Below are 111,233 nucleotides of genomic sequence, written 5' to 3'. Positions count from 1 at the left end.
GTGTAATAAGTCTTTGTAGTAGCTGTGGATGACTCTGGGTGTTAGCCTAAGGATGCTTTTGTTGAGGACAGGCTGGTCCATCTAATTAGTCTTTGTTTTAGTCTGATGTTTCTTACCCAGGAATTTTATTTTACATTTTTTAACTGAATTATTCCTTACTTTGAAAACACTGGGTTGTGTTTTTACGCTAAAGTTCCCATTGATGGGATAACAAGCCTGTCAAATGGGTTCTTAATTGTTTTTGAAACGGAGGAGTGAGTCACTCTGGGAAATCTGGCGTCTGTTGACATTCTGGCAGCCCTCTTTGTGTTGTGCGCGTAAGCGAGTGAGACTGCGCAATCAAATTATAACGTTCTTATTTTATTGCGCTTTTTAAAAAATTAACCGGCGTTGCCAGAAGTGCGCGTTCCGACCGCTCATTCCCACACGCGCTGACAAAAAGGGGAGACGGTTGGGCGGGGTCAAAAAAAAAAAAAAAACCTCCAGCGCGTGCGCGCGCGCGCAGCCACACTGCGCGGCGTTCGACTTGGAGCTGTTATTCTACCCAATTTACAGTTTTTCACCATGTGAAAAAATCACCGAAGTCATTGCCTCGGGGAGATGTGTGTTACACAGCATGCGGAACAGATGGCGACGCGCAGACCGCGATGGGAAAAGGTGCTGTGCCCAGTGCATCCAACCGGGACTCAGCAAAACACAGAACCGAGAGTGGGAACCTGGGAGGTAGGAAACAGGCCCGGAGTAATCCAGGTTTGCGGCTCGCGAACAGGGTGGCCTGCATACAATGTTCATTCACCCTACACAACAACAAAAAACTAAACAAAAAAACAACAACCGATGTGGTAACCCTCTAAAAAAGCACAAGAACTACAAATTGTGACAGGACAGGACAAGGGCTGGAGAGAAACAACAGCTCAGAAACAAAGACTCCCTGAGGCAGAATTACAATAGTACCCAGACACAAGCTGAAACTGTAGACAAAGAGAAAACCTCCACATTGTGTGAGCACAATCAGAATATTATCTGTGATTCTCTGCGTTAGTGGAGGCCTTGTTTGAGCAATGCAAAATTAGTTCATAATGTGAAAGTGCCACAGTAAATAGTCTTTGATTTGCTCTCCTGTTGGATAGCCTCCAGTTGTTGTGTTTTTAAATCTGATTTACCCCCAAACCCCCAAAAACCTTAAACACTAGTCACTCAGAAGCAGACAGTGCCTTTAAACAACAGCAGCCTGTGTCAGGTCCATGTTTACTTTAAGTTCAATGCCTGGCTTAGCTAACATGAAGAATGCAGGTGTTTATTATTTGGGTGGGGGCTCCCCAGAACTGAAATTGTTTTTTTGTTTTTTTTAAACTACAAGCCAAAGAAGAAAAAAAAATCTTGTAGCCTTTTTATTAACAAACTACATAAAGGCCTTTCATTCATTCTTTGTCCCTACTAGCTGACACAATATCTCTAGTATTCGTTTGTTACACAGAATGTTGTTCATTTTCTTTGTTTCCAGTACTTACTCTAGTTTATATATTTGCTGAATAGAGGAGCAAAGCATTAAAACGTTAGTCTACAGTATTTCTTATCTTATATTATTTATTTATAAATCACAGATAGCATCGGTGTGTAATGCAACAGCAATCCAACAAATTAGCAACTTTTATCAAGCACCCTAGACACTCTTAAATGTGTCCATATGTCACTCAGTCATTCTCAGTTGATGTGCAAGGAAAACGCGAGTGTTTTGAAATATAGTTTCAGAACTCTTCAGACAAAACCGAAGACTGGCAGGATGAACTCGCTGCTGGTTTTAAATGTAACATATGATGCTCTACTTTTTCATTTTGCATTTCTTGCAGTACATAAGTTAAACATTGATTGAACGTAATAGCCTGTTCCCAGCTTGCCGTTCTGTCTATTTCATAATTTGTAATATCATTTCTTCATTCCTAATGTCCTTCTGGTGAATATGCTTGCCAGTATGGAGATTTGTGTTTCGCACAGTATGAAGTAGTAGTGATTAGCACATTTCAAATTATTTCACAGTTACTTCATTCACTGTGAAATACACTCTCAGTTTTTATGTGGAAAGGATGATTAATAAAGTCCACGTATTCTCGCATACGAAACGTTATTGATAGCAATCAAAATTCACTGCGAGCATGCCGATTACCCATAGGGAATTAGTGTGCTCGCATTGAAGCGAACTGTGCTTTGAATTTTTATTGAGTTGAAATTACCAGTGGTCGAAGTAGCGATATGTAGAGCTTCACGCGTTTTTTTCGAGGAGCTGAACTGCGTGTGGATCCAGATCAGTAATTATGAAACTTGTTAAAGGGCTCGAAATTTTGATGGGCGTCTCTTACGTACCAAGAGCAATTAAGGAGTGAAATCAATCAGCGGACTGTTCTCGACTGTGTTTTTTTTTGGCTGGCCCCTCAGTGTGAGCGGGCGCTTGTGCTAACAGGGCCCTGCGTCCAGGCCCTGGCGATGCTCGGAGCGCTTCGGGGACAGCGGCGACTCTGTGTCGGGGGGGGGGGGGGGGGGGGGGGGGACAATGTGGGGCCCTGTGACGGGGCGGGGTGATGTAATGGCCGAGGAGCGCTCAGCCCGTAGCCGAATGCGACGGCGGCCTCCTCGCCAAATCCCGCCTGGAGGTACGAGCGCATCATGGGGGGGGGGTTCTTTAATGGAACCGGTCTCGTCCGCCCCGTTCTACAAGCGTCTCCCCCGTTCTCGCCTCAGGTCATGATGACAGAGTGCCCCCCCCCCCCCCCACCCCCCCCTCCCTCGGGTCTCTTCGATGAGCGCGTGTCGGAGAGATGCCAGAAGCGGCGTAGACTGGCCGGCCCAAGGGGTCTGAGCCTGAAAGCCGTTGTCACAGCTCAGACTCATGCTGCTCTGGGCTTCACAAAGGGACGATACGAGCCACGTCCCCGGTCGAGCGCGGCAACACCGCGGCAACACCGCGGCAACACCGCGACAACACCGCGACAACACCGCGACAACACCGCGACAACGCCGCCAAAAAACTTAAACCCGTCCGTGGCTCGGCCATCCGTTTCTCTGTAATCTATTTACAGAGTCTGTGCCAACTTCTGTAAAAAGGTTCAGCTATTCACATTTATTTGACAGAGACGATATACGGTTGTGAATCGCAACACGGATAACAGTGCATCCAGTATGTTGCATTAGAGTTCGTTCAAAGGCTAATTTTCATCTTTTCCCCTTGAGCAATCCCCTTACGCACATACAAAGTGAGCTACATACGGCAATGCTGTAATTAGCGCCTCACGTTGGCTTAATGAGAACTGCCTATGTTTATCACACAGAAAATGTAAAACAGAAATAATCATGCCGTCTGACTTCTAAACTCAGGATGTGCTATGGCGCTGTCCATAACATCGATGCCATGATGTTCTGATTTACTGAGCTATAGAAAGGTCACTTGCGATATGGATGGTGACTGTATTCCGTGAAAATTTACTGAAGAACTTATTGAACCTGCATAATCCGTATGTAGCTCCTAAATAAGAAAGTTAACACAAAGTTTACACACTTGATACTAGACAATCGTTCTGGAAGGTGCTAGAAGGCCTCATGCACAGATGTGATTAAAGCAGCACGTTATGAGAACACAATCAGACAGTAAGATCTGCTCAACCCTGAAGGGCACTTTCCTAGCAGTTGTGCTTTTTAGTTCAAAGCTGAAGATAAAACAGATTTGAGAAGATTTTGACTTCATCCTGTAATGAGTTTTATGGAGAGTAGTTTTAACTCCATCTTTGAAAGAAGGACATATTTGCAGATTTCAATGATTAGGTCTTTAAGACAAAGACTATTGTAGGTATTCAAGACTTAAACCATTAAATTGAATGAAAAAGTAATTTAAAAACTGACGACTCTTGGCAGGGATTTATAACCATGCCCAGCATGAAATTAAGAGTTATTTGAACAATTGAGATAGAAATATGATAAATGTGCCAACACTGCTGTAGCCTTTGAGACAGTATAGTAATAGATATGCTAGAAGTCCATGTTTTCATTAATGAAGAAAAATTGACCTTGTTTCAGTTTGTGTTGTTCACTGAATTTGTCCCAACGTAAAAGACTTTGATTAAAATTAACAAGCTTTAGTAATTTCAACATTATTAAGGCTGCAGTTCACGGTGGTTCACCCCACGCAGAATTGTTTGATTCCTGTGAAAATTCTTTTGTAATTTTAGCATGAATAACTTTTTGGAGTTCACAGTGGTTCACCCTGTACAAAGTAGTTTGATTTCGGTTAAAACTCCTTCATAATTTCAACACGAATAACTTTCGGGTTCAGAGTGGTTCACCGCACGCAAAATAGGTGGATTTCCGGTGCAGTTCTCTAATAATTTCAGCACGAATGATTTTTGGAGCTCACAATGGATGAGTTAGTTGGGTTCACGGAGTTCGATTATCTCCGCTTTGAGAGTGTAGTCTCTTCCCGCAGAGTTTGATCTCGGAGCGAGAGTCGGTTGTGCTCTCCTACCTGCGGTGCAGGTGTCAGCGTTTGAGATGAGGTGACCTTGCTTGGATGACCATACTGTCGCCCGCGCAGCAAGCAGACGGAAAGGTGCAAATGCTAAACCAGGAAAATTGGCCCGTCAGAGTGACAGGAAGTCATTCCTCGACAGACTGGCAGCTGCCTGCCTTCGTTTCCTGTTCTGCCTCAGAAGACATGAGGAAATGTTACCGTCTAATGTATGCATTACCCTGTGACTCATCTCCTATTATTCTGTAAATGGCATATTTAAATTTTTTTACCATGTACAGCGTTGAGCAAGACTGACACGGAGTAATGGCAAAGTTCCACTTTCACCTTCCTGTGCCGAGTATAAAAATACAGGGCTTCGGGGGGGGAAATAATCCTTCAAACAAGACAATCTTTGTTACATTACAATTTCGGATTTGAATGGGTCTGCCAGTGCTTCACGAACATCAATTTTACATCTTCTCTATAATTAGAAGGGGAAGAATGAAACGCTGAGAGATTTGTAGAAGACAGACGTGTCCCACCTCCCACCCCCCTTGTGTGTTGTTTTTTTTAATGGTGGTCTTTGTCTTCAAATAGACGATTCTGCTTGTCAGTACCCAGAACGGAACACTGTGCGAGAAAGCTTCTCCAGAAGAGAGGGTTCATGCATATTTCACCACCCCTAAAATCTAAGAGCCCCTCGAATTCTGGATATTTCCATATCCACACTTCCATCCCCAAGTAAATTCTGACTGAACAAACCCCCAACACCACACATGAGCACGCACACACACACACACACACACACCACACACTTGCGCCCACTCACACACACACACACACACACACACCACACACTTGCGTGCACTCACACACACACACACACACACACCACACACTTGCGCCCACACACACACACACACACACACACACACACACGCACACACACACACGCGCACACACACTCCTATAGCAAAGCATGTCAAACCCTGCAGCGCTCATATCATTACACACCAGCTAATCCTGTTTCACAAATCCGTGTGCCTTCCTCTGAGAAAATCTCATGTCCCCTGCACATATCTCCATCTGTTTACTGCCGAAAGAACCTTCGAAATAAAGCTTTTCTGCCTTTCAGCTCATCTGCGGTAATTGACGTGAAGCGCGATGATTACTTCTCGTGGGTGTTTTTTTTTTTTTAATGAATTGTAACTGATTGAAAATGATTTGTGTTAATTTTAAAGTTGTTTGTGCTGAATTTTATCTCTAGTTAAAAAAACTGAAAATGTATGTTTCCCATGTTACGTTTTGTTTTACGTGGGACCACATTGTAGCTCATCTCATTCCTTCAAAGCTAGTAACTGCAGGGGTTACTAAAATGCACAAAAACATGGATGACAAAAAGCGTCAGAACCACAAAGCCAACCGTACAGTATGTGTAAAGTGTGTGCATATGTGTGTGGGTGTGTGCGTGTGCATGTGTGCGCGTGTGAACGTGTGTGTGAATGTGTGAGTGCATGTGTGTGTGTGTGTGCGCACATGTCCCTGCGCATGCACGTGTGTGTGTGCATGTGTGATGTAAGGACCAGATTAAAGAGGTATGCCATTGCTCCCAGGCTGGGTGGTGTGTGTGAGCATGCGCGTGCGCATGTGCTAATGGGATTGGTAGCGCTGGTTAGGTTAGCCGCGCTGTTAGCGAGCACCCGTGTGCTAATGGGATTGGTGGCGCTGGTTAGGTTAGCCGCGCTGTTAGCGCGATAGCACCCGTGTGCTAATGGGATTGGTGGCGCTGGTTTGGGTTAGCCGCACTGTTAGTGCGAGAGCATGCCCGCGTACGCGTCTGCCGCTTTTTTCCCGCGTGGCCTCCCGTGCTGGTGCCTTCTCTTTCATCTCCGCCCCCTCCTCCTTGGCCTGGGCGAAACCCCACGATTAAATTAGCCTGCTGTCCCTCTGATAGCCCGCTGCACTCTCTGCTTCTGTTCCTTTTTTTTCAGGGGCACCGCAATTTACAATATCAAAGCCTGGAAAAGTACGAGCATTTCAGGCAGAGCCTGAGTTCACGAGTGGAACAGATGGTAAAACAAATGTTTATCCTTTTTTAGGCTTGATAAATTACGCTCGCATGCTGAAAGCCTGTTTGGAAGTGTTTTTGTGAATTAAATAAACATGAAATACATTTTTTTCCCCCCGCAACTGTTAAAAGGAAAAAGATCAGAAAGTACCCTCCTCTTACCAGCATCATTGTTGAGCATTGTCTTATATGGCTAAACATTGTATTACCCTATACTATACTATACTATACTATGCATCTATACTACAGCAGTCATGTTTTGAGCTTAGAGGGCCAAACCAGAATCTCAGCAATAGAATAATAATAATAATAACAATAATAATAATAATAATAATAATAATATAATAACAATCCTTCCTGCAGTACAGTAAAAGGTGCTTCAAAAAATACACGGAGAACCAAATAGCAGACAAGGTGAAGGAGAAGCAGAAGAAAGATAAAAAAGAATAAAAAACTGTCATTAAAAAAAAGCAAATAAAAAAGATACACGACAGGGGTTACAGCGTAGTAAACGCGAGTCAATAAAAGTGAGTTTTTAAAAGGGGTCACTAAAGTGGCTGTCCTGAAGCCCGTGGGAAGGCCGTTCTGGAGTTTAGGGGGCTTTGATTGAGACGGCGCGGTCTCCTTCGATTTTCAACGTGGCCTGCGAGCAGCCAGCCTAGCTTTATCTGATGACCTGAGCAGGGCGATCGGGGGGGGGGAATGAGCTCATGGATTTGGTGCAAAGCCCATGCCAGTTTGGTGCCAAGCCCATGCCTCACTTTCAAAGTAATTAAAGGGGTCTTAAAATCAATTCTGAACTCAACTGGCTACCAGTGCAGAGATTGGAGATAATATGGGCAATATGCTGTTTTCAAATCCTTATTTGTCATAGTTGGCAGGTAGCCGTGACCCGTGAGCTAAAATAAAGTTTCCAGATAAGCGTGTAAGTGTATATTTCCCCAACAGAATGTATGTTACAGTGCTTAGTGTATACCATTACAGCATGACCTTACTGAGCTTATTATGCGCTTGATAACATGGCTTCAGATTAATACTGTATAATGCTGTGGAATAGAATGGGGTTGGGATTCTGACTTTATTTGTGTATCTCACCGTAACAGAAACATTATACTGTGTAAATCACAATGTGAATCACACTAATACAGCAGACCTACTTGTTTTTTTTCTCTTCAAAATTACTGACCTTTTAGTGGGCCAAACACACACACACACACAACCCACACAGACACACACACACACACGCATAAACACACAGACACACCGCACAAACACACAGATACACACACACACCGACACACAGACACACGCACACACACGCACGCACAGTGTATTGTTTTTCAGGGCCCAGTTCATCACTCTCATGCGAGCGAGGAGTCAGACAGGAGTCGTGCGTTTATGTTTTATTAATGCCTTTTATTGAAGTCGTTTTCATTTATTTATCTGGGTTTGGGGGCATCTCCTGCTCTACCATCTGCGGGAGACGTCCTCCAGGGAACGCCGGCCCAGTCTGGGTCAGTCTTCTCCCTCACACGGCCCACGTTGGGCCAGGGAGCTGGGGGCCCGGTCTGGGTCAGTCTGCTCCCTCACACGGCCCACGTTGGGCCATGGAGCTGGGGGCCCGGTCTGGGTCCTGGTTCAGCACATATCCGCAGAAACTAGCATATTTACACGGCATCAGTTCTTACAGTCGCATATACTTACATGGGATATAGTACATGCTCTGGCAATTCAGGTTTAGTACCTTGAACAGTTGTGTAATATTATGCTACAATGCTACTATTTATTAGCCTTACTGTTCCTGTCTGAAAAAGGGAAACTATGACCACAGTAAGGGCATTACTGTGCTTGTTGGATTAGGGTTAAGCTTCTTTTTTTCCTCCATGCTACTGCTGAATCCAGCTTTTTTTGAGGGGAGGCGATATCTCTCCAGAGATATCTGGGATTAAGGCTTTGATTTTATACGCCAGGACAAACGGATGAATCCGAGGCCTGTTCCCTGAGAAATGAATCCGAGTGGTGTGTTATGCGCGTGGAGAAAGGGTCTCTCGTTCGGGGTGAGCCCAGCACTTTGCCGGCTGAAGTGAGATTTGGCGTTTTTCCCCCCCCCCCGCGCGCGGTGAGAGTCGGGGTCTGGAGCTGGCGCGGCTCACGCTATACAGGGGGGTTTGTGGGGGGTGGGGGGCGGGCACTGGGAGATCGTGAGCGTTGTCAGCATAATGAATGGAAGCGGGTAGCAGGCATGCAAATGGAGCCTGGCTGGGGAACAGCTGGGGAAATGGGGGAGGGCCCCTGGGGGGGGGGGGGGGGGGGGGGGGTCCGCGGCTCCCTGTTCTATAATGGATGAAGGATCTCGGCCCACAGCTACAGTGCCAGGCTGCGTCAGCGAAAACCCGCTCGCTCGCTCATTCGCTCGCCACGCCGACAGACATCACGCACGGGGCGTCAGAAGCGCCCGTTGGAAAAGGCCAGTCGCTGCGGGGAAAATCCAGCCCCAGTCAGTGAAAGCCCTCGTTTTGATCACCTGGATCTGCTAACTAGCACAGTTAGCCTCAGCCAGGAGGTACAGTAGAGCTAATCAGAGAAATCAGCTGGGCTGAGGTTATGGGTGGAAGAGACACATGATAGGACTTACACTTTCTCCCCCTCCCCCCCCCCACACCTCCAACCGCCCCCGGCCCCCCTGACTTTTCACCTTTGACCTCTCGCTTGGCCTTCAGCTATTCCGCGTTCTGCGTTTGTTTGGATTCGTCACAGCATTGCGTGTTGCTGCCCCCCTCCTCCACCCCCCCTTCTCCACCCCCCCAGCAATCCCCCCCCACCCCCACTAATATCAGCACCTGCGCAGACGTGGGACTCCACATCACGTTGGCTTAATTCCGATATCAATCAGGAGAGACGCGGCCCGTGTCGGGACATACCCCGCGTTACCGGGACGAGGGACATAAATATGGGATTAAATAGTCTGCCGGGGGCAGGGGGGGGGGGTCTCGCTGTATGCGAGCGTAACCGCTAGCGACAGTCCAATTACAGCCGGAGACCTGTGATCACATGACCGTGGAGGTTGGAGGCAGACGGAAATTAAAAGGCTGAGAGGCTGTGTGAAGATTGCATCATTCAGCCCCAGTGGGCATCTGTCTGCACTTGAATTATGCTTTTCTGGGCTCTTTAGATGGGGGTACTTTTTTTTTTTTTTGTTTTTCACAGTCTGTCACCCTGCCTAAAAGGGACTGTTATCAGCCAAGGAACTTTTGGCTTCTGAACAACATGAAAGGAAAACCCATTAATGAAGGAAAACCTTTTTTTTTTTTTTTTCCTCTTCAATTTATTGTGCAAATGAACTGTCTGACGAAGCCATTTGCGGGTCCCAAACGCGTCCTCGTCCCGGCGGGGGGTCCTGGGGGGGGTCGATATCGGCCGATGTGCGACTGCTGCCTGGCCAAATGATATGCACTGACCTTTGACCCCCCGTGCCAAATGGGATATAAAAATACATTTGTCACGGCGATCGCGTGGAGCCACGTTGAGTGACAGCCGGGGGTGCCGTCCCACGCCCGGTGCCCGAAACACTGGTCCGGTGATCGCTAAAGAGTATCTCTCTCTCTCTTTTTTTTTTTTTTTTTTTTTTTTTTCTTTCTTCGCCCCAATCACGTGCCCCTCAGAACCGTTTAAAATGCAGTGCGGTTAACTGGGGGTAGCCATGGGGGTTTCCTGCCCCAGATTATGAATAAAGAACAGCGGTGCAGTGTTTCACATCGCTTGGTTCAGATCGGTCCGGAAGATTACACGTTATTTGGAATGTAATTTTTGAAAGGTGATCAGTCACCTGACCATCCAGCCTGAAACATGAGAGAGGGGGAGAGAGAGAGAAAGAGAGAGAGAGGGAGAATGAGCGAGAGAGAAAGAGCGAGAGAGAGAGGGGGAGAAAGAGTGAGAGACCATCTGTAATTGTGGTGAAGAAGCTGTAATTTCATACTGATATGATGTGACCATGGGGGGGGGGAGGGGAGGAGGAAGGGCAGAAAAAAGAAATGGTGTCTTTCATTCTATTTTCCAGATGCTTGAAGGGTCCTTTCCTTGCTTCCGGCTCTGTGTTTCACATAAACACGGCTCAGAATCTCATTCGGAGGCAGATATTCATTCAGCTCCTGCTTGAAGAATGGCCTACTTTCTCCCGCATGCGGGCAATTAAAAAAGCTCCCGCATTATCTCTATGTGCGGTACGCCTTTTTCTCACAGTCGCTAAATATATCGTTTCAGAGTTCCAGAGTGCCTGCGATTCAGTCTGAATTCAATTCCTTGTCTTTTTCAGTGGAAAGGCTCGGTGCTTACACGGAGCGTTCATATATGTACGTGTCTCATTAAAATGAATTGTTTGATGTTAGTCTTGCTTAAAGCGATGGAAGCCCCAGCTTAATGTTTTCATACCTTTCAGCAATAACCCCAATTCCCATCCATCTCTCTCTCTCTCACTTTACGCATTATTCATGGGTATTGCATTTAGTCATATCTTTCTGTAGCATAATTATCGCAATGATGTGTAACCTTGTAACAGGTAACTTGGAAATCATTTATCAGTTTGGGTTTAAGAAAAAAAAAAGAAATCATTTGATCTCCTCTATTAATTTTCGGCCGCGGTGACAGAAAATCAATCTAACTGCCCTCCGCCGCGGCACCTCTGCTATATAATCATGCCGCCGGACGGCTGGGTGTGACCTTCAGCATCGCGGGGAATTGTCATTTTCCAGAAGGGAGGCCTCGCGCCTCCGACGAGCTCGCTGCAGCTGGGCCCTCTTTATTGGGGGAGAAGACGAGGTGGGGAGGGGGGATGGGCCTGGGAGGGAGGGAGGGAGGGAGGGAGTGGGGGGTGTCGAAATCACAGCCTTGACCGTGTCTGGGCCGGGGGAAAGCCTTGGCAAGCAGAGGCCCCTGTCAGAGATGGTTTAACCAGCACCTCCACTGTGTCTAAAGGCAATCCAGCAGTGTGGAGACCAGATGGCTTGGCTCGGCTCGTCCAATTAGTACGTGTCACGTACTGTATGATTGCCTCAGAGCGATCGAGTCAGGCCAGGGTGAGTGTAAGTGATATATCTGCGCAAGCGTGTGACAAGGAAGGGAAGAAATCGCTTCCCTTTCTGGAGGGTGGAGGGGGAGGAGGATGGGTCTGGAGGGTGGTGGGGGAGGTTGGGTCTGGAGGGTGGTGGTGGAGGTTGGGTCTGGAGAGTGGTGGTGGAGGTTGGGTCTGGAGAGTGGTGGGGGAGGTTGGATCTGGAGGGTGGTGGTAGTGGAGGTTGGGTCTGGAGGGTGGTGGTGGTGGAGGTTGGGTCTGGAGGGTGGTGGTAGTGGAGGTTGGGTCTGGAGGGTGGTGGTGGGGGAGGTTGGATCTGGAGGGTGGTGGTAGGGGAGGTTGGATCTGGAGGGTGGTGGTGGGGGAGGTTGGATCTGGAGGGTGGTGGTGGAGGTTGGGTCTGGAGGGTGGTGGTGGGGGAGGTTGGATCTGGAGGGTGGTGGTGGAGGTTGGGTCTGGAGGGTGGTGAACAAGCATTAGGATTTCAGTCCCCTGATTTATTACTCGTGATCGACCTTGTGAATTGGCTACAGTTTTACGCTGAAATTCAGCACGCACACTCTACAGTAGCCTTGGCTTAACCTCAGAACCTTGAAGTGCGTAGTTTATTGTGCTGTTCATGAGATCAGTGAAAGGCAGGGCTGTATAATCACGGCATCGGGTCGGTCGCCTGAGCAACGATAAAGAAAAGCTATTAGAGAACAGCTTGAAGAAATCCATAATAAGATCGAGAGGCATGTTTCGTAAAGCAAAGCATACGGACGTGTGAGAGAGTTTGTGTCATGTCCGCAGAGCAGAGCACTGAGCGTGTGGGTCTGCCGCGTGAGGGAAGCCGTGTCGGAGGGCCTGCTTGGCGCAGGTTCGAAGGCAGTTGAGGCTTTTCCCACGAGGGTAGCTGGGAAGTGAATTGCAGTATCGAGTAATGTGAGCGACTGTTTGGATGGACCGGGGCGCGAGCTGACTGTTCAAATCTCGACCTCGGGAGCGAGCGGCGCCCCCGTCGAGAGACGGCGACACGCGACCTCGAACCCCGCGCTGCTGTGCTGGGACTGGTACGCGACCCGCGCGCCACGGAGCAGTACAGGGGGCAGGCCACCGGGGGCGCCGTCACAAGCTCTTCACCAAAAACGCACAGACGTGCCAGAGTGTTGGAGGGCGGGTGGCGGGGGGGGGGGGGGGGGGGGGGGGGGGGTGAAGGGGGGGCGACACGCAACGGCCTAATGCCTGTCACGAGAGAAACCAGGCAGAACAAAATGGATACCGTGCTACGCGACTGCAGACAGCAGATGCCACCGCCGAGGGTAGCGGTTCAGAGGCTACATTCGCAAAATTGGACCTCCTGCCTCTTTTAAAAAAATTCTACATTAAAAATGTATTGTCTCGCCCCCTCCTCTCGAAAGAAGATGATTAAATCCTTATTTGGCTGTACATGCTTACTGATGTGTTTGCTAGGTGATTGAATTGGCTTTACCGGATTAGACGCGGACACATTCGTTTGCACTGTGTAATCATACCAGTCCCCCTCCTGTGCCACTGGCTACTTTTAACAACTGAGCCACATCCGCACAGCCCACAAAGTAAAACCGAGACGAATGCCTTTAATATTAGTGAAATATTTCAGTCATTTGTTATTAGACTGATTCACTTGGCTTTGTTGAATTAAACACAAGCACCTTTCCTCTTCACCGTGTAATCATGTCGCTGAACCCTTGCAACCCCGCAATCACGGGCCACTTTTAACATCCGAGCTGCATCGTCACAGCCCCAAAGGAAATGCCCTGTTTGTAAAAGTATTTTTTTGTTTAAATACAGAGCAATACATTTGTTAGCAATCTCATTGCCTTGGTTCTGTTGGATTAACCCTTTAAGATGTAAGGTTCTTAACTGCACATTCTAATTCTGATGTCACAATCACTGCTGGTAACTGAAAGCAGTGGAGTTCTAGGACACCGATTTAGGATTTTGAAAAAAACATTTTTATAAAACCCACACTTCAAAGGGTTAAATGCAAACGCCTTCACGATTGCCATGTAATTTTGCCAGTCCACCTCTCCTCCACGTCATAAACCAGAAGAAGCTGAGACAAATGCCTCATTTGCAGATTTAAATTATTTTTCGAAATTTGTTGGAAAGCTGGTGGCTTTGGTTCTGTTGGATTAAATGCGAGCACCTCCGTCATTATCATGTAATTATTCCTGCCCACCTGCACCACGGGTGGCTTTGAAAGTCCCAGCCACAGCATCGCAGCCCAGAAGGCTCATTTAAGATAAAGACCTTATTTGTGAATTGTGATATGCACAGAGAGACTAAGCCATTGTTCCTCATTGCATTTGAGAAAAACAGCAAACCCCCCTAAATCATAAAAAAAAACCCAACAAAAACTGTGACAGTATCCTTTTGACAGATGCAAGTAAAAACAAGTTATCATTCTCGGTACAATGCTACCATTCTAATATCTGCCTGCATTTTAAGGTTATTTCATGTCTCCTTTTGTGTATACTCATGTGTCAATCACAGCCGTGGGACTAGAGCAGAACGCTCCCCTGTCTCTCCGTTGCTTTTTCTGGGCCTGGGCGCTCCCCTTTGGGTCTTACACGCAGCTGTGGGGGGAGTCTCTCATGGCAACCCTCAGTTGCGGGTTGCCATGAGGGGAATCGGTGCGGAAGCGTGTGTCAGTCTTGTTGGGTCCGTGTGCATCCATAAGCAATGGCTTTAGCTGACGGGGGGCCGGGGGGGTGGAGCTTTCGTAGGTCTCCTCCACTTTCCTCACACCTCCCTGGGGGCCCCTTTTCACCAACCCCCCGATTCCCCTCCCTTGGCTCCTTCCTCCTCTTAATCCCCTTCGCTGTCAAGGTCAGCCCACAATCACCTCGATTCAGTGGGGGTTGTGGGGGGGGGGGGGGGGGGGGGTCTGCGGTGGGTTTAGCCGTTTCACACAGCCACTCACAGCCCCTCCCTTTTCATCTGCGGCCCCTACCGACAGGCGAGGCCGTAACCGTGGCGACGAGCACGCTCTGGGGGTCGGCTCTCCTTAATTTCCTGGGCCCGGGGTCGCGGCTGCACCTCGGCGGGGGCGGTGGGCTTTTCGCGACGCCGTTTAAGGAGCCCGGGTGTAAAATCGGTGGGAGGAGTCCGGCACCGGAGGGCTGAAGTAAATGAGATCAAATTATATCTGTGTGTGAGTAAAGTGCACTGTGCACATAAAAGCTAATCTGAGCCCATGCATGTTTTATGAGGTACATACACGAAAGCTTCGTCTATATAAATATTTAAATGCGCGTACTGTAGCAGTCGCACCGCCGCCGCGTTAGGGCTCGGGGTGCAAGCAGCCAGCGCTTTGGGGGCGAGCTTCCGCCCCGTGAGCTTCACTCTTTGGGTTGGCTGGAGGTCGTGACCCCCCTTCCAGGGCTGCGGTCTGAGGACAGGCACGAGGAAGTGGAGCGTGACCATGGCAACAGGCTGCCTGGGCCACCGGTAAATCTGAACCAGACCCTGAGCGGCAAGACTGCGAGGTTAACCGGCTGGCTTCCGCGGACGTGGCCTTGACTCGAAGCGGTGCGCGCGCGACCGGAGAAGTCTCCCCGCCCAGCTCGCACAGAGGGGTTTTTTTGTTCTTTTTCTTTTCGACAGGGGCGACCGTGAGGGAGAGGGAACGAGAGGAAACGAGGTCGGCGCGTGGCGCGTGGCGCGTTCCCGTCGGGTCGAGTTTAGCCTCAACCGCGGGAATTCCCATAATTCAGCGTGATGCATCGCTCTCGATGGACCCGTCTGGCGTGGCCTATCCCACAGTCCAATGAGATCGGGCTTGACCCCCTTCCCCGAAACAGAGCAGGCAGGTCTAAAGAAACAGTTTTTAAACCAAAGCCAGGGTGCTGCCACTTCTGTCACAACCAATGACAAAATGGAGCTCCAGATTTCCTGCCCTGGGAAGACGCTGTGTGTAGAAGCAATGGGGACAATCTCTATTGCACTATAGCACGTACTGTAATCATTTCATATTTATATTTTCTCTACTTAGAATAGCGAAGGCAACATAGATATTTTTATCCTCTTAATAATATAAACTCGGATCCTCTCAGAGTATTTTACTTGTCGCGGTAAATCCTTCTGCTGGTCTCCGATGAATTAATGCATATGGTAACTCCCAAGATGCATCTGTTCAGTTTGTCATACGGTGGCTCATCCCTTGCATATCTTAATTAGATCTTAATCTCGCCAGTTTCTAGCGGATTGCCCCGAATCTTCCTGTATGAGCGGATTTTCTTCAGAACTAGAAATGTCGAGAGCTTCAGGAGTCATTGAATTTCCTTCTTCACACACAATGAACTGGGACCGGCAGCTGTTATTGGGCAGTGCATCTTGTCAGGTAGCACGTTGCCAATACGCTGTTAATTCATCACTGGCCACTTAGGTACACCCCGCAGATTTAGCTTTTGCTAATAGCCTGAATGGCTTCAGCAGGAGAAAGATGCAACTTCACTGATTACAGTTAAAGATTATGAGTTATAAAATACATCAAAGGAAATGAATATGTTCAAATCATACAGCGCACCACCCAGGATGTTCACTGCCTGTCCGATTATGAAGTATAAATTGAAAAATTGATAACTCGATCCTTGTAATATTGAAAAATGCAATCTATATTTAAACAGCCTACGCCAATGGTTCCCAGGTTGTCAGTGTGTGTCACATGGTGTATGGCTGATCCATTTAAGCACTGGATGTGGGGTTGGACCTCTTCATTGTTTTTTTTTTGGCACATTGAGCACGCTGAGGAAGGCTTTGGCCCAATCGGGCCCTCGTACATAGATTTAATAAAACAAATAGTTTATTGTATTCTCGTCAGTGCTGTCCATTTTCCCGTTTTCATTTATAAAATAAATCAAAAATGACTATTCGGGAAAACTAATTATTTAATTATATAATTTAAATTTCTTAAAGTACTTTAAAAATAGGATTAAAAATGAAAGGAGAGAAATACATGTGCAGCTACACAACACAGTCAGTAAACAAATGAGTGAATCACATATTTAATATATCACAGAGCATGGGTGCCTATGTTGGGAATACCAGCATATTAAACTGATGTATCAAATGATTACATTGACTCTAAATCAAAGTCACAAATTACCATAATGTAACTGGCAAAGATCATTCCCATATTGTCTCCATTTATATTTCCGTGAACATACTTAATAACATAATTTGGTGCAATCCATAGAAATGTATTTGCATTGCTATTTGGGGGGGGCGGAAATGCTAAATAATGCATTAAATAAATACAATGCATGGCTTTGTTTTTTTTTTTAAATTCGTCATCTCTCTTTATGCATATTGATTTATACAAGTCAGCCCATACCACACGATCTGGGGCCCGTTCAGATCTGACAAATGGTGGGTGTTGTGAATTCACTGCAGTGTTCCCATTGAACCACAGCCTGTGATTCAGATTAGTAGACGTTCAACAAAGAAATGCTCCTGATCTGTTCATATGACTGTTTCCGGGAGTTATACCATTGTATTAGTAGCATTGATAATGTGGACCTGACTGTGGGATAAAAGGCCAAATATATATCGGCATATATCAAATATATATCAGCACATACATGTCTGGAGACAGAAACCTTAATTCACCAGGAATATCAGTGAGTATCAATGAGTTTGAAGACCCCCTGCTATTAGTAACAATGGTAATGTGGACCTGAATGTGGGATAAAAGGCCAAATATATATCAGCATATATCAAATATATAAGCACGAACGTGTCTGGAGGCAGAAAAGCTTGCACTAAGGAAATGATGAAGCTGTTCCTGAATGCACATGGTTGGGTGGCACTTTCTGTTGTTGCAGTCTTTAGCGCACATTATTGTTTTGATATATTCCCCCCCCCCCCCCCCCCCAGGCAGGCAGATGGGAATCGATGTTCTCGGTTTAGGTCCAGTTTAATTTCCTGACTGCAGCAGACATAGGGGATGCGTCCAGCCTAGCTCAGAGCCGAGAGACGGTGTCCAGCCCGCAGCAGGAGAGCAAATATAACCGCAAATCAATCAGGCGGACAATCCGGAGGTCACAGACCAGCGAGGACTGCAAACCCCACAGCAGCACGTGTAAATTTGAATTCAGAAAAAGATCTTTTTCTTTCTTTCTTTTCTTTTCTTTTCTTTTCTTTTGCGGGTTGTAAAGTCTAGAGAGAGAGGGAAGGGGAGAGGGGAGTCACACTGTGTCTGAGGATGTGAGTCATTTAAAGATATCAGCAGTCAGAATGCATTACTGTGTGAAGAGCCAAGCATTAATTGACCGGACTGGCTGTGGCCAGAGATTTCTGGCAGATTTCAGATGTGCGGTGAGGGTTGCCAAGGGGAGGTCAGAGGCTTTTTCGTGCGAGATACGATCGCGGGCGAGGGAACGGTGGCGACGGTGTCATGTGACCCACTGACACGGCTTTCTGCCCCGGGGCTGTTTTTGTCTGGAATTGAAGTGTTTTTCTTCTCCCTCCCGAATTTTGAAGGGAAAGCATGAAATCCACGCTAACAGGTGGCAGTATGATAACTGACAGGGGCCCGCTTCTACGTGAATAATGAGAGTGAGAAATGACATCATCGTTCGGGGGCGGAGCTAAACGGTCTTGCATAAAGGGCACCCACTATTTCTCGACGCTGGAGGGAATAGCCAAATACAAACCCCATTTAGAGCAGTTGTTGGTTTAGTGCTTCTAATTGGTAAATGTGGCACTGGGGTGATTTGTGTATGGTGGGGGGGCTTGGGGGAGGAGGGGGGGGGATCTGTTGAAGCTTTTCTTCCCCTCCTGTCCGGTATATTTGCATTGCGTCTACCACAGACAGCCAGCTGTCTCCGAGCTAATGTGGAATGGCTTCATTTTAGCAGGCCGTGCCGTGCATTTTTAAAAAACCTCTTTTTTTGTGTGTATTGTGTCTTCTGCCGGTACCTCCCGGTGACCCTATACTTCTCTCACGCAGTGAATGGTCTGTCAGTCAGGCCTCTCAATTGAGCTGGTGATTATATGCAGGGGCCCCACCATCCATTGCGTTCGATGGCTGCATTCACATTCACAATTGCAGTCATCCTCCACTTGTCGTCTAAATGGATGGTAGACTTCCTGCCTCTCGCCCAGTGCATGCTGGGATAGGCTCCAGCACCCCCTGCAACCCTGCCCAGGATAAGTGGGTATAGATAGTGGATGGATGATTGGATTTATGGTAGACAGGTAAGTCTTCTAGAAAAGGAGGGAAACCGGGTAACTTCATGTTAAACTTACACGTCCCAAATTTGCTACATTTATTATTTTTGAAAGGCCCCTTTGTATATTTACATCTATAAATTACAGGTCTTTTAAACTCCGTCTTTGGGATCCCCTCTATATGCTATATCCATCTGTAATGGAAACCACTGATTTGTAACAAGTGATTAATTGTTCTTAATTAGACAATTTTTTATATCTATTGAGGGATTTGCCCCCATAAGGCCATATTTTTTCAGAGAAAAAGCTGTGTACGCTGTGAAGGATGAAGGAACCATTTTCACGTCCCAGAACTTTTACCAGATCAACTAAATGCTACTTTTTTTCAGTAATATGCTGCATGCCAAGCAATTCCTTTAGAACGAGGTTCATCTCTTTTAATTGATTAAATTATAGACTGCCAGGTGAAATCAGTTGGGTCATAAATTTTGAAAGTGCTGCACCAGGTTCGGGGATAATTTCCACGGCTCTCCTAATTGCCGAAACTGCAGACACCTGGTCACCGAGGGCGACCCGTTCGCGGAGTTCAAAGGGAGCAAATGGCAAGGCGCCAAACCTGCTTTGTGTTAAAAAGTAAGTTTAGGGGAAGAAAATGTGGAAGAAGTTAAACGTGTGCTTTGAACAGCCTTAATTCGCCAGGAGTATCAGTTGGATATCAACGAGTTTGAAAACTGCCCCGCTATTAGCAACAAAGGTAATGTGGGCCTGATTGTACCGTGGTGCCATTATTGAATCCCGGTTTAATGTGGACAGTGGTTTTTTATCAGGCTTTCATCAAGGAAGATGAAAGGAAAAAGTGTTGGCATTAGATTACACGTGTTTGACAAAGACAACATTCAGAGAGGAACAAAAAGCAGGAACTAATCACAAGAAGCTAGCACCTTTCTACCCCAGTGGTCTAATCTTATATTCTCGTGACTCATCTCCATATCAACAGATGCGTTGAATGGCACCACAGTGCATATCTGCAAAAAAACGGCTCCAGACAGATCACTATCAGCTGTTTTTTAGTCATGGTAAACTATAGGCCTTTATGCTAACAATTTATACAAAGATCGTAGATCAACGGGACGTTTGTTTTTGTGTATACCTGCACATTCTTAACAGCTGTGAGATAGCCCTATCTGTCTCAACCGCATTCTTAGCTGCAAAAAGAGAGATAGGCCTATCTGTGTCTCAACCACAGGGGACATCAGCTTGCCTTCAGGTGTAGTGAAAGGCCTAGACGAGCCTGTTCTCATTTCTGCTTAGTGTTATGCAGTGTTTGTGAATGGAGGCCTCTTTCACAGTTCGTAGGTGACACGCCTAATCACGTGACTTTGATTGGACCAATGGAAGGACGAGGACGACGACGACAACAAAACGAAGTGGCGGCAATGCTTAGTTTTTGTTTTTATTACATTTTTTTCATTTATTAAAGAGAATTTCTTTACAACATACATTTAGCTGTGAATCAAATGTTAAAGAAGTGAAGGGCAAAAAACCTGGTGACATCACAATATTTTACAAGCTTACAAATTAGAAACGATTTTGAGAGTTTGACTCGGTTGCATCTAGCAGTGTATAGCAAGGGTGAAAGACAAAGGCACACCAAAAACAGCCCACGGTCAACAGACACCATCCAAACTGTGGGCATAGATGCCATCTGCACTACTGAAAAGAAAGGAACAGGAACGAAGGTCCCTTCACAAGGTATATTCTGATGCATGACACAGTCAATGCACTCAAAACCCTACAAGCGTCTATGTACAATTCGGTTAAAGAAACACGATTACTCCTTTACGGAAACCGATGGGGGGGGGGGGCAGGGGGGGTAAAATCCTACGTGTTAATTTCACATTGGCTGCACGACCACAGGTAATGGCTCGCTTCTCTCGTTTGTTATAGGAAACCCGTCGAAGGGTTCGATGCTCGCCTCTCTCTGCAGAAAGACAACTGGGCGAGCGATCTGCCCATCTGGGAGCGATGGTGATACACATCACGTGAAATATCATGTAAAAATCCACAAATAAACAAAAAATAGTCCGATAAAACCCTCCCGTATAGCACATCGATATAGAGAGTTAATAGATTAATCATACTAATCTGTTTCAATTGCTGAAACTTGGTTTTTATAAAAGGGGGTTAAAATATATTTGCCTAATTTTATTCGAGGAGGTTTTTGTTACCGCAGGAACCAGCCTGCTTCTTTTTTTTTTTTTAACTGCCTAGAAATCGAGTTTTATCATTTACACTAGAAAGCCGGTGTCTTATCGATATACCATTGGTGTGGCCGAAAAAATGTGTGGTTTGTTATTGCAGTGCATCTGTTGAACACAAGGAGGCCTTTGCAGAAACGTACATTAATCACTCTACCAAACAGCAAAAAGATGAGAGCCAAAAAGAATATCGGGACCTGATGGATTAAAAAACAAACACCCACAACATTGTCGACACTGCCAGCACAACGGAAAGGGATTTCTTCAAGCGCATCGTTGGCACAATCCGAAAAAAAAAAGGAACCACAAAAAAAGAACGAGGGGGTTATCACCGTCCAACCCCCTTCCCCTTTTCCGAATATTCCTAGGGACCAGAGTTACAACAAGAACACCTACATTCTTTGCCTCGACAAGGGGAAATATCTCTTCGTAAAATCTACCAGGAAACATAATTAACAGCTAAAGAAACCACTACTTTGGGTGTAAGGCACACATTTACATGTGGAAGATAAACAGGCTATTAACAGATGAATTCCCATGAAAGGCCCACGTGAGAAGACTAGAGTTGATACCTCCTTTCTTTATCTGGCAAAAGACGATACTTTCCAAAAAACCTGGCAGAAAACTTACCCTTTCACACGTTTTCTTGTTTTTGTGTGTGATTTTTCTATTCATTTTTTTTTGTTCCCCCTTTGCATTTTTTTACATGCAAAAAACAGTGACCCTCGACTGGCCCGCAGTGGACCTGCAGCTCTCTGGCGCGGGCGGGGCGGAGAGAGGTCGATGGAGAGGCGACGATGAGGTCGAGGGAGTTCCGTGCGTCGGTCGGTCCGCTTCTGTCGTGGGACGGTCGACTCCTGGAACGTCCCGGCTCTGCTCACGAGCCACCTGGCACAGGTAAATAAATATCCCACCCCACCCCACCCCCCGCACAACCAGAGGTCACGCTTGTCCCAAGCTTTAAAAGCCGAGGTCCTACACAGTCAACGGACCAATTTGACAAAAAAACTAAAACAAAACAAAAAAAACTTTTACTGGCTCCAGTTTTATGACTTTAAATAAATTCACACTCGATTAATTCATATTAAATGTTTCCTTTTTCTGAGCCTAAAAAAAAGTCTTGTCTCTCTCTTTTTTCTTTTTTCCAAAAAGCACTTATTAAATAATAAATACAATGAGCTATTAGTATTAACAGTCACATGTTATCCAGTAACCAGTACAGTAGCTGATTTATTTATTTTTTCGGGTCGAGGCCTCAGCCGAAAAAGAGCTTGATTGCGGTGGCTGGCAGCCGTAACACTGAGAGGCATTTTCACAGTCGTCTACACAAAGTCAGCCCCAGCCAGCGCTGCAGTCCGAGAGCAATGTGCCCAAGTGCGAGTTCGGTCCTCCACCCGGCCTCCCACTTTCAATCCGAGACTCCCGCTTTCACCGCTCAAATGTGCTTTTGGCAGCCTGTTTTTAAAAAAAAAAAAGAAAAGAAAAAAAAACTAAAAATAAAACATCCATCGAGTCACTGTGCCGCTCCTCAAGTACAACACAGACGTCGCTCCAGAATGCTACAGAATGACTTCGCTTTTTTTTTTTTTGTTGTTGACGAAATATCGGCGAAAGTCATTTTGTCATTTCGTTTCGATAGCAAATATTCCACTTCTTTTTTTTTTTGTTTTTGTTTTGTTCCAGGAACCACGATTCAACAGCCTGAGAGCTTCACGACAACCGTTTCGTATAGATATATATATATATTTTTTTAAAAACATCTTTTTTAAAGTGTGTTGTATTTGCTGTACACTGACGAGGAACGAAGTGGGCGCGGCATGGGCGGTGGCGGTTGTTTCGGTTACCGGTTGCCGGGGCGATTATGTGCACGAGTCGTTGGACTTGATGTTTGTGGAGAGGGAGACTAAGGAGGGCTTGGGCGGGACGTCGGGTTTTAGGTGCTTGCCCCCGCCGCGGGGCAGGGAGCCGTAGGAGCTGACGCTGGGCTGGCGGGACAGGGACGCCCCCGGCGAGGGGCCCGCCATGTGCATGGAGTCCACCCTCTGCGGGGCGGGGGGCGGCTTCTCCACGCGGGCGAAGCTGTGGTTGCGGGACAGGTGCGAGGAGTTGGACGAGTTGGTGTTGTGCTTCTTGAGGGCGGAGCCCTTGGCCTGGGCGCTGAGCGGGTAGCCCCGCTTGTACTCGTGCCCGTACATGGAGGAGTGCACCTCCAGCCGCTTGCCCATCTGGGGCACGGGGGCGGGCGCGGACAGCGAGGCCTCGCGCTGGGGCACGCGGGGGGGCGCGCCGTCCTTCTCCCCCAGGCCCAGGCCCAGGCCCAGGCCCAGGCCGTGGCACGGGCTCTTCAGGGCCTTGTACTCCAGCGTGGCGGCCTGGTCGTCCAGGCCCAGGGGCCCCAGGTCGGCGCGGTGCGGCTGCTCCACGTACTCGTGCTGGTAGGCCTGCTGGTGCTGGTGCTGGTGCTGGTGCTGGTGCTGCGGCAGCACCACCACGCTGGGGATGTGGCCCGGCGAGGCGCGCGGCGGCAGGTCGGTGGGGATGACGGCCGAGCCCATGGGCGGCAGGTCCTTGGTGCAGGCGTTGATCAGGTTCTGGTTGCGCTCCCACTCGCGGCTCCCCCTGCTGGGCTTGCGGCGCGGCTGCATGGGCGTGGACTCGGGCGTGGGCAGCGCCGCCAGGTCCAGGTGGTGCTGGTGGTCGGCCCGGAGCGCCGCCTTGCCGTTGCCGTTGGCGGAGGCCGCGCGGCCGCCGTGCATCAGCGGGGTGAGGATGGCGTCCGGCCGCCCGCCGTCCTTCGCCTGCGTCTCGAACAGCCCCGTCAGCTTGGTCACGCTGTTCATGGAGCCGCGCCGCGAGGCTGCCGCCGCCGCCGCCGCCGCGTCCTTGTCCTTGCGGGAGCCCGGCAGCTCCAGGGCGCGGCGCCGGTGGTCGCACGCGCAGTACACCACGATGCCGGAGAAGACGGCGCCCATGGCGAAGGCCAGGATGACCGCGATGGCCAGCAGCGTCACGGGGACCAGCTGCTCGCGGCCCTTCTGGTAGCTCTCACGGATCACCCCTGCAAGACAGGTCGGCAATATCGTCAATATCGCCTTTAGCGTCAATATCGCCTTTATCATCAATATCGCCTTTATCGTCAATATCGCCTTTATCGTCAATATCGCCTTTATCGGCAATATCGCCTTTATCATCAATATCGCCTTTATCATCAATATCGCCTTTATCATCAATATCGCCTTTATCGTCAATATCGCCTTTATCGTCAATATCGCCTTTATCATCAATATCGCCTTTATCATCAATATCGCCTTTATCGTCAATATCGCCTTTATCGTCAATATCGCCTTTATCATCAATATCGCCTTTATCATCAATATCGCCTTTATCGTCAATATCGCCTTTATCGGCTACAAAAGCCACACTGATTTATCAGCAACATAAAGCCGCACAGAGAGAAACCTTTTTCTAGTGTAAATAACTTCATGCATCTTTGGCGTAACCACGGATTTAAAATAATAAAGTAATAACCAAACCTTTGTATTACAAAAAAATCATTGCATATGCTGTAACACTGGTAAGAGCTGTCAAAAGATTGACATAAGAAAAAGGATACTGCCTATGCACGAAAACAAACTAAATGCTTCATCTTTACACACACATATATATATATATATATATATATATATATACATATAAGGTTTGTGTTGGATATGTTTTATGTAGTTCAAATTCTAAAAGTGTAAAAAAACTGAACTGTATCTGCATTCATATGCACGCACAATTATTTCTCCAGAGATTCTCTACAATGCTGTACAGAGCCACATATACTTCCAAAAGCGTACAGAAGCCAGAATGCATGGACCGTTGCATGTTTTGTAGTCACTGAAGCAGACACGTGCTGCACTTTGTGTCTCTGCGAACGGGACGGGTACGAACTCGGAAACACGGTGACGATTTCGCGAGGAGAGCAGGAAGTCGAACCGAACAACGACACCAAAAAAAAAAGAAGAAAAAAGAAAGAATGTGAATGAAGATGTCAACCTAAAGCGAAAAGGAAGCTCTGCTGTACGGATGCCTTGTGTTTTCTTTTTGCACGAAAGTGGGTCTTACTCCGGTGGGATTCAGTGCTGTCAGCGCCAGAAATAGAAGCACCTGGTACACGGTTTAGCATCACGTAGCCGGAGGGCGGCTGTTCACACGGAGTCGTGTTCACAATGTACACTTTCGTACGTACGCGAGCAGATGCTGAGGGGCTGCTTCTGTGCGAAATGAAAAAAACCCCGGGAAATCTGTTTTGCCGAAGCATAAGGAGTCGAATATCTGCCCTTTAAACGAAAGCCGTAAAGAGCAACGGAATCGGGCCTAGTCCCAAAATTCACAGTGGCGTACGGCGAAGAACAAATGCCAGGGCGAATGCTGGTAGCCAGCATTTTCTTTTTTGTTTTTTTTTTGAGTGTGTGCCGTTCTCTCGCTAATTTGCACACGGGGGTTGACATCAGAGCAGCCCACTTGTACGCAGTCCAATCACAAACAAGGCCTGACCAACACATGTTCTCACAAGCCCGGCCAATCAGGCGATGGCGATGGCAAAGTGACAAGGAATGCCTTAAAAAATCAGCAGTTGGTGGTTTTATCCCAACCAGCGAACTGGATATCGTCGTATTCTATATCGCTGTGAAAAAGGCACGGGCGTGATTTTAACGCACGGCGACGCGGACGAATCGGATCGGGGCCCGTTCCGCGTGTGAAGGAGATGGAAATGGAGCCCCGAGCCGTGTCAGGCTGACGTTAACGGCGCTGGATAATGACGCTGAAGCGCTCCGTCATGCTTCGCCTGGGCTCGCCCGCGCGGGTACGAGCGCAGTGAAGCACACTCGGGCGGGCGCTCGCCCGGGGGGGGGGGGGGCACACGCGTGGAGCGAGCGCGCATACGGGGGAGAACAGCCTTACCGTGGTTCCGCGTTCTGCGTGTCCCAACTCAAACCCTTCCCCGGGAGCCGCTGCTAAAACACCGACTGGCTTTTTCTCAAGCCGTTACTGGATGTGCTGTACCTTCGCTGCACATTCGCGAGGTAAACTACTGGCTAATCTTCAAACGGCCTCAAAGCCCGTTTAACAATGCACAGCGTAGACTGCGGCCAGTACGGCTGCAGACACAACAAACACACACACACACACCCTTCCTCTGCCTGACCGTAAACAGCGCTGATCCAGATCTGAGGTTCGGCTTTAATGTGCTTCCAAAAAAAAATCCATCCGGCGGCTGAACGACCGTTGCGTCTGTGGAAATTAATGGTGAAAAAAAATAAAATAAAAAATAAAAAACCAAAAACAAAAGGTGATATGTATAAAAAAAAGTGCAGCTTGGTTTGCAAAGGCAGCAAAAAAAACCTCGATATGCACAGACTGCATCTGGGCTTACATCATTTGTGTTTATTTTGGGCCGTCTCTGGGCTTCCAGAGAACCCGACCCACGGGAGCAGAACCAGGCGTTCAGCCCAGTGGTGTCACCGTGGGGACGGTGTCGGGGGGGGGCACGCAGATGAGCAGGATGAGTCCTTTAATGGAATCAAGCACAGGGAGGACTGCGACATGTCGTTGGGACGTCAGTCCATTATCCCCCCCCACGCCCCCCCCCTGCGCTGCCCCCCCCCCGCCCCCCCGCTCCCCCGCTCCAGCCAGCTCCGGCTTACCCGAACGGTGGCCTTTAACGTGCGCAGCTTACCGCCATCTCCTCTGCCTTTTAGCGGGAAGGTTTCAGAGAGAGAGAGAGAGGGAGAGAGAGGGAGAGAGAGAGAGAGAGATAGAGAGAGAGGGAGAGAGAAAGAGAGAGAGAGAGAGAGAGATAGAGAGAGAGAGAGAGGGAGAGAGAGGGAGAGAGAGGGAGAGAGGGAGTAATGAAGCGCCGTCAGACGTTAGCCTGAGCAGTATTAACTGACCGTGCGTGCGTGCGTGCGTGCGTGCGTGTGAGCGTGCGTGCGTGCGTGCGTGTGAGCGTGTGTGTGCGTGCGTGTGTGCGTGTGTGTGTGTGTGTGAGCGTGTGTGTGTGTGCGTGCATGCGCTGTTTCTGAATCTCAGATGACTGAACGACCTGCCCGCGGACGGGACATCTGCTTCTCGTCTGCTCGCGGGAAGAAGATCTGAGGACGGACACTTTTTTCCCCTCCTCCTCCTCCTCCTCCTCCTCCTCCTTCTCTCGCTCCCCCTCCCGCTCCCTCCTCCTTCTGATTTCTGCTCTTTTACTCGAGCAGAACTTTCCGCAGCCATTCGATATCTTAGCACGTCTTCTGCGAGCGGCCTTCCCTAATTCAGACGGCCTGTCTTCTGCGAGCGGCCTTCCCTAATTCAGACGGCCTGTCTCCTCTCGCCACAAACGCTTTCAGCTCATACTGCGCTAATGCGGTCCGGCGCTGGAGCTGCTCGTGATTTAGGGGCGGCCTCCATTCCGTGCTTTGATTTAAGCTTTCGAAGAAAAAAAAAAAGGGGGTGGGAGTGCAGCTCCGAGCCTGAGTTACCCACAAATCTCTCAAAGCCGGACTGCACATGCAGTGACAACACGCTGGCGCTGAGAGAGCAGAAAACCCACCGTTTAAACTGAACGTTTTAAACGGGAGGTTCGGGCTCGTGCTTTTGGCTTTTCTTCGTCTGCAGAGGCACGCATCTATAACGGTCCTGGCCGACCGTGTCCCAGGGCTAAGGGTGGAAAAGACAGCAGGAAAAATAAACCGTCCTGACATGGAATCTGGAGAAATTAATGGGCGGCGGGTTTGCGGTCGAGGGGGTACGGTTTCGCGTTTCGGCGACGGACTCCCGAAAGAGAGTTTTTTAAAACGTGTCACGCCGGCCTGAGCCGGGAGGCCCCAGCCAACCCGGGGAAACGACAAGGCTGCCGTGGCAACCGGCGACCGCAATAATCCCTGACAGAGGACCGAGGGCGGGGGGGGCAGCACCGGGGGGGTGGGGGGAGGGGACTCTCAACCGCCAAAGCCCTCTGACACGCCGAGAGGGATGGGGGGGGGGGGAGGGGGGGGGGGCGACACGGATACGCCCTCAGAGGCCCAGGCAGACCTTTGAAGACCGCCATCTCCCCCTCCGCGGTCGACTGTTTCCCGTCTTGACTTCAAACGGGGTCGGGGTTGGGGGGGGGGGGGGGGGGGTGGGGGGCAGTACAGGAGGACTCAGACTTCAGACAGAGACAAAAGCCCGCACTTAACGGGCCATCCGCGGTTCACCTTCCCTTCATGTGCAGAACTGGAGCTCCGCTTTTAAGGGTCTGTACGGAGGGCCCCTGCCATTCGCCCCTCCCGTGCACCCTGGCCGACCCCAGATATGGGAGATACGCTTCTCTTTTTTTTGATGATGATAATGACTTACCTTCTTGATGAGTCGCCTTGCCGGGCCATTACGATGTTTCTCTCCGCGTTCAACAGATAAAAATCCGTCGCAACGTTCGGTTTTAAGTGGGTTTTAAAAAAAAACTTTTACGATGTTACTGTAAGAAAGTCATCCCACAAACCTGGCGTACAGAAATAACTATTTCAACAGACGAGCGCATAACCTTGAAAAAAAAGCTTCGAAGCAAAGATGCGCATGTTGCGCATTGCACTGCATTGCAAGCGTTCCGCTGGCGCTCTTATCTACAGCAACAATCAGCGGAGGAGAAGGAAGCTAAAATAAAGAAGCTGTGTTAATTTCTCAGTCTCCCTACATGAGGGATCACACATAATTCTAATCATACTGGCTTAATCTGTAAATCACACCATATTTAATTACCTCTGCCTACTCAGATGTTCAAACAGTACAATATTTTTCTAGCCGATTCAATGTATGCTCCCATTTTTCTTCCGGTTGTTAGCTAAATGTCTTCCATTCATGAAGTGAAGTAAAGGTTTCCACGGCATACGTATTAGCTTATTAGTCTTATCTGCCGAAAATTATGGAAATTGCACATTATGCATTCAAGCCCGCATGCATGTATCATTTTAAGTCGGGGTTTATATCACAAGAGCAGTCGCATCAATATTTATAATATCAGTGAAGTCGTACTCTTTTAGCTCTGTGCTGGAGGAGCAGCTGTCCGTGTTTTTAATAAGGGCGTGCCCGACGGTGTCTGCTGGGCTACAAAGAGGGAAGGTACTGAGGCCTCTCGTACATTCATTAATCATCCTGAACCTGTTTTTTGTTTGTTTTACATGATTAATGCCACCAATTAGTCCTTTAAACTTGACCGCACCTGTGACAACAATTCACATCGGCTACTTTTACTTTGGCCAGAATTTACGCTGCAGTACGACTGCGTATAAATTTGAAACCGGAGGCCAACGGAACGTCAGCAAGAGCATTTATTCGACATAAAAACACAACATCGCCGATGATTAACTTGTGCGCGTACGACAACTGTAGCTTTAGCTGCTTTAATTTATTGCGTTATAAAAACTGCGACCGCTCAGCGCTGTTGACTTTGCACTATTGTCTGTTGATTTAGCAAGTCTCAGGACCTTATCAGCACTTCTGTTCCGAAAAACGCCCGGAGACAAATGCAGCATTTCCGCAGTCTGAGAACTCTGTAAAAACGAATGAATGAAAATGCTAAAGATGTGTTTTTTTCCCCCCCTCCAACAAACCGTGCCTCTCTCCAGTCACTGTGCTGTTTTTCTTGCATTCAAACCCAACTGCCACCACAGCACTGCGTCTCATTGGCTGGGCTTCTCCCCATCATGTGATGTCTTGTGACATCACGGCATACATGCACCCGAATGCATAATGTTGTAACATCAGGACGTGCAGTAATTATAGGCTGTGCATTCTAGTTCTACACTGAGGTCCCTCCAAACAGACCCCAGTGAGACAAATGGTTTTTTCGTTGGAAATAAATCAACGAAAAAAGCCACAAGAGCCGTGATATTTTAATTCCAAGTTTCAGTGTTTAACAGTCCTACCCTACAGTACCAACTTTTGACACATTTTGCTAAAAATATAATATGAAATAAACACACAGGAACTCTCTTGAGAAACCCAGAACACAAGCTCCCATTTTATGGAACATAAGATGCATTCCCCACCGCTGAACGAGTCACACTCTCACCCTTTCGAGAAAAAAAGACCGTTGTGAGTGTTGTCACACAGAACACTTCTTACACGTTATAAATTGACCAAGGTTAACCAACACAGGCCATTCTGTCTGTGGTGACATCAAAGCGAAAATTACATTTAGACGCGGCTTTCTAGGGCCGTAACCTCCGACTGAAACCGCTGGTTTCATTTGAAGGCATTATTGTCTGAGGTGGTGAGAAGGGAAACGATAAAATCTAGTGATCAGATAGAAACGTGTTCAGCGATGTGTCGCTCTGGTTTGATGGGAAAAAAAATCTGACGGGAACACACTGACATGACTGATTGGTATAAACGAGGGGCGTGAGACCTCTACTGTGAATATTGGGGTTCTACTGTGAGTCGCTTTGGCTAACTTTGGCCATTTATAAGTTCAAAGCCCCGTTCACATGAAATACTGCAAAGTGACCTCTGTAGATCTTTAATAAGGAGGGTCATTGTTCCATTACAGTGGCAACCCAAAAAAGAATCATTGTTCCCTCCGCTTGGTTGAGATGTACAGCATTTCATGCACCAGACGCCAACAACTTTGATGTAAACATTTGCTGAGATGTTCATCAAACATCTTGAAAGTTCTTTCTAAACTCCGCAGCGAGTTTGCTTTCAAAGTGACGACAGTTTGATGTATGCGTTTATAGAAGTTTTCTTCCCGTCGTATATTTTTCTGGTGGCTTTCAAACGTTTTTTTTTTTTCCGGGAGGACAGGCTCGGAAGTAAATGCCGAGATGCTTCATAAAAACTTACCTTGCATATAACGGCACACTGAAGTCTGCAGAAAAATTGTGCTGAACGCACTCGGATGCGAAAAAGCGATGAAGTGATGTTTAAGATTTTTAAAGAGTCAGTATTTCCTAATCTTCTCAGAAAACCCACTGGAGCTTCAAAATGAAAAATGTCACCCATATGGCGAGATTAGAAGCCAGCACACCAATGCTATGCGCAAGCTGCCATTTACAATCTTAGCAAGTTTGCAGAATAGTTATAAAACTGTAAGATTGCCCTGAAAACTACTCGGTAAAATGATACCACTATGTCAGGCCAAAATAATTTAAATCGATATTTTATGTCTAACATAAATCATCAGCAGCTTGTCAAGACTAATGCAAAGCACATGGTGAGTTTTAATACTGAAATTTAAATATTTCTTGATTTTACAGGAAATATGATGCGGCCTGTTCATGAATTTGTCCTCAGTGCAGATATCTACGGCATATTCTAAACATGCTGACGTACGTCAGAATACTGTCCTTTCATTTCCCGAAACAGCAGAGCGACCGTGTACCCATAGCAGCATTGCACAGTTATGTTTTGAGGTTATTGAGAAATGCATTCAATTCATGTATTAACAAGGGCTTATCACTTATCATGAATAATTCAAAAGGCATTTAAACCTAATAGCTTATGGATTTCTTAGGCAGGTGTAATTGAAACATGCACAGACTTGCAGCAGTTGGTGAGGTGAAAAATAAAGGCGGTAAAGCGCTTACTTTAGACGGATAATGACCCTGGATAATGGTGAATATTAGGATAATGAACTATTAACAATGAAGGAAAAGCTGGTAACACTTTACAGCAAGGTTACATGAATTGGCATTAGCTAATGTCGTTGCTAACTACTAACTACTGAAAAGTTAATCTGTACAGCTTTGTCAATGTATTTGTACATCATGAATTCATGTTAACAACTATATTAGTTAATGCCAATTCATGTGACCTTATTGTAAAGTGTTACCGAAAAATCTTACCAGCCTCTTTGTTGAAGACCGTCCACCTGCCGCTGATTTCCTGTTTACTTGCGTTAAGTAGTAACCTTGCCATTGTGCTTTTTAAGTTAAATGGCACTGATTTAAACTGACATGTTTTTTCAACAGAAAACAAGGTTTTTTTCCCCCAGTATAACCTACATTACTTCATGTGAGTGCCACCAAGGCTGAGCTACCTTATTAGATGCAATCGAGCGAAAAAAGTACCAGCTGCTAACGTGTCCTTGTAAAAACTATGTTTTAAAAAAACAACAGGTTCATGACATTTCCTGAATTGAGATAAGTGCTCTGATGCCACTGTTTGGTCCAAATGAAGGGAACATTCTTGATCATCTGTTATCTTCGCCAGCTGTGCTTAAGAAGGAGTCCCTAGTTGTTTGTTGCTCATTTTAAATAGGTGTATACATTTTAGGAATTAGCCTTTGGAGTGTACTCAGACCAGGAAAATGTTGTTTACAGATATCCGCTCTCTTAAAGTTCCCTAATGTTAATTGTAATCCAGTGAACAGCTCTGGAATAGATCATAAATCATCAACGTTGATAATAATGTGTACATTAAGATTGTTGCTCATCACTTGAATTCTTCTGTACCTAACTGCAGATTAGAATTTTGCGTAAACTATCTCCTGTTCATTGCATTTTTAACTGTTCTCTGCTGCCTCTACTACTTTAAGTTAGGATTCATAAGATGAAATATATTCAGCCAGAGGACTTTGTGTACAAGTTTGTGTGAAGTTAAGAAGAAAACGGTGCAGGCAGAAACTTAAACAAGGGACGTTACTTTGAACGGTGTAACAAACCCGTCTTATGTAGCGTGCTTACTAAGCGGAGTTCAGTGAACCCTCAGAAAAAGAAAGTCAAGGAATGCAATTATGGATACTTTCCAAGAAGATGTTTCATTGTCTTCTACTCTGGCTTTGCAGATGGGGAACATGGCAAAATTAAAATTGCAGAATCAATTTGATTAAATGTGCAATGGAACAAACGGTCTAATATAGTAAAAAGTCCACACTGCCCCAAAATCATTTTTTAATCCTTGGGAAATCAAGAAATCCATTAAAAAAACTATGGTAAGAACGGGTAGTAATAAAGAACTTGCACTAATGAATATGATATAAATATTATAATAATGAAATTATTATGCACTACATATTGGCCCTAGTATACTATATCTTAAATAATCAAGTCTTTTGAATCTTTCCTTTAAAATACCATCTTAGCTAACACGGGTAACCCATGATGCTAAAGTGCGTTCTCAAGCGGCTAACCCACGACGCTGAAGTGCGTTCTCAAGCTCATACTCTTCTGATCCTCCCGTACGCCTTTCGCCCTAAATCACACAGAGTAAAAATACGTGCGGGGGCGGCAGCTTTCGGCATGGCAACCACCGTGTGACCCCCCCCCCCCCCTGCACGGAGTAACCCCTTCGCCCCGAAACACGCACGCATCACAGGGCTAAATGGAGGAGGGGGGGGGGGGGGGGTGAGTAACGGAGACCGCCAGTGGTTAACGTCAGCCATGCTGCGATTAAATCAGCGAACGCCAGGGCTCAGAACAACTGTCTGACAGGAGGAGAGGGGAGAGAGGGAGAGAGAGAGGGAAGAGAGAGAGAGGGAGAAAGAGAGGGAGAGAGAGAGGGAGAGGGAAGAGAGAGAGGGAGAGAGAAAGAGAGGGAGAGAGAGAGGAGAGGGAAGAGAGAGAGGAGAGGGAAGAGAGAGAGGGTGAATGGGGGAGAGAAAGAGGGACAGAGAGTAGAGAGGGAGAGAAAGGAAAGAGGGAGAGAGCAAGAGAAGAGAGGGTAAACAAGAGAGAGTGACTGAGAGAGAGCATGAGAGAGGAGAGAGGGTGAATGAGCAAGAGAGAGAGGAGACAGGATGAACGAGAGAGAGGAGAGAGGGTGAGAGAAAGAGAGAGAGGTGGGGGAGGATCTGCTGTTGCTTTTTGTAATGAACCCATAAATTAGAGAGACACACAGAGATGGCTACAGGTCGGCGGGGGGAGAGAGAGGGGTGGGAGGGGGGTGGGCAGGACTTCATTCCCCGGGAATGGGGGGGGGGGGGGGGGGAAGATATGACTTCGATTTGTTCGGATGACCCATAAATATGGTTAGTAATACGTCTGCGCTGGTGTAAGGTACAGCCTTGGAACGTTCCTTCCTGACAGATGAAGGACCCTGTGGAAGGGGAGCTACGCACAATGGCAGCAGATGGCGGGGGGGGGGGGGGGGCGGAGGAGGGGGGGGGAGGTGGTGGAGGGTATCACAGATAGATGTGCCCAGACACAACAGCGCTAAAATGTACTGCGAAAACATCGCTGTGACGCTAAGCGGGCAGGGGGGGGGAGGGAGAATACTTCGGTAATAAATATGCCCAGTAAGTATTCATCACTTCAGGCTTCTGCCGCTTCCAAGAACATCTACAGTAAAGGGCTAAATGAACTCACAGGGGGATATGGGCTTCTGTATTATTTTTGGGGCCGGTCCGATGCCCGTCATCGTTAGCAGACAGACCTGTCAGAGCTCAGAAGCGATCTGAAGTGCTTCCTTTGAACTCATATGAGGAGTTCTTAATTAATCATGACATTTAAGAATAGATAATCATTGATTAATGGTATTGATATTTTCAAATTTGGTATTCCTTCCCACAACGTTGTGTAGAGTAAATCGAAAGGAATAGTTTACATTAAATGTTAAAATATACTCGACTGACATGTTTATACTTGTGATCGTATGCAAATGCGTCCGGCACACTAGACCTAATATACACATCATATAAATTTACATACTTTAACGTAACGCATTTCATTCAGTAAATGTTCATTTTCTTAATGATTGCGCAGGATAAATAGGTCAACAATGCTCCATTAATTCAGAGCTTCGTTAATTTTAAAAGTCGAATTAAGTGAGCCGGAAGCGATGCTTGTTTGATGTTTGTGGATGTTTACATCTGAAGTCACGGCGCTGCGGTGTGTAAATTGATGTTTTCCCGAGCACATCTGGCACCCTGGGGGTTTCGATGAAAGGGCACATGCAGGTGCGAAAAGACCAGCCACGGAGAGGACAGCCAATGGGAGGAGCCGGAAACACAACAGGAAGGAGCGAACAGCCAATGGGAGCAGCCGGAAACAAAACAGGAAGTAGAGGACAGCCAATGGGAAGATGGACACGAGCGCTGACATCGCCAAGACAGTGAGGTTCATTGCCAAAGCAGGAATGCACAGTATTACCAAAAAGGGAGCTTAAAATGACAGCAGATCAAATAAGTAATTAAATAAAAGAAGCCAAGAACAGGAAATCAGCGTCACACAAAAAAAAACCCCATCAGTGTGTAAGAACGAAAGCCATGCAACACGCTCACAGGAACAGCGCAAAGAAAACGACCTCCGCAGACACCACTGATCTCAAACCCACGGCAACGACGGAAATCAAAACTGGGAGAAGCAGGACGGGTGCCTTTGGAAGAACACAACCAAAAAAAACAACAACAACAACCAAGAAGCAGCTATGTTTAGATGTAAAGCTTTCCCGCCCCCCCCCCCCCACCCCCACCCTCTCGCCCATCGCTGAACACGGCAGCCCGGGGGCGATGGCGGGGAAGGGGTTGGGGGGGGGGGGGGGGGGTGGACGGCAATGCCACGGTAACGAGCGTGCAAGTTCGGCTCTGCCGCCATTGTGCCTGTCCCGCCTACGTGTGTCCCGCTTCCAGCTTCCGCACACCTCCGGGGGCCTGTCGTTCCCAATCGCCCTGGCGCTCGCTTCACCGCCCTTTCGGCCTGCGTTGCTCTAAGAGACGAGCCGACGCGGCCCGGGGAGACGTCGCATTAGCCCTCCCTCCCCCCCCCCCATCCCCCCACCCCCCCACGAACAATTATGAATCTTTTTTAGTACTGACCATTAATATCCATCCATCATAATACCTGTTTATTAAGTTTCGCTGATGAGCTCTGCAGCGGACACATTAGATTAAGTCTAATGGAATTTATGAGGGATACCCAATCCGCTATCGATCCACCAATCGAATCGCTGCATCTCTGGCTTGTGGGCGTGGCCTCTCTTGGCCTTTTTCTTTTTTTTTTTAACCCGCCGCGCCTCGAATCGTCCTTGAGGCGGGGAGACGCGTCCAATGTCACGCCCCCCCCCCCCCCCCCCAGGACAGACGGGGGTGAAGACGGCGCCGGGGAAAATAAATACATCGCAATCCCCCACCCCCCCCCCGGTCTGGACTGTAATAGTCTGGATATTACACCCCTCTGCCCCTGCCCCCGCCCCCCCAGGGGGGGATGTAATGGCCCCTTTGTTTCATAAATCTCCCCGGAGGTGGGGGCAGCTTGTTCTCCCGACGGTTACGGCGGTGCGCTGGTCAGCTGGAAGGGGACACGCGGTAGATCTGGGGGGCCCCTGCCACAGGGAGGATGGCTCCACTATTCCAAGGCTTACCGTTGGCGTCCTGCTGGGTGTGGGGCGGCACCGCCACGTACGGGTCCCTCTTATCGGACGGCAGCGGCGGGTCCTTCTGCTCCACCATGCGGCCGTGGCCCAGGGGCCCCCGCTCGGGAGGGGGGGGGGCGCTGGTGTGTGAGGGGAAGGTGGCGCGGCCTGTCGGACACAACACACGTCACTGACGAGCGGGTGCGGGAGTGGGGGGGGGGGGGGGAGGAGCGAAGGGGGGCGGGGCTTACGGATGAGTGGTCAAGGCGGGGCCTACGGATGAGCGGTAGAGAGAGGAGAGGAGAGGGGCGGGGATGAGAGGTAGAGAGAGGAGGGGGGGAGGGGCCTAAGGATGAGAGGTAGAGAGGGGAGAGGAGAGGGGCGGCGCTTACGGATGAGAGGTCAGGAGGGGAGAGCAGAGGGGCGGGGCCTACGGATGAGAGGTCGGGAGGGGAGAGGAGGAGGAGGGTAGAGTAGGCGAGCGGTGAAGAAACCATTTTCACGACCCCGGAGTCTCTCATTATCACACAGCCTCCGCGGCGGTTCGTGACCTCGAAGGAACCGTCCGTGTGGGTCGACGTCCCTCTGAGGGGACCGGTCCAGGCTTGCCTTTCTCACCGAGGTCGAGAGGAAAACCAGAAAAACACTACCTTCTGCTCCGCGGTGTCAACCATCGTCCTGTCCTGTCCCTCCGTTCCCTCCGATAATTTCATCACATCCGAAATCAAATCAAAGTCAGCTGCATTATGGGTCGGTTATTATTAAAATATCCATACCCTGATGCTAACGAAAGGGAGCGCGGATCCCATCACAATCCAGGAGGAAGTCGCCTCGCGTTCGCCCCGATGTTTAAGTTAATTGCAAAATCGTGCCGAGAGGTTTCTTTTTATAGTTCATCGTGCGACCTGCTGCTCGGATACACTTGCACGTTTTTTTTTTTTCCCTCTTTTCGATTTCAGCAGCCATTAATGTCACGGTGTTGTGAAACTGGTTTCTGAGTTACCGGCAGCGCAGAGCACTCCTCGCCGCAGGTCGAACGAACGCCCGTGACATCACGCTGGCTGTCTCCGGCTCGACTAATTACATTCCACTGTGAAGGTTAATTATTAGCCATTAATTGCCTCGGGGTCTTTGTTCAAAATTACCTGTGTAACCGAAGACGCTCATTAACAAAATTTCTCCTATATGACCAAGAGCCTGAACACTTAATTAAATAAAATCAGTAAATGAAACCCCACGTAAATGGCATGCACTATACAAATATCCTGTATTGGCTTTTATCTATAGAGCTCCAGCCATGAAACTGATGGGTCTTTTTTTTTTTTTTTGTGTGCAATATTTAGCGAGTTCTATAAAGGCACATCTACACATGACCTGGTATAGTCGTGTAAGCTATTGCCAATGGTATGTAAACAATCATGGTGTTGGAGCTATAACAGGTCTACGGTTGAAGCAGTTTGATGGATTTTGTATTCCTTCAGGGGGCAAATGAAGCCGACCAGTTCTCCAGGGAGGTCTGTCACAATTTCGGCGGAATTCGAGCATCGCCGGGGTTCTTTGTGGGACACCACGCGGTGGCGGCGGCCGCAATTAATTTCGCTTCGTTTTTTTTTTTTTTGAGCAGCACGGTCTCAGCGACAAGCCGATCGGCAGCGCCCTGTCACGTGGGTCGGGGAGGGCAGGGAGGTTCCGGGGTCGGGGTTGGGGACGGGGGCGTAGGCGGGGGGGCGGGGGGGGACGGGACGCCGCGCCCCGACGTCGCCGACGGCCCACCGACGCACAGCAGCCCCCGCAGCCGGCGAGCGGCGAATCATTAACATGATTTATTTAGCGCCGCGCCTGGGGCCGGGCGAGCAGAGTGACAGCGCTCTCTTGTGATTCGCTCTCGCCGGGTCCGCGGGAAACGCGGCGTCGGGCGGATACAGGAAGGGGCCTCTGCGGAGCAGCGGAGGAACCCGGAGAGCCGGCTCGCTCGCTCACGCACACGCCCGTGCCCGCGTTTCCCCCTGTTCATCAGAACACAGAGCGCAAACAAACGGCACGCTCATCGCCTTCCACTCTCGTTTCGTTTCTGTTGTTCGTTTCTTTGTTCTGCCGTATACCGTTCGCACGCGGTCCCTAAGTACCCGTGCTAACGCAGGACGGGTGAGATGCTAAGCCAGACGCCAGGCGCTGTGCGCGCGCGCGGTGGAGTAAAGGGCAAAACACACCCGAAGGTTTAATTGAAAGCTCCTGTTTTAAGGCCTCTGGAGTGTTAATAAAGAATGAACGCCCTACTGCATTATGCATTTTTTTCTCCTGACGTTCACAGACACGTTTGGGCCAGGCTTAAATATTTTACACGCCGGATTTTCGGGTCAAGCCCCTGTGCCCTCCATCTGTAAACAGCTTTTCCCATTTTTATGAATCTGACTACTTTCTGATATATTCGGAATGCTTACTGGACTAGGAAATACGTAAAATTCCATCTCGGGCACGGGGGTGCATATCTCAAGCAGTAATCTTAATTCAAACGACCAGTTCAAGCTCTTGCTCTTTTCTGTCAAGTGAAAATTGTCTGAAGGCCCAGTGTAATTGACGGTATGGCTGACGTAAGCCCAAATCAAGCCAGTGCACCCTTCTCTGAAATATATACATTTATAATACATATGCATGTGCATACATTTTAGTCAGAAGGAGTAAATATTCATATATATATACAGTAGCATAATTATTCCCAGCACTGTGAAGACGTATCTGAATTTCTCTGGGTCTGAACACACGAGCACTGCTTCCGTCATCACAACCTTTCCATACAAGCAAAAATCTTTTTTCTTGTTTTTTGTTTTGTTTTTCCCCAGATTGTGTTCTGGATAGCAACAAGCAGTTACGAGCATCGACTCATTTGGGAAAAATGTGTTTTTTTTTTTTGTTTTTTTTTTTTTTAAATAAAAAATGTTGTCACGCCAACGGCTGAACGTGGGTTATGAAACAGCCGTTGGGTGACGCGGTGATCACAGAGGTGGTGTGTGAGGTCACAGAGGTGGTGTGTGAGGTCACGGGGGCGGCTCGCATTCCGCACAGTTTCACACTAATCAGGAATGTTTATCGTTCTCTCCTCCCCCTCGGAAGGGAAAGGACACCGGATCACCAGCACAAGTCACAAATGAGAACGAACACTTTTGATGAGTGTGAAAGGAGCCAGCGTTTTTTTTGTTTTTTTTTCCCCAACAGGGGCCTTTTTTTGTGAGGCTCTTTGTGTGACGTAATGCGGTTTTTATGTATTGTTTCTTGTTTCTAGGCTGCCGGGGAAAGCGAGCTTTTATTTATTTTTTTGTTGTTTTGGCTTCCCCCGTGATATCCTCGTCTTTCTCTATATGGGGCCCTATCCTAGCTGGGAGCTCTATCCTATTAACGACCAGAGCCATCTAATTAGGAAATCAAAGGTCAGGACAAATCAATGCTGTAGCTCTACAGGCTGAGGAGAATAGCAAACAGCACAAAGACCAAATAGGAGGCGGTGTTTGGTTTGGGTGGTGGTCGTGGTGGGGGGTGGGGGATGGGGGGATGGGGCAGCTGCGGGTAAATGGGGGCATTATGGTTAAGATTGCTGTAGGTAGGTTAGGGTTCTACGGGCTACAGTGGTTAAGATAATATTGGGGGGTAAACAGAAGGTCTGATGCAGTGAGGACTGACCGTGGTGTGAGTTTCGAGACCTTTCGTGCTTGTGCGGATAGGACAGAACGTCTAAAAAGGAAAATAATTTTACTTCAGGATTTGCTTCCGCTGAGAGAATGAACAGCCAAGCTGGATGCAAAGAATAATTTAAAAATAGGAGAGGAAAAGACGAGTAAAAGTTACATTCAGCCTTCTGTGCTACTCACCATTTAGCGCCACGAAGGAATCTGGAAATGAGACAAAACAAGGCAAAAACACTCAAATATTTCTCACAGACACGACTTAGAAATAATTCTGTACTACACCATAGAGTGAACTACTGGCAACACATGGCAGAATATTTCTACATTCAGCATGCAGGCATTGAAACACTGAAATGTGCTTTACATTCAACAAGTGCTACTAACTGACATTACGTGCAAATCAAATGCGCATTGCCTAAATGTACTACTCAACTAGCTTAATTTTTTTATCTGGTGGCAAAATGAGCGGCTAGCGGGAATTTAAACGAACGCCTCTGGAGGCCTTTTATCCTCAGAGAGAGCCAGCCGCTCGGGCGTGGCGGGTTTCTTGTTTTTTCTCATAGCTTCCGCTATTTTTAGACCCCGCCCCTCGCTGGCCGCGAGACGAGAGGAGTTTGGGGAAGGAGCGCGGCTCCCGTGCCGGGGAGCGGAGGCACTCTGAGCGCCGATAAGCGGAGGGAAGAAGCCGGCTTACTTTGGCAGTCGCCCAGTCCATCTGTGTTGCCGTGCTCCACGTCCTGCTCGAACGCCCATCTGCACAAGCCAACAGAGACATCGCGGTGAGCGAGCCGAACCGCCGGCAGGCCCGGCAACACCCACCGCCTGACCAGGAGGAGCAGGCAACACCCACCGCCTGACCAGGAGGAGCAGGCAACACCCACCGCCTGACCAGGGGGAGCAGCCCGCCTTCTGATCCGACGGGACAAAATCTGTCTGTTGTGCAGTGTGGTGTGTGTGTGTGTGTGTGTGTGCGTACGTGTGCAGTGTGGTGTGTGTGTGAGTGTGTGTGTGTGCGTACGTGTGCAGTGTGGTGTGTGTGTGTGTGTGTGTGTGTGTGTGTGTGTGTGTGTGTGTGTGTGTGTGAGTGTGTGTGTGTGTGTGTGTGTGCGTACGTACGTGCATGTGCAGTGTGGTGTGTGTGTGTGTGAGTGTGTGTGTGTGCGTGTGTGTGTGAGTGTGTGTGCTTGTGTGTGTTGGCGGATAATGTCAACAGGGTGAGACAAAGCACAGTGGCTCTGGTTTGACAGAGGCGAGCTCGGGTTTGATCTTGCAGGACCACAAACTGTGCTGTGAAACAGGCCTGCCGAGCTTCAGAGAGATCAGCCTGCATGTCCTCCACCCAGCAGGACGTTTCACATTCAGGAACTGGCTTTAAATCAGTGTTAAATTAGAAAAAAGATCTCTTTCCTAAGACTTCGCTAAGACGTCTGAACAAATTTGCCAGAAATATGGATCCGGTAGTTCCGTTTCCCACAATCCTTTGGGACATGGACAGTCCGCCGCAGGAGCAGGAAGACAGAAAGGCTGCCTGCACCTCATGCAGGTTTAATCAGAGACACTTCAGAGCGCGGTGGAAGCGGGGCTCAGCCACTGGACCCCAGTAAAAAGCGCTGCGGGGGAGGGGGGGGGTCAGTAAAAAGCACGGTGGGGTTTGCGGTGACTTGCTGAAAAGTCGACCCCCTCCGCTACAGCCCCTCCCCCCACTACAGCCCCTCCCCTACACTACAGCCCCTCCCCCCACTAGAGCCAGCCCCTCCCCCACTAAAGCCCCTCCCCTCCACTACAGCCCCTCCCCCCTTCCACTACAGCCAGCCCCTCCCCTCCACTACAGCCCCTCCCCCCACTACAGCCAGCCCCTCCCCTACACTACAGCCCCTCCCCCCACTACAGCCCCATCCCCTCTATAGCCCTCCCCTCCACTACAGCCCCTCCCCCTCTACAGCCCTCCCCTCCACTACAGCCCCTCCCCCTCTACAGCCCCCCCTCCACTACAGCCCCTCCCCCCACTACAGCCCCTTCCCCTCTATAGCCCCTCCCCTACACTACAGCACCTCCCCCACCACAGCCCCTCCCCCTCCAGATGGGAGAGCAGAGTTGGAGCGGAGGACGGATGAAGCATGGCGGCCCATCTCCGAGGCCTGTTTGTATCAGTGCGCTTTATTAAATGCTGCCGTGTGCTCCTGGGGGGGCGAAAAGCTTTCAATCGCTCGCTCGCCGCAAAAAAAAAAAAACCCCAGCAGATCATAGCGGTTTAATCCCCCCTCAGTCACTTAAAAAACGCCGCGCAGCGAACGTGAGGCCGTGTAACCTCTTAATGCCTCCTGTCTGCTCGGATGCCAGAGTGGAAACCGAATCAGAGCAGCCCGAGCTTGGCTTAGGAAGTAATGACAGGCTGGGAAAGTGGCACGCAGGACCACTCATTCCGCCGGAATGAAGTTCGGCCGACATCAAAAAGCCCGTCCCCTTACTACGATTTCATCTGCGCCGGGGTTATTTTCCCCCTCTTTCTTCCTTTCTTTCTTACTTTCCTCTTTTTTTTTTGCCGTGAGTTCAGAAAGCTGAAAGCCGGGTCTCTTTCTTTGTTTTCCAGCGGCAGTTAAAATACAGCAGGGGATTATGGGATTATGGTCATTCTCCTCCTGAGGTAAATAGCACTTTTCTGGTATCGGGCCTTCCTGTAACCTTTCCTGCTTGCGGGGAAATAACTAGCGTGGCGCATCAGTTAGCCGCGATGGCGGCCCTTAAAGCTCGGGGAGACGCGGCCGCTCGGCGTGCGCCGGCGGTTAATTTTGGCAGTTAATTTCGGCGGTAATGAAAGGGCGTACTTTGTGTCCGGGCCGACCTCCCGGCACGCGCCCTCCGCCACCCAGCCGCAGTAGGGGTCCCGCGACGCGATGCAGGACCTGGAACGGGGAGGGAGGGGGGAGAGAGGGAGAGAGCAAGAGGGAGGGAGGGGGACAGAGAGTGGGGGTGAGGGAGAGAGACAGAGGGGGAGGGAGAGACATGGAGGGAGGGAGGGAGGGAGAGAGAGATGGGAGAGAGGGAGAGAGAGGGGGAGAGAGGGAGGGAGAGAGAGAAGGGGAGAGAGAGAGCGAGAGATGGAAGAGTGGGAGAGAGAGGGGGAGAGAGAGCGACAGTGAAACCGGCTGGAATGGACTTCCTTTTATACCCCCGTGGCCACACCTCCGGAACAGTCCAATTACAAGTCAAACGCAGCTCAGCCGCACAACAGAAGCAATCTGCTGCTCAGCCAGTTAGCAGGTGTGTGCGATAAAAACACTTGAGGATTTCTAATAAGTAATAAAAAGCTAAGAGGCCCGGTGTGTGTATGAATATTACCAAAAAGAATAATAGTGATAATATTTCCGAAACGGCAAATTACGGTAGCGTGAAAACCCTTTTAGAGGTAGCAACGTGAGGTAAATATACCTCAAGAAAGTAGCATTCTCGTAGCAATAAACAAGATCCTGCAGTGGCTCCTATTGCCTTTCAGGAAGGTTTCACTGCACAGGAAAATGAACATAATCTGTGCTTTCTGCATGTGTTTTAGTAATTTGCTTTGTGTGCCAGAGAATGAAAACACACTGTCAGGCTCAGTACTGTCGAGTACGTCTGCTCCTAATGCGTTGATGAACTACTTTCATTTCACCGTTGACTCAGTAATAGCATAGATTTTACATGTGAAGACAGATCAATCAATCATCCTTATCCCTATTTATATAGCACATTTCATACCCCTTAGTGCAACAAAAAGTGCTTCACGATAAATTAAAAGAACAGAGAAATGAAAGAGAGAGAGAGGCATTAAATAGTATTAAAAGAAATACACAAGTTTAAGAAGACAGATATGTACTTTAATACATATCAAAAACCAAAGGGTTTATTAAAACGTTGAAATGTATTTTGAAGACTTCAAAGGAAAATGCACATCTGAATATGTGTGTGTAAATGCAACAATTGGACAGTGAACAAGAATAAGTTTAAAACCCAACCAGACCTTGTCTCTAAAGGATATTAATGTTTTACTTTGAGATGTACGGCTTGATTAAGACTGCGTGTTTGTCCATCACGTGGATCTCTGATGGATTGGTAATGAAACAGCATTAAGGCAGACACTTGCACTGAGAGCGGTCTCAAATGACAATAAGGAAGGATCAAAAGACACCTTCTGTCCTGTACACAAACAGGAAGTTGCATTTAATGCAAATGCGAATGCATTCTCGTTAAGACAAACTGAAAATGTACCGTAAGCAGTCTGCACTGCAAGAAGGGAAAAGCGGAAGCCGTACAGCTCGGTGCCTGAAGCTCGTTTTTTCCCCCGTTACCTCGGCGACCTTTGACCCGAAGAGCACGCGCGTGCGTGCGTTGCGGTTCGGGGGTTAAACAGGAAGTGGTGGTGGGACGGGGGGGGGGACGTACTTTTTGCAGCGGCCGTGGCGTTCGCAGCGGGACAGCGGCACGCGGACCACGCAGGAGGAGAAGGCCACGAACAGGGCGCGGCCCGGGCTGTCGAGCTGCATGCTGACGATGCGCTTGTCCTCCACGCCGTCGATGCTGCACCTGGGGGGGGGTGGGGGAGGGAGGGGGGGCACAGTCAGACATGGTGAGCCGACAGGACCACCGTGCGCTTTCGATCCCGTGTCAGCAACCCCCCACCCCCCCCCCCCAGGGAAGGCCGGGTGACCCTAGCCAGAGGGCGCGGAGCTGTACTAATCACCCCCCCAGCCCCCCTCCCCCCCGACCCCACCTGGGTTTACCCCCCCTCCCCCCGCCCCCTGCTCCCTCCTGCATAAGAGAGCAGCTGGATTACAGCACGCAGCCCATCCACACTGTGTAATGTGCGGCAGGCATCTCTTCCCTGATCCACTCCCAGAAAAGTCACTTAGGCTAACCGCTAAGCCATGTGGCCCACAGCCAGAGAATGTGCTGCCCGTGCCATGGAAGGACGGGGGGGACGGGGGGGACGGGGGGGGAGTTTGGGGTTGGCTCGTCCTTCATCCCCCAGCAACATGTCACACAACACTCCGTGCCGGACGGCCACATTCATCTCCCTCCAAAAAAAAAAAAAAAAAACCCCTCACACTGACTCACGCGGCTTTCATCTAAATATCAAAGTTTGCAGTTTGTCCTCCCTTTTTCCTCCCCCTTTTCATTTGTGTGCGTAATGTTTCCAGGCGGCCCGTTAAGTGTGCGCGCGGGCCTCTTCCAGTTGGCCCGAAAGACTAACACAGATCCCCTCTGTTTGCTTTAATCACCCGGGACATCTGTGAGTCGCCGGCGCTGCGGTCCGAGCCCGGCTCAGGGGTTCCAGGGCCCGGGCCTTTAATTTGCTAACCGCTAACCGCGGCTCTGCGCGGCGCACTGATGAAAATCCCCCCGTAAATGACAGAGCAGCCCATCTGCTGGGGTGTTTTCGGGGGGTGGGGGGGTGAATCGGCGGGGGGGTGTGTGTGGGGTTTTTTTGGGGGGGGGGGGGGGTGAAGCGGCAGGGGGGTGTGGGTGGGGGGGTTTTTGGGGGGGGGGGGGGGGGGAGCGGCGGAGGGGTGTGGGGGGGGGGTGAAGCGGCGGGGGGGTTTTTGGGGGGGGGGGGGTGGTGGTGAAGCGGCGGGGGGGTGTGGGTGGGTGAGGGGGTTTTTGGGGAGGGCTTTACGCGGGACGCACTTCTCCGGGTTGAAGACGCTGAGCTCCTCCAGGAAGAGGCTGTCGTTGAGGAAGCCGCCGCTCATGCGGGCCAGGAACTTGAGGATGATGCCCTTCTCCGACCCGAGGAAGACCACGGTGTGGTTCCGGTGCGGCCCGGCGGCGGTGTCCACGGCGATGCGCGTCAGGCGGTATCTGGGCGAGATGGCGGGAATCAAAGCGGCTGTGATCAGTACCGCCGGCAATATCACACGCAGCGGGACGCCACCGCCACCGTCAGGCCCGCCTCCTGACTGGACCACGCGCTCGCTGTGATCTCAAGAGCTCTCTTTCTCTTTATCTCTCTTTCTCTCCCTATCTCTCTCTCTCTCTCTGTCTCTTGCTCGCTCTCACTCGCTCTCACTCTCTCTCTCTGTCTCCTTCTCTCTCCCTCTCTCTCTCTCTCTCACTCTCTCTCGCTTTCTCTCTCTCCTTCTCCCTTTCTCTCTGTCCCTGTCTCTCTCTCACTTTCTCTCTCGCTTTCTCTCACTTTCTCTCCCCCCCTCTCAAAAGAAATACTGAGCGATAATCAAATAGATGGAATTCAAATTAAATTTGCACAAACAATTGAGTGCTAATTAATGACACAGAAGACCAAACACATCTCACATAAAGAACAAACAGTGAACAGTACTGCACACACACACACACACACACAATACAGTAAACAATCAGTCAAATAATGTATGTTACAATAATAGATTATGCATATTAAATATGGCATACAATACAATATAAACAGCAGGCTCTACTGTCACAATACTGTACATAACTTTAGTATGTATCTTCTCTGCTTGCGAACATACCTCCTCAGTCCACGGATGATGTTGGAAATAACTTTCACGTTTCATGATAAGCAAGTCATTCCTGGTATGTATGTGCGTGTCTGTATTGCATGCTAGGCATGTCTAGATATGTCCTCTACTTAATTTTATTTAATTTTAGAATTATTTTACGAAAGGCCGATAACCTCGAGTACCCCCCCCCCCCCCCGGCTGGAACGCGTTCTCATGCCGCTTTGAGAACAGGCTCCATTGTTCCCGTCTGTAACAAACGGTACAATTCGCGCTTCTCGCTCTGGGGTACTGGCTGAGATACAGTCCTGCTACACACTGGGCTTCCAGCTGACTTCTTGCATCAGAATAACAGGGCATAATGTAGCTATGAAACAAGACACTCCAAAGCCTATTCTTTCCCTTCCCTCCCTCCCTCTGGGCCTCGCAAGAGTGAATTACTTCTTATAATATTACCATTGGACTTCACGCGGGATCGGAGACAATAATGCCGTTGGAGCCCTAAAAGACATACCTACATTGAAAAGATAAAATAAACATCCCTTTCCTATTGAGGAAATAAACGGGAATTAAGAGGCAATCCGCGAAACCGAACAGACGCTTATCGATCGCGCGTTAAAAAGCCGCCAACCAGCCTCCAATAGCGCTGCGGGAACTGTGGCGGAGAGCAGTGAGAACTCGAGAGATACCGCCGCTTTCTCTGGAGCTGGAGTGGCGTTTGAAAGGGACCGGCCTTTTTGTCGACACCGCATATTAATCAGCCATTCAGGGGCCTCCCCCCCCCCACCCCCCCCCACCCCCCCCCCGCAGAAGGTCTCTTCTGTTCTGCATCATAATCGCAGTGTCAAATCTTGGCTTGGCTCAATGTGGTTGTGGACTGAACCATCTGTAGAGATCTGGGGGGGATTTTTTCAGGAGGACCCCTGTTGTACTCCAGAGATTTTGGGAGGAGGGGGATCTCTTCCAGGAGGACCTGTGTTGTACTCCAGAGATTTGGGAGAGGAGGGATCTTTTCCAGGAGGACCTGTGGTGTACTCCAGGGATTTTGGGGGGGGGGGATTAGTCCAGGAGGACCTGTGGTGTACTCCAGAGATTTGGGAGAGGGGGGATCTTTTCCAGGAGGACCTGTGGTGTACTCCAGAGATTTGGGAGAGGGGGGATCTTTTCCAGGAGGACCTGTGGTGTACTCCAGAGATTTGGGAGAGGGGGGATCTTTTCCAGGAGGACCTGTGGTGTACTCACCGCACCATGGTCTTGAGGAACCACGGCCGGTTGGTGATGGAGGGCACGGCTTCGTCCATCAGCGGGTGCATCTTGATGAAGTTCAGCGTGTCGTCCGGGAACTCGTTGGACAGCTTGTAGCGCTCCACGGACGCCGTGCCGGCACAGCAGCCGGGCCTGGCCAAGGGGAAAAGGGCGGGAAAAGGGAGCAGCGAGGGCAGCCATTTTAGTCATTACAAAAAACAAACCAAAACAAAAAACCTCCCAGTTATGGCTCAAATTGCTTCATATTCCGTTCACTTTTCGGGGGAACCCCCCCCCCGGGGGAACCCCCCCCCCCCCCCCCCCCCAGATAAGTCTCCCTTCACCTGGACTCGGGCAAGCAGGTCGGCTAACGAGAGAAAAAGGGATCAAGAACAAAGAAAAAGGCCGCCTTACATTTCGGACGGGCGGGTCCCCGTGCAGCACGCGTGACAAAAGCACGGCCGCTGAAAGGAGAGAACACTCGCTGCGAGGGGGGGACCCTGATTGGGCGGTCACTCGCTGCGAGGGGGGGACCCTGATTGGGCGGCCAGACCTCCCTTCTGCTCCAGCACTGATGGCTTTTACAGTAATGAGAGGAGGTTGGGGGGGGGGGGGGGGGAACCGGGGCCTGTGTTTTACATCTCATTAACACTTGACCTCGTTTCGCACAAACACATAATTTTATGGTAATCTTCGGGTGGCGGTTCCCGCTGCTCTTGACTCCTCTAAGAGCCGTGCGGAACGAGAGTCTGCTTTCCCCCAATTATCTGTGCGGCAGATCGCTCCCCCCCGCCTTGGACACGCTTTTTTTGTTTCCCCGTTTTTTTTTTTTTTACCCGGGGTAAGAAACGGAAAAATAATAAATGGGCAGAAAGTGAATTAATTAGAAGGGGGGGGGGGGGGGGCGGTAACGAGGTACGGTAACGTCTGTTTCGCGCATTAGAGCGAATTAGGAAACCGCGCGGGATATGAGCTCATGCATTGTTCGCCCACATCCGGTTTTGTTCCCGGAGTTCTGGGTGGGGGGGGGGATAGAGAAATGTGGCGGAGGAGGAGGTGGGGGGGCTCATACCTTGGTTTTGGCACCTTGTCCTCCGGGACGGGGGTCCAGGTGGAGTCGGGCGACTTCTGCTCCTTGAAGCGTCCGGTGAAGGCGAGGGCGATCTCGGCCATGTCGTAGGCGCACACCGCCGAGCCGGGAATGCTGCAGCGGCGGAATTCCCAGACGGGAATAACGGGAACGTTATTTTTCCCCTCCTCGGGAACGCGCATAGCTGGGGCCTGACTCACTACACTAGCTCCGAGGGCCGTTTCTTAAAGGAGATCTCAGCTGCTCTGGCCGCCGGGGACCCGGGGACCTGCGGACCCGCGGGGGGACGGGCGGCACAAGGCCCGGATTGTGACCGGCACAGAGGCGTCATTCTGTCGAACCCGCGACCCGCGCCGTAAATCTCGCAGATCTGACAGCAGTGGATATATACAGAACAAGAGGAATTCCACGCCGTCCAGACGGTCCGCAAAGTTCATGACTAATCTTTCCCCTCGTTTTACAGTTTTGGGAAGCCCAGTCCAAATGTGTTTGTTATAATTTTGCTCACTAGCTGGGAATTATGTGGTTTGACCAGAAGTCCGTGCGAGTGAATTTAGCCAGTTGCTGCAGAGAGCTTTGCAGTTCTGTTACCAAGCCACAGAGCTCCATCTCAATATCTTGTAAACCCCTTGTACTTTAGGAAAATGCCTAGTTTTCCATCATGTCCAGTCATACTGATTTAACTGCCCCTTTACCATTACTGCATAGTCCCTGTTTATGCCAATGCATAACATCATCTATCTTTGTCTCTGTTCTGTAACGAGACTAAAGGTAATAAACTAATGCACAGGGCAACATTAAGGTTAACTGCTAGCTGCTTGTAAACGGTCTGCTTTGATGACTGCAATCAATCATTTTCAAGTGTGTCGTGTCAAAACGTGAAATAAATAAAAAAAACGAAACGACGCCTCTCCTCTGTGTCCCACAGCAGGACGGGCAGAGTGTCCCGGCCCCGCCCCGCCCCGCCCCGCCCCGCCCTCGCACCTGTTGTAAGGCGTGGAGAAGGTGGCCATGACGACGTCGCGCCCGCTGACGTGGATGACGTCGGTGACGGCCTGCAGGATGTTGAAGTAGAAGTGGGAGTCGCCGGGGATGGAGCAGTTGAGGCGGGTCTTGAGGAAGGAGGTCCACTGCTTCTCCAGCACCCTCTGGGAGCCGCCCCGGTCGTTCTTACACACCCTCGCCACCCGCGGGAACACCACCTGCGCACCGCACAAGCGCCAGGGGGGGTAAGGACCCCGAACCGAACCGCCCGCTGGCCACGCCCTACGGGCCAAACCTTCACTGCCCCGAATGGGATCAGTTTTGCGCATGAACATATGACATAAAACAAGACTTGACAATCAATATTAAGACTAAAAATAGGTGACATGTTATAAAAAAGGACATAGCCTGTTCAATAACACATAAATAACCCATACAATAATAACATTTGGAATAACTGACTATTCATCAATCAAGACATTTTCTGATGAGCTGGATTCTGTGAGGTATAACAGAGAGGCTCTAGGCCTTCCCCTCCTCCGTCAGGCCAATAGTGGCCAGCGCTGTGATGGCTCATGACTCACAATCTATAATTTTCCACTTTAATTGGAAGATAAAAAATAAAAAGCCTTTCGATTGATGGCCTGCTGCAGGCACTGCAGGCCGCGTTGCAGACCGCCAGATTAATCCGGAGTCATTGATCAACAAACCCGACTAAACATTTAACTTGGATCCAGAATTCCAGAGTATCAAAAGCAGAGACCGAAACAAATCCCAAAACCGCAGAACCCAGAATGCCCCACACGGACAGATACTTTTCCTTTCTGGGTAATACTTAGAGGCAGCAGTTTAGATACAAGTGCACTGCTTTTGCTTAATGGTGCTAGAATGATGACTGGCCAAAAAGATTTTGGACTACATTTAAACATCTTCTCTGCTTGGTTTTTTTTCCCCCTCTGTAATGACTGGTAACCCAATAGCTACATCTTGCGAAAAAGACTGTGAACCACTGTAAATGTGTAGCAAAAGTTAATCGTCGGATCACCCTGTGCGCTCAACCTCACAGTGATATTTTATAATGTGTAATAACCGAGTGTGAAAAATCTCGTATTAACAAGCGCTGGGTCCACAAGCGTTGAGTTATAAAAGTGTGATTCCTCCCTTCCATTCATGCAGAGTTGCCGAGAGCCAAATTAAAGTGGCGATGTGTTCGGCCTCAACGGTTAATAATTTCCCTCTTCTGATGTATTGTTTCGACTTAATCCTCTTCTTGAGGGTATGAAAAAAACCGATGCAATCTACATATTAAATCTAAAGGAAAAGATTAATCGAAACGGACCAAATACAGACTTTTTTTTTTTTTTACTTGTCTGATAGCATCTGTTTGGTCACCTCACTGGAAACAGCGAGAGAGAGAGTGGGAGGTCCTTGGGTACAGTAGCACAAAAGTGTGACTGCAGAATATTTTTAGACAAAACTGAAAGTCCAGACAGCGCTAGCATAGTCTCTTTTTTCTTTTTAAGCTAATTTTAGAGTGGACATCCTGAAAGTGTTTTTCTCTACAGAAGAGTGGCTGACAATTTGTTTCTTCCTAGCCACCCAAAGCCAGACACACTTGATACACCCACTTCCTGTTTACTTCCAGGAGCAGCACATCCTGTTTCGGGTCTCGGGTAGGAAGTGTTTTGGTTTTTCAGGAACTGTCCAGTCGGGACTGACCCCCCATCACCTCACCTTCCCCATTGTGTTGTACTCCATGGCGATTTCTCGGAAGAAGAAGTAGATAAAATCCCCGTAGTCCACGGCTTGCACAAAGTACGGCTCTGAAAACAATAGCCAGGTACAGTATTAGCCAGTGAAAGAGAAACACTCCACACAAATCAAGCGCACTAACCCACATACAACTATTTCAAAATGGCTGCCAATAATGCATAAATTGTCAATTTGTCACTCCGTTCAAACTGAATCGATACGTTGTATGTTTATATTGTAACATCTGCCTGTGTTTATACATCACAAAACACAGTTGGCATAACGGAAGATCGTTAGCAATTAAGCCCAATTTACAGCAGACCCCGGTGCAAACGCAGAGGCGCTGAGCCGTGATTCATTATGCAGATTCATTGAGGTAAGTGTGTAAACAGCCAGCGCTCCTGGGCTCTTCACTTTTAACTGCCAGGGAGAAGAGCCACTTCCCAGCTGGACACGGGGGGCCGCGTTGACCTTTCAAAGAGTCAGTCGACGGGGTCGAAGGTCAGCCGGGTTTCCCCCATTTTTACGAACTCTGACCTTGTAAATCAGCCGGAGAGATTTTCCCGCTGGCTTCCCACCGGCTTCACAATTCTCCACGCTTAGTTTGGCATGTTTAGAGACGGCCGAGTGTAGCGCACAGGAGAACACAGACTGGGATTGGCTAATGGACAGGGCTCTGCAATCCAGTGCCAGGAGTAGGCCTACCTCTGTGGCTGACTCTGCATAACCAGAGGCACTGACCCAGTGCAGCACTCACCCACCGTATTAACGCCAAACAGGGACGCAGTACTCAAATGGTTTGTCATTCTTTATAAATAATGAATCTCTCTTTACCTAAATAATATTTTAGGCCCCGGGTTTGGAATCAACGGTGGTGAAATCCGAATCTAATTTCCGATCGAAAATTTTTTTTTTGCCATTTTGGCTCGATTAAGAGCTCGAGCGACCGCTCGCCGAACGTTCCGCCTCCAGAGCTGGTTCCCAGCTGAGCTCCGCCGCCGAGCTTCCGAAGGCCCCCGAATTTGGAGCGCCCTCGCTCTTATCCAACCCGCTGGGCGCCTGAGGTACCCCGCGCCCGGCGCCGATTCACGGGCCCATTGCCCCCGTGTAAGGGGGGGGGGGGAGGGGGGGGGAACAGGAATGTCACACGTGTGTGACGGCGGCCCGCGTCGGCTCGTCGGCGCCTCCCTCAGGCCACCGCGCACACGACAGGGACGCCCGCTCACCTTTGAGCCACTTGGAGTCGTGCTTGACCGTGCGCAGGGTCGGGCTGTCTCCCAGGCTGCGATAGATGACCGCATCGATCGCCAGGAAGTCTGTTACTGTGGCGGAGTAAAGCTTTCCATCTGGAGAGAGAAGAAGGAAAGAGAGCGAGAGTAACGCGGGAGCATCAATCATAAACACAGAGACACAGAGCCTCTGAGGATCTGAGCCTGATGACTGGATTACACACACACACACACACGCACACACACACACACACACACGCAGGGAGGACCCCGGTCCTGAGGCCAGGAGACACACACACAAACGCACGCACACACACACACACACACACAACACACACACGCAGGGAGGACCCCGGTCTGAGGCCAGGGGACACACACACAACACACACACGTACGCACACACAAGACACACACACACACACACACACACACACGCAGGGAGGACCCCGGTCTGAGGCCAGGAGACACACACACACATGCAAGCATATGTGCGCACACACGCACGCACATACACACACACACACGCACACACACATACGCACACACGCACACACACACACACGCACACGCACGCCAGACTCCCCAACTGGAATTACCTCATCGTTTGCTGGACTACTGCGCTGGAAACTTTAACTGCGTAATTGAAAGGGCAGCGAAAGGAATAAACGGCCTCGATTATGCAGAGATCTGCGCTTCTGCTACGAATGAACGGGGGCCATCCCTGAGTGTTTACTCTTCCTTGGCAAAACAGAAAAACAGGATCATAACCGAGTTAGCGGTGAATATCAACGAAAATGAATCACTCTCACAGCTCTCCAAACCCGCGGAGCTGAGAAGCCGCCACTGGAAAGCTGACTCACTACGGGCTCTCTCTCTTTCTTCCTCCCCCTTATTGATTTATTCTCAATCCTCACATCCCTGTGAAGGCTCGCTTTCATTTGGTTTAAAGCCACAATGGCTTCATGAGTTTCCGAACCAAAAAAAAAAAAAAACATGCCATGGGACTGGGCTGCCAGATAAAAAATAAAAAAACCTCATCTGGTCTCCAAAGCAATAAAAACAACAGATCAAAACCTCTGCCCCCCTCCTCTACACTGTGGCTCTCATCCCCAGTCTCTGTGCCACATGCGAAGCTTTGCCATGTTCCTCATGAACTACAAAGCGTAGTCAAATGAGCAAATGCATTTTAAATGATAAATGGATGCACTGGGCAAGCGTACTGTGAGCGTGGGAAACGAAGCTGAATTTAAGCAAATTTAGGGAAAAAACTGAAATTGAATTTCTAAACTTTCCTTCTGCGTGAGGATTTTTCAGCTGGCAGACGGGGTTTCGCTGCTTTGAGGAAACTGGAGGGGAGCTGATCCCAGCCCTGGAAACAGAGGAGCAGCAGTACTTGTGCGTTTTCCCCTGCCGAATAACGGCCCGCTCCCTCAGCGCGCCTCGGCGCGGGGGTGCGGAGCGAGGGACGGGCCGGGTCGGGTCTTTAAAGATGCGCTGCGACGTTGGGCTCCACGACGTTGGGCTCCGCGCTTCGTCAGCGAGCGGCAGCTGCTGCCCTGACACATGTCCGTGTGGCGGAGCCGGGCGGGGGGATGGGGGACGGGGGTGTAGCCAGAAAACGCTGTCGCCCCGCGGCGGGATCTCGCCCCCCCCCCTGCCACCGAACATCAAACGCGCGCGCTGGCGCTCGAACCCTGTGCCCACCGCAGGCCGCCGCGTGGCACCCACCGGCTGCTTTCTCAAACAGCGGTGTTGTAATTTAAGCCGTTAGTCTTTGCTTGTACTACTACTTAGACCATCTTGGATGACTTGCGTTGCTGTAAACACAGCTGTTAAGGGGTTTTTTTTTTTGGTCAGAGAGATTTAGGCAAGCACCATGCTCAACAGTATAAGTACAATACTGCTCAACACTAAAAGATTTGGACCCACAACCTGTAACCCCTTATACTGAGGTGTACGATCACAAATGTGTCATTAGAATGCTCTTAACAGAACATTCTAATGCTGATGTCACAATCCTACTGGTAACTGAAAGCAGTGGAGTTCTAGAACACTGACTTGGAATTTTGAAGAAACAAAAAAATTCCAAAAGACCCGCACTTCAAAGGGTTAAGTTGGGAAAGAGTGCACTCCTGTGGCCTCCACACAACAATTGCGCAATTCTAACCTCTCTGGCCCTCTCTGTTTCATAATGTTACTCATGACTCGCTCATCTATACCACGTGACATTAGAGGATAATGCAGTGGGACGGGCGCTAGGCTGGCGAAGGCGTGGCGTGGAAACGTGCGTGGGTATGTGTGTCGGGGCCTCACCAGCGAACAGGGCCACGTTGGCGTGCTTGGCATCGTAAGGGCAGCGCGCCATCCCGCTGATCTCTTCACTGAGGGCGTCCAGGGTGTCCATCTGCAGGGCGGGGGGGGGGGGGGGGGGGGGAGAGGAGCGTGAGTCAGGGCAGACGGAACCGCGCCCGCGAGGTGCCCACGCCGCCGCGAAACCGCCATTCCCTCTCTCGCGCTGCTAAAATCGCCGCCGCCGCCGTCGTTCAGCTGGACGACAGACGGGCGCGTCCCCTCCTGCCAGGTCTCACAGTCCTGCTGCTCCGCCCTGCTCTCCAGCCCAACGCACTTCAAAGGAGGGAGCAGTATCAGGGGGTGGCGGTGGGGGCAGGGGGGGGTGAGGACTGGGGGGGGGGTGTCACTGCTCCCCAAATCTGGTCACATTCTAAATTAATTCTGAGTTTTTTTTTTTTTTGTTTTTTTTCTTTTTCACAAAGCTGGCAGATTTCCCGGAATTATAAGAGCTTATCCTGCCCTTCTGGGCTCCTGAACAAGGAATTCTGTTTTCTATTCCCGACCCGGGGCGGAAATGGAGATCATCTGCTCGCCAAAAAGGTCAAAGCAGCGTTCACCCAGGGCGGAGCGTGACTGACGGGGGAAGAACGAAGGAAGAAAAGAAAAAAAAAAGGATCTGGAAGTCTGGAATGAGACGACCCGCGCCCGCAACGGCGGCTCGATTCTCCCGCCGAATTCGCAGGTGAGAAAGCCGCAATTATCGGAAAACGACGAAGAGCGGGATGAAGAGCGCGAGGGACGGAGAGCGCCAGAAGAACGGAGGCTCACGCCTTCCTTTCCCCCAGACGGAGGCCTCCTCCTCCTCCCCCCCCCCCCCCCCCGTTTCCGTGAGAGGCCCCCCGCTTCTCCCCGCCTCACCGTGGCGATGAACTCAGCGCTCGGAGCGTTTGGCTCCCTGTCAGTGATCTATTCCTGCGCCCTGAATGGGAGGAAGAGACTCTCCCACACAATCGGGGGAGATATACGAGGCCGACCCCCGTATCAAACGGCCAGCACCAGGAGGAAGAACACTGCTCCTATTGTCATTTCATTTATCTATTTATTCTTTTTCTGAAAACAAAACCCTGCTGTTTGTTTTTAAAGTACGTGCCTTCGCGAACGTAGGCCGTCTCGAATAGACGAAACAGAACGACGGTACGAACGCAGGCGCGATAAATATTTGTTTTTCGAATGAATTAATTGGTCAAAAATATTTTTTTTAAAATGGCAGTTGGGAGGGGAGCCGCGGTACAAACTGTCACCCGCACGCGGCTGGGCTTGTGGTGAAAGGGTCCTGGCCGCACACCGAATCCCTCACACCTCAGCTTGGGCGCGTCTGCTGACAGGCGATCCGCGGTAATTAGGCAGGGACACACTGCCAATCCATATCACCTGCGCCTCTCGGCGGCGGCGGTGGCGGCTCTCCCCTGTTCCGCCCGGCAACAGGTGATGTAATCCGCAGCAGCCGTATATCAGGCAGCCGGGGGGTGGGGGTGGGGGTGGGGGGGGGCGCCCCACTCAGGGACCGGGCTGAGACTGGAGAGGCGTCTGTCTGAGACACCCGTCAACACTGGAGTCGGAGCAGACTGGAGCCGGCCATACAGGAGGGGCGGGGAGTGTGTGTGTGTGTGTGTGTGTGTGTGTGAGAGTGTGTGTATGTGTGTGAGAGAGTGTGTGTGTGTGTGTGTGTGTGTGTGTGTGTGAGAGAGTGTGTTTGTGTGGGTGTGTGTGAGAGAGAAAGAGTGTGTATGTGAGGGTGTGTGTGTGTGAGTGAGTGTGGGAGTGTGTGAGACAGAGTGTGTGAGAGTGTGTGTGTGTGTGTGTGTGTGTGAGAGAAAGTGTGTCTGGATGTGAGAGTGTGTGAGAGAGAGAGTATGTGTGTGTGTGGGTGTGAGAGTGGGAGTGTGTGGGTGTGAGAGTGTGCGAGAGAGAGTGTGTGAGAGTGTATGTGTGTGAGAGAGAGAGAGTATGTGTGTGTGTGGGTGTGAGAGTGTGCGAGAGAGAGTGTGTGTGTGTGTGTGTGTGTGTGTGTGAGAGAGAGAGTATGTGTGTGTATGTGTGTGAGAGAGAGAGAGTATGTGTGTGTGTGGGTGTGAGAGTGTGCGAGAGAGAGTGTGTGTGTGTGTATGTGTGTGTGTGTGTGAGAGAGAGAGTATGTGTGTGTGAGAAAGAGAGTGTGTGTATGTGTGTGTGTGAGAGAGAGAGAGTATGTGTGTGTGTGGGTGTGAGAGTGTGCGAGAGAGAGTGTGTGTGTGGGTGTGAGAGTGTGCGAGAGAGAGTGTGTGTGTGTGAGTGTGAGTGTGTGTGTGAGGGGAAGAAGACGCCGTCGACAGGAACATTTGTACGGGCCCCCGACTCCCCCTCACTCTCCTCCCCCAAACGGGCCTGATTAATGTGGGATGAGTTTGGCCCCGAAACAGAAGCTCCTTTCAAGCCTGTCACACCGGGGAGATGGAGAGGCGAGACGTGGCCAAGGTGGCTGCGCACATGCGCCCCCCCACCCCCACCCCCCCCCCACAAACCCCCCAAACCCCCCAAACCCCGACCCCCCCCCCCCCAACGCCAGCGCACAGCCGGTAAGCCCGGGGGACTTTCCTCAGGGCCGCGGTGGGGACGCGGGTGGCGGGGGGGGGGAGTGGTGGCGGGGGATTGGGCGATTGGGGGATTTGGGGGATTTGGGGTATGGGGGATGGGGGTGGGGGGGACGACTGCCAAAAGCCCCGCCAGCGCACTTCACCTCCGCGCCTCCGGGCAGCGTGTACGGTCTCCGTGGCGCCCATGGCGGCGGCGGCTCGAACGTGCGCGGACGTTAGCGGCCGTTAGCGGCTGGCTAGCGCAGCCGCGTTAGCGACGCGCTGACTGTCTGACGATGTCATCAGAGGCGTCTTGTTGTGAAACAAGCCGTGCCTCGCCCCACCCCCACCCCCCCACCCCCACCCCCACCTGGCCGGTCCCTCCGGAATATTCTCCCGCACGACGCCCGACGCTCGACGGCAGGGAGCAGAGACGTCTGTTGCTCCCAGCGTTTACGTTTTTGCACGTTAGCCTTGTTTGATCATCAGACAAAGGTACGGCCCGCGATTCTAACAACGGCTATAAATACCGCTCCACGTTAGGTCACATGACAGCTTATTGCGCAGACCGCCATATGGAACGCCGTCTTCAAACACCGCTGTGCCGGCGCGGCTCATACCCCCTTAATGAAGACCTTCTTCATTTCCCCGGCTGCAGCCTATAAGAAGCATCCGCACTAAAGACGCTTTTCTTTTTTTTTTTTTTAAAGCAAGACGATAAACATTTTCTTGCAAGCTTTAGGAACGCCACGCAACCCTGAGGAATCGTAACGCGCACTTCCACGAACGGAAAGAAAGAAAGAAAGAATAAATAAATAAAGAATGTGGGGGAGATAACAGAGCTGGCGTTCTTGCTGAATTACACATCCATTCCTCTCGGGCCCGCGTTCGGCCTCCACGCCCGTTCAGATTACTCGCCCTGTAAATCAGCGGCTTCCGACCGCCGTCCGCGAACGAAAACACGCTCATGTGATCTGCGGAGAGATCCATCAATAGTATTCTCACAACCTACATTCCGCACACACCCCCCCCCCCCCCGATCTCCCTGACTCACTTCCTCTCCGCGCCCCGGTACATTTGTTTGAGTTTACGCACGCCTTGCAAATTCTGAGCGGGCGAGCGAGCGAGGGAGGGAGGGAGGGAGGGAGGGACTAGGGAGGGAGGGAGGGAGGGAGGGAGGGAGGGAGGGAGGGCGGCTCCGGATTAGGATTAAAGAGAGGCGCGAGGCCTACCTTGTACGTCCGACAGGAGGGGTTGAACGCGTTGGTCCCGCACACGAACAGGGTGTCGTTGTTCTGCTGCAGGAGGACCTTGATGAAATTGTGACACTCGTCCTTTGGAGAGAGAGAGAGAGAGAGAGAGAGAGAGAGAGGGGAAAAAAAGAGACAGTGCGTGTGGTGACTGCTGCAGTCCCTGTGGCTGTGCAGATATCGTTTCAGACGTCCTGAGCGCTGCTGAGCAGGCTTTCAACAGGCACGCGGAAGACTCGAGTCGGCAAAAAAAGACGGATCGTTCTTGGCAATGAGCGTAATTGTTCGCGTATCCCTGCGAAATCCCCTTTTGCATAATTATAGCCGTAAAAGTTGTGTTAATGGCAAAATGGTAAAAAAAAAAAAAAAAAAAAAACTAGGGAGCACACATCTCTGGAAAGGCACTTGCTGTTTATGAGCGCGCTCAGATGATGCAAGATGAGGCCTAACATCTGCCATCAGCACTAAGGGCCTTACGGAAAACATTCAGGAAGATATAGTGACCTTAATGATATTATCTTCAGTTATATTGCATTTTATATCCCCCTTATTACCTCTATAACCCTTGTAGGGAAAAAAAAAATAGGAAAAAAGTTTTAATGATACATTAAAAGAAATGGGTAAATGGGGTAAATGTGTAACAAACTGAAATAAATCTGCTCATCTTATCCGTTTGTGACAAGGTCGATCTGTGTTTGGCAGGGATTATAGGTGCAATAATAATAATAATGGTTAAAGCAGCTATGTGAAAATGTGCAGACGCAAAAGCATGATATGTCTGAAGGCCTCTGCGACGTTCGAAAACTCTTTCTGCTTTCTGAGGTCACTGAAAGGAGTTTCTGCAGCAATTTCATAAAAAAACTTTGGAGGCAGTTTTCTAGGCTGTCTCATATTTCAGCGTGCTCCCATTATGCTTATGATTTCTTGATCATATTTGACAATAAAAAAATCCTTTGTAAACAGAATCAGTCTTGGAAATCTTAGCCTGTTCCTTCTATTATGATACATACATATACGAACACACACACACACACACACGTGCACCACACGTGTACCACACACACACACACACGTGCACCATACGCACACACACACACACACACACACAACTCAACTCATCACACAAATGGGCCACATGCATATTTGAGGATGATCACTCACTGATACAAACACCAGCTTTTATCCGTCACATTTACTCTACTGAACTCACATTCTGTACACATAAAAACATTTTTTTCCCTCGTGTCATCCAATGGCCTGGTTCACTCTCCTGTGTAGCAGCGCAGTGAATCCCATCGTAAGGCTGAATCAGTGGTCTCCCCTCAGTAATTCAGGGTGATACGCTACACTGAACACATACGGACAGCACGCTGGTGCGGAGCCAAGACCATCAATAGACCCGGCAGCCAATCAGAGCCAAGACCATCAATAGGCACGGGAGCCAATCAGAGCCAAGACCACCAACAGACGCGGGAGCCAATCAGAGTACCTTGTGCTTCCCCTTCATTCTGCAGGTGTCCACGTCGGCCTGCCTGGACTTCCATGTTAGTTTCTGCAGGGAGAGGGAGAGAGAGAGAGAGAGAGGGAGAGAGGGAGATCGAAATCGATCGTGATCCGCTTTGAGTTTCATGCCCAGATTTCTCCAGGGAACCGGCCGGTCTTTAAAAAAAAAAAAAAAAGATTCAACCTATTTCGCAAAAGGCCCACCGCTCTGTGCCCCCCCCCCTTCCCCCTTCCCCCTTTGTAGATCTGTGTGAGTTAACCCCAGGCCGGTGGGGAAAGCCGGCATTGTCCGCAAGGAAACTTTTAAAACCGCCATCGCCGCCTCGGTGATATCAAACTGGCCCTTATCGCGTGAGTTCCGTCTCGCTTTCCCGATTTGGGCGCAGGGGGCGAAAGGCGATGCCGGGGGCCTTCCTTTCCTCCTGTCCCTAAAAATCTCCGGTTTCCCCCCCCAGCCCGGCCCCTCCCCCGCATGACGTCTGATTCTGGGGCGGATAGCGCGGTCCGGCGGGGTCAGAGCGTTTCGGGTTCCCCTGCCTGATCCCGCTCGGGTTCTGCAGGGGCCAGGTAATTAGCATGCGATGCGAGCTGGGGGGGGGGGGGGTGGGGGGGGGGGGGGGTGTCGGATCTGGGGCCAGGTAAAGACTCATCCCCACAACCGGACTCAACTCACCTTGCTGAAAAAGATCTCCTCTGTGTTTGCCGTGTCCATGTCCACCGCATATATGTGATCCCTGAGAGAGAGCGCAGAAAAACAGACAGAACAAAAAGACCCCACATTAGAACGCTTTTTAGAGGTTTCGCGTCGTTTCATCTGCGAAACGGTGCACGTCCCACATAATCACCCCCCCCCCCGTCCCCCCCCCCCACTCCAAAAACACCACGCGCAGCAGCATGCATCGGTGCTATCTGTTCCCCTCAGACAGAAACAGCCAACAAAGCTTTTAAGTGCTGCCGTGGAAACAACGGCCCCTTTGTCTGCCAGTGAAGGTTTGCAGGACGGGTGGGGGGGGGGGCTGGGAAGGGGCGGGGGGGGGGGGGAAGCCAAGTCACTCTCGGGCTGTTCAGGTCAATTAAGCGCAGTGTTCACCCACAGGAAATTTATACTAACAGTCATTAGAGCCCAGACAGAACCTCTGTGTTTCGCTGGAAACGCAGGTTTCCTACCGCCGCGTAAAGCAACATGTGGCAAACATAAACTCGGGGGTTAAACGTCTAAAACCTCTTTTTTTTTCTTCTGAAGTCCCGGCGTTGACGACGGTGTCGCTCGCGTGCAGAGAGGGGGGGGGACAGCCAGGGGGGGGGACGGAGAAGACTTTGGGCAGAATTCTCTAAACGGTATAATTTGTTTAAGATTACTTGCAAATGTGTTTTTAATCACAGACTGCGCTGCTAGCCTCTCGCAGATTTTAGTTTAATTATATCTCGCAACCTGCAGAGAGACTTGCATTCTCATTAACTAAATCACTAAAGTCTAGAGAAGCAGCAATTTCGGAAAGGAACTCACTTTTTACGGGCTTCCTCAGGCTCTGGTATCTTTTACAGGATAAAACATTCATACCAAAGTGCACTTTGCTATCAAAGTTGTCGGCTGAACGCAATCATTTTTTACAAGCATCGATGCCTGTAGAAAATCAGCGCTCTGGTCTAGTGAGAAACATTCGTTTTTGACAGACGGCTTTTCATAAATGCACCTGGTTATCAGACAGGTAGTTCTTTGTTCAGTCCAGCAGCCTAATACACCGTGTTTTGTCATGGACCTTGAGAAAGGAATTTTACCCTCTAATCTGCAGACTAATCACATCGCTGCGATATTTTCCATCCGTTTTGTAAGGGGAGGAGGCCCAATGTGCGCTAGCTGCAATATGAGTGGTGTAAGGCCCCGGGGGCTGCTTTCGATACAGGCAGACTGCAGTCCCCTGATCGACCAGAGGGGTCGCTATTTTGCATGAAGTAAGGTGCGTCCCAAAATTTAAAAAATGTATTCCCCTTTCCTCCGCTACCACCTTGTCTCCTCCGGAAACAGATCTTTCTGTTCCCCCCTCCTTCCAGTGTCCCAGTATTGGAGGAGACGAGCGAAGTGCACAGAACTGTATTTTAGCGAAGCGGCGTCAAACTGTCCTGCGTATCGTCTGCTCCCGCCTCGTCGCTGGTGTTCCTCGTGTTTGAAAGTGCGTAAAACAGGCCGAGGAGCTTCCTCAAATCTTTCAGTCTGAGCTCGTCCCGCCTCCGCGCACCGCTACCGCCTGCCACGGGGAACGCCGAACGTAGCGTCGCCACGGAGACGGCAGGCTCATTTTATCTGCATCAAAACAGCGCGAGCGGGCGCCCAATCCCGTTCAGCAGACGCCTGGCCTAGATCGCCTCGGCAGCAAACATGCGGAAAAAAAGAGAGAGATAGAAAAGACCGAGCTTCCCCCCCCACCCCACCCCCCCCCCCCGACCTCTCCTTGGGTTCAAACCCGCGTCTGCGCGTTCCTCTAAGACGCCAACGGTGTCCCCTGATTGGTGAAGCCAGGGATGGGAGGATTGTGGGGTGGGGGGGGGGGGGGGGGGACGGGACGGGACGGGGGGGTCTGGAGTAAGACGCGGCCAGGCGGCGCGTCATCCAAACATCCTGGCGGCACAGAGCCTGGGCTGAGGCTGTGTAAACAGGGCCAGTCAAACACAGGCTGCACCTGCGGCGGCGGCGTCTGTGCAAGCCTCTGCTTGTTCTGCCCCGACTCCCCAGCTCCCCCCCCCCCTCCCCCCGCCACTCAAGACACACTGTCATGGTGTTTCACTTAAACTCCCCCCCCGCCACCCCCCCACCCCCCGGCTGCCTCCCTCCCTGATTCTGGCTCTAGGATTTCTTAAGGCCCTGAACAGGAATGTACAGCGTACTGCGCAATTAAAAATAGAAAAAAAAACATTTTTTTTTTTAACTTGATTTCCATGGCCCAAGGATGATTGTGGCCCTAAATGAGAGTTCATGCAAGCAGCTGACTCTGCCCCACCACCCCCCCCAAACCCCCCCCTCGCTGGCTGTCTTGAAAGATGGGATCTTTTTTAACCGAGCATCACTTAACGCAACGCTGGGAAGGGCGAGCAAACAGAAAAGCCCTGACACACAAAGACTGAACACAGAGGTGCTAGTGCTCCTGTCCCGCTAATGGATGGCTTGTCCGTGTGTCATCGCTCAGGTAATCGAGCGTGAACAAAACGGAGAACAAGACGCCTCCCCGAATATTTTCATCACGTTTACGACCGTTAATGAACTCCCCCACAGCAGTACCGCTGCTGCATGCCCTCTGTCCTACTCTGTGGTGCCATGTTTGTGCTTTTTTTTTTTTTTTTTTTTGATCGTATGTACAGTATAGCGCTTCGTAAGGTGTGCCCGATGTGATCCTCGGACCGAATAATCACAATGCCAAAAAAACGCAACAGACGCAAAAAACTCGACGTTAGCTGAGCGAGCAGCGACGCATTCCGGAATAACGAACGAATAAACGGCACATTCCGGAAACGCGGTCGCGGGTCACGAGGGCGGCGTGGAGCGCCCACGCGGGTCTGAAGATGGCGGGTTGCTGCGGGGTTCTGGGCGGGGGGGTGGGGGGAGGCGGGGGGAGGAGGCCCAGGCGTCGGCCGCGCACACAGAAAGCCTTTGTGCCGAAAAAAATTCAGTTTTCATAGCACCCCGCTTCTGCTTCGGGGCGACCGCAGGCCGGCCCGGGCCATCTGGGGGCCCTTTTGTAAAACAATCTCCCTCTCGGACGGCAGAAAGCAGGGGGGGTGGGTCATTAGTATGCTCCCCCATACCTCCCGCCTGCAAATGGAGTGCCCCCCCCCACCCCCCCGCCCGCCACTTCTATGTACAGCCCACTTCATAACTGGATCATGTGTGGCTGGGGGGCATTGTACATTGTTTGCTTCGAGAACACACTCAGCCCACACACACACACACACACACACACACACACACACACACACACACAATTAGTGAAGTGATTTGGCGAGACCCAAATGGATGCCATTATTCCTGAGCATTACGATGACGATGACAGTCGTAGGAAGTGTGGGTATGGTGCTGGGGTGGGGGGGGGGGGTGTTCACGGTGGGTTTTCTTGTCATTAGTTTTTTTTCGGTGGACTGTGTTTCGGTGAAGGCCTGTCACCGCGGTGGGCGACGCTGGCGAGCAGCGCTGGAGAGGCGTGGGAAGCGCTACCCAGCGCGTCGCTAGCGAGCGTTAGCGGGATCCGCTTCCGCCGCGATGACCGGATCCCGCGCGCGGGTCCGAGCCGGTCCGGGTTTTCGCCACAGCCAGGAGCCGCGCGGGGTGCCTCCCTCTCTTAATCCCACCCCCCCCGCCCCCCCGCCCCCCGTTTTTCCCGATTCCCACCCTCAATCAAGGCACGGGAACGAGGGGCGGGTGAGGTTGCCATGGCGAGCGGGAGCCGGGGCAGAGAATGTCGACAATGCCCCCGCACGCCAGGGGTGACCTGGCAGTGCCCGCAGGCAGGCTGGCATGGGCCAGAGGAGCTCCCAGCAGGCAGGCTTAGGGGCGGCGGCTTAGCGGCACTGAGCCGCGGGCATCGGGGGGGCAGAACCGGGCGCGAGGCCCCACCCCCTCCCCCCGTCGTGGAAAACGCAGGGAGGGGCACCCCGCCATCGCGGAACAGGCGCGGTCCAACCACCCACAGGCCTGGAAACCCCGCCCCCAAAGCCCAAACGGCGAGCACGCTCGACGCACGCCGACCCGGGATCTCCGCCGCCGCTCTCTCGTTTGCGACTTCACAACAAAGCGGTTGGCGTGGAAACGGAAAGGTCGCGGTCGGTGCCCACGAGGGGCGAAGCGCGCTTCCGTTTGGAGTCGCGTCGAGTCAAAAGCACCGCACGGGAAACTCAATCACCCTCTCCACGGTTTCATTACTCAATGCAAATGTTCTCATCTTTTTTCTTTTTCTTCTTTTTCTTTTCTTTTTTTTTGCCAAGGTTTTTGCGTTAAGAGTTGTGGATAACGTGCTAATGGTTTCAAAATGTGTGCTCAAGTGATTGTAAAAAAACTCTTTTTTTTTTTTGGTGAAATAATTTCATTTACACTTTTGTTGCTCGACAGGAAGCACAGACTGTGTGAAGCTCAGTCAATAAGCGACAGAAGGGCACGAGGCTTGCCGTAAATGCCTGCTTCCTTGTCACTGCAGGAATGAGCAAACAACCAGTGATTCAATAGGAAGGATAAAGCCATTGAACAATCCCATTGACAAACGCCCAATGTTTTGCCACCGAACCACAGTCCTGGCTGCGCACGTATTTTTAGAATCACGACAACAGAAGCTGGGAGTGACGAAAGATTACGACCTCATTAATATTTCAATATTTCTGCGCGTAATTACTGTCTCACACAAAGGCTTATTTACTGCATCTGTTGAGGTATCCACTGATGCCAATAAGTATGATTATCTTATCTTTTTTTTTGTGTGTGTGTCTCAAAATAGCAGCCAAATGAGGTCTATTTACAGTGTTATCTGTGTATCTGTGCATCCTACTGTTAACAGGGGCTTGTGGGATAGGCTAGGGGGGCAGATCGGCTGAGCCAGAGGGACCTGCGCCATTCACAAAATGGGCTCGGGCAGCGTTTGCGGTTGGAATTGGAATCCGGAGACCATCTGCGCGGGCCCGCGCCTTCCTGAGCCGATGCCGCTCCAGCGGAGATCAGGCTCCGCACATGGCACCGCGTACGCGTCTCAACCAATCATAAATCACCCCCCATCTGGACACTCGTGCGCCGCCTGTTCACAAGGGGTGCGACAGCCATTGACCAGGTACCTCCCCACACAGGGTCAACAGACTGGCCCCTGCCCCGCCTCAGCCCCCCCCCGCCACCCCCCCCCCCACCACTGTGACACAATTCCGGCCCTTTTTACGAGTCGCCACTTTGAAAACCTGCAGAACTGCCCCTTGCTTTTCTTTTTTTACTGCTTTTTATGGCAAAGGCTAATTTGTTTCCACAGCCCTCTTCCTTTTCCCAGACAACGCCCACCCCTAACCCTCCCCCCCCCCCCCCCCCCACAGCCCAATGCAAAGAACAGATGTACGCTAAACTCTAACTGCACTGTGGTGACTTGTGGAGTCAAACCACTTTACTGCTCAATAACCAGAGATGTACCCAGTAGGCAAAAAAGCCGAGAAACCTTTTCCTATTCTATTTAAGAGCCAGTTATTTTGGGCATTGAACAGTAGGCTCTTAAGGTATTCCGCAGCAGTGTTAGGTTTAGATAAGGAAGTGGATTAACAGGAAGTAGATTAAAAAATGTTTTAGTCACGCAGCTAACGTGAAAGCGGTCCAACAGCCGCAGCCAGCTGAATCAAAACAACACGTAGTCAGCCAAGAAACAGGATCATCACTCATACACACATTTTTATTTGTATGTAAATTTCTTTTTTTACATATTGAATGAATAAATTAATTATTTAGGCCCCCAATCAAATACACAGGCGGCCGCAACAACCGCAGCGACGTCCGCTGAATTTGTTTACCGGGAACTCTGAACGCGCAACGCTCGCGCTCGTTGGGACGCCAGCGAATAAAAACTCGATAGAATTGAATTATCCGAATAACCAGGTGTTGAGAATGGATCTCTGAGTCCCCACAGCGGTGTTACATTTTAATAAAACGCTGATTAAATTAGCAGCGCCCCCCCCCCTGCGGTCGTGATTACGCGCGCCGCCATCTCATCCGCCGAACGTCAGTTCCAGTCAAAAACGTCCCTCGGTTACGGCCCCCCGGTTACGGCCCTCGGTTACGGCCCTCGCGTGGCAACCACACGCAGACGCCGACAAAACACCGCGTTTTGTTGTTCTCCGTTCTGTCGAACCCCGTCCCCCCGCTGCTGGGAGTCGGGGGGGGGGTGATCATGTGACTCATGACATCAACAGTGCGTGTTGGCTAAACTGCAGAAGAGAACAAGCGGCCTGCTCAAAGTTGCGCCCTCCCTGGTTCCGCCCGCGGGTCGGAGAGCGAAGCAGAAGCCTGTAAATCAGGGTGTTGTCCGCAGAAGTGTGATCATGTGACACATGACGTCAACAGCGACGTAGTACATGGTGGCTAAACTGCAGATAAGCAGAAGAGAACAAGCGGCCTGCTCAGAGTTGTGCCCTCGCTGGCTCTGTCCGTGGGTCAGAAAGCGAAGCAGATGACTATAAATCAGGGTGTTGTCCACAGAAGTGTGATAGTGCTTCTGCTTACACAGGGAAAAGGGGGCCTATGCACTGAGCATTAATCAGGCCCCCACCCCACTAACAGGGGGAAAAGAAGCCCCCGTCTTCATCTTGTGACCATGTTATCACTGCTCTGCTCTGTTAAAATGAAAGCGCCGACGTACATAAAGAAGCTTTACTGACTAAAAAAAAGTCTGCCCCCCCCCCCCCCAAAAAAAAAGAAAGGCTAACTCACTATTGGTTGCAGCCTCGGCCTAATAAATATTGCACGAGAGCTTGCCAAGACGCACTTTTTAAAGTGTATAAAAATGACAAGAAGTGCCGTTTCCAAAAAAGAGAGACCTTTCATGTAAAAGGCGCAGGAGTCCTGCGCAGATTTCCTTAAAGCGCTGCTTGCGGCTGCTCGTGTTGGAGGAGCAGTTTAGAGCAGCAGGTTCTTCTCTCCGAAGCTTCGTCTCACGCTGAGAGTTGACATCCTACCCTAACTGCCTGAAATGCTCTCGAGCCCGTCGCCAGGGGTGAAGCGAAATCTGCCAAAGAGCCGAAGCTGCCCCCCCCACACCCACCCCGCCGCCCCCCCGGCGCCCCGGTTTCTTAATGGGGCGCAGAATGTAAGAGCAGTCAATCCCCATTTCGCCGGGCGGTTTTACTGCGCCCCACACCTCTTCCCAAGCGGGCCGAGCTGCCGAGCGCCCCCCGCCTTTTATCTGCGCGTTTTTTGGCTGTGGGGGTTAGAGCGCAATACGGCCCCCCCTTCACAAAAAAAACGCGTTTTCTTGGCAGCGGGGGGGGGGGGGGGGGGGTCAGAGACGTGAGATGGGGGGGCGGGGGGTGGGGGGGTCGGTGGGGGATGTAAGGGAGAGGGGGCTTGTGCAGGAAATCGGGGAGGGGCGGGGGGGGGGGGGGGGGGTGGGAGGGGAAGGCAGGAAGAGGACTGACCTGGCGGCGATGTAGAGAGTCCGGTTCATGATCATGATCAGCTGGATGTCCAGTCTGTGCCGCTGGGTGTTGTTCCTGCCGGGCTTGTGGCCAACGAACGCTGGGTACTGCTTCGTATCTGCGGGGGGTGGGGGGGGGGGGGGGGGGGGGGGAGAGAAGAGCCCGGTTCTCATACACAGCTCTGCAGCCTCTCCTCTCTGCTGCCCCAGCCCTGTCACACACCCGTCTCAACTGCTGTTCGTTTTCAGCACCCTGTGAACTTCATGGGAATAGACCCAAGGGCTCCTGTGCGATTTGGGAGGCACTCAGTGTAACCCCAATGGTGCTTGTTCCTGTAACTGAATAAGCTATTTAAGCACAAGCATTTTTTTAAGCACATAGTTTGTATATATATATACACAGATATGTATTTGTGTGTTTGTGTGTGACCGAATGTCATCTAACAATACATAACATGAATTATTCAGTGAAGACTCCCAGAATAACAAAATAATGTGAATAAGAATACCACAGTAATGTTCTGCATAAATGTGTTGCTGAAATGTGTATTGGTAGGCCACGTCTATTGTGGTAAAACTAAGCTCTCCCCAGAGGAACGTCTCATGTCACATGCACCGTGATGCTATTTATAATGTGCACTGTGCGTGCGCAGCGAAGCCTCACACAGGTGAGCACAGGTGAGGTGAGCGCAGGTTGAAGCGCAAGGTGATCGCGCTCAAGACTGCGGTCCACATCAGGTCACGAAAAAAAAAGTGGGGGCGGGGGGGGGGGAAGTCTCGCACATTTATGGATTTATACCCTTTGATGTGGGAGGAAAAACTTCAGTTAAGTTTTTAAAACTTAGGTTTTTTTTTTTCTTTTTCTCTCTGGGCGTGAAACCTTTTTTAACATTCCAACAGCACTGGGGGGTGGGGGGGTTGAGAGTGAGTGAGAGAGGGGGGGAGAGACAGAGAGAGAGAGAGAGAGAGAGAGAGAGCGAGAGAGAGAGAGTGAGAGAGAGCGAGCGAGAGCGAGAGAGAGTGAATGAGACAGAGAGGGAGAAAGTGAGAGACAGAGGGCTAGAGAGTGAATGAGGGAGAGAGAGAGGGGGGGGGGAGAAAGAGAGAGACGCTCGGAGCAGGGGAGGCACTCCTCGCTCGCCCCAGGTACTCACAGTTGCCGTGCGAGATGCTGATTGGCTCCGAGTCTTCTGGGAAGCCGGCCCTGGCGAGCTGCAGCAGCGCTAAGTGCAGCAGCAAGGCCGCGGCCCTCATGGTGGCGCCGCCGCCGTCCGACCTGGATCGCTTCGTTACTTCGCCCTGCGTCGCGGAGATTAAGAAAAAAACGGTTAAAACATTTCGCTCGGTGCACACGCCCCCCCGTTGTCCTCCACCCCTTCCCCTTTTACTCAGAGGGCCCCGCGCATAAAAGAGAAAAAGAGAGGAAAAGAGAAAACGGAGCCCGCCGCGGTCGCACGCACGCAAATTAATTGGATTAGGGCGGCGATATGCGTCACGGATCGATGGCAGGGCTTCAAACGCAACCTGCCGTGATGAACCTGCCGGCGCAGAAGGGGCGCGCGGTTCTGTTTTTAGCGGGTGGGCGGGTGGTGGGGGGTGAGGGGGGGGGGGGGTTTTGGGGCTGGACCACCGCCAACGGACGCAGCCGCCCGCGACGGCTTACGGGTCCGGACCCCGGCGGTTCGGAGGCCTAATTTATTAAACAGGAAGCACTTCTCCGCGCGGAATTATCGGCGGCCCGAAAAAGCCGAATTCACGGCGGCTCGTGACCGCGGCGGAGTTTTCGGCAACAAATTGCCCCCATAAATCACAGCGGACCAATCGCTCGGGCCGTAATTTAATCAAGTATGATTGTTTAATTCAAACTCGGTTTTTTTCTTTTTTTTTGTTCCCAGACCAGACGGTGGACGGCAGACAGTTATGGGGGGGGGGGGAGAATTTAATTTAAATCTCTTTCAGTTCTTCTTACGGAACGAGGGGAAAGTTGTTTTCTCTCTCCCCCAGACCCCCCCAGCCCCCCCGCCCTCCCCCCCCAGCCAGATTCGGCCAGCCACCTCCATGTTGTGTGCCAGAACGGACAGAGGAGGAGGAGGGGGGGGAAAAAAAGAGAAGAAGAGAAGAGAGCTCTTTTCCATACACTCGGGAATCTCTTTCAGGGATGGAATGAAAACACTATTCACTGCGAGATTCACTTAACAGCGTGAAGCGCACAAATAAGTACCCCCGGAAACGGCCTTGATCGGAGACCCCGACAATTCCTACGCTTTCCACACGCCGCTCCGCTCCGGACTGAAATAACAAGGAGCTGAATGGAGAGACATCATCAAGCTCGACTTTATTTCGACCTTATCATTTTCTGCACAATCAATTCGGCTCTCTTTCGCGTTTCCGTGCCGTTCTTTTCTTTCCTCGCCGTTATATAAGGGTGCCTGCGTACTGTTTTCCTCCTAAAGAAATTCCCAGAGTAACACGACTGCTCCAAATAGAAACGCTGTTGTTCGCGAGGCGTTCGCGAAACGCCCACCCACAACCACTAGCTCTTCATACGACGGATCTCCGGCCAGGAATTCGCTCGCAAATTGACTGACATCTGGCCAGAGAAGGTTTGTCAGACCACCCCACTGAACAAAGAATAACACGGAAGAAAACGGATGATTTGAGACGGAAGAGCAAACCGAGAGTAAAACGCTATTGTCAGGAATGACTGGTCCAGCTACTTCCATTAAAGGAGGGGAGCTGTCTTTCACCCCTAGTACCCGTTCATTCAAACTTCATTTCAGTCGCACATGAACTTCATACACACTGTACCACAAACACACACACACAAACACACACACACACAGCACAAGAGGGGATCTGGATTTATAGTCTAAATTGACATTTATGAGTTGCCCGTGGGAACCGGATGAGAAAGAAACTACGTAAATTAATTAACAAGTAGGGCACGGCATGAAAAATCATAAATATCTAAACCCATGAATCACGGGGACGGGTTGAAGCACGCCGCCACGTACACTTAATAGCCTCCCGGATTAAATATGAATCAAAAGCTCCCAAATGGAGACCGGGGGGGGTGTACGTAAAGCGAGCTTATCAATCCTAAAACAAGCTTCAATAAAATAGTCAGGTGACTTTGTTCGTAAATAAAACTTCTAATCGCGCCACTTTGAAAAGACAAAGGAAATATTCACCAAATGTGTTGCTACGGACGCCAAAGCGCGTTGCTGTTGGAGGACAAGCTTTGCTCAGCTGATACAGAGTTAATCATTTTTACCTTGGGTTTGTTGAGTGACCTGACAGCGTTCGGTCGATAACGTGTAGGAAGACAGCAAATGAGAATCTTTCTTTACTTAGTCATTTTCAGACGGCTTATGCAAACACACAGGAAATACCCACGGATTCTTATGCGAGCACATTTCACACCGAGAAGAACTGACATAGAGGAACGCTGTATAAACAGGGTCCACCGTTATTTTTTTCCCCTCGATGCTATGAAGAAGCTATTTGTTTTCCATAGTTAACTGTGATTTGTCGAAACAACAGTTGCATTTAATTGCGAGGCGAAGCCAGGGACGGACGTTGATTGAATCCAGGCTGTGGAGTCAGAAATAGAGATGGCTTTGTGATGGAGCCCGGGCGAAACGTCACACAGGCTGATTTACAGTAGCTCCGACTCTTAACCGCTTCCGCACGCTGGGTCCCTGGCCCAAAACTCATTACAGGCAATGCAAAGATTGTGTGTGTGTGCGTTTGCTGGGAAAAGATTCATAACTCACCATTATGTAAACATTCAGTGCGAATTCTTTTATTTATTTATTTTTTTTTACTCAGCCAAAAGGGAAAAGACCTGGCAAGGCCCACCCCCTGGTTATTTGTTGAAATATCACCACAAGCTAGTTTTTTATTTAAAAAAAAAAATTTTTTTAAAGGAAGAAAGAAAAACCTTTACAAATGGAGAACCGGGGAAGCTGTTTAGTTTGCGATTTTAAAAACACAGGTTTTTTTTTTTTTTTTTTTAAAGGGCGAAGGCGCAGCCGTCAGTGTAAACACAGGCCCGGGAAGCGCCCGACAGCGAGTCCTAAAAATAAAGGGGAAGTGCCGGAGAGCCGGGCAGCGCCGCGGTCGCGTAGCTGTGAATAACTGCGCTTCCTGTGAGTAACCGCGAGGCCCCATTACGGGCTCACTGCGCCGCGATAGAGAGCCACTGAACGAAGGAGCGGGACAGGCTCGGGCCTTATCGATAAACACATTAACATCCTAATTACATCGCCTGCTCTGTTGCATCAACATGTTATCTAAAGGCATTTAGGGAAATGGCATGTAAAAATAGAGCGGTGTATTTCATCAACATGGTTAGCGGTAGTAGGCAGAAGAGTGCTGGGTGTGTGTGTGTGTGTGCAGGTGTGTGGGTGGGTGGGTGGGGGGCGGGGGGGTGGATTGGGGAGAGGAGGGGGTCGGGGGGAGGCCTCTGACTCTGGCTCTCCCGTGCACAGTGAGTTTCTGAATCCCAGGGAGTTGTACATCATTACAGAGGGAATAATTTATCCGCGTGCCCTGCCCATCCATCCACTCCACGCAACGAGGGAGAGACGGCAAGAGGTTTAATTAAATAACTACGGGCTCGGGGTGCCGCTGTCATAGCGCCCCTTTAACCGTTTGCTGCCCGGAGGCCACCGACGGGGGGGGCGGGGGGCGGGTCGGTGGGGGGTGGGGTCAGAGCCGCGCGCAATGATGACTGGCAGGGCGGTAATTTGCACCATCTCCCGCGGTTACGGGGGGGGGGCTGGGGGCGGGTCGGAAATAACCTGGCGCGGGCGGCAGTGTCAGGGCCCGAACATGTTCCTCTCGCGGAGGTGCGAACCCGCGCGGGCGGGGCGGGGCTGGGGCCGGGCGGGCACACGCGCCCGCCATCGAGAGCGGAGCGGAGAGGCGTGGCGACGGGCGCCATCGGGAGCGATGGCGCGGTTTCCGAAGCGAGCGTATGAGAGACGCATCGCCGAGGCGCTTCTGGAACCTTCCCTGTGAATCCGCGGCGGTCTGGCGTCTCCGGAGAGCTCCAAACGTTCAGGCCCAGCGCACGGCCGTGGGTTCAGTTCAGCCGCCGGGGGGGGGGGCCATTCCAAAATTAACGATTCGCGAAACAATTAGCGACGTAATTACCGTGGCTCCACTGTCGGAGGATCGTGTCGTGTGTTTTTTTTTTTTTTTGTCGTTGGTTTATGAACGTGAATTTACTGCTCTCCGTTCTCCTCAATCTCCTTTTGAGTTAACGATTCACATGTACTGCATATAATTCGGTCACTGTTCATTTCCCTGTGAAATATACATCAAATTACATCCTATTCAAAAGACAAAATACATCCTGCATCCCTTCTTGCCGTAAATGGAGGTCTACACTGATATCTCACCCACATATGCTGTCTCCAACAAGAACAGAGTAGGCCTATTAGTAGGCCTATGGAAAACACGCTCTCATAAAGTCTCTGCCTTTTCTGCTCCTGATTACACATCATGTGTTCATTGTAAATAAAAACATTTATATATCTGCAATCACAATTATTCCTTAGGTTCCCTTTTTGTTTTTACAATTTCTTATAAAATAAAAACCCCTCTGCATTATGCAGAGAGGGATATTAAAGTGCGGGGCATCTGTGCGTTTATTGGGGTAACTTAATTAAACGGAGGCAATAAACCTCAAGTGACACCTCACCGCGGCCAACTAAATTATCTTTTCACTTCACAGGACTTTGGCTAAGTAACAGCCAGCAGGATGCGGATGCGGGTGTGTGAAGTGAAAAAGGCACGAGGAGAAACATCCACACCCTGGCAACTCGTCGGCCATCTTGAAAACCGCTGCCCGTTTCGTGCGAAGCCTTTCCTGTGACGGCTCTCCAGATCATAAGCGGGAAACGTCGGGGCGTTTTTTTTTTTTTTTTTTTTGTTTTTCAGCGAGAACGTCGCCAAGGTAAACAGACCCGAGACAAAGGCCAGACAGTGCCATGGCGATTACTGTCCGCACGACTCCGACGCTGCGCGACGTCTTCGGGGGAGAACCGCGCTTTCGTGAGAACCTGCTCTGTGAGAACCCGCTCTTTTAGAACCCGCTCTGTGAGAACCCACTCTTTTAGAACCTGCTCTGTGAGAACCCGCTCTTTTAGAACCCGCTCGGTGAGAACCTGTTCTGTGAGAACCTCGCTCTTTTAGAACCCGCTCTGTGAGAACCCGCTCTGTGAGAACTCGCCCTTTTAGAACCCGCTCTGCGAGAACTCGCTCTTTTAGAACCCGCTCTGTGAGAACTCGCTCTTTTAGAACCCGCTCTGTGAGAACTCGCTCTTTTAGAACCCGCTCTGTGAGAACTCGCTCTTTTAGAACCCGCTCGGTGAGAACATGCCTTGCGAGAACCCGGGCCTCATTTCTGAAGCGCTCACTGAATAGGACGGGGCGCTCTATGGTGCTACAGTACAGCCATTCTTAATGGCTTTGACTGGGAAATTATATGAGAAACCCCCCCAGCCCTCACCCTCCCCCACCACCCCCCACCACCTCCCCCTAACCCCCCAGCGAGTGCTTAAAAGACTGTGACCCCCAAAGAGAATGAGGTTACAGATTTAAATAACAACCTTTTCCACACCTGTCAATCAAGGAAGATGCAAGCAATCTCAAGCCAGGAAATGATGAACACTGCAATGGGGAGCCTTGACAGATAATTTACCAGAGATTTGGCAGGATTTGAATAATTTACCATTTCTAAATGCCTTCATGTATTTGCTGAAAAATGACACTTATCAATCGAACTGACTCAGTGCATTACATCATGTACTCACCACTTATTCCATTACTTGTACATTGGTAACGATTCTCTCTGGTTACTGAATTAGAAGAACATTTAACCTTTCTGAATTGTATTGGTTCAGGACCATACTGTGCACGGTACTCATGTTCAGTAAAATTGCTCGCTGACCCCTATGTTGGACTGCAGCATTTGAAAACACTGGCTTTAAGCAGGACACAGAGACACAGGAATTAATGCGGCAATAACAGGTAGACCACAAACCACCCCGAGGCCAACTGCGGTGAGGCTCGCGTTAAATCTGTCTGCTTTTACTGGGCTGAAGATTCAGCTGTTCATTCTTCTCCACACCCTCCTCCCCCCCTCATCCCCTGCCCCACACACACACACACACACACACACACACACACTCAGACGTCAACAAACCAGCTATAACTCTAAACGAGGCAACAGTATAAAACACAAAAGTGACCGAGCACTTTCCACAGAGGAGTTATGGCCTCTTTGTCCTTGTTAGTCTCAAACTTCTAACCAGATATCTGAGCCAAAACCTCCAAATCTACCACATCAAATTCAATCTCAGCAGCAGACTGAAGGCAAGCAGAGAGAAAAACACATCTTTGAGGATAATTCAAATCTAAGCTGTCTGGGCTTAATTTCTCTTGTGACAAAAAAAAAGGCAGCCACTTTTTTTTGTCGTAACTTTAATGGCACTTTCCTTTCATGCCGGGAAAGTACCAGAAAGGAAGAGGTGGGCTTAGGTTTTTGTTGACAAAAAAAAAGCAAAGGCCAGACCCTTATGCTTCTGATTAAAGCACTACCGTCGAGATAAACACAGGCATCGCAGCGAAAGCCGAGGCAAACAAGATGAACAAAGGCCGGTTTTCAGCCTTTGACGTTCTGCGCATTAAATAAAAATGTGTCATATTTGCAAAACAGAAGACCTCCAACATGACTTCCTCCTCAGATCTGTAGCCTACATACAATGACTTTTGCCAGTTCTTTTTTTTTTCATTTTCACAAGCTTTGAATTATAGTGTTCTTTTTTCATTGTTTAACCTGCTCTACAAAAAAAGAAAGACACAACAAAGAGAGGTCTTACATTAATAACAGAGTTGCTTTTTAAAAATTTGGTAAAAACCCTGCAATTACAAGCTCTTATTCATTCCCAGTTGTAAAGATGTGACTTAATTTACACTTAACGGTAGGAAATATCCTCCCACTGACAACAACACATGGGCCTTTCGGTCCAAGGCCCTGGCAGAGACGTCACTGAGTCACTTTTGCGACTGTCCCCTCCATCACCGAATGGCGCGATTGATCACTTCACAAAAATAGTGGTGTGTTCCCACCTTGAATCATTTCTAACACACAATTTATACCCACAGGAAGGAGAGGGAAGTCCTTCAGAGAGGATAATCTACGACCGCACAGAGTGTCTTCAACCCCATCTGTCGCAGGCGTGAGTTCTTCAGACGCTCGGGCGAGCACGCTTGGGCAAGTGCTACAAAACCGTCGCAAATAACTGACTTTACAGCGTCCCGGAAGAAAAAGAGAAAATGGCTCGATAAAAACAAAAAAAAAAACGAAACGAACACCGTTCTGCGAAAAAGGTCCATGCTGTGCACAGCCCATTAAGTGTGACAACACCTGCTGCGGTTAAACATATAAGTGATACTCATGTACGGTACAATGGAACAAAAAACAAATAAAAATGTAATAATACAGTGTAAAGTGCATATTACACTGAAAGGCAAACAACAGTTTTACTCTTATGAAAACAGAAAGTATATTATTTCTCTGGCAAACCCCTGAAGAAAAGTGGTCTTTAAATTACTGTGTTGTTATTTTAAAAGTTGGATCGTTCTCAAGGAATACAGTGTCATTGACTTAAGACTTCATTAGAGCTGGCCAGAAATTAGCATCCTTTTCATTCATAATGAATATTTATATAAACATGAGTCATTATCAATCATGAATGACGCCTAATGTATCTTGCAGTTAGACACCATTGCACCTGATAGCAGGAAATGTAAATACGCTTTTTTCTCCAACGGTTTCCTTTTTTTTCTCCATGAAATGCAGTGAAGTAGCAGTAAAAACACCAGATTCCACTTCAGTTGAAAATAATGGGATGATGGAAGGCTGTATTAGCCTAGCCCTATCCCTCTGGTCTGCGAGTCGGGGGGGGGGGGGGGGGGGGGGAAGCCAAATCTGACTCTGCGCCTGATTCCCGGCTCCCCCCCCCCCCCCCCCTCCCCTTTACACATGAGTACGTACACCTGACACGTGACACGGCAGCCGAGGGGAAGACAATCTGCTCCGCGCGAGCGGGACGCTAATCTGTTAATGGAGCCTGAGCAACGTAAACAAGCCAAGATGGCTCCCGCAGCAGACGTTACGCTCCTCTGCCGGACGCAGAATGGCAGTTATAAATCAAATATAACGGCGGCGTAATTTCTTTACGATCCTTTGATGACACCGCGCCTTCCCGATTTAGGGCAGCCGTGCGGCACGGCGATTAGATCACCGACCAGAGCACTTGGCAACTTTTTAATTTTTTTTTGGGAATCCGAGGTGGAACACTGCTGCTCACCGTGAACGTGCTTCCTCTGTAAACAGCCACCATTGTAAACTGCCGGTGTGTGCAAACCGTGATCCATCTCAGCCCGTCCACCTAATACGCTGCACTTTAACTGCACTGTGACGTAGGCTTACCTGTACCCAGAATCCTCCCCTCTGACCCTGCGGCACAGACAGCATAAGCATTCACTCTGACCGTACAAGTGTGGTCATACTCAACGGCGCGTGTGGTTCAGGCCGTGCGAAGGAGGCCAAGAATAACCGCCAAGGATTACCGCCAAGAATAAAGCAGACGTCCCTCAACCTGCAGCGTGCCTCGGTCCGACCCCGCCCTAATTGGATATCCCGCTTTGCTGTCCAGCGGGCTCCGACACTGAACTAACGCTATGCTACGGGTAATCGTTTACGCCGCCAGCCAATCAGCAAGCCGGCTTCGCCGGCAGCGCCTGCATCAGCAAGTACAGCGGTGCGTTTTTTACTGGTGCGCATCCATCACTTAAAAAAACTCCGGCCGTGAAGGGTTTCCCCGGTTTGCCTCCGGAACCTTCCGAGGAGCCAAGGATGATCGTAAAACCTCCCATCCGATTTTTTTTGCGCCGCATGACAACCAATCGGGTCAAAGGGACCGAACGTTGCAGAGCCCGAAGGGGACAGAGGAGACGCACGCAATACCGATCACCGCGGTTTCTCCCAAGTACCTCGCTGATGGAGTCGAACCACGGCGCAGGGCCGGCCGAGGCCTTGGAGCTTTCCCCGAGTGACAGCCTCGTTTGTTTTCATTCATCCTGCAGCTCTGGTTTTGTTTTTTTGTTAGTTTTTTTTTTTTTCGCTTTTTCGTACCGCGCTCAGGTATAATTCTGTTTTTCCAGGCAATTTGTGTCGCCCCATTTACGATGAAAAGCGATGACAGCACGACGCACCCGCCCGCCCCCCGCCCCCCCCCCCCCGTTTGAGATGCAACACGCCGAGAAAACACAGGGGCGATGAGCCGAATCAATCTTCTTCTTCTTCTTCTTCTTCTTCTTCTTTTTTTTCGCGGGACTCGATTCGCCGATTCGGTGATTTGTGTTCCTCCTTGCGTCGCCGCCGCGCAAAAGCAACCGGTTGTCTACGCTCCCCGTTTCTCCCCCGAACCGCTGAATTGACAGATCTCACTTTTTATCGGCGAATAACAGGGACACTCAACTGCCACAGATACATCAACCCGCTAGATGTATCACAAGATAATTGCGAAGTAATGACTAATGAGCCGGTGCACTAATCAAGAACAATACCGACAAAGACCAGGGTTTAACATGACACTACATACACTCAGGATTACATTACAGGCATTTAGCTGACGCTCTTATCCAGAGCGACTTACCCCAACGTTTACACTGCATCCATTCATACAACTGGACTTATACTGAAGCAATGCAGGTTAAGTACCTTGTTCAAGGGTACAACGGCAGTGTCCTACCTGGGAATCGAACCTGCGACCTTTAGGTTACAAGCCCAGTTCCTTACCCATTATGACTACACTGCTACAGGATGCTTTTGAATCTGCGGCAACAAACCCAACAGTATTTACAGTACAAGATAATTAATACCGACTTAAAAAGCGCCAGTGTAATATCCGCAGCTCGATGCGCCTCTGCTGAAGTGCCGAAAGACGGTCTCGGTGGCACTGACTGCGTTCTCTGGAGGGGCTGGAGACTAATTTTTCTCCCCCAGCACGCGGTGTTTAACCTCAGAACACACGACGGCTGTTCGATAGGTAATTTTCCACCCTGAGTCACTGGCGGTCCTTGATTACCAGCTCCTTATATTAGCTGTGTCATGCAATTTTTCTAATGGAAATGTTTCATTAATCTTGTTACCGGGGGCGATAGATCATGGGCATCAATTCCCTCTCCCTCTCTAGCAAACGGGAGGAACTCATTGAACGTTGAACCACTGGGTTTTTTTTTTTTGGTTTTTTTTTGCTGCAGCAAACTGCCTGAGGTAAAGAACATAAGATGAAAATCAACTGTTAATATGCGCTATTTGATTTCAGAAGCTCAAAGAACTGGGGGATTTTTTTTTTCTTTTGCTTTGTGAGAGAGGATGACATCAGTTTATTGAGAGTGGGCCGACCCCCAGATTAAATCTCCTGATGGCATTGCAGGCATTCACCAGGCATAATGGCGCAGATTGGAGGCATTTTACTCCATGACACGCAAACCATCAGGACCTCAGGTTGCAGGACAACAAACCAAAAACATTTTCAAGAATCTCCACAACACACACCGCTCACTACAATGATCACTGTATTCATAATTCATCATTTAAAAGACCCTATGTGCAGTTTGCCATTTACAGCACTGAGCTAGCATCCAGTTATGGAAAGAAAAAAAGAGAAAAGAAATTGTTGATGGAAAGCTACAAACCGCTAAATATAGAGTCAGATTTTCTTTTCCTTTCACAGCCCAATGTAGCTCCACTTCCTGTGACCTTTACTTTGACCCTTTCCCACCCACCCCATTTTTTTTTTCCTATTTTCAACAATCAGCTCTCCACGCTAGGCTTTCAAATTTAGCATTAGGCCAAACAGAGGCCCTGGAGTGCCAATCTGACGCCAGATCTTTTCAGCCGCGGGGGGGGGGGGGGGAACGGAGGTGAGGACGGGTGGGATGACGGCAGATCTCCCGTGAAAAGAGTGGAGCTTGGGGGTGGGGTGGGGGGGGGGGGGTGCTTATACCTGGAGCCCCCACCTGTCACTCCGGAGAAGCGCAGAAACGTCAAGGTTTCAGCCGGGGTCCCAGTACTGTTTGCCTAACGGCAGGATTTACGACCCCATTCAGCCGGAAAAAAAAAACCCTCCCCCCGGCCTGCCGGCGAATAAACATCGGGACTAAGGGAGCTTAAGCCCAGCCTCGCGAAACGCGCGGTGCGCCCCGATACCCCGCCACAGAGGCGGGCCGGAGTCTCGAAAGTTCAAACGAGAGGAAGGCTCCGCTCCATCGAGATTGTAAACACGCCTCTGAAGTGTGTGTGTGTGTGTGTGTGTGTGCGCGCTCGCCGTTCGCCGAAGCCCTTCAAGTGGATTCGCGAAGAAAAAATAATCCTCGGGCGATGTTCCCTTCTGAAGAACTCCTCTTGAGCGTTTGACAAATTATTCATTGACAGATTATTCATAATGCCGTTACCAGCCTTCACACTCAGAGGCTCTGGTTGTCCTTTTTTTTTGTGATAAATACGAGGCAGGAACATCTTGACAGGATCTGTTAAAGTTTTAAGAGGACGGAATAATTAATATATTTACTCTCTTTAATTAATACAACACGTCTGTGCAATGATGCTGTTCATTAACTCTGCTTCCCTACTTTTCATCTTCTAAGAGCTTCTGTGAAGACCTTGAAAATATAAACAATGCTCCTGTTTGCATGTAAACACAAACTAACTTTTCTAACTGTCTCTCAAGCTTGAGTCAAGAAATAATCATAAACAGAATATTAAAACATACAGTACTTGCATGTATGAACACACCATTGGCACTATGAAACCACAGAAACAAAAACCTTCAGGTACAGTTATCAGTGCAGAAAGGACCGTTTTACCGACTACAGACAGGGGTCCCAAATTTCACACTTATACATGTCAAAATCCGATACGAGAAACAAATATGGATTCTATTTTCGTGAATAAATTGCTTTCTCCCCAGTGGAAAACCCTCCCGTCCCTTTCCCCCGTCGGTGTGTCTACTCCTAGACTCCCATTAACAATTCATTTCAATTCCTCTTGTCGACGCAATTCATCATCGGGCGGGCCGAATCCGGGGTCCCGCAGCGCGGTCCGCTTCGCCGATAAACACGCCGGGCCCGAGTCCGCTCGCGCGGAAAACGATATCGAAAAAAAAAAAACAAAGACGCGCTCGGCCCGAGAGAACTCGCCCGGCCTCGCGGTGTTCCGTCCGCCGGACGCCGGCTCTCTTTCCGTCTGTTTGCTCCACGTTTTTTAAGGGACGTCGCGTCCGCGTTGAGTCGAAACCCGCCGGAAAATGTGATTAACGAGCTCGCTGAATAATGTAAATTAACGTAATGGAATTGAAGACCGGGTGACCGGCCTCTTTGAGGCTGATTAGGCTCAGATATCCACTTAACTAATGACGGAGGGGAGGGGAGGTTTCCGCACGCTGCTATCCCAGCACCACGCCGGGCGGCGGGAAGACGACATTCTCCCCTTCCCCAGCGAGTCTCCGGGCGAGACCCGTCCTTTCGAAACCGCGCCATCCCCCCCAAAGCCGCCGCCGCCGCGGTTAATCCAAGGACAACGGCAGCATCCAGGAACTCACTCAGCAATTACTGACTGCAAAAAAAAAATAAAAATAAAAAAGAAATCCTGCCTGTTTACCGTCGGTGCCAGTCTTTAAGACGTAAGAAGATGAGACCCGCTCATCCTCTCTCCCTAAAGCCAGTTAACCGTTAAATGGCGGAGACTCCGGCTCAGGCAAATGCAGTTGTTCAAAAGTAAACAGGCGCTGTTGATCCGGGTAGTGGGTAAACAAATGGGCTCCCTGTCTTACAATAGAGCTCACCTCAACTGACATCCAACTGACGATCCCGCCAACTGCTGCACCCCTCAAAGCACTCAGTGAATGAATTTGCCAATTAGTTAAATAAACCAATCAGAAAATGGCAGCTTGTGTCAGCCCACCAATGGTGTGGCTCATTTAGTATTGTGCCAGGGTCTATTTTCGACCTTTTTATCGTGCAGTAGTATTGTGGCATACAAAAACCCCAAAACATTTAGACTTGACCAAAGGCTAAAATAAAATGTCAGTATTCGGGACCAGATTTTTTCACAACCAAATTTCTTCTGATATCGTGTCAATCAGAGCATTTGCAGGGTTTAATAAACCAAAGTAATACTAAACCTGCACAACTTCAGTTACACATTACAACTGCCTCATTCGGCCACTTCAAATAAAGTGGATTCCAACAAAAATAATCAATTCTCAAAGTTCAGCTGAACTAGTAGTTACCTTGCATATTTTAAAATATAATAAATAAAGGGAGCTTTTAGAGATAAATAAATAATTTGAGTCTCAAAATGTCTCCAGTATTGAAGAGACACAGAGGTTCCGCCCCCAAACATAATTCACAAGCTTTTATGGCAGAGCGTGGGACATATTATGGCTTGGGTGGGGTTGCTTTACTTTAATCTTCAAGACTCAGTAATCACCCGTTTTGGCACATACGCAGTATTTCAAAATGCATTCTTCAATTAAATCACCACATGGTTAATTCCAAAAGGGTTTACCTTATTAACGCTGGGAAAAATAAATATGGATTAGATTTTCAAATATGAAAAAAAAAATTGTTAAAAGGGGCGGGGGGGGGGGGTGGGGGGGTGGGGGGTGGGGGGGGGTAGGGGGGTAGGGGGTGGGTGGGAGTGCGGGAGTAGGCATTAAAACAGTCCTGGCAAGCGCCCTGGCAGCAATTTATATGATGTGATAACTGTGCTCATTTGAGAAGGCTTCTCCCCCAGTGCTGCCGAGCGGCACATTAACATGTAAAGCAGTTAGGGTTACAGTGTTCAGGTAAATCCGCCTTGGAGTGGCTCATTGAGCGGATTAGCGAGAGCCGCGCTCCAGAGGCCTAAAGATACGACTGTATCTGGTGGGAACAGAGCCCCCCTCCAGCCAGCACTACAAATCAAAGCAGCGGCTCTTTATTCCTTCTCAACAAGATTAGGCCACCTCCATAACGGCAGAATTAATTAACATTTTCAATTTGGAAGAGCGGTGCTGCCGGTTAGCGAGAGCACCATCCAAACTCTTAATTTTTTTTTTTTTTTTTTTTTTACACACGTTAACTGATTCGCAACCGGTCGATTGGTCGGTCGGTGGCTAAATGAGCAAAGAATATGAGCCAAATAGCCGCGTATTCCGAGACGTAGCCTGGCGATTAAAAACTAAGAGCCCGTAACTATGGCGAGAGGCATGAAACCCACACTGGGAAGCGGAGCGTTGCATTATGGGTATATCCAGTGGCAGGGGCTGACAGGAGACAGCCGAAAAGCATGTGAGGGAGGGAAACACTGGAGCAGTCGTGGAGGGGGGGTAGTGCAGGCGGAGTGCGGGGGGCGGGGGGTGGAAGAGAGTTAAAGGAGACATTGTCCCCGGGAACAGATTAACTATTTTAAAAAAAGGTGACGTCTGTTGCTGCTCGCAAGCACCCCCCCCCCCCCCCCCCGTCTAATCAAGGCCTGACATAAGCGCATTGAGCGCAGTCAAACCGCCCGCAGTCCGGAGTGGGGGGGGGGACTGGGGGCAGGGGGGGGGGCACCAAGCTGTAATGAAACACCGTGACCGGACCTGCCGCTGATTAAAGCTCATTATGCGGCTCCCGAACGCAGTGAATGAGCGGCTCGGGAATGTGGCCACTGACCACCACTGAGGGAGCTGACATTTACTGCGAAAGAGAACCCGGGAGAATGTACAGCACGAGGAAGGAGGAGGGAGCCGGAAAATAAAATATAAGCATTCGTTCTGAATTTATACTTTTTTTCTAGAAGGAAGACAGGATATTCAATTTCAGAACCAAACAACTAACCAGCAGAGTTCTTTTTTTTTTTGTAATAAAACAACTCACCGCATACCCCCAGCCCCCCCCCCCCCCCCCTACAAAAAAGTATTTAAATGTTTGTGCTTTAACTTAACTAGGGATACCATAATCTGGGCCTTCCAGATCCTTGTAAAGTCCTCTAAACACAAATATTATTTCCAGTTTAGGGAGCTCCAACTTTTCCAGAAGTTTCCGTATTTTCCTTGCCCCTATTGTCTGTAAAGATATCCTCAGAACTCAGAACCCACAATCATCCATTGACTGGATCCTTTCCTCACGTCCCACTACACTCCTCCTCAACAGACAAACCTATTCAGCCGTCAGCTGGTCTCTCTTGACTTGGCATAATTAAGTCTTCCCACTCATGACTTATCATCGAGCTATATTTCATTTCACAAATTTTTTGGGCTATCCAAGGCCATTTTGGCATTCCATTCGGCGTTACTGACATTGTACTGAGAGAGGGAGGGAGGGAACATACCCAGTGTCACAGTCTTGCTCATAGAAATCCATTCATCGCTCCAGGCTGTGCTTCCGGGAGCACTCAAAATATGGCTGCACTGCATGCAGCTGAATTCCCGTTCATGTTTCAGTATTTCGCCTGTGATTGGTCCCCACCCCCCTAAAAAAAAAACATTTCCGACCAGAGATAGATAATATTCCCCATTAGAGGTGGAACACTCTCCCATTCAGTGTTGGAGGACTTTCCTCGTTAGATGTTTGAAAACTCTCCCCCATTAGAACTGGAGAATTCCCCCCCTTTGGCCTTGTTCTCTCCTTACAGAAATCTTCTCTTTAGAGTTGGAGAGTCCTCCCCATTAGAGGTGGAGACCTTTCACCAATAGAGTGTTACAGTGGTGGCGTATTTTTGTAGGCCAACCTGGACGTTTCTTCCGTCATGGGTTCCCTCTGCAGATTTTCTGCTTTTCTGCAGATGCTTTTTTTCCCATAAGAATGTCTTTTTATGCCGAAAATAAGGTCTCTGGTTAACGTAAGCCTATAAGAGGGGTTCACGTTTTGTTCTACGAGATAACTTACACCCATTAATATCTCAACCGTCGATCTTGAAGCATTGGAAATCTGACGAGGGAATCCACGACTCAAAAATGCAAACTTAGTAGAGAACATTCCTCAGATCAGAAGAACTCATTGAATTTGGATATCCCAACTCATTAGGTCTACATCATACTCGCCTTTATGGGGTCACAACAAGTACAAGTTGTAAATGGAATTTGCAGAGTTTTCTCCATTAGGAGGCTGGACCGTGTTTCATCTTGAAACCTTTTAGCAACTTTTTTATGGCTATTAAGTATCGCATGGTCATACACATGGAGGCGTGTGATGAAGGTTGTACCAACCAATAAGAAGTGAGTTACCTTAAGATTCGGAATGTGCTGGCATGAGACTTTCGGATAAGGAACCCAGCATTATTTTCTTCTTGTTTCCTGAAAGACACAAGCAGAACATTTCAACAATTTGCTTTGCACTTGACAACACGTCTTCGCTGCTTTTCCAGTTATTTAATTAGGTGATGTTTTCAATGACAACTATTTATCAGCCTTCAAAACATTCCATCATAGGTGATTACAGTGAAAAGTAAACCTTATGGGCTAAACTCCTCAACAGTTTAATACTAGTATTAATGGTAATAACACTAGTAGTAATAGTAAACTCATCTATACTTAATGGCAAGCTCCACATAAACCTGATACATGAACATTTATAACAATGTTGAGATGTCTTTATAAAAATTATAGTTTTCTCATGGGGTTTCAGAAATACCACACTTAATTGGGGCAACTGAAAAAGTGACAGGCCAGTGCTCAGACAATGCGGACCCCACAGTCTGAAATTCCTGCTTCATATCTTGGTCATGTTGCTGCACAGCAGGCTACACACCACCAAGAGATGGCATTTCAGAAGGCATTTTCTTTGACATTTTCTGCTATGTTTGGGACCACTGGCCATAAAATTCTTCTCCCCTTTTTTTTGCCCCGGCTTGGAATCCTCATTTGTGCCTCTGTAGTCACTGCGGATCTCGCGGCTGAAGGGTGTGTATTCTCCTAAAACACCCTTACCCATGAGCCAGTGTGTACTTTCCACGCCAGTGGCGTATCTCTTACTAATGAAAACTGGTACCCTTTGAGTACTCTTGCCATTGCAGTGTTGCGTGGAGTTAATTTTCTTCCATGCACTTACTTCCTCCATTGCACCTGCCAAAGGCTAGACAGGTGTTGCAGGCAATAGCCTTTAAGTACCTGGCACATCACTGGGGAGGAGCTAACTCACAGGTAACTTAAGGAAGCTTGGCTGTCAAAGAGAACCGTGTCCAGCCAATGGAGGCTCTCGTTCCACAGCACAGGCCAGCACTAGAGGAAGCTCGACTTTCAAAGAGAACTACGTCCAGCCAATGGCGGCTCACATTCTACAGCACAGGCAAGTGCAATGCTAAGGCTACAGGGCCCTGTGTGCTCTCACACAGGCCTGCTTCCCTGACCGAGCCACGGAGAAGCCCAGCGACCACGAGGTTCGCCGAAATCGTCTGAACCACACGATGACCGCACGGGGGGAGCACGACGCCAAACACTACCGCCAATCAAACGTTCTGTTCCGGGCCGCTACACTATGCAGTACTTCACAGTACTTCTTTTTTAAACTAATTTTTCACAAAAGTAAAAAAATTTCACTAATATTTTCAGACAAGATATTTCAAGACAAAATATTCCAGCAAGGCTAACGGCAAACGTATTTCTGCTATTGTTCTGCTGTGAATTACCACGCCACTCAATTCCTCTTCCGGCTCTGAGATGCATTTTCAAAGGTTGCGGTAGCAGAGAGGCTCAGCCTATGGCCGTCATGCGTTCCTGCTCAGAATAACACCGTTCTTCATCCAGCTGTGAGGCACTTTCTTTCTCTCCGGTTGTCAGACTGTAAAGCGAGCTAAAGCACATTGGACAGGCACAAGTCAGCAGTTGTCAGTCCTATCGGATGAATCGGGGAACAATCAATTCAGCAGAAACCCCATTCTCCGGCAGGAATTCGTCTGGAAGGGCCTAAACTCGGGCGTCGGCTCTTATGATAACTCCTACGTTGACAATGTGACTCGAGGAAAAGGGGGAAATGGCTTGCAATAAAGCCAACTAAAGTCGACAAAGGGAACTACCATCGGCATATAGTAATGTTCAATATTTTGTGAACAAAAAGGTACAGTAGGACGAACAGCTCTATTTTTCAAAGATTACCCATAAGCCTCGAGGTGAGGCACAGGAAACAAATCTACCCCCGCACTACACTATATTTAGGGGCGCGTGCAAAGTGGGAAGTCATTTTACACAGAGATCTGTGAGACTTTTAAAATATCGGAGCAGTGACACCAGTGAGGTTGACGTCGTCCTTTTCCGGAACAATCCGTTGGGCCGCCTTTGCACCTCTGCATTCCACGGAGCGGCTCAATGCCGTGTCTTAACACAGCCGTCTGTTTTCGACACTGCGTTCACAGCGCGGTGCACATGTCATCATAAAAAAGCGGGCGGCGGATCCGTCCCCCCCAAACAGCGCCAAGAGCCGCACGGGATCGAGCGCGTTCGCAGCCGAAGATGCCTAAACACAACAAATCTGAGCAGCCAAACACCTGGGACACCCAGCACTCCACTCTGTTGTCATGGAGGTCGCTCAAAAAAGGAAAAGAAAAAAAAAAGCAATGCACAAAATATGCGGGAATGCAAAGTTCGTATTCACGAATAGGATGCTATGCACAGATAAGTGTGCATACCAGACCTGGGTCAAATGCGTATTTTGTTTTGGATTCAAATACTTTTCTACACTTTGCTGATCTTGTCTGGTGTATTGGTACCAATGAAATACTCTAAAAAAAAAAAGTGCAAACCCCCACCTTCTGGTCATACTGGCAGGCTCAGTTACACCAGGCAAGATCAACAGAGCACAGAAAAGTATTTGAGTCCAAAACAAGCACGTATTTGACACAGGTTGGACGCGTACTGAATTCCACAGGAAAACGTATCGTCTTCAGTCGGCTCAGCCACATGTTGCAGCTCTGGTAGCCTGGGCCCTTTCTCCTGATGCAGGACCAGCCGCATTCTCATCTCTTATCTGTCTTTTTGTAGAAAAACGGGAACAGGTGAAGGATGAAAATCCTATACAAGCATTCCCCGGGCTGGGCAATCAAGAAGGCCCATGCGTCTCAGAGGGCTCTTTATATTTCATTCATCCCAGGCAAAAAAATTGGTTTTGTCCGTGCTATGAAGCTTCCAACAATAACTTTAAAATTGGATTTGAATGTGTTTTTTTTTTTTAAATGTGCTCTCCGACACCCGCAGGAGTCCACAAACCACTAATATATCACACAGTGACGGCCTTCGGAGGGAACGCAGCGTCTTTTAAGGCAAGCTTAATCAAATACAGAGATATGCCGTTTCCGGAGTTGTAAAGAAAAAGAAAAAAAAAAAAAAAAAAAAGCTATCACCCAAGGGTTCTGGTCAGTGTGCTGAGAAAACATTTCATTCATAGAAGGGGAAGGCCAACAAAAGCTGTCCACCGGAAACGTTTAACTGACTTGCCTTCTCTTCAGCCATATTCATAATAAATATTACCTTTGATAGAATGTGACACGGGATCATCTTTAAAAACACACAAAAATCGACAGAATTCAAGCGAAGTAATAAACCTAGTAAAAAGTGTTTATTTTCAAAGCCGTACGTGCGTCGCAGCCGACATCAATAATCACATCATTTGCTCATTTCCTTGTGCGTGATTATACTTCAAAAAGACAGGCAGTAATTCTGTTTTTTAAAAAAAAGGTTACCTTCAGAAAAATAACATTCTCACCAAAGTGCAATCAATATTGACCAAGTTAAGGACCGCTGATGCTCGTGACTGGAGAGCAATAATGACCTTTAGCCACAGCTGAAGACATCCAGGGCAGAATAATCAATACTTTGGTCCGGGGCAGCGCTTTCTGCACAGGAAAAGCAACAGCTGAAGACAACGTACACCGTACAGGAGCCCTTTAAGACTGGATCATGATATCTCTCCCAAATTAAAACAAAAAAAAAAAAGTTTTCGGAACACATTCCATTCTCTGATTGGTCGTCGCATTCGACAGTGAAAGAGGAAAAAGAGGGGGCTCACACATGGGTGGCTATGTGGGTCACTTATAACTTTGGGGAGGCCAAAGACTGGCTGGATTTGTTCCTGTTGTCAGCTAAGAGCTCCCCCTCATCCCCTTCCCAGTCCAGCTTTGTTTTGCAAACCTAGTGGCCCCATTCCTTCCACCCCTCACCCAACACCCGCCCCCACCCCCCCTCGTGCGCCTCCCCATCGCCCCCCCACCACGCTCCCCTGCTTTAACTCCCGGGTCACGTGATCCAAACCGACGCCTTTGTGAAGAAGCTTAACCAAAAGGGGGGCCAGCCACTGCAACCAATTAGTCGAGCCCCATGGGGTGACATGGTTTGTCAATAGAACAAACCCCCCACCCCCGCCAACACCCTCCACCCCCAGAATGCCCACGCAAACCTAACTTCCTTATACTCTTTAGAGGGAACGGTCCAAATAGTGAGCACGCACTTAGAGAGGCATAAGTGAGGGGCACACACTGAGATAGGGGCCTGTCTCCTCCCAAAACAAGACTGTTACACACACACAACATAACCACCCCTCCCCCCCCACGGGGAGCACGATGAGAAAGCAGCAGTGTCCACGGCACAAGATTTCCCATCATCCCCTCTGTCTTTCGGACTGAAGTACTTCCTCAAGATTTAAGATGGAATTTTTTTTTTCCTTTTTCTGTTAATAACTAGGTTCGATCACAAAAGTACAACTGTGTACTAAGAATCAATCATCTCCTAATTGGATTCTAAGGCCTGAAAATGCCACCGGCTTTCTGACGTATTTATATTGATACTGGCCCTTGTTGGAAGCAGGTGGAAGCTCTGCACTTTTTAACATCATAGAAGTTTTTAGCCATCGAACGTTTTAGAAGCTGCTCTCTGTAGCTTCAATAAATAATGTGCAGAATGGCAGCGATGGATGCAGGCGGTATTTAGTGCCCTTCATTAACCATTACTGTTACAGGGTCCACACCCAACTGGCGCAGCTACTACTTGTCTCTTCATGTGCATGCTTGAAGTTCAGGTAAAAAAAAAAGAGAAAGCTATACTACTGAAGAACCCCTCATTAAAATGCGACCACATTTAGTCAACATTACATAACCGTGTTTATGGAATTTGACTGCTGAAAGCACAGTTTAATGAAACACAGTGACTGTATTTTCCGCGATAGATGACACGACTCGAAAGAGCGGCCATGTCGTGACTGTTTAAAACCGGCTACCGTGACGACGACCACCGCCAACTCCACAGTCTCTCATGCCGTTCACGGGAGGAACGATCCCGGGCGATGATGCCGGATTCAGCCCGCTGGCCACCGGTTGCCATTTTAGCGGAAGAATTACGGCCGGAGAGGCGATGGACTGCGCCCGTCCCGCTGGCCGCTTCATTGATTCGTTGCCCGTCGCCTCCTCGACGGCGAAATCAATGACATCATCGCCGCTGTAGGGTTCTCTCTCTCTCTCTCTCCGTACCGTTCACCGCTATGTGCGATCTGAAGCCCTTCTCCCCCTGCTGCTAAATCTTATAATAGCTTGATCCTGCATGACTCATAATTTTCTATTTTGTTGAAACCCAGAGAACCATTTGAGGGGGTTGGTTTGGGGGGGCGGGGGGGGGGGGGGATTATGGTGAAGCCCGTTTGTACCTGTTTGACTTTTAACGAACCTCCTCCTCCTTCTTCTTACAGGCGTCGCACGTTCACAGACACGGCCCATTTGCCACAATCCAAACTCGTACGCTCAGGCCTAATTAATGTAAATAATCTCCACCAAACATGAGGGGGCAATGCAGAGCCGGGGGGTCCTTCGTTTAGTGACAGGATCAGTTTGCTCTAATTAATCAGTCTTTTGGTAATTAATAACTAATCATCTGAGATAAACAAAGAGCAACGATGCATAGATTGTCCCCAAGCAGCATGTCAGCACAAACACCCACATGCACACACCATCATTTCTATTTAGAAGACATGACGAAAAGCTTTTTTTAACATAACATAACAATATAACATAACATAGCATAACAACAATATAATATAACGTAACATAATGACAAGAACAGGCCATTCAGCCCAACAATGCTTGCCATTGTACCTTGTGCTCTGATTACCTACAGACTAGGTAGTATCTAACACCACATCAAGCCTGGTCTTGACAATCATCCTCAGAGTATGGAACCTGAGTTTCAGCCTCTACTACGTGACCTGGCTGGCTATTCCACACACTGACCACTCTCTGCGTGAAAAAAACCCTGTAAGGAATTTACCTTTTGTTAATTTCCATTTATGTCCCCACCTGAACCTCCACAAATTGTGTTTTCACTCCCGAAAAAAATCTCCTTCTGCGGAATGTCGTGGAATCACGTTTCGTTCAAACAGCGCACCCTGTCACGGAAGACCCTTCCTTCACTCAGATACTGTGCTCCTCCCTCCATTCATCTGTTCGGTCATAATGTAGAACGTGAGTGTGTGTGTGTGTGTGTGAGAGAGAGAGAGAGAGTGTGTGTGTGTGTGTGTGAGAGAGAGAGAGAGAGAGAGAGAGAGTGTGTGTGTGTGTGTGAGAGAGAGAGAGAGAGAGAGAGAGTGTGTGTGTGTGTGTGTGTGTGTGTGTGAGAGAGAGAGAGAGAGAGTGTGTGTGTGTGTGTGTGTGTGTGTGTGTACACAATCGGACCGACAAATTGACCTTGATTTCCTCATTTACTCTTTATCAGAATGGCCGAGGTTCTCTATTGGCTGAGAGGGGAGTCTGTGGAATGTGGGGCAGATCTGAACATGAGGCCTCTCCACCAGAACCAGCTTCCCACTGTTCCATCGGCTGGCATGGTGTTGCTAAGCTCGCACAGCGGACAGATGACAAAACACGCCACTCTCATAACACTCCTACCGTAAAGCACCGGGCACCCGCCGCACGCACACAGAAGCAAATGAATAATATATCTCACTGCATCACTTCCATGTCAGATAGGGCTGTAAAATGATCTCATTCCAACCCGCATTTTGTTCCTGTTAATTGTCTATTTTAAGTAAATTCACAAGAACGTTTATGCAGCTGAGTGGTTCAGAGGGAAATCGGGATGCTCGCAGATGAAGTCATCTTCCGTGGTGTTGGTTCAGTCAGTCCCGACTTTGTAAGGGACTCCAAGTGCAGATACATTATGAGCTGTGCTAAATATCAAAAGAAGACCCAGTAACAAGTATAAACAGATAACCCCACATATTTCCTTTAGGCTAACAAGTTCTGCCATGATCTTGCCGTGTGATCCCTGTGAAAAATCCAAACAACTTGTGTTGTGTCACAAATGTCAGAGGATGGCATTGGATAGACGGTGCAAAATTCCCACCCACCCCACCCCCCCACGCCCCTAAAAAAACACATTCCTCATAACTTGGATGACAACCTGATGCGGTCCATCTAACCTTCTGATACAGGCATTTACTTCACACCAGTTCTGTAGGTTTTTTTTTTTTTTTGTAGAGGGAAAGGTTATTTCTCGCAGCTGTGAGCATCATCGAAGGCATTGTCCTCATACTACAATGTGCTATCTTATCACATTAATGCAGCGTTTAATCCAAGGAGAAAAAGGGAAAAAAGACACTTTCAGCCTTCAGTCCCCGAACTTCCAGACGGGGTGTCTTTTGTCTCCCAAGGTGTCAGGTAGCGATTAGCGGCTCGGTCTTCCGAAAAGGAAGGGGAAGTTCACGGCACCCCAAACACAGACATCATCGGGCGAAGGTTGGGAGCTAACCCAAATATCAGGGAGCCTTGCTGCTCGGCCGAGACCGCGAAGGTCCCGGCTATCTGCCATTTCCGGGGTCGCCTCCTCTCTGCGGGGCCAGGGAGCAGTCGCCGTGTTCCTGTGGCCTTGCAGCGTGGCCTTTAGCTTAGCTGCCGCAGCGATAAGGACCTACACCCGCAGACACACACACACGGACACACGGTCATCCTCAACGGGGATATGCAAAACCATCCTGATCGCGTTCGCGCCGGGACAGATAAACACATTCACAAACTTCGCCAGGATCGCAGATTCTCGTTTTCTCGCCCGGAGGAGAATGAAGAAAAATGAGGGAAAACTAGTGCTCCATCTTCGAGCCGAGCCTCTCGTTTAGTCCTATCCAACTGCAACCAGACTCTAAATTCAAATCAGCGATACACTGTCATGCACAGGAGAGAAAGCCATCTGCCCAAACAAACCACCTTCCTTATACTTTAAATCAAGAAAGATCACAGTTTTTCCCCCCAAATGAATCGGTTACACTTGAATGTAAAACACACTCTCAGTTCCGTTAATAGGGGAACTTGTCCTTCTCCTCCAAGTCACTCATCCAAAAGCACATTTCCAGATATTTTTTTTTTTTTCCGATCGGCCGTTCGTTAAAAGAGCGGGGGACACGTTTCATGTCTCTCGTCTGTTTACCAATAGCGGAGTGGCCTTAACGTTAACGAGAGATGTCAGCGAAGCCCGCTGCGCCCGCTGTAATGAAGCTCGATCCCGCCCTCCCGTCCCTTCGCCCGTTCAGAAGAGCGGTCAATTAAGCCACCGCTGTCACATTCCATACGGGAGCGCACAATCAATGACGACTTTCATTAAAAACCCGACCCGGTTTCTGAAAAACAAGTTCGGGAAAAAGCCGATTACCATATGAAAACTACAGAATAATTTATAACCTTGACAGTTCTCCACCGGGCTCTCAAACTGTCCGTGTGCCTGGAGAGCGGGGAGGGGGGGGGGATGGGGGTTATTCGAAAAGCGTACAATGAGCGTTTGTGTCGCTCTCTCAGATCCGTTCTCAGGGTTCGAGCACATTGGCTTCGCAGGGGCTTGCACACACATCTCCCCGCGCTGCCAACTTGCCCATTGTGAGAAGGGGGCCTGCATCGGGCAGAGCTTGCATTTTTAACATTGTCTTCCACCTCCTGACCAGAGGACAGGGGGGGGGGTTGAGCATTGCGCCTCGAAAAAGGACGATTTTTTATTTTTATTTTTTTTCTCGATGTTGTAACTATGGGAGGACCTGATACTTTGATGCACGTTCGTTCAGAACCACGGGTATTGACTTGAATCCCCAGACAGGAAATATCACTTTGTTTGTACAATATGTAACATGGGCCTGTTTTTCCCATCTATTCACATAATCTGTCTGGGCTGGGAGGAGAGGGGGATAAGTCATAGAGATGAACCTCCCGCATACATTCGCAGCCTTCGGGACGGGAGGTAATATAATCTGCAAAATCCCGGATGAGTGCTATTGCATTACTCCATTATTCTACATAGTGCTATGTGTATCTATACATCTATATATATATATATGTGCACACACACATGCGCATGCACACACATACACACACACACATACATACATACAGGCACACGTGCAGACACACGCACCACATGCACGCAAACACACACACACACACACATACACACGCACACACACACATGCACACACAGACACACACACATACACACATGCACGCACACGCACACACACACACACACACACACACACACACATACATACAGGCACACGTGCAGACACATGCACCACATGCACGCAAACACACACACACACACACATACACACGCACACACACACATGCACACACAGACACACACACATACACACATGCACGCACACGCACACACACACACACACACACACACATACGCATAACCTTATGTCAATACAGTAAATCCTGAGAATGCCCAAGCCATCCAACAGCTGACCACTCGGGCCCACAGGCAATCAAGCACTTGATCCACCGTACAGTTGCCCCATCGAAGACCAAACAGGAGACACCCACCCAATCTGACACCCAGCTCAGACACCCAATTCATCACTCATCTCCCAGCTGGGACATCTGACCCTCAGCACATGCCCACTGGACACCCGATCCGACCAGACACCCAACCCATTCGGATAGCAGGCCTATCACACGCCCGACCTGTTCCATACCGCACACAGCCCTGCACCCAAACGCCACAAACCCATAGATTATCCAGCGCATTTAATACAAACGCTAAATACAGTGGAAGTAAATAAAAGGTACTGGTTGCTAATGATTATGTTTAAAGAGGTACACAAAATTCAAGCGTAGTCCATTATTATTGCATTTATTCCGATCCAAAGGCACAGCCCTCAGGTCTGTGTTTAAAATATGACTAGCGGGTGAGTCAGAATCCACTCTGGTTTTTTTTTAGTCGAGCCTCAATCTTGAGTTTAAATTATACGATTGGCAAAATACAATTAACTTTTGAGTCTCCATTCACATCCAGAGTGCTTTTCATTCACACACAAAGGCAACACGGGGCATTGCTAATGACACCCGGACCCGCTCACAGTGCCGGGTGTTATATTAAAATTCAACTCACCTGCTAATCGCAAGTAATTATCTGGCACCGTTTCAGCGAATCTGTGCCTCTCGCTTGCCAGAGCCCCAGGGCATGCTGGGAGATGTCGGGGGCTGGGAATCTAGGACAGACGAAACATCCGCGTCGTCCCTGACTGCGGTTTCAGCGTCGCTCGATAATCCGAAAATACGTAACCCGACGCGTCCGCGTCCGCGCAGACAGAGGCCACCCGCTATAAATGGCTCGTAAAGTGCCGCAAATATTTTATCTCCCCAAAATCAATATTTTGTTAATGTTTTGTTTTATTTCAGTTCGCCCCGTCCTAACAGGGGACTTGTAGTCATGTTGACAGTAACCCGCTGTACCGTAGGGCCTGAAACTCTGTAGCCGTGCGAAATCGGGGGGGGGGGGGGGGGGGGGGGGGGTGGGGGGAGGTGGCGTGGCAGATTGCCTCATTAATTCTTAATACCGGTATCTTGTCGAGCCTTTATTTTAACTCGTCACATTTTTTTTTTTTTTTTTTAATTCGCTGTCAAAACATCGGCGTGAAAGCGCTTCAGGCTTCAGGATGGCGACGCCGCGAACTTCGTAAATCAGATACGAGCGAAAACGTGTGTGCGTCGCGCACTTCCTGTACGTCTAATCGGCGTGTGCAGACAACGCAAAGCCGGGCTCGAGCGGCGGCGGCGGCGGCGGCGGCGATGGCGGAGGTAGCAGTTACTTTAGCGGATGCAGCGGTGAAAATGACATGGATGCAGTAATTACAGTCTCCGCTGCCGCGGGGGGGAGAGCAACGAGCAGTCAAACGCCAAAGTCGGCGCTCATAATAATCTGGGTGGAGATCAGAAAAATTGCGGTGCTCAGGTAATTGACCTCGTCCTCGATGACTGCCGCTCTCAGCCAATCACAGATGCATCTCAGCAGGCCTAGGGTATATGGAGAGCCTCGAAAAAGAACAGATGGGTCCTAAATTTAAAAAATAGCTGAGGGCTCACTCTGTCAGACAACAAAAGAGAGAGCCCAGCTACTGAGACAGCATTCATAACAATGGCTATAATTACAATACCTCTAATAGACACATTATTTTAGAGCTGATTTGGCTGGATGTCATTTTCGGCTGCAATTTTTGGCACTCCTCGCTCTCGTTGCATAATTTATTTTAAATTTCTAAAGGGCTTTGTCACCTGTCACCGTGATAGTGTTTGTTACGCGTACAGTAACAGTGAATGGAGCCGCAGTTAAAACCGTTTGTTCAGCTTAAGAAGAAAAAACAAAAGAACTCAAGAGATGAGACAGGACCCATTAAGCAAATCAATCCTGCTTTGATACCTAAAACCTCACCAGCTTTCACACAACATGAATCAACAGCCACTTGAAATAATCTTTGGCAATTCATTTGTAAACGTCTAGCCAGCCTCTCAGACCTCAACCCTGAATAACAGAGAGGCGTGTTCAGTCGTCTACCTGTTAGCTAATGAACTGAATGATTGCGCTATGGCGCCAATGCTACACGGACGCTACCGGTCTTATCGGCCACACTGTATGCAGTCGTGTTTGCTCAAGATAGCGTCTCTCTCTCTCTCTCTCTCTCTCTCTACATTAGACGTGTAGGGGAATTCGGCCAGGCCCTTGGACGGCTCCACCTCGCCGGGGATAGAGGAGAACATAAATCCACAGGCACCCTGAGGGAAGAGGAGATCAAAGCCAGGTAGAGAAAATGTTTCAGCCACAATGCGAGAGGATCCCGCTCTTATGTAGGTCAGATGTTGAACAGAAGCTGCTCGTCAGGGTATTGTTTCCTGCGCCTTCCTATCTGGTTACTGTGCGCTAGCTCGCACACCAAGCTAACGGGCTGCCAAGCTAACGGGCTGCCGAGCCAAACCACAGAAGGGAAACCTAAGATGGCCGACGACTAATTAATTGCGGATGGTAATTTTTTCCAAATCAACAAAAATGCTTTGATGGGCAGTTGCAGAGAAAGCAGCTTGTTATTTTTTTTTTTTTCGTCTGATTGGCAGTACGTGGAAGAAATGAGAAAGCATCCATCCTGCTGTTGACTAGGGTAATGAGATTATTGCAAAGGTCAACTAACACGCTGTCTGTATCATATCAACTTTTCAAAATGAAGAAAGAAAAAAAAAAACAGTAGTCGCATGCACAATCGGGCATTGTCGTGCACCAATTCCTTGGCATTTCATCCATCACTTCCTGAAAATGGCACGGCCCAAAATAATACCCATCCGCACAAAAATAGCATAAAATAATGCACTCCATGATACAGTGCATAAAATGGATGCATGCGTCCATAAATAACTACAGGAAATGATGTGCAATGATCCAGTGTGCGGTCCAGAGTTTCTGGTGTCTGCACAGCAGATGCTAGGCTGATAGATGCACTTGGCAGAAGCCACAAACGCCTGCATTAGACCTGTCTGAACAGGCACCATCCCAGCAACTGGCAGGATTCTGCTTGAGTTCACAAGCGGGCCCAGCTGCTGGAGTGATGCAGGACCACCAATAGCGGAGGCTTTGCCCCCCCCTCCCCCCCCTTAAGCAGAGACTGCATGCCACAAAGGGAAGAGAAGGAGGTATCCTGTATTAGAACTTTGATAGAATTAGAACCATTCGCTTCTTTGTTTCCATGTCGACTAAAATCGCATTTAGAGCATCGCCTTCTATGGTCATCTCCATTGTTGTTTGATGCTACCATAGGGGATGGTGGACTTAACCTCTAAACTTAAAAAATATATAAAATAACAACAACAATAGCTTAATTTGTAGGCTAAAGACAAAGTGATTGCAAGAGCAATTTGATTTTTATTACCCTTGTGAGTCCACTTGTATAAAGAGATACTGTCTCTTGGCATCTTGAACATTTTATATGTCAAGATAACTGTAGTACTAAGCTTAAAAATAGGCCTACACGCCAAATGAGATCAAGAAAATGCATTGCATTGTGTGTTTAGAGAGCAGAACAGAGCAGGTACATTAGACTCAAAGCCACACTCAGCACAAAGCATCGAGACATAGGTCAAAAATCCATTTTCAAAGTCGCCACCTCATTATGTTTTTTCCTTTTTGCTCAAAATATCATTCTGCTCTGCAGCAGCACTGATGTGTAGTAAACAGTCGCACCGGCACTATTTTTTTGACATAAGCACTACGCTGCCGAAACTTTCTGGCCACACTTCGAGCGTACGCTTCGCCAAAAACCACACAGTTCGCAGTTCGGCATGTCAGCGAACGCGCTCGCAAACAAACAAGTCGGCGCATTTCGTTCGTTCGTTCGTTCGTTCGTTCGTTCGTTCATTTCATGCACGCGAGAGAGAGACGGAGCACTCGGAATACACACGCAAAATACAAAAAGAGAGAAAAAAGTACGACTGTTGTTTTTTTTCTTTTTTTCAGGAACCTCGCACGCGGGTCGCGGACAACACGGGGGGGGGGGGGGGGGGGGTAGCATCTGCTACGATTTAAAAACGCAACAGCGGCGGTTTTAACGGAGGTCGATCTCCCGCCGTTGTGAAATTCGACCGGCGCGGCCTGCGATGGCCCCTTCTGAGGGCGACGCTGAGCGCTACCGCCCCGCCCGCGCACAGGAGGGGGGGCCCGGGCGGAACACTGGGGCCTTGTGGTCGCCACGGCGTTGCAGGGGCACACGGCACCACATGGCCACAATTTGGGCTCATTAGCGACATAATAAACGTACACAAAAGTGGTGTTATGGTTAGACATTCCTACTGACAAAAATAGTTAAGATGAAAATCCCAAAGGCTTCGCATGGCACTTCCTCATTAACGGTGATGTAAAACACCAGCTTCTGTGGGGGGGGGGGGGGGGGGGTTAGTGACACAGTAACTCTTTACAAATGATTTTTTAGCGTTGCTGGGTAACGGTTTACGTGTTTTATTATGTTTTCTTTTGTATTAGAAACGCTGTAAGCATCTCATTTTCCGAAATAAAATACCGGTGTCGGGTTTGTGGTAACCTTGCATCGGTGATAGTACAGGGCTGTGGCAATCCCACGAAACTGACTTAAGTACATGTTTCATAAGCAAAGGTTGGAAATAGTGTAGCATCAATGGAAAGGAGACAAGGGCTTACTGACTTTTATTTGACTTGACTGTTTTTGAAGAAGAAGACCGCTTAAAAACTGAAACAGCAGCCCCAAATTGATCTCCAAAGTATCTTTAAACTTGACTTGAAACTAAAAAAGGAAGTGCCTCACAGATCCCACTCCATTCTCCACCTCCAACCCCCCCCTCCCCCCCACCCCACCCTGTATCTCTTTTCGCGAGCAATCCACACGGACAGATGAAAGGCCGGGAGCAGCGACCGCGGTGACCGCACTACCCAGCATCCCTCACTCACCCGCAGCACTCACCTCACCTGCGCCCGAGAGAGAGAGAGAGAGAGAGAGAAGTGATGTCATCAAAACCCCTGCAATCATATCACTTCAAAGACTTTCAGGGGAAAAAAAAAAAAAAGTGGCCCGCAGATCAGGTCGGTCCAAACAGCCCACTTTGGGCTTTTTCCGCGGCTCGGCGGCGGGGAAGGGGGGGTGGGGGGGGGAGGTCACGGCCGACGGCGGAAACGCCAGGATCTGAGTCATCGGAGAGGCTCCGGTTTCAGCCCCGCGGCACCGACAAACGACGAGCTTCTCCGCCACTTAACAGATCCGGCGGCGTACGAAAGGGCCGCGGAGAAGAGAGAACGTCTCCGTGGCGATCAGAGGCGCTCACCTCCGCGCCGAAATCTTTCCCATCAGTGCGCCCACCAGCCGCGGCGCGGCAAGAGTGCGGCCGCGCTCGCGGCGACCGTGCGTCAACAATAATACCGGTGATTATGAATGCACCGGGGGGGGGGGCAGCATCGCGGCAGAGGAGTTTAGAAACAGCCGTACTGCGCCTCCTCCTCTGCGTTTCTGAAAACATGGCAGGAAACTGGAAAAAAAATTCTAAACATGAACTGAACTGAAGAAAAAAAGTGAACAACATTATTTTTCTCTCTCTCTCTCTCTTCTTCATGCTGCGGCTGATTAATGTGAGAAAATAAATGCCGATATCAGATCAGCAACCTGAAATGGTACGGTCGATGAAAGCTAATGCCTTCATTTCTCTCAGACACAGTCTTCACAACAAACTGGAAAACTAGAAACTCAAAGAAGAAGAAGAAGAAGAAGAAGAAGAAGAACATAGAAGAAGAACATAGGCTACTTAACAGTTTCCTTAGACAGGCTTTTAATCTATATGTGAAATTACAACCTTCAATAAGATGTCAGCAGACCATCTGCATATAATATATGTGCATGATTCTCTGGTTAAATTTCTCAAATAATCACTACTACAGAATCAGCTTTCCTTTCCTTTCAGTGTTTTTAGCAGCAGGCTTTGATTTCTGCTCCACGGCCGGCTGACCAGCCTGGATTAGATCGGAGCGATGATCCAAGTGCGGTACCTCTATCTGCGGCTCCTCCCCCTGCCCCCCCCCACCCCCCCCGGGCCCCTCCCCCTCCCCCCGTGTGTAATAAGCCTCTCTGTGGGGCTGTGAGGCCTCTTCGAGTCCCCGCCCAGTGGAGGCGGCAGCTCCGAAAAAGCGTGGCCTGGCAGCGCGTTCCCTCTCCAGCCCCTGCGCCGCGAGGCCCCAACGCCGTCTCAGGCCCTGAAACTATGGCAACGGAATAAGAAAGCAGCCTCCATGATTAATAGATGAGACTCGCGATCACCGATCTCCGCAGGGCCAGAGGACGGGGGGACAGAGGCAGCCCTCGCGCTAGGCCAGTCGCGGAACGGAAATCGGGGGGGGGGGGGGGGGGTGATGGGGCGATGGGGTCCTCCGACATCCCACCCCATCGCCCCTCCGTGTCCAGATCTTATACCGCCATCGCAGAACACGCAAAAAAACGCACAACCCTGCTCTCGCGGGGGGTCCCTGACACGCGCTCCCGCTAACAGCCAATCGGCTCGCAGCACCTCACACCGGGCAAACGCCGCTCTCTCCGTCCCCCAGCCGGGGGGAGATCCACCTCCAGCCCCCCCCCCCCCCCCAGTCCAGATATCGATTCCCCCTTCAACCAATTCTCATTTCGCCGCCGTTTCCTCAGAGCGGAAATTACAGGCATGAAATCGACGCTTGGAAAAGGAGGGACTCAAGGTGAAGAGCTCTTCGAAAAGAGGCCACCGGTGGGCAAATCGTCAGCCGGTGACCCGTTAAAACGCCGCTGGAAACGGCGCTGGAAACGCGGTTACGCTCGAGAGGAATTCAGATTTTATAAACACGCGCTGAGAAATGCGGTCTGAGATGGGGCGTATCGGTGCGCGGGTATGCAAACAGGAGTGGAGTGCGGTACGGCCTGCTTAGGATCAGCAGACACTTCGTGCAAGCTGAGCTTTAGACGAAGGCCTTCCGAAATAACACATTCAGGGGTTCTGGTTACGGTCACGCCTCCGACTTCCAAAAACCTGGCCACACCTTCAAGCTCCGTCTTCCGGTTTCAGTCGGATTTAACGGGAGATTCGTGCTTTAATTACGATTTTCCTGCACACTTTCTTGCACAGCAATTTTCTGCACAATTAGTGGTTGTTAAAGAACTGGCTCCCTTTCTCCAGGAGCAACACAGAATGCATGGGTAGGATTTCATGCGCTGACAGCTGCATTGAACGGCACATGGGAACTTCCAGTCGATATCGCCTGATTATCTTATTGCTTGAAATGTCAATATTAGATTTGACAAACGAACCCTTTACCAGAGATTGCATATGAGGAATGTTGCCAGTCATCAGTCTTGAAATAAAACCATCAGTATGAACAGAACAAATGGACTTTATACATTTTACAATCCATATTATATTAGTACTATAAATACTAAACATAATCAACTTACATTTATGATTTTTTCATTTATAATCAATAATCCACCCAAAACTTCAAATGGGAATAACTAATAATGCTACAAGTATAGAAACATTACAGACACACAATGACACACACACACACACACACACATGTGCGCGATTGTATATACCCATTAACCTTATCTTTAGCCACCAGACGCTCCCAATGATTTTTTAAACGGTTTAATTCTCCTTTATCCAATGCCTGGCAACACAGTTAAGATATTATTTAAATCAAGACTGTATTTCCATTGCCAAACCCGTCAACATCTTCACACTGGAAATCGCAGAGCTCCTATGTGCTGTCCGGTGTCAGTTAGTGAAATGATTTGTTATTCTTTTTTTAATGCGCATCCGCAGAAGTAACTTCATAGTGCCTTCTTTATGATCCCTTTCCAAACACGTAACAGAGACAGCGTATTAGCCAAGATACACTACACCAGGTCAAACAACACAACGGGCCCATCGTACACATTTATTGCTACGATATTATTATTTTTAATAGCAGTGGAAAACAATACCACAGCGACACTTCACTCTTATAACTCATAAAGGTGAAGGTGCTCCACCCGATATATATATAAAAATTTATCTTCTGGCGCTAGTGTAGAAAGATAAAACATATTAGATATAAAATGAATTAGATATTAGGTTGTTTGGCTTTAAATGCACACGCCAAGCAAACAATTCCCTAAGGGGATTTAATGATGCTTCTTCAAGGAAGACTACTTCATTTTGGACCCCCTAGAGAGCAGTTGGCCAAAGTGCAACCCTGATAAAATATTAATAAATCTGCTTATGCCTCTCTGGTTATTTACCCTATAGCATTTCTGGAACATGAGTAATCACCATCGTATTTATGTTTGTAAATATGTTAGCAAGTGAAAGGGAAAACTAGATATATCTTTGCTGTTGGTACCCTAAGTCTAGACCACCACTATGTACACATGAAAACATAAATCCATGTGCATGCATACACAGTAGCTGTAATATGCCTATTTTATTATAAATACACATTCAACCACCAAGTCTTAGATTTCTAAAAGTAAGCGGTATCATTAACATTTAAAGGTGCAGGATCATGAGCATGAGATTAGAATGTTCGTAACTGAACATTCTAATGCTGATGTAACAATCCCTACTGGTAATAGAAAGCACTGGAGTTCTAGAACACTGACTTAGAATATTGAAAAAAAGCAAAATTCCAAAAAAACCTACTCTTCAAAGGGTTAATTGTTTCATTTGCAGACTCATCTAGCTGGAAAATTCCCAACCGAGGAGAGGAGAATAATCTTTAACTTCATTAGCCCTTGTGGTCCGATGCACATGCGAGAGAAACGTTGCGCGGCTGACTAGAGAGCGTTTGTCTCTCTCGGTCTCTGGCTGTTACAGCTGCTCCAATTTTGCTAAATTATGTGAATTTTACGGGGTTTTTTAAAGCCTCTCGAACGAGACGAGATGCCGAGGTTTCGACTTCTTCGAAGTGCGTTCGCCGAAGGGCCTGAGGCGCCTCTTCGACAGAGCAAGGGTATGTCAGCCCTCCTGTTCCTTGTTGCCCTGGCCAAATTCCAGAACCCGGCTCTCTCAATCTGGCCACCTAATCCCCCCCTAATGTTGATTGGCAATATAAACCCTTGTACCCCACCCCCACCTTGACTCCCCTGGCTGCCACTACAAAAGAGAAATGAGTTCTCAGTTGACCTACTTTGTTAAATAAGAGTAAACAAAAGTAATTAACTGCCACCCGGGCATCTTTTCTTGGCACAAACAAAATTCACATTACAAAATTAAGATACATGCATAATAATAGCATAATAATAGTCTAGAAAATAACTGTGGGGGAAAAAACTGAGCATTACTGAGAGCGTTTGGTTTTCTGTTTGTTTTAGACAGCAGGTGTTTACAGTAGACAGCTATACTTCCTATTTGTTTACAGTAGACAGCTATACTTCCCTATTTGTTTAGCGCAGACAGCTACAGTTCCTATTTGTTTAGAGTTGACAGTAGCAGCCAACACGGTCCAATATTTGGACAAATGTCTTTCCTCCTGGCAGTGCATTTTGTCTTATTGACAAAGCCAGCATCTCTGTACCTAACACAACACTTCAGATAGTTGACGTGCGATGAAATTATCACTTCTGCCGTGCAGTACCCAGCACTGTAAGATGTGTTCTGGTTGTCGAGTTTTTTTCTCTCTCCCTGTCCAATGAAACAGGAATGAAAACTGGAGTGCTCCATTTCATTAATGAAGGGCCCCATTTCATTAATGCGTGCCCTTCCATTACACTGACCTATCGTCAGCTGTTGATGTTAGCTTGCTTTGGTACTGTATGTACCATTGCAACATTCCTTCTTGATGCCTTAGCCAATCAGCTTGTTATTTGTCTCATGCCGCTTGCATGCTCTCAAATGGAGAAGTATGGATCAAAAAGATATTACGAAAATTCCCTTTTGGGGGATATCTGGTTAACCATTCTGCAAAAAAAGACAAAGAACAAAACAATGATTCCAGGGGCAAGTCATCCATAACTGTATAATTCCGGTGTCCATTCAGATACTTGCAAATGCAATGCTCCACAGCGTTGTCCTTAACTAGTCTTGTGAAATAGAGGGGGGGGGGGTGGTGTTGGGGGGGGGGGGGGGGCTGGGGGCTTAACCCTCTTCCTCCATCTTCCTCCCTCCCTCCTTTTCATTTTTTCACATTGCGATGGATAGATAGATAAATAGATAGATAGATGGACAGGCAAACCAGGTTGCGATGATCAGACGGTATTGCACCAGTAAGGGTAATCAGAGATCTGTCATGTTATGCCAATACAAAGCTCTTTTGACTGATTGGCACTATGTACCTTGGCAGTGTACTGAGGTTATAACACACAGTTCTCCTGAATGCACAGTATGCATCTGCACCATTACTGTGCAAATCAGTGACAACAGTCACTCCCATTTCACTGTATTTTAACACATTCTAAAAGAATTTATTATCACGATGCCAATTGGTTGACTGATGCTAATGAGGGTTGCATAGCAATAATACGATGTGCTTTTCAATGAAAACATTGGACTGCAGTAGACTAATATACTATATGCATAAACCATAGTCAAATATGATTGCGAAATCAAATAGAATTTAAGAAGACTTCATGGGGAAAAGCCTCAATATTTTGGTGTAGGCTGGTCAGAATGAATGTGGACAATGTAAATGTAAACTTGCGGCCATATTTTGCTTGCAAACCAAAGACCAAGACATCCCCCTTTTATGTTTTAATACTTTTGAATATCTCTTTGCATTTGCATATCTTACACATGCAATCACATCAGATGCACTCAGTCGTTTACAAGGACACATATCATAACACTAATAAGGTATAGTAATAAATGGTGCACAAATATGCAAATACCTCCGGTATATTGGCACTCTTTATAAAAACAGTGATTAAAACTGACTCACTTAGCTTAATTGAGCATGATTCATTTGAACATAGGCTACCTACTTATCAATTATTCAGACTGAGCAAATCCGAGGGACCTTGACGGAGAAATGTAAACACAGCACAGAGCAGCCACCCCAACACACCAGTGTGACCAATCCCTATCAGTCACACACAATGGCAACCTTATTGCTATTGTTACCAACTGCAGATCAAATGCTCCACAGTGCGTTGCTCCAAACAGAAATGCCACAAAGCATACTGATGCTCTGGGTTTTTTTTCTGCTCATAATACCAGGATGAAGAATGCGCTTTGTTTATTTATTTATTTTTTTTACGGAAATCGCAAAGGGTAAGAGGAGCCTCCACTTTCTATTCAGGAATCAACAGCACCGTCCTCAGTAGGCATGTTTCACTGTGGTTCTGTAGCTTGTGAATGATTTGATATTATTCAGGGCACATACTAAATCTCAAAGAGCCATCAGCTGTTACAAGGGTCTGTTTTCCGCACCCTTATCAGATCTGTCACACCATCCAAATCACAAATTGTTTCCAAGACGATACAGTGGCCATTTTGTACTTTGGTTGTTATGCATGCATTTTTTGTGGACTGAAAATGTACATAAAGGATATTCTATCAGAATCTTTCTCCCTATAATATTGTTCATTCAAAATAAGAATGCATAGAATTAATGAATGAAACAAATCTCTATGTCACTGTAAAAGGTTTTGCATAATTATATTTATAGCACAAATGCATATTGTGAGAATGCAGTTGTATGTGACCATTATCTTCCTCAAGTTGATGAATGTTAAACAAGAAATTTCTTTACAAGCCAACTATGTGTTAAAATGGGCAAGGTTTATATTATGCATAATTCCTGTATGAGTTTTAATTGCAAAAATAAATCTGTTTAATGTATATTGCATGATGGCGCTTATATAAGTAAACATTTACAGGGGAAATTGGAAGAAAAGTTAAGTTCATGCAAATGATCACAAATTGGAATCAGTTTGGTAGGAACCAAGCTGCCAGTTTGGCGCAAGTATGGGCCTGCAGGCTATTAACTGCCGCGAGGCACTGAAATATGGTGTCAAAGATCACCGCCATATGGCGATGTAACAATGTGGTTTTCCTTCACCCTTTCAGCACAGAGGCAATGCAACGCGAAGCCTGAAACGGCAGTCTTACCCTAAAAGACCACATTGTCTTTTCAGACCCCTACATTTTCTCACCGCGCAACGTCCAGCTGCTTTTGGGGGCCCCGTCGGACTGTATAGGGGAAGCGACCACCACTAAAGCAGACCCGCGCGCCCCTAATCCCCCTGCCCCGAATAACGCCTGCCTGCACGGACGTCTCGTGAGCTTCCAGAAATGGACTTGGCTCCTTACATCACGGTGCAGTGCATCTGCCAGATATTTATATCGGCACATATTTTCGCGAAGAGAGATTGCAGGTGTCCACATTGAGAAACTAGTTTTATTCTGTATACAAGTGGAAGTATAATGGAAATGTCTGGCTTCACAGTTTTCCTTTCACATATTGGTATAAATTTGACCTTATCTCCACCCAGTGTTTTCAGCCACACCCACAGTTGAGGCAAGTGGTTCGGTTTCACCGGTATACATAAATAACAAATTTAAACAGACGTTTTTTTTTTTCTTTTCTTTTTTTTGGTTTAAATCTAGCCTACAAGTATATTAATCCGTGATCTCTCTTTTGTCATTATTGAAACAAAATCACAATTTTAGGGACTTCTCGTTAACACTGTTTCCCCTGAGCTGTCTTAATTGACCATTTGCGCCCAGATCTGTGCGCGCGCGGGCGCGCGCGTCTGTGTGCGTGTGTGTATGTCCCTATACATCTAGTTGGAAATTGACAGGATAATGACCTGTAACTTATTGTTTTTAAAACGCAACCACCGTGACAAGTATACGCTTTTATTCACATTACTAAAGTAGGAGGTCCTGAATTTTCTTTAATCTTCAGTAGCCTGCTGATAGATACAAAATTATACATTTGCTAATATCAATGTAAAGAAAAAAACAATAATACGCGTATCTTAATCATGTGCCTTTATGACCATCAAGCATTTCAGGAACTGCAGAAGAGGTTAACTTCACACAAAATTTTAAATCACAGTCTAAATTTACAAACAAATGCTATTCATTTAGACAACATAGGCGAGTACCCTATCCAACTACGCGTAAATGCTAAAAATGCCCTATTCTAAAGAAACGCTGGATATCTTCACGAATTTCAGCATCGCGGCTATTGTCACGGATATTTCCTAAATATTCTTTTTAAATCTGAGATCACACTGTTATTGGGGCACATGGACACAAACAACCGTGCCGATGCACTGTGTCACAGATGCTGTTTCTGAGGTCCGCGGTCTGAAAGCTTACACTCCGCCGGCTATTTGCCTTCTCCAGACGCGAGAATGTTATCGTTTCAATTGTGTTACCAACCAGGGCCCCAGTAATCGGGCAACCATAGGGCTCTTAGCTATGCACAAGTGTTCGCCGGAATTCACTGCTGAGCTATTCTTGTACACAGAAAAATAAAGTGTTTAATTAGATCAACAACGCCCCTTTAAAGATGTCAGGAAATATAATTTCCTTTTTGTGGTCTAACATGAAGTAATTGCGCCCTCAAAGCAACATTTTAAAAGGTATCGAGCTGTAAAGTATTTTTTTTTACTGGGTATGAATCGAGACGCTAAACAAATTCACACAATCCAAACAAAATTACAGGCTACTTTATACTTACTGACAGCAAAAGGCGCTGTGTGAATTTTAGCTTTCAAACAAAGAAATTAAATGTGACATGTTTTCACGATTAATCTGAAGCTATATACGATACGTTGCGCAGAAGATAAATCTAAGAAATCGAAAACATGAAAACTTCTTATTTAAGAAAAGGTTCAGCACCGTTACAAAGCAGAAGTTAGTTGTGCACTTATTGTCAAACCAATCAGAGGCACAGCACATGTACATTAAACCAAGAGTCTCATGAGCGCATGCAAAGTAACTTCAGAAAAATCCACTAATACTCTACCTTCAGATCATGAATGGACAGCGCTCGGGAATACGAGGAAGAGCAGCAGGTCTTCCTGTTAGTAATCCATTTACGATTCGGCTTTGTGGCAGTTCTAACTATGAGCAGCAATTTAAATAAATGTTCAGCAAGAAAATGCGTAGGGGTACTTTCGGAGATCTCTGAAGAATATACGCTTTTCCCTTACAGACCGTGCCTGCACGCACTTTTGGTCTTCGTATGGAAAAAATCCATGTGGAATCCACTTTAAACCCAATTCTTAATAAATCCCTTATCGGAACCGAGAAGGCGTCCAAGAACTAACAGTGGAGCGGTCCCGAACCATTCGCAGCTACCGAACGCAGTTCTCCCACAAAAGCTGCTAGTCATCCTATTTGGAGATGAAGCCTCCTTTACTAGTGCACAGCGATCCCAGCTGTCACCCGCTACACGCAGGGAGGAGCTAAGCTCGAGACTGGAGCGCGATGGTGTGGAATTGGATCTTTTGTTTCACAGGGAGCGTATTATGAACGCGCTACTGTATTTTCAGAATTCGACGGCCGATCGGTCATTTGCCTTGTTGACCAGAAGTAGAATTCCGAGACGGACAAAAAAAAAAGACACTCCGCAGAATACGAGCGTGTAGTCAAATTTGTTTTATGTTTGCGTTTTATTTTGGTTAATAAATTCTATTTTATACTATGTTTTCCTTTGTATTTTTTTTTCCAAAGAAAGTACACTAACATCACCGAGTTAGACTCCCATGCCCACGGAGTTATTTCTACTCTACAGTTTAAGGATGAGAATGGTTGCAGTAACTGATGAAGGCAACCGCAATTGCTTTTGAGTCTCCACGAAGAACAAAAACAAACGGGACGGAGCCAGTTCAAAGCTTTTCTTTGTCAAAAGGAAACCCTACTCCGGTGGTCCCGTCTTCTCCAGGCACAGGGTTTATAATCGCCCTTAATTTTGATCCTTACAATAGCCAATCAGTTCAAAAAAATAAACAGAAAAGCAAATCCTTTCAAAGTTGCCGTTAGTAATTTGTTTAGTTAGATTTTAGGCTACTCCTAATAAATCCAGTTACGTTGTATATGCAGTTCTAAGCGTATTCGCTCACGCAGTATGGCGAGCTACGCGAACGTCTCACAGGGCGAGGTTTCAGGTGCCATAAGAGATGTATTATTATTGTACGTGTGTTCATATGCACACAGGGAGCATTTAAAGACAACTCAACTTCACCCCGCACGGTTATGTTATACCTCCATGAATTAACGTTTATGTTTATCAAATGCACACCCCGTGTGATTTACTCTCCGGGCGGATGGCTGCATTTTGAGCCTCTCCGCTACTGGCCACGCTGTTGTGTATTTGCGTCCCGTTCTGACACTCTCCCCCTACCATTACAGTATGTTATTACACTTGTTCTGCGCGCGCATTGATCACAAAGTGTCTGTGAGCAGCTACCTTTCCCCAAAAGACCTCACTCTAAACGGATTTAGAAAATGAAATGATTTAAACAGTAAGTTGATACCACAGCGAATTTAACTTCAGCAGGTCTTAATAAAAAGCGTATTATGTTGAAATAAGATGATTCTTTCTCTCAAAATGACAGTAAATTAAACTCAGAAGCGCAGCCTGCTTTTTCAACAACTGAATCAGACATCATTAGCCATATACCCGCAAGGATGTGTTAACCTCGAACAGAAGCTGTCTGTATGGATGGGATTCAAACTCATAACGATTTAATGAAATGCTGCTATAAATGCAGGTTCCCAAGTCAATTACCAATGTAAAGTA

The 111,233-nt window shown here is 48.8% G+C and overlaps 1 protein-coding gene across 3 annotated transcripts; it reads right to left on the bottom strand.

Moving 5' to 3' along the window:
- Positions 1 to 20,267: 20,267 nt before the first annotated feature.
- sema6a (sema domain, transmembrane domain (TM), and cytoplasmic domain, (semaphorin) 6A) lies at positions 20,268 to 110,581 on the bottom strand. Of its 3 annotated transcripts, XM_035378666.1 has the most exons (21): positions 109,455 to 110,581; positions 85,968 to 86,036; positions 69,786 to 69,930; positions 68,633 to 68,750; positions 61,170 to 61,230; positions 60,483 to 60,545; positions 58,976 to 59,077; positions 55,153 to 55,243; positions 52,837 to 52,956; positions 51,593 to 51,681; positions 49,859 to 50,076; positions 48,857 to 48,988; positions 47,782 to 47,937; positions 45,728 to 45,901; positions 44,486 to 44,626; positions 42,892 to 42,969; positions 40,761 to 40,819; positions 40,250 to 40,270; positions 40,062 to 40,112; positions 36,396 to 36,554; positions 20,268 to 24,144 (listed from the first exon to the last, which is right to left on the bottom strand). In XM_035378666.1, the coding sequence occupies exons 3-21, from the start codon at positions 69,883 to 69,885 to the stop codon at positions 22,946 to 22,948; spliced, it is 3,132 nt and encodes a 1,043-aa protein (XP_035234557.1). In that variant the 5' UTR covers positions 69,886 to 69,930; positions 85,968 to 86,036; positions 109,455 to 110,581; the 3' UTR covers positions 20,268 to 22,945. The 3 variants fall into 3 exon arrangements, with proteins under 3 accessions (XP_035234557.1, XP_035234558.1, XP_035234559.1); XM_035378667.1 differs by lacking the exon at positions 40,062 to 40,112 and having other exon boundaries at positions 109,455 to 110,580; XM_035378668.1 differs by lacking the exons at positions 36,396 to 36,554; positions 40,062 to 40,112 and having other exon boundaries at positions 109,455 to 110,577.
- Between the last annotated feature and the right edge of the window lie 652 nt (positions 110,582 to 111,233).

The sequence above is a fragment of the Anguilla anguilla genome, chromosome 10, assembly GCF_013347855.1.
Source record: "Anguilla anguilla isolate fAngAng1 chromosome 10, fAngAng1.pri, whole genome shotgun sequence".
NCBI classification, from domain to species: Eukaryota; Metazoa; Chordata; class Actinopteri; order Anguilliformes; family Anguillidae; genus Anguilla; species Anguilla anguilla.
Note: the sequence above shows the minus strand (reverse complement) of the source record. Positions and strands in the feature narration are given on the sequence as shown.

Coding starts and splice junctions, on each gene's coding strand:
- sema6a (XM_035378666.1), bottom strand. CDS start 69,885: ATGAGGGCCGCGGCCTTGCTGCTGCACTTAGCGCTGCTGCAGCTCGCC. Junction 60,546..61,169: donor AGGAGATCTTTTTCAGCAAG/GTGAGTTGAGTC, acceptor CTCTCCCTGCAG/AAACTAACATGGAAGTCCAG. Junction 24,145..36,395: donor CACCCAGCAGGACGCCAACG/GTAAGCCTTGGA, acceptor CCTGTCTTGCAG/GGGTGATCCGTGAGAGCTAC.